The 144,179-nt window shown below is 45.5% G+C and overlaps 1 protein-coding gene across 1 annotated transcript; it reads left to right on the top strand.

The window, feature by feature from the left end:
• The first annotated feature begins 49,381 nt into the window (after positions 1–49,381).
• Positions 49,382–117,937, top strand: ISX (intestine specific homeobox). Its single transcript, XM_086953615.1, has 5 exons — positions 49,382–51,001; positions 72,771–72,974; positions 78,399–78,550; positions 98,336–98,452; positions 117,283–117,937. The coding sequence occupies exons 1-5, from the start codon at positions 50,830–50,832 to the stop codon at positions 117,493–117,495; spliced, it is 858 nt and encodes a 285-aa protein (XP_086809741.1). The 5' UTR covers positions 49,382–50,829; the 3' UTR covers positions 117,496–117,937.
• The last annotated feature ends 26,242 nt before the right edge of the window (positions 117,938–144,179 follow it).

Genomic DNA, 144,179 nt, shown 5'->3' with positions numbered 1-144,179 from the left:
GGTAAAATGGGCACCAAAAACTCCCTCCTACAATTGTGGGTGTTGCAGCGGAATCGTTCCTTTCTGGGCCCAAACAACGACTCCACTAATTTAGTAATTTCACTCAGATTCTATACTTTACCCACAGAGGCCTTGGTCCTTCCATTGGCCTTGTTAGTCACAGTGAGGGGTGAGAAATCAGGATGTTGAACTGTCGACCACCCAATAAGGACAAATAATTGGAAGCCAAATCACAGATTAGTGATCAAGTTTAAGTACACTACTCTCAGAACCATGCTATCAGCATAGAGTATCGCGATTGGAAGAACAAACCTCCCAAAGAAGTTCAATCTAACAAGAATCATACATACTAGTAGCTCTGTTGTGGCTACACAGAACAAGAGCAAACAAAGCTAATGTTCTGGAAGGTAAACACCCAAAATATCGAATTGGAAATAGCGACAGGGCAGAATATCGAATCCAACATGTAGAGAGGACAGAATATCGAATTACCAAAATAAAGTTGATCAGAATATCGAAATTGAGGTAGGAAATATCGAATTCCATAATATCGAATTTAAAATATCGTTTTCCATAAAATCGAGAAAAAAAATAGTGTTATGTATGGTGGTATATGTGTTAACATTATATATAATTTTTGTAATGTATGTTTCATTTTTTTTAAGTGATGAATGTTATGTAATTTAATTTTTGCGTAATTTAATTCCGTATCAGGTTGTGGGTTTATAGGGGAATAAGGTGAGAAGTAATTTAATTATAGTAAATTAAATATTAATTTTAATGAATTATTAAATATATATTGCGTTTTGGTACTGTAGCGGATTGTGGGTTTAGAGGGGAAAAGAGTGGGAAGTAATTTAAATGTAATAAAGTTTAAAAAAATATTTATATGTATTGATAATTAATTGATTGATAGTTAATTATTAATTGGCAATTAATTTGTATTAATTGATAATTCATTTGTATTAATTGATAATTATGTTAATTGTGTTAATGTATTATTTGGAGTGGGTTGTGGGTGTGTAGGGGAATAGGGTGGGAAGTAATTTAATTGTAATTAAGTAAATATTTATTTTTCTTTCTATTTAATAATAATTTATTGTTAATTAAATAGTAATTGGTAATTAATTTTTATTAATTAATTGATAATTATGTTAATTGTATTAATGTATTATTTGAAGCGGGTTGTTGGTTTATAGGGCAATAGGGTGGGAAGTAATTTAATTGCAATGATGTAAATATTTATTTTTATTTCTTTTTTTTAATAATGAATTTATTAATAATTAAATATTAATTGGTAGTTATTTTTTATACTTTGGCAAATAATTTTTGTTAATTTTTTATTGCTATTGATAATTAATTTATTTTAATTTTAATATCACATCATTACTTTCCCTACTTTTGCACTCTCTGGAGTGGGAATAGTCATTTTTACCCTCCCGCTATCTAACACTTTCCCTACTGTTGGACTCTCTGGAGTGGCAAAAGTAATTTTTACCCCTACGCTATCCAACGCTTTCCCTACTGTTGCACTCTCTGGAGTGGGAATAGTTATTTTCACCCCTACGCTATCCAACGCTTTCCCTACTGTTACACTCACTGGAGTGGAAATAGTAAATGTTACTCTCCCGCTATCCAACGCTTTCCCTACTGTTACACTCTCAGGAGTGGGAATAGTAATTTTTACCCGTACGCTATCCAACGCTTTCCCTGCTGTTGCACTCTCTAGAGTGGGAATAGGAATTTTTACCCCTACGCTTTCCAACGCTTTCCCTACTGTTGGACTCACTGGAGTGAGAATAGTAATTTTTACCCACCCGCTATCCAACGATTTCCCTACTGTTGCACTCTCTGGAGTGGGAATAGTAAGTTTTACCCCTATGCTATCCAAAGCTTTCCCTACTGTTGCACTCTTTGAAGTGGGAATAGTCATTTTTGCCTCTACACTATCCAACGCTTTCCCTACTGTTGCACACAATGGAGTGGGAATAGAAATTTTTACCCTCTCACTATCCAACAAATTCTCTATTTTTGCATTTGTCCAACAAGTAGATCCATTCCATTGGCAAATGCAATTCACACTTCTTTTTTTCTCCAGGAGATGGAGAAAAAAGAAGTGTGAATTGCATTTGCCAATGTAATGGATCTACTTGTTGTTGCTGAATTTAAGGAATGAATGGAATTTAACCATAAAAAAACTGAATACATATAAAACATTTTCCATACATTGAAAACTTCTGGTTCAATCATTAATGTTCTACATTTGAATATTCTCTCAACCCTGAATTTGAGGACTTTGGCAGTGCGAAGGGGGATGGACCCTACCTAAGGAACGCTATAGCTACAACGGTAAATATGGCCTACTACCACATTCTTAAAAGTACATATGTGTAAACTATTCTTAAAAATCATTATAATAAAATTATGTTAGGAAATCTAAGACTACAATAATGTAAAGCATTTATGCTGAAAGTTTCATTCACATAAAGTGTAGCATGTCTAATTTGCACCAAATTTGCGTTAAGGGGCAACTTGTTGAGAAATAAGGTAATCAGTTAATTAGCATGTTAAATTAATTATTCTTAAAATTCTACAAATGCAAACACACTTTTAAGGTGCTGGTACCTCAGCTTTTCTCAGTTTCAATGTTGTTTTTCTAGACGTATGTAAAATGCACATTAGAATTTGATTGTCAAAATCCTGTTTTATGTCTTATAGAGAATGAACAGCTTTTACACTGTAATATGGGTTTTATGGTCAAACCATGGAAGGGTACAGAGAGGTCTACCTTGGCTTGTTCATGTCATAAGAATCTCAGACTTGGTCAATAAGTCCATTCAGGTCTCTTGCTCTATTACCTGAATTACCACATTTTCACCCAAAAGCAAACTTCCAAATGAAGCAAGAGTAGGTGTCAAACCAACTCACAACATGTAGGGCTGTGCTTTGTAACGTTTTTCTGCACGCAGTTTTTGCCACATTTTTCTAGATTTTGTCACCTTCTAGTCGTTCAGTCACTGATAGTTTGCCACAGGCCTCCAACTGCTGCACCGCTAACAAGCTTGTAATTAATGTTTTAATGATGAACACTCAGGGTGTGGATAAACTGGCCCAGAATGTCCACTTTGATGCTCACATTCCATAATCAATGACCCTGGGATGATTAAATATTCTCTGCTATCAACCCTCGGGCAATCAAATAGTCAGTGACCTTCCAACATGTGTCATATGGACAAGAACGAGAATTAAGCTCCCAGTCACTAGTCCTCTTTCCATTAAAATCACTTCTGAAGTTGACCTATAAGCTTGCAAGCTCTTCCAGCATCTTTGTGACAACTTCTGCTCTGGGAAGAAAGTAGGGACAAAAATCAGCCGCAGTTGCCCCAAAACATAATGCGGGCTATTGGGCCGATTTGCACATATATATGCTGCAGTTGTCCATTGAAATATATTTTCCTTTATTCTTACAGACTGACGCCACAAAACTGTGCGCTGCCTTGAACTAGAGTGGTGTGGTGTGTTAGACAGAGTGGAGCGGACAGCAAATCATTCAGGCAAGAAATGTGATTTGTTTCCCGCCGTCCCTGAGGACTTGGCTTACGCTGCTTCTTTCAAGGTCTATTTGTTGTCCCGAGAAGTGAAGTCAACGCTCCTCTGCCTCCCTGCGTCTCTAATGACCTGTGACGGAAGGAATGCCCTACTGGACTGAGCTAAGTTTACCTCTCGGCTTGAACAACAATTCCCCAAGTGGGCATCAGGGCTAGGGCAGCCGGAGGGGCACGTGGGCAAGTGCTCTCGGCTTCAGGAAGAGCGGCTGTACTTTTTCTTGTCACAGTTTCCTTTCTTACCGATTCTCATCATTGTCATCGTCTGTACAATGTGACTTCCCCAGGCCACTCTCAGAGGGAGGCTTCTATGCATGTTCTGTTACTTCACGCTGGGACCTCAGAGGTGAACTATGTACACAACACTGACCTAAGAGCCCAGGGTCTGTGCAAAGAGCAGCATACTCCCCCAAATATAAGCACACAAGGTCGCCATCTTGTCCTCAGCAGCATAGAGGCATCTGCAGTAGATATAATATACAAAATGTGTATTGACTATCTGGAGGAAAACAAACCACAAGACATGCATAACACCTCAGAGGGACAAATCACCCTTACTGAAAATTAACAGGATCCTGATGGTACTCATCACATCTCCACACCACCTCTGATCTGCATTCTTCATTAGGAGATGTTCGATCTGTAACGAGACGCAATACTGCAGGTAGGTCTCAAGCAATTAACTACACAATAGTGACATACCTTCCAGAAGTGTAGCCATGTAGATCACCCAGAAGCCTTGTAACAATTGATAAGATTGGCTGCACACATTGCACAATGAGGCTCTTGTGAGACCTAAGCCCTAAGTTGGCTGTAAATTTTGTGTATTCGTGTGGGAGGTGTGCTGGAACTAGCCACAGAATACCAATCAAGGCCAAGCAGTAGTACAGTAACAGGTAAGATCTTCTGTTCAAGCATCTGTGTGAACGAGATTGAGAGACCACTGGCCCAGGGGAGACCTGTCGGACAACATAGTGCCCGCTCGCACGACAGTTAAAATGGCTGCACCTGGATACGTTTAATATCCTTCAAGTTACTGAAGATAATCATTACCTGCTATAATATTTTTCAAGCAATGAAGTATCATGCAATATACCAGGTATACCGACTATATATAAAGAAGTGAAAAATCCACCATTTCAATATTAAACATGGATTCCCATGTAGGCAGAGACCTTAAGGCCTAATGATTATGATAACCTTCAATGGGCCAGCTCGAAAGGGTTGGCAAACATCTCCCCGCGCTGTGCAGTTTCTCCATCGCAGGCATCTCAGCACACCTTTGCAATTACGTTGGAAATATGGAAATTATATTTCTGAAATGAAGAGCTTATAAAACATGTAAATATAAATGTATATTTATATTATTGATCTTCTCTTTTCTAAATGTTCCCTGTCCTACCAATAGCACGTAGAGGTTTATGACGCTCTCAGGGGACTGGCTTGCATTCTATAAAACTGCCAATTAAATTGAAATAAGAATATATATTTTTTTAAACCCATGCATTATTGATAGATGTTAGGTGATATGGATGGAAGAAGTCAATTGTTTAGGAAGTGACTTCAACATCCTTAGCAGGTTCCTTGTTGATCAATGAACGGATTCCCATCGACTCCCCACTTTTTGTGCTGAATCCTGCATGACTTGCTGCAGCTACTCAGCAAAATACTAATCCTGATGAGTCTGTAGCCGGCGATCAATCTATCAACATTTCTCTCTTCACAGATGTGTGCATCAGTTGAGGGAAAGGAACAAAGGGGCTCATTATGATGGCGGAATGATTGCCACTGCTGGGCTGGCGGTGGCGATCGTTCCGCCATGACATTGTGATTTACCCACCGCCATATTAGGATGACAGTGGATATCGCGATGGGCGCAAAGTCTGTCTGCTGCTTTTCCGCCTGTGGCAATTGTAACGATTGCCTGGTGGGTGGAGAAGGGCCTCTAATATGGTGGCAGTGCCTAGCAGGCACCTTCCGCAGGATTAGGAGGTGGGTATTGGAAAGGCCTTTCCATGGCAGCGATGCCACCATGGAAAGGCTGGCAGGGGTGGGTTTGGGGTTCGTTGCGGGCCCCCCTTGTTTGGGCGGTGTCACTGGACTGGGGGAGGGGGGTACCCATGGTACCCCTGCTGCATTTCCATGCACCAAGTGGCAGGCACCACATGGTGCCTGTCACGTAGTGCAGGGAAATGCGTGCAAGCACTTTCAACATTGTGGATGGTGCTGCAGCCAGCAGCAATGCCTGCAATGTTGAAAGCCCAGGATGCACCCGCCAGTATGGCGGGCGCATCCTAATTGGGCTGGTGGGCCCGCGGCACGTCTGGTGGGCGGTCCCATTGCCGTTATGATGGCAAGGCGGACTGATGTCCGCCCGCCATCATAATGAGCCCTAAAGTGAGAACATGGTTTAAAATATGTTTGAGGAAATTACTTTGAAGCAAGATTTACCTATTGGATGCCAATGTAAAAACTATCAGATTTAAACTACCTGGAAACATTTAATAATTTTCAACCTCAAACTTCGAATCTATTGTTTTAGCTTCAAATTTAATTCTTAAACAATGGGATGCAGTTTTTTTGACTTGGTAAATTAATTTGGTGCCCTATCTCAGCAGTGGATAAGCATTTATGTTCAATTTAGTTTTTTTGTTGTTGTTAAAATGTAATACACAGATACTTGTTTTATTTGGGTCTGTACACTTTCCTGAAAGTTTTAAAGAAGCTGTAGTGACCCAATTTTATAGGGGTTTCAGTGATGCACAATATTGAACTTTATAGTTCTACATCTATGTTAAAATGTATTTATCTCTTGATTTATTTTGTACATATACATTTATTTATAAGATGCAAACAATACTGAAAGGTTTCTTGGCACTATAAAGATAGTAACAGATGCTAACATTTCTGGCGACTAAATCTAAGACTGGCTAGCATGGTAAGAGTTAGATCATGAAGGCCTTTCAGAAAGAAAGTGTCTTCTAATGTTGGAGAATGTGGTTCTGAGTTCCACAGCAGTGCAGCCTGAACTCAAACCGGCTTGCGCTTTTGGTGGATCAATCATCCACAGATAAGCTGGCTCGCTCCGCCTGGGGTTATTGGATGAACTTTGGTTAAAGAATACTGTGACTCAAATCATGAATTACTTTGTGGATCGTTCAAGGGCCTTCATTTTTATGTAATGGCCCACCAGAAATCAGATCAAGGATGGCCTTAGTTCTGGAATACGCACCAAGTGCTGCATTTAGCATTCATTGCTGACAAGTAAATGCTACCTGTGGTTGCCCTAAAGAGATAACATTGCCACATCATTGATCCCGCTAACTTTGTGGGAAGCAAAGGTAGTGAAAAATATAGTACAATGTGGATTTGGAAGAAAGAAGGGGGAAGGTCACCAGAGAGCAATAAGTCCAAAAAAAGAAACAACTCCTTACAGTCCCAGACTTGAGACAAGTGAAGAGAGTCCCAAACCATTTACGAAAAACAGGAAAAAAGGAACAGGGAGGAAAGGAAAGGTGCTTTGGCTCACTGCAGCCAGGGAGCAGAAGAGGAGATTCCTTATGATCCAAGAAGAAGCGCTAACACTTCACACTCCACAGGGGTGACTAGTGTTGCTTTGGGGAGGTTTACCGAAAGGAGGCCCTGCTATCCCTGTAGTTGAGAGGGAGATCTAGAAGGTAAGCAACCAGTCTCTGTGGGCGGTAGGACTCACTTACTCTGCTCAGAGGAGGGGAATTGTCTCCACCAACATGCCCATTGAATGTATCCTTCGATGTGAGCTGCCACTGGCCACCCAAGATGCCCTCCAACCCACATTTCTGGGGTTAATGTTGCTAAGTGGAGGGAACGGAGGCCATGGGGTAGGAGGAGGATCCTCTGTAACGTGGCGGGACAAAAGGGCCAGGGGTTATCTGCTATGACAGGAGAAAACCTCAAACCTGGAACTGGTGAGGCCAATTCTGGTCTGGAGGCACTGCACTGTCATAGTGACAGGAGATGGGGGACATGGGCCAGACGGACTTCTGCACGCCGCTGTCCGAGTATCACCCCTGAGGGGGACTGTGTGTTCACCATAGAAATCCTAGTTATGCATCCAGTCTGACAATACTCATTCTAAAATGGCAGAATTGAGACTGTCTATAATCTGAGGTGTTAGCCCCACCCTGAGAAACAAAGGCGGCCAAAGGGATCCCGGGAGCAAGTGTGTGACTCCTTGCTGACCCAGTGGCTCTAAGTGAGGTATGCTAAAGGCACAAGATTGAAGCATCCTCTTACAGTGGAGGGCTATGGGACTGGTTGCTAACACTGACAGCTGTCGGTGGCCTCTGTTGGACGCTCGCCTTTTGGGCAGAACTGTCCCTAACTTGGGGTCAGAGGTTTGCCCAAGGGGGCAAGATTAACCACATCCCCTTGTTGGCCATGGTGATATTATTCACCTGCTGGGCTGCTTCTCTGTGTAGGTTAGAGTTAGTTCTATCCAAGGTGTGACCTGCAGATGAAATGGTTCCCCATGGGTCAGGTTAGTGGCTTGGCCTGAGCTTGACAGAGATACAGTACTTTCGGAGCAGAACTTGAGGGTAGGCAGTAAACTTGTTATGTGGTCCAAACCCACACAGGGAGCAGGCTTGGTAAAAGAATGTAAGGCTGAAAGGAACCCTGCCAAGGCAAAGGGTGTTCCTACACCCTTTCCCATTCAAATAAAGAGATCTGCAAATGTGTTTTGTGCATTGCCGTTTTTTTAGCTAGAGAGGGCTGATGCGAGAAAATGCTTGTTTTGTGTGGTCACCCCTATTGTTTCCTAAATGTTATTGCTGGTTTTAAGACGTTGGACCCAGGGGCACTGCCATGCAGTGCAGTCCCATATGTATGTGCTCTGACCCCTATAACATGCAAAAAAAGACTAATCCATGATTGCCATATTTAGCTTTCTGGTAACGCCATAGTGTATGGTGTTAAAACTACACCCCTGGCATGGAAAGTTAAAAGTCACCTCTGGTCTGCAGCACTTGTTATGCCTTCCACAAGGGTGACAATGAAATCATGGTGTCTGGCCTACACATATAGGCTTACTGCTGCAGTTTTGCCCTACAGCCCAAACTGTCAAATTACCATTTTGACAGGGGGAAAGCCTCCCTTTTAAATATTAATTGGTCACCCTACGCAGGCCTTCTCTCCCTGGCTTGACCTTCACTTAACAATGTCATCACATATCAACCGTGCTATGATGTCATCTAGAATGATTCTTCACGCACTAAGAATATTAAAACTCTTGCTGGAACCACCTGATTTTGTCCTTGTTGTCCAAGCACTTGTCTCTCATCAACTTTGGCAAGGGCAGCCTATAAAGCTCTTGATATCACACAGGGTCATTTCAGATACTCACAAGCAGTTTTACTGAAAGCAAAGATGTCACTCAAAGCCCTGCTGTGGAAATGATCCAAAAATAAAGGGAATTCAGTCTTTGCCAACATGTGAAAGAAGTTTATTCTTTACAACGCTCTAGCCAGCCAGGTCCCTGACATCTCTTCTCTCTTCCCGCAGCCTCTTTTGAATCCCGTCGCGTACTATTCTATTCTACATCACCACAGAACCACAATAACGCTGCCGTTCTACGGGTTGGATCCCACCCCTTCATCTAAAACATCCCAAAACCCTTCGATCCTCCTTGGAAATCTCCAACTTAGATTTAAGGCGACAAAATTGAAACATCATGCAACTGCAAGGCAGTCATTCCCCAGAGTGGAACTTTCCTGTGAAACCAGATACCTGGCGAGTTGAAATACCTCAAGGACTGACTTCACTTCTGAAAAAGCAAACATGAAACTCTTTAAAATACATTTAGACAACTATCTATTTAGATAACTATCTCAACTTCAGTTTTCTCCATGTATGCCTTTCTTCAGCACATTTCTTCCATCCATCCCGGCATTCCTCTCCCTGTATATCCATCCAATCCAATTTCCTTTCCCATGCCTGAGACTGCCATTTATCCTTTTGACTATCCCCCCCCCCTCTTTTCTCTCTGACCTAGACTGTTCTGAACTTCTCTGTTGCTGTTCCCATCTCCTCACCCTTTGGGGGTTCTGACCTCCCCCATCCACCTCTATGTTCTTAATCTGTATCCTCTCTCGGTATATTTCTCAGGTGGCCCATGGGCCTGTTAGACTCTGCTCCTGTAATATATTTTTAATTGGATGTTGACTTTAGTTCTTTGCTAAGAGATGGCGCATTTCACTGCTTATCCTCTCCACAGCACGCTGACACTTTCTTGCCAGAGTAGCACTTTATAAAAATGCCAAGTAAATCTATCAATAATCTGCTGCGGTGCAGCCACAGAAGCGTGTGATGGCTAATTCGTCTGATGTCTGATTAGTCGGGATGAATTTAAATTAAACCATGTATTCTCAGGGATTCGATCCCAGGCAAATGAAACCTTCTCCTACCCCAAAATAAAGTATCAAATGGAAGAAGCTAAGCAGGTAATGCTTACTTGTGGCAATAATATATCTCCCTTATTGGGCTTGGAGATTTTAGTATAGTATCATTGAATGAGAGACTGGTCATTAACGTTAGTTATTATCATCAATCCCTGTGATTGGAGGGCTGAGCCTCAGGCGAGACCAATTAAGAGGCTAAAGGTACAAGAGCGTTATTGACCTCCGCTAAGGTCAACAGTGCTATTAATAGATGGAGCTGTCAGCAGTCTGCATGTGCCCTCCCCTCCTCCTGCCAGCAGTCCCTCATCTCCCTGGTGTCAGTGCTGTGAGTGAAGTCTGTGTTTTGACGGAGATGTCAGAGCCCGCCTGTGCCATTAGCTGCAGGCTGGATTCTGGCGGCCAGCCCTCCAATGAAGGTGTCCCTAACCTTCAGAAGAGGTAATGGATATTTCATTTTCCAGCGCTATAATCAAGAACGTGCAAGCTAGTACACCTGGGGCTGCATTACACAAGCGGCGCAGTTTCCTTCATTGTGCCGGGCGCACCTTTATAAAGGTGCGCCCGGCGCAAACAATGAAAGTGCACTGCATTTTGGGGTATGCCCTGCAGACAGTAGACGCGGAGAGGCTGCACATTGGGGCTCCGTGCTTTGAATAGCAGAAGCGGCGGATCGGTGCGATCGTAACCGACGCACAACGCCTTCCCACTGACTAGATACTCAGGAAGTGAGTTTAAAGTACCAATGGAATCAAGTTAAAACCAACCCTCACGGGCTGTATAGATACGGCGGTTGAACACGCGGGACCAAATTGACACGGTCTTGTCCTTTGCTCACTTTGAGCAGATACTGTAGTGCACCCAGTTTATACCCTGTCCTGATGAAGACCTTGATGTAAGGCAACAAATACGCCTACAAGTGTAGCGTGGGGTCGAAACGTCGACGGCTACTTCTCCTTCTTTTCAGTTGACACGCCCGCATTAATTTTGATACACCTGTGTCAACATAGTTTGCTCTTTTATACTACGGGATATGTTATGATCCCCCACTATGGCTCAGTGATCTGAAGCCTTTGAAATTTGACTGCATTTCGAATGAAATTCGATATTTAAAAGTTGTCACAAACTTTATCCTTTCACTGTCCTTTTCCCTCACAGCATCACGCTATCCCACTCCCAATTTTCTTTCTTGGGGCACTGTTATTTACAAAGTAATTTGGTCCATTCATTGTGATTAATTTACAGTGTCTGTGTATGTTTTTGACTTTACTTTTTGTAATAAATTCAAATTAAGGTACACTGTTCTACAGGTACCCTTTCTTTATACAATGCCCCCAGGACAGCCACAAACTCATGCTGCCGGGGGCAGCGCATTCACGTGAAATACAGAGCATCTGATTTACAGCCAATCGTGTTACACTGCGCAGGAGAGATCCCCTTGCAGACGGGTGCAGTCAGTGACAGCACCTACCAGCAAAGGGATGTATGGGGGGTCCATGGGACACCTTTTGCCCCCTGCAGAGGGCTGCTCTCATACGCCTCCTGAGGGCTTGTTTGCCTCTGCGCCCACGTCGCTAAACGGGACGGGTGCAGAGGCAAAAGGATTCCCTCATTTGCATGGGGCGCACCCCAAGCAAATGAGGGAACGCCCCTTGAAGATAGAGCTGGCGCTTTACGTGCTCCAGCGATATTGGTATTACAGAAGGGGCCGCATAAGTGTCTGTAATACCAAAGTGCCCCAAGGGTGCAAAAACCGGGCACAAATGCCTGTTGCGCTCCCGGGCTACTTTATGTACACAGCGCCCAGTAACCACAACACTCAAGCTACACATACACTACACACATGCAACACAGAACACATAGAGAAACTCACCACACTGCATTTATAGGGGTCACATATCTTGGGCCAGATTCATTTAGTCATAAATCTCCAAAAGCCTAAGCATACATCCACTCCTTGCATGTAATTACCTTTTACAAACCGATTTAGAAAGGTACATAATGTGTGTGATTATAGTATGCCTGTGTCCCCTTACCCCTACGCAGGCACAACAAGAGTAAAGAGTTAAAATGTCAAGCATATGATTCTCCCTTTTTCTTCACATTGAAAGCATTTTTTCATGTGCATGCTTCCCGACCCCCTCACACGTAATGGAAAACAGGGGTGCTCGCTGAACGTTTGCCACACATTTTAACTACTTATGCAGTGGAGGAGTGTGGCTCACTGATTAGAGCGGCAGACCCTGATGCAGAGGTCTGGCCCGGGACCAGGGTTCAATTCCCGACGCGGCAGGGTCCTGAGCCCAAAAATGTCCACGGACTCGGTAATTCTCGCCTCGGTGCCTATTCTAATCATGGGGTCCCACGCTGCAACTCTGGGCAATAGCTTGCTTAATCTCCACTACGGCAGCACACCCGCTGCGGGATGCCTGGCTTTCACCTTGGGGATGCCCAGTAGGGGTTATCTCACAGGGAAAAAGCCAGGATGGGTTCCCAAGGCAAGCCCCTTGATGCCTTCGGGTGATACGTGCGCTATATAAGTCGCAATACATTTATATATGCATGGTTCTGTAAGGTGTACGTTTATAAATACATATGAGCCTAGGAGTTTTGTAATTTGATTGCAAGTGTTTCCAAATAGCAATCAAATTTTGACTCGGGGGCATAATACAGTGTCCGACACCATAGCAGGATGGAATCCGCTCAACTATTAATTGGTGGTTCCACCCATCGAATTAGGATGCGACTGCCCTATGGGTGGTCGGAAACATACAAAAGGTGTCCCATGGACCCCCCAGACATCCCCTTGCAGGCAGGTGCTGTCCATTGCAGCTTGTGTGGTGGCTGGAAAAGAGGGCCCCCAGACCACATAGCAAAGGGTGAGGGGGAAGTGGCCCTTGCTAGGTACCCCAAAATGTCACTTTACACCTGCCTTTTCATCACAATTGGATACCCATTAAAGGGCAAGCAGAAAGCTGCGTTATAATCCAGAAAGAGGTGCTGAGGCTGGCTTCGCTGCCACTTGCGGATTACTTTTCCGACCGCCACCCTGATGGGCTCTGTGAACCCGTCGGAAGCGGAGCGGAATTCCCCTGTGGGTTTCCTTCGGACCGCCAGTATTGTAATACAGAGGTCGGACGGAAATCTCTGATGTCCGGCAGAAAGCTTCCAATGAGCTGCTGGGGGGGTTCCCACCCCAATATCATAATGAGGCCCTGAGTGTCAGCTCATTTTCATTACATGTACAAGCAACTGACATTGCCTATTAACAGCCACTCTGCAACCTTCAGTGGTCAAGCTAGTATGAAAATTCAACATACTTCTCATCTCCCAAGATCCAATTCTGAAATTAAAGGTTTTGCCAACGAAAAGGGTTTTGACTTTGATGCCTGACAATGTAGCCAGTGACACCCCCCAAATAAATTCACCCTTGACTTGGTAATTGGGTCTGGGTTCCCTGATTTAGGTCTGCTCTCTGTGTATGTTTTGCTCGCTGTGAGCCATGAATGAAATGCAAAACACTAAACTAATATGTAAACGGAAGACATAGATAGAAATACACACCTGGAGGCTGAATTTCAAAATGAAAAACCAGTCAACCTGGAATCAATTCTACTTGTCCAAACTGTATGATCCTAGGCAAATATTTTCTTTCACAGAGCCACCTTTTTTCCTTATTATCACATTAGAGCACACCGTGCTGTACAATCACCTCATGTTTGATTTAATAGACATGTGGTCCAAGGACCCCTGAAGCCACAAGGCTTTCTCAGGGGGTCCACAGCAGTTTTACAAAATTAAATAATATTAAAATTATTAAATTAAAATGAATAAACTATATACAAATAAAGAAGCAAATTAGAAAATATTTTTTTATATTTGATTGTGAATTAAACAAAGATTTGCAATTTGAACATTTGTTTGCTGTATACTTGCCTTCATATTTTTGCGTATTGTTTTGAGGTTCAAATAATAGAAATTGCTTATGCCAGTTGTCCTGGGCGTCCAATAATGACTCAGTGGGGGTGCTGCATTCCAATTAACGATTCAGTGTGGGGTCCACAGAAGTCAAAGGGTTCTGAACTGCTTTACAAGGCTATATTAATGCTCCATCTATAATTAGACTCTAGGACGTATTTAGGGTTTACGTAACTATTAGCTTGCCTCTTAGTTCACTGATGGCCTTGTGGGGAGGCGAGCCATGAATTATTCACTTTAATACATTTCTGTCTATGCAGTACTAAGGTGAAATCAGATATACTAAAGTGAAACCCTACTGCACATTAAAGAAATACCGTTTTAAAAATTTTAAAGACATTGTATGATTTTTTAAACTTTTTGTTGCATGATATACATATCAAACGTTTTCATGGTGCGGCTCATCTAATGACTATTGGAGCCACGCCAGACCCATGACTCGGCCCAGGCTCGGCCCAAGCTATGAATCTGCCTGTGTGCTCTGCTCTCCTCTAATTAATACCTGGGCTTAGTACATTGGTCCCTCAGTCACTTCATAAAATGATTTGAAAAAGGTGAAGGCTAGAAACATGGAGCCCTAGCCACATGCACCGTTTTGACAGCTCTGCCATCAAGGCCTAACAGCTAGGGCGGTCAACCTCGAATCTGGGAACCTGGGTTCGAGTCTCGGCAATGACGCTGAACATGCTGTGATTCTGGGCAAATCACTTAATCTCCCTGTGCCTAACAAAAAAATGTATGTTTTCTCATGTAATGCAACCGGTGCTATGTAAAGTACTCTGATTCCCGATTCGGGTCAAGTTCGCGCTATATAAAACTTTGTAAAATAAAAAAAAATAAAAGATATGAACAGTAGCACATCCCAGGGCAGAGAATCAGGGTTGGTGTGTTGTACGTCACTGTAGACATGAGCATTGAGGCCCAGGCATAACGAAACTCGAGGGGGTCTGCCCAGCAAAGAACGTGGAGGGAGCCCTCCCAGCAAAGAACATGAAGGGAGCCCTCCCTCTGGACCCAGTCAGGAGCTCTCAGGCCAGGGGCTCCCAAACATTTACAATGCCGGAGGGGCCCCCTAGAGCTCAGGGGCTAATTTGCACCATCACTGGTCCGGGGGCTTATTTTACTGCTTGGAGGGAGAACTACCAGGCTCAGTTGGGACGGTCAAGGGAGTTGCTTCAGCGGGGCTGTTTGGGATGTGACACCCCTCAAATGCATTTTCGGTTTGGTAGTGGGGCCTGGGGCCCTGAGTCAGGTCTACTATATCTGTGTTGATTGTTCTCATCATTCTTATTTCACTAAGGGGTTTTAAGTTGTTAATTTTTTGCATTGAAATCTTAAATATATAGTTACGGGTTTACCAAAAAAGTTGTAAAACTCCACCTACAAAAGTACTCCTTGAATGTGTTCATAATTGCTACTTTTTGGAATTTAAATATTGCCAGTAGTAGGCCTGGAAAGCTGCATCCGTCTCAGCTTTCTCAGCATACCACTGTCAATCAAGCACCCAAAAGGTTGATGAATGCTTGCAAATAGTCTAACCAGTGGCAATTGCTCGGGGTTGCATTCGTTTTTCGCCTACTGTTCCACTCTGCACAGAGGCCTGCCTAATGCAAATCGGTACTGATCCTGTTCCTAATGAAAACAGTTGATTCCGAATCTTGGTCAACTCACCTTTCCACCCTGCAGCCCACTGCTTTTTAGTTGGGAAATTTGTGATTTGAACCCCCCGAATGTCACTGACTAAGTTGTGCTAGGATGACCACTCATCCGTAATTTTCACAGATTGTCCGTGAATTAACCCTCATGTCTGATGTCCGTGATGGAAATTTCAACAAATCGCATTTGTACACAATTTTAGCACTTTTTGCAAAAAGTCCAATGTTACAGTTTGAATGCCTCAGCTGAAGTGGAAGGTCTCCTGTGCGGTAATCCCTAGGGAGGGACAGGCACAATAAGTCTTCACGCCAGAGTCCCAGCTGCCTGAAAAGAAATGTGGAGCAGTGCATCAGGTTAAACTGTAAATGTAAAGGCGGCTTGGGAGCCTGCAGAGGTAGTGTTAATTGGTGGGGACACTTTAACCTCTTCGGTGCCCATGACAGCTCCCGGCCGTCATGAGTCACGGTAGGCGTGTGCTCATGACTGCCGGGAGCGGTCCGAACGTTGCTGCTCCACCCACGCACTGTTAATTCCCCGCCTGTGCGGGAGAATTAATCAGTGGGCGGAGTTCGGAGGGCTCCCGGCAGTCATGAGCACATGTCCACCGTGATTTATGACGGCCGGGAGCCGTCATGAGCATCGCAGCACCACGCCCATTCCCTAGCCCTCCCCGCACAGCGGTGGAATTTGCACAGCGGCAAAGGGGTTAAGCTTTCTGAAGGTAAATGTATTCTTTTTTAGAGGTTTTGCAGGGGTGTTCCAAGGTGAGCTGTGGACTGTGTCAGGGGCGGCTTTAGGCATGTGCAAGCTGTGCACCTGCACAGGGCCACCAAACCCCAGGGGCCACCACGCTAATATATATCCTTAATATAATAATCCTCTGAGGATGGATACCTATTTGCGTGGCGGCCCCTGGCTGGCATTTGGCGGACTCCGGCTCTGTTCCACTTCCAAACACCCAGCCCCTCCTCCCCCCCCCCCCTCTTCACTGGCCTCCGCACTCTGCCCCGCCCGGACCCCCTCTTCTGGGCTTCTGGGGCCCCATACCTACGCTCCATGCACAGGGCCGCCATGAGCCTAGAGCCGCCCCTGACTGTGTGCTTTTAAAGGACAGTTGTAAATTTGTTTGCACTAGATATAATCAGCATATTACTAAAATCTACAGTTTGAAAAAAAATGTCTTTAATTTAAATGTATGTCCCCATTTTGCGGTCTTATACTGTGTGAAATGCAAATGTACAATAATGAATTACACGTTCACAGTGCCTTCTGTGACACGCAGGGATCTCCTAGCGCTAGAAATATACAAGTCACTGTTCCGTGCTGAACGTAATAGAATTTCAGTTCAATGGGCTTTTGGTTCCACACACCTACATCTGCAGTGATCACGTTAACCAAGAGCAGTTTCATAACATAAACTAGTGCATTTCTCAAAGACTTTTTTAAAATTTGATTTATTTTTTATTTAAGGTGTGGATTATGTTATATGCAGTTACCTGATGGTGAAAGATCAAAAAATAGTCACAGAATATTTTGTTCTTTTTAGCCACGCCTTTGATCTCGCTCCCATGCTCACTGACTCCCTCCCTACTGCACTAAAGATTGCAGTATCCAGACCTTTTCTAACGCCCTTCGATCACTTAGACAGCCTGCGATATTATCATCTAGTGTCCCGCAGCCCCTCGCCTTAACTTTACAAGAATGTGTCCTTAAGTAGCGTAATTGGTGCTCATGTAAAGTTCTTAGAAATGTCCAATTCAAACAATTGTCAATGCAATGCTGTAATCTAATATAATACATTGAAACACTTCCATGTGTTAAAGAAACACTTTCTACATTTTAAAGTCTTTATCATGTTCTTATATTTCCTTTGTTGTGTGAGTTGCATCCCAAATATTTGGACGTTTCTGTATGTTCTATGGCACGTAGAGATAAGCCAGACCACTGGTTTAGACTTGGTTCAACTTCTGAGTCATTTTAAGGAAAATATGGGCAAATACCCTGGGCCCAACATTACAAGGGGCACGACCTCACCAAGCCTTCCACAAGCACTATCAATGGATCATCTCACCAGAGAGTTTGCCAGGGTGGGAGGGTGCTGCTTATTCAAACACTTGGCAGTGCCTCTTCTGTTTCTGGCCTCTCTGTTGAGACTACTCTCCTTGCACACAATACTTTCCAATACTCATAGAGGGCCTTATCTGGTTTAAGGAATTGTCTCGCTTTGTTCTTCTCTTACTTATTTGTACGGTTGTGAGCAATGGCCTTTTGAATCAGTTGCTCTAGGTGTCTCATCTGATCTTGACTTCATCCTGCTCTTTAATTCTCTGCCTGGTTGACAAACTCTTAGTTCTGAAATAAATATGGAGCCCCCGACACACATTGTGATGCATCAAATGGGCCTTCTTGGTGCTGTGAGACTACAGACAAGTTGCGGGTACTTCACATCCTGACATTTGGTGTGAGACTGTCACCCACATCATCTGCTCTGCCTCATTAATTTTGTTAGGTTTGATTTCTAGTGGAGGGTCAGGAGAGCCAGATGTTTTTTGTTCAACTTGACTAAACTAGCAGAAGGTAAAAAAGTAATTTGTGGAAAATTAGAAAAATTGATGTACATAAGCGGCGTTCATTTCCCTTTTCCCACTCCTCTCCCTGCAAGCACCATGAATACCGTAAAATATTGACCGCATCACTCTGCCAGTAAAGGCCCGTACCCATATGTACATGACAGCCATTCTAGGCACCCTGACCTTTTTCCCGCTCATTAGAGTCACCGGCTTCCCTTCTACGCGTATTTGAACACCCCCCCCGCCTCTCATGCATAGACCATGAAACCCTCTCCCTCTGCGCGACCCTGCCCTGAAAGGCAACCCTCCTGCTTGACCCACGCAAACCCCCCCCCCATTTCCTCTTGAAGAAGCATCCTTCGCCTCGGCTGACATAGCCCTCCCCAGCTGCACCTGACTACCCCCGCTCTCTCATGTACGGGTCATAAGACCTCGCTCTCTGTGCGACTCTGTCCCTGTGCACACCCTGGCTCTTCCCCCCCTCTCCTTCTCCCTCACACGGGCAAGTCATAAACCTTCTTCTTCTGCAAGACCCTGTCCTTGGGAGTCACGGCCGCGCCTGACCAGCACCTCCTTTCCTTTCATGAATAACCCCTCTGTTAGTAAACCCTCCCTCCGCGATTGACTGTCCACACATGTCTGAGGTCATTGCCTAAGCCAGGAGATACTGTTTACTGCTTATTGTATAGAGTCACTCCTCTTCAAAGGACCCACTATTGATCCTGGCCACCCCACCCCCTGGGCTACGATCAGGCGCACACATCCTAAAAATTGGCGGAACACTCAGCTGCGTGATTACCCTCCCCTCTTATCAGCAGGTCAAGGGTCCCTATTGTGAACATATGTGGGGTAGGATTGACACGAGGATTATGGGGATGTCTTTTCCCTGTTTCACAATGTCGTGATTGTAATGCTAAGTGTTTTGTAAGGTATAAAAGACGATGTCTCAGCTCACTTGTTAGAGCACCTCCCGAAAGACACTGTGTTTCGTGTCCGAAATGACAGGCTCTCCTCATGAGTAATAAATCCTGTTCTTGTGATTCCTGCTCCCAGCGCCCGTCTCTTTATTTAGTAACTATTCAGAATGGGAATTAAGAGGCGACTTGCGCCAGCCGTCCGGGCATCGATACTAGTATGGGTTCACTTTCAACAATTGGCGTCCCAACGCGGGGTCCATCAGTGACATAAGGTCCAGTAAGAGAGATCCAGACGATGAGGTGAATATCTAAATGATCGGAGTATACCTGCCTTGAGAGGGCCCTCGTCCGGCTGCCGATTGAATGAACTTCACCGATTCTGAACGGACCTCTCTCGAGTGACCTACTGTCCTGACTGGAATCCCACAGGAATGCTGCATAGAGTAAGAGAACGATCGGGCGCTGGAAGGGGAAGACGAAGAACTATCCGCATGTTCCGGTCCGGGTAAGATTAAGTAGGGTGTTTTTACGCCTGATTGGTAGGGTGGTTTTATCCACCTGATTGATTGATTGATTGTATTGGAATCGGTATTTGAATACTGATATTGTTGTTATTGGTTCATTTAGCTTTGGATGCTACTTGAAATATTGGTTCTCTTCTCGAGAACGAGACATTCTCTGTTTGCAAACAGCGGTGAATAGGAACGTTCGTCCCTCTTTGCAGCTAGAGAAGGGTAGGTTATGCCCCTTTATGATTTCGTCAGGCCTACCTTTCTCCCCACTGATTGTTTGAAATCGATTAATAATCGATTGTTGCTCTTTGAGATCTTCCCTGTCTACAAACAGAGACGAATAGAAATATTCTGTCTTCCTTTACAGATAGCGAAGGGCAGGTAATGCAGACGTTTGTCCCCGTTGTAATCCGTCATGCCTGTTTTTCTCCCCACTGATTGATTGATTGACTGGACATTGTTGTTCCAGGAATTGTTTGTTTGAGGTATTTTCTATTTGCAAACAACGTGGAATAGAAATATTCTGTCTAGTCTTTGCAAGTAGTAAAGGGTAGGTTATGCCCCTTTATGATTCGTCAGTCCTACCCACTCCCCACTGATTGACTATTTATTTGGGGGGTAGCTCACCAGGTCCGCCCAGGAGGCTACCCTTATGGAGGGACATATGCTCCCCACTCATTGGCCATTTATTGGAGGTAGGCCATCTGGTCCGTCCAGGAGGCTACCCTGGTAATTGGAGGTACATCATTTGGTCTGTCCAGGATGATACCCTAATGAAGGAATATATGTTCCCCTTTGATTGATAATCTAGTTCCACCCCGGACCATTTATTGGAGGTAACTCGTCTGGTCCGTCCAGGAGTACCCCTAATGAAAAGGACACATAAAAATATGAAGTGATCACCGTACCCTGTTAACAGAAACTTTAGCTCGAAACACGCTAAGGAAAAGAAGGAAAAAATAAAAAGAAATCGGGCTAAATCAGTAACCACCTGATGAGCTTTCGACTTCACTAAAAATAAGAAACATTAGAAACAGTTCGTAATAAGAAATATAAAATGGCGAAAAAAATTTGACAGCAAGACAGCCACGAGGTAGCTAGGTTCCGCTGCCTACTCCTGCTCCAAACATGTCTGCCTCATTGCCCACCACGCCCAAATAACGGTCACATGAAATAGATACAAATCAATGGGTACCTACCCCCATTCCGGAAGCTCCCGAAGTGCAACAGGTCCGCGGTTACGCCCATCCGGAAGGCGAGGCCTCGATGCATGCAGGGCTCGCCTGGCCGCAGTCGGAAGGGGAGGCTGTGGGGCGGACGGCCCAAAAATCGTAATGACCTCTCCTTCTCCCCTCTTCTGCTGCCCTGCAGGCCACGGGGGGGGGCTGTCTTGCCTCAGCCACCGACCCCCCCCCCTCTCTCGCCTGATCCGGCTCTCATCGAAGGCCGAAGCCAAGGCGAGGACGGCGGCGCTTCTTTGCGCAATAATGGCTGCAACTGCACTCGGCCCGGGATAATTGCAGGTAGCCCCGCCACATGTCAAACGCCTGAGAGTTTCAGGTAGTCCCGCCACATGTCAAGGGGGGGGATGTCTTGCCTCAGCCACCGACCCCCCCCCCCATCTTCATTGCCTGGCATGGCTGTACCAAAGCGGTGGAGCCGAGGAACGGCGCGGGGTCGCTGGAAGGGGGAGGCGGCGCGAACGAGCCTCCCCCACCTCCCTCCAGGTGGAGGCTTCCAGCGACACCCCAACACTCCTGCTTGAAGAAGGGGTCCATATCAAAAAGCGGGTTTCCTTGCCCGGGATGGGCACACGCCCTGTACTCCACGACCTTGAAGATTCTAAAAGAGCCCGGGGGGCCGACCTCTCCACGAGGCGCCCCCCCGCCCTGTCCTCCGATGGAGCCACGAGACGTCAGCGCACTCCTGCCGGCGCCAGCCTCAGTTTGGAAATGACTAAAATCCTGCAAAGATACAGATTTGTTCAGTTTCGGTGGAACACCAGAATGACCCGGTAGGAAAAGATTGTTGCCTCCCTCCCCACTTTTTGACTGATGATCTGTCACCCCATTACGAAAACTTTTTGAACTGCCAAAAGAGGTTCTGGTCCAACCACGAGTCATTGGAGACATTCTGACTATACTGGAACCTGCCTGACCTCGCCCAAAATGGCGCCAATACACACAAACGAAACTTTCAAACTCCCTGTTCACCCGGATTGCTCAAATCTTGATGCTCCGAGATATGTATGCATTTTTTGGACAATGAAAGTCGATAAGATGGATAGTGATTATGTGCTTAGAGAAGAAAGCAATGTAAGACAGATATTGATCATGTGTTGGGACAATGAACTGATTTAGGGTGGGTACTAATTATGATTGGGAGCAATGAATTGGTGTAATGTAGGCACTGAGTGAGCATTTGGATAATGAATTAATGAATTAATTGAAAAACTGAATTCTTGACATGCATCATGCTTGCCCTGTAGGAAAGTTCGATACGATTTTATTGCACTGCTGCACTTTATGCAATGAACGGCCACCAACTTCGTTCCTCTTATGTACAGTTCCAGTCTGCTCCGTGGCCGGTCCACTGGGTTGTAGGCCTGTATTTGTACACCAACACTTTTTATTAAAGGTATTTTGAAAAAGAAAGTATAATTGTAGCGGTTGCATTAATGAGTTTTGAATGTATTACTACTGTGAGCGAAGAATAAGTATGATTAAGGCTGAAGGTTAAAAAGGGCCCGATATTTAGCAGCTACATTATGTGTCACAGGCAGCCGGAAAAGTGTTTTAGACGCCCTTAAACGACACCACAGAAATGCCACCTGACCGCCACCCTTGCACGCAACCTAAAGGGGTCGCGACCAAGTGACTCATGTAGATACGCAGATCGTCAATGATTATCTATCTGACACTACTGGTCCCTCTGGGCTTAAACGCCGAGATGGTAGAGAAATGCACTACGTGGAGATAGGTCGAGTATGTGGTAGGTAAAAACATTTTCGGACTACTGCATGCTGATGTGGTTTGAATGCTGCCCCCACCCCCTTCTTTCTCCTCCCTTCTGCAGGTCGCGTCGGAACGTCGGCTGAAGTATGGAAGAGCGATGATCGAACAACTAACGAAAAGGGAAGGAGGGAATATGAGCATAGTCCTTATGTTGATGAGTTTTTGAAAGACGTAGACTTAAACATGACTGTTCCTCCTTAGAACGTAGCGACTGGGAGGATGGACTGACATAGAAACTTGACGGGTACTGTATGACGAAAATTGACTCGAAATAGCACGTTAGATAATGTAACTAGACGTTTGACTAGATAGGGAAAGGACAAAGAAGAGTGCTGGGGTAAGGGTTACCAAGGCACCACCCGTCTGGGAAGTTAGAAATGTTGCTGATGTTCAAAATGTACCGCCTCCTTCTCACACTCTTATAGATATAACCAAGCTGTCCGTTTGTTCTCCCGATCAATACCTGCCGTTGCCTCAGCCTGGAGAACTTCCCACCAAAGGAAGAAACTGAAAAATGGTTTAAGATCCAACCGTGGGTAAATAGCCCGACCAGGTTAATTTCTGATCGGCTGACCGAGATGTAAGTATTGGCAATTGAGAACGCTCGCAGAAATAACAAGCGAGAGGGAAAAGGAGGGAAAGGTAAAAAGAGCTAAGCACGTAGGTAAATAGGATAGTAAAGATACGCAGGATGTAAAAATAGATCTTTTTGGCCAATAATTGTTTTATGTTTTGTCGTGAATGTCTTATATATGTAATACATGTACTGTCTTCCTTCGTCTGAGTTTGTGTGTGTGTACTGTAGGGATTTATGTCCTCCCTCTGTTTGCGTCTCTCCGTTACCTGACCCCCTGCTGTTCTGTGTTGTGAGCGCACTAAATGACCTATTTTCGTACACGTCTCTCTCTCTCTCTCTCTCTCTCTCCCCCTTACCTATCTCTCTCTCTCTCTCTCTCTCTCTACATGTCATACGTGTACCGAATGGCTCGTTTAGATTGCGGACGACTCTCACTCTCAATGAGAGTCTCCCTATTTCCTCTTCCTTTTTATGGTAAAATTGTGCCTCGCTGGCACCAGTCTGATTGGATACTTATTGAACGCGAAGGTGTTTAGCGAAATTGACCGAAACTAAAATGATCGTATCTCGCCATATTACTACCTCTCCTTTCTGCAAAATGAATGAACTCGAATTGGCTGAGAAGGAAAGGACAGGTAAGACGACTAAGGTCCCCCAATCTGGCCTTTTATAGGGGAATTGTATGTCAATGGCACCTTATTTTTTAGTTCATCAGAGACGAACGCCAACGTCTAGATTGACCCCCAATGCCCAGATTGCCCCACCCCCTTTGCACCCAAGCGCGAATGCCCGAAGCATCCCCGCCCCACTTGATTGACCCCAGCTGCTGTCCCGGATATAAACATGATGACCATGAGTAACTGTCGTCCCTCGAGAAAACCCTGTTTTTCCCTGACTCTCGATGATAGCGCCCCCGCCCTGTTTGAAAAGGTTAGCCAGCCTTGAAGGGAAATGTTAGACTGTTAAAGGCTCGGGTTTGAAAGGCAAGTCTCCACTGGAGGTTCCGAAATGTTGAATTTGATGAAATGCGCAGTTGATAGGAGTCTTATTTCTCTCCATTTGTGTTATAAATAGATGATGAATAAACTTGGCATGAACTCAGTAGGAATGCCGACATATGCACTGCTTGGTAACCAACCTCTGACTGTGACCGATGAGCATAGCTCCTAAGTGCGTAGGGTTGAGGGAAGAATTCACGTGCATAAATGTCTTCTCCTGCCAGTTCTCTAAAGCTTGTTTTGTACCTATTCAAACATTTACGATCACCGGAGGAGAAGGGTCGGACGTGACGTACAGCCTGGCTGCAGATCTTGAGACACATGTGACCTCGACCAAAGGTGGAGCTGCAGAGCAACAAGATACGGGACGAGACAGCAATTCCAAACGTGGAAAATGAAACTTGACGGGCTGCCCTGAAGCCCTCAGTCTGCTAACCCACGTGTGCCTGAAGCCTCCGTCCCCCTTTTCAAGCCCGATTGATGGGCCTGCCTGCTTGTTATCCTTTGCTCCCTTGGTCCCTTTGGTGTGTCCCAGGAACTCTGACCCCACTCCGCCCTCTCTCCTATCGACTATTTGAACCACACACACCCTCTTTTCCATGTGACTTCTCGCCAAAAGGAAGAACAGCATTCAGGTGGGAATAGGGTGTTGCCACGGAAATATAGGTGCCGAGCATAAGGCGCCACTAAAAGAATTGGTTAGGGAACAGGACTGTGGTCTAACAGCAGAGGACAGACCGCACCTTGCAACGCGGAAGGTTAAATACGAGCTGGACCTATAGCTCCACCGCCGGTGCTCAACAGCGCCAACTGAAGGATACGGACTAGAGCCTACCAGTGATGGCTCACTGCTAAAAAGACACTGTGACGAAGAGATCTTGTGTATTGAACTGAATTCCGCCCTCAACTACTTGGTCAAAATGTTCATTGGTCACATTTTTAAGTCAGAAACATTTATGCTATGTAGTGCGTTTGAATGTTAGGAACTCGACAAATGCAATTTCCTATGTGCTGCATTCTGCCCATCACATCAACTGTCCATGATTATATGCCAATTGTTAGTATTGACAAATGCTAATTCTTCAACCGCGCCTGTTTATATGTACCCCCATCAATTACAAAAATGAACTCTGTTATGTAAAAAGGGGCGACTGTGGAAAATTAGAAAAATTGATGTACATAAGCGGCGTTCATTTCCCTTTTCCCACTCCTCTCCCTGCAAGCACCATGAATACCGTAAAATATTGACCGCATCACTCTGCCAGTAAAGGCCCGTACCCATATGTACATGACAGCCATTCTAGGCACCCTGACCTTTTTCCCGCTCATTAGAGTCACCGGCTTCCCTTCTACGCGTATTTGAACACCCCCCCCTCTCATGCATAGACCATGAAAACCTCTCCCTCTGCGCGACCCTGCCCTGAAAGGCAACCCTCCTGCTTGACCCACGCAACCCCCCCCCCCCATTTCCTCTTGAAGAAGCATCCTTCGCCTCGGCTGACATAGCCCTCCCCAGCTGCACCTGACTACCCCCGCTCTCTCATGTACGGGTCATAAGACCTCGCTCTCTGTGCGACTCTGTCCCTGTGCACACCCTGGCTCTCCCCCCCCTCTCCTTCTCCCTCACACGGGCAAGTCATAAACCTTCTTCTTCTGCAAGACCCTGTCCTTGGGAGTCACAGCCGCGCCTGACCAGCACCTCCTTTCCTTTCATGAATAACCCCTCTGTTAGTAAACCCTCCCTCCGCGATTGACTGTCCACACATGTCTGAGGTCATCGCCTAAGCCAGGAGATACTGTTTACTGCTTATTGTATAGAGTCACTCCTCTTCAAAGGACCCACTATTGATCCTGGCTACCCCACCCCCTGGGCTACGATCAGGCGCACACATCCTTCAAATTGGCGGAACACTCAGCTGCGTGATTACCCTCCCCTCTTATCAGCAGGTCAAGGGTCCCTATTGTGAACATATGTGGGGTAGGATTGACACGAGGATTATGGGGATGTCTTTTCCTTGTTTCACAATGTCGTGATTGTAATGCTAAGTGTTTTGTAAGGTATAAAAGACGATGTCTCAGCTCACTTGTTAGAGCACCTCCCGAAAGACACTGTGTTTCGTGTCCGAAATGACAGGCTCTCCTCATGAGTAATAAATCCTGTTCTTGTGATTCCTGCTCCCAGCGCCCGTCTCTTTATTTGGTAACTATTCAGAATGGGAACTAAGAGGCGACTTGCGCCAGCCATCCGGGCATCGATACTAGTATGGGTTCACTTTCAACAAATTTACCTTAATGCTTCCCAAACTGTTTGCCATGCATATTTAAATATTTAGAAACACATTCAAAATGTTGCTGTTGCTTTCTTTCCAAGAAAGATTGGGCCTATTTAGGTAGGAGTGACGCCCTTGACACTCTGCTCATAGCATCAGTTTACTATTGAACAAGGACATAATGCGCCATCTGAATGTAGCATACCTAGAGGCAATCTCACACAAAGCCTATGAAATAAATAGTGCTACATAAAAAATTGTAAATAAATGCATTGATAAAACCAGTGGGGTATGCCCGCTTCTCCTTTGGTCCTGAATTGTGACCCTTTGTCCTGTGGGGGGAATATTTACAAGGGAATGGCAAAGCGTGGCGTAAAGCAAACATTGCCGATGCCACACTTTGCCATTCTGAAAACGTAAGGATGCACCGTATTCACAAGTATTCAGCGCACCCCTGCGTTTCCCTATAGTGCGAAGGTGTCTACATTGGGGAATGATTGTTTATGTACAGAATGGTGTCCCTTCCTCCACATAAACAATCCAGAATGGTGAATTCTAACTTCTATATGTGCTGCATTGTGCAACGCACACAGACGTTGCCTATCGTCATTTGTTTAAATGATTGTTTATTGAACGGTCATTTATGGTGATTTGTTGTTTCTCTGTGTGCTGAAACAGCAAAAACATGGAAAAATAAAGCATTTCTCCTCTTTTTTCCATTTTAAGACCAGGTTTTCCCTGGTCTTACTTCTGGCGCTGCCTCCTATTTACACCACTCTTGTAAATAAGGGCAGCGTCAAAATCAATGGGCGTTGCAGCATAACGCCAACCGCAAAACCCATTGCACGCCCCCTTCACCTTAAGTGTAGTGTAAAAGGGGGCCTTATTTACATGGGGACGTTAAGTTACGTTGAGTGGCTTAATGCCGCCTTGTAAATAAAACGAAGGGATTATCGCAACCAATATGTCACACAAAGTGATGCTCCTGTGATGATAGGGGTTTGTAAATATTCCCCGTAGTTTTTTCCAGTCCTGTCCTGAATCTGCCTCCATGCCTGGTGGTCACCCTAAACTATGCCCCTTGCTTATTCTGTGCACGCTATTCCAAGAATGGGGGTGACTCAATGTGGTTCACCTCCCGATTATCCAAATAAACCCACGATAGAAATAGGTTTAAACCTAAGTGCAGTGAACAGTGCCTACCACTACCTCTGGCTTCTGGTAGGAACCGGTGGAGCTCTGAGATGCGTTCATTAGTGACTAAAGGGGAGTTTTTGACGAATCCGATCGAAGGCCGTTGAGACTGGCCCACCTGCCTCGAAGGAGTCGCGGCTAATGTCTGCTCGATAGCAGTTTGTCCAGGAACGGTTCCTCGGCAGTCATGTCTCCGTCTCTAGCCCGTCTTTATCCCAGGACGCTGCATTCATATATAATCAAGTTTCCCGCTCCCAATAAGCGCGCAGGATGTTTGATGGATGGGGCGACCCAGCCGGAAATGTCAGTTTTTAATAACAGCCATAACAAGCATTTACAATGCAATGGTTTCGCCTTTGGAAAAGTTAGAGTTATTGGCATTGCTCATGACATTTCTTTTTTTTTTTAACTCATAAATAAATGGCATTGTTATTTACATTGCCAACAGCTCTCACAGCCCACACAGCTCTCAGCCCACACAGCTCTCACAGCCCTCACAGCCCTCACAGCCCACACAGCTCTCACAGCCCACACAGCTCTCACAGCCCACACAGCTCTCACAGCCCACACAGCTCTCACAGCCCACACAGCCCACACAGCCCACACAGCTCTCACAGCCCACACAGCTCTCACAGCCCACACAGCTCTCACAGCCCACACAGCTCTCACAGCCCACACAGCTCTCACAGCCCACACAGCTCTCACAGCCCTCACAGCCCACACAGCCCTCACAGCCCACACAGCTCTCACAGCCCACACAGCTCTCACAGCCCACACAGCTCTCACAGCCCACACAGCTCTCACAGCCCACACAGCTCTCACAGCCCACACAGCTCTCACAGCCCACACAGCTCTCACAGCCCACACAGCTCTCACAGCCCACACAGCTCTCACAGCCCACACAGCTCTCACAGCCCACACAGCTCTCACATCCCACACAGCTCTCACATCCCACACAGCTCTCACATCCCACACAGCTCTCACATCCCACACAGCTCTCACATCCCACACAGCTCTCACATCCCACACAGCTCTCACATCCCACACAGCCCACACAGCCCACACAGCTCTCACAGCCCACACAGCTCTCACAGCCCACACAGCTCTCACAAATGCTCATCTCAATTCCACTCCAAATTACACATAGAAGCAAGTTTTCTCAAAACAGTTATCTACTCTTTAACATTCTCCCCTTTTTCTCTGCATGCTCCCGCCAAAATAATATCTTTCGAGAAACGTTGAAGTCTTGGGCAAAGAATGCAGATCATGTTTTTTAAAACATATCTCCAAATCATTCAACTCCCCTGCTTGATCCGCTGTCAGGGTAGGCAAGTATTAAAAGATCTCTTGCCCTTCTGGGCCTAGCCAATGTAAAAGAAGGGCATTCTTCTGTTCAACAGAAAGAGCAGTACCACACACAGGCGCATAGTGCACAAATACATTCTTCCATATCTTCCACTGTATCTCTTCACCAGGCAGCATGAAACATTTTTTTTAAAGGTAGAGGTACAATATTCTGCATGGTCTTTTGCCTCGCAGTCTCTGGTTTGGTACTTTGCGTTTACTTTCAAAACCAAACAACTTGCCCACGTGTTATTCCAGCAAGTGGAAGTAGAGCCTCAACATGGATGTTGTTGTCCCTATCAGCATTAATGATACAAGTCCATCATGGTTCATTTATCCCTGTCTTTTGTATACTGACGAGGCTTACAGCTCATTTGGCATTTAGAGGGTCAAATAGTATTATTGCATTATGCTGGTCTTAAAATTTTTTGTAATGAAATGCTGGCACGAATGCTCACGTGTTATAGTGCTTCTGCTGGGTGTCCATGACTCATAGGCTGCACTTGCCTGGTTGTTGCACACTTCCCAGGCACCACACAGGGGGCCCGAGTTTCCAGGATTTTAGTAAAATCTTAATGTAAAATCTTAATGGCAGCACGAGTTGACAAGAGTTGAGCAGCTGTTTTCTTAGGACTCATTACGGAAGGCTCGCCCAGGAGACAGAAATTACTTTCTGGGGGTGGGGGCTGCAGGAAACCCCCTGATTGCTGAAATTACGCTGCCTCCCCTGCCTATGCCGGCGTGCACACAGTGCACCACCAGTGAGGTTTGGCTCACGCCCTGTGGACGTACCAAGGTGCGAGCCCTACTCAGAAAGGTTGTATAGAGCCCGAGGCCTTGTTTAGAAGGGCTGATGTCAAAATGTTCACGCAGAGTTAACAGGCACTCGGCACGTATGGCTCATGCTTTAACTTTAAATATAATTAGGATGTATGTTACCTGTGTCTAGACTCAGGCCTCAAGAGTGAACGCCACGGTACCGCAGACAAGCTTTTAGGAGGCAGCAGGCCCCAAACTCGACTCCGGCAGTTATGGTCCGGACTCATTAGGCGCGCTGCAAGCTCCTCTTAATTTCTCTCCCGGACTGAACAGCAACAGATCCAACTCCGGTCCAGACGCCGCAGCACCTTGGAGAGGCTTGCAGCACGCACCATACAAGCCGGCAGTGCGAATAGCACCGCGCTCCACTCCAACACACATTAATCTTTAGGAAACTGATAACTGGCACTCGTTGGGTCGGGTGAGTCCAGTAGCAGCCACTGAGACACATTTTTGAAAATATTTCCTGCGTGCGTGTGAGCAGAGGCGCGCTTATTGCGCCCGGCCTCACACAACTAATTTCATGCACGGAGAGAGCAAGGCAATGCAAACACCCACTGACGCTGCAGTAAGGAAGTCACGTGCGGTGCTGCTGCGTGCGCAGCGCTTGTTCTTCAAACGGCGGCCCGGACGGCACTGGCCCGTTGCCTTCATAATTTATTTGGGTACCTCCCCTAGCTATGCGCCTGAAGTGACCGCCCCACGCTGTGACATGCTGCCTGCCCCGGCCCCCCACGGCAGCGCACGAGCCACCGAGCATCCTCGGTTACTTACGGCAGCAGGCAGGTCCTTGACGCCTCAGGCTCTCCGCACGTCCCCCGGGGCTGGGGTGTCCGCCGGCTCCTCCCGCTGCCAAGGGCCTGCAGCCACCGTCCGGCAGTCTGCGCCGCTCTCGTACCTCCTACGGCGGGAAAGGGGGAGGAGAGATATTTTCAGGATTGAAAGAGCCTCCCCGAGCCCCGGAGCAGAAGACGGGCACTGGGAAACGGGAGTGGGCGGGAAAGGGGGAGGAGAGGCCGGGCATCAGGAAGCAAGCGGGAGGGGGCGGGAAAGGGGGAGGAGAGATTTTCAGGATTGAAAGAGCCTCCCCGAGCCCCGGAGCAGAAGACGGGCACTGGGAAACGGGAGTGGGCGGGAAAGGGGGAGGAGAGGCCGGAGCAGGAAGGCAGGCATCAGGAAGCAAGCGGGAGGGGGCGGGAAAGGGGGAGGAGAGACGCTGACGACGGCCGGAGCAGGAAGGCGGGTGCCGGCAATGCCGGACCAGACACGGGGGCGTTCCCGGCGTCCCGTGACGTCGGCAAAAGCCAAAGAATGTCGGGAACGCCCCCGTGTCTGGTCCGGCATTGACGGACAGGCCCCTCGTCCAATGGCAAGGCTCCGTTTACGGAGCCAGCCAATCAAGGACGAGGGCCGAACGAAAGCCACACTATGGAACTCAACAGGATTTCGCCTGCGCGGAAAAGCTGCGCAGAGCGCAGCTTCCGCTAGGCGAAACCTAAAAAGGAGCCCCCGAAAACACTTTCGGGACCAAACGGCAAATGACGCGTTATTAATATTTGTAATTTCTCAAGCGATTGGGAAATCCGCGGAGGTGACGGCCGCGAGAAACGCTCATAAATCTTAAGTGGCGGAGGCACCGGCGAGAGAAGCGGCTGCGCCTTCAAGAGGGAGCTGTGCCGGCGACTGAGCATCTCAGGCGCGCGCGAGAGCGAGGCTCGGGGTCAAAGGTGAGAGAGGTGGTGAGGAGAAAGGCAGAGGAAGAAACTGGCAGAGCTGATGCTACACGCGCCCAAGCAGTTGCAGAGCATGTGTGTCATGGGGCCCTTATGCAAGCATGGAAATTGGTCCCAAAACCCAGAGTCCCTCTCAACATCGGGACCCAGTGCCACTTCAACATGTGGAAAACCCAGAGCGGTACACAACATTGGCCCCCAGTGTCACTGCAACTAGTGGAATAACGTAGGTCTCGGGAACCCCAGTAGTGCAGGCCCCCAAAACCTGCCTCTCAGGGTATGCCCACTCGACTGAAGCCTGTAAAGATCTCTGAATCATGGGAGACGCTTTGGCCACTCAACACGTTCTGCAGAGGCCCACGACATCTTGTGTTACACCACTGACTGCATCATTATTAGCAGGGCTTTAAGTGAGTCGGGTCTCACCGGGTCTGAGCACAGGCAGTTTTTTTAAAGGAGGGTTCGAAACGAATCTCTACCGGGCTCTATTTTGTGCCCTGGCACAGGCGGTGCGTTTTTTTCCGTACTGCAGTGACAGCAGGCGCATGGATGTGTGCGTGCTCACACTGCTCACTAGTACATAAGGTACGGCATGACGTCATGCCAGGTGAGGTTATAAGGGAAGGGAAATACTTTATAGAGAGTCATTTTCTCTCAGGATTACCCTTCACTTTTTGAAACTCAGGAGCAGCAACATTGTCGTGGTGTCACCAGGGCTTTAAGTGGAAGCTTTTTCAATATTATATACACGCCATAGTTGCTGTTTATTTATCTTATGCAACTAACAAGCTAAAACCCTCCAACCTGCGTGACTGTCTCTCCACCGTCCACCAATGGATGAGCGACTCTGACCTAAAGCTCAACGGGTCAAAAACAGAGATCTTGCTCCTCGGCCACAAATCCCCGAGTCTTCCACCTGACATCTGGCCCGCCTGTATGGGTGACCCCCCTCCCCCCAAAACAGAGGTCAAGAGTCTAGGAGTGTGGCTCGAGACAGACCTCACCTTTAGGACTCAGGCTAGGAAAACTGCCGGAATCTGCTATGGGCTTTTAAGATCATGCAGAAAGGTACTGCCCCTATTGCCATTCAAATCTCGCCTCCTGCTAATCCAAGGCCTAGTGCTAGCAAGGCTAGATTATAGCAACGCCATTTACCTCGGCGCACCGGAAGCCACCTACCAGATCTTACAAAAGACCCAAAACGCCGCAGCCCGCCTGCTCACAAACACCCCATCAAGAACATCGGCCAAACCAGCGTTGAGGAAACTTCATTGGCTCCCCGTGAGGGAAAGAGTCGCATTCAAGGCCCTCTGCCTGGCCCACAAGACCCTGCACAACGTTGGCCCTCCCATTCTGAGCACATGGATCACCCCATACAAACCACCGAGAGCGCTCCGGTCTGAACAGGGAAACCTTATTGTGGTCCCTAGGGTGAAGAAAACCCGCGTTGGCGGCCGCAGATTCTCGGTAAATACTGCCAGAAAATGGAACGCACTTCCCCCGAACCTTAGAGCGGAACCAAGCCTTTTAAGATTTAGGAAATCCCTCAAAACCCTCCTCTTTCCTTGATCTACTCAAAGTTCTCCTTGCCCCCCCCTTTAGGAGTACGAGGTTCAGCGCTGGGATACTCAAGGGTGACTATGCGCTCTATAAAAATCTAAAAATAAATAAAATAAAACAACCATTGACAAAACCAATAGTCCTGGCTTTTTGGAGGTATGATGTTACTTGTAGTATCATATATCTGGATGCAATGACAGAAACAGCAAAATGCAAGTCAGGCGGCACACTATGCTAAGCACAGATTTAATTACGTTGATCACGCCCCTTTGAGAGATCCCACAGTTTGTTCATCCCACTTAAAGCCTTGATTATTAGATACGTTTCTCTTTGAGAGCAGGCGTCCCAGATCTCAAAGAACAGTCCTGTTTTTTCCGCCATGTCTCACATAGATTTCAGTAAATATAGCACATGTCCCGGTTATTCAGAGAGGGTCGATTGAACATAGAGGGAGGCACCTTTTCATGAGTTCCAGTACATGATTAATTAGCAGCCCTTATCAGAAAGCATATCAACATAGTTGATGTTTGAAAGTTGCATTAATTACTTCTAAGTGCCTCGTTGTCTGCTTTCTATGAGACAGAGCCAGTGCTTGACCTGGAAAAATAGACAACGAGGCACTTAGAGATAATTAATGCAGCTTTCAAACATCAACTATGTTGATTTGGTTTCTGATAAGGGCTGCTAATTAATCATAGAAGCAGCACTACAATTCATCTTGTGTCCTTAGCCCAATCCTAAATTGTAGTGCTGCCTCTATGATTCTGTAATGTACCGGTTTATGGTTTTCAAAATCTGGTCACCGTATTCTGAGAGCTAAGAGGAAGGGCAATGAGTAGATACACAAATAAATTAGGAAAAGGAAGGGTACAATGGTAAGAGAAATGAGAAATGGAGGTCAAACATGAGGAAGATGAGAAGAGCTAAGAGTGGGGCATAGTAGAGTGAAGTGCCATAGAGTGCAGTGGTGTAGAGTAGAGTGGCATAGAGTGCAGTGGAGTCCAGTGATGCAGAGTGGAGTGGCGTAGAGTGGAAGGATGCAGAGTGCAGTGGCATAGAGTACAGTAATGCAGAGTACAGTGGTGTAGAGTGCATTGGTATAGAGTGCAGTAGTGCAGATTAGAGTGGTGGAGAATGCAGAGTAGAGTGTCGTAGAGTGCAGTGGTGTGGAGTGGTATAGAGCGCATTAGCATAGGACGCAGTGGCATAGTGTATATTGGCGCACAGTACGGTGGTGCAGAGTAGACTGTAGTGGCATAGAGTGTATTGCCGTAGAGTGCAGTGGTTTAGAGTAGCGTAGCTTAAAGTGCAGTGGCATAGAGTGGCGTGATGCAGAGTGGAGTGCAGAGGCATAGAGTAGATTGTTTCAGAGTAGAGTGAAGTGGCATAGGGTGGAGTGGTGCAGGATAGAGTGCAGCAACAGAGTAGAGTAGTGTAGCTTGTAATGGCACAGAGTAGATTAGAGTGGCGTACAATGAATTGGCGTAATGCGCAGGGGTGTAGAGTTGAGTGTTACAGAGTAATGCGCATTTGCGTAGAGTGAGGTGGAATGGCGTAGGCTAAAGTGGTGTAGAGTGCAGTTGCATAGAGTAGATTAGAGTGGCATACAGAGGATTGGCACAGAGTAAAATGTAAAAAGTGTTACAGAGTAAAATGCATTGGGTAGAGTGCAGTGGTGTAGAGTGCATTGCTGCAGAGTGGCGTAGTGTGGAGTTGTACATAGTACATTGGTGTGGCCTAGACTGAGGCGGTGTAGACTGCAGTGGCAAAGAGTGCAGTGGTGTAGAGTAAAGTGGTGTTGAGTGCATTGACATCGAGTAGATAGAATAGAGTACAGTAGAGTGCCGTCGCATTTAGTGGTATAAAGTGGAGCGGTGCAGAGTAGAGTGCAGTGGCATGGAGAGGTGCAGAGTAGAGTGGAGTGGCATAGAGTGGAGTATGTATGCTATGGTAGTAAATTGCCATTACAGACAACACATTTTCAATTAAAATTACCATTTTGCACAATCAGACAGTTTTACTAATAAACCTATATAGCACACAAACAATAATGTGTGGAATTTCATCACCAAGTGTATTGATTTGTTTTGATCATATTAAAGTATTTGTTTCCAACACACTTCAGAATTAACCAAAAATTTTCTTTATGTTTGTGTTCCTTTTTCTGATATATTCTGAAAGACTGGCACAGTTCATTTAAATGTTGTTGTGTGCTAGAAAAAAAAACCTTTCCTACCCCCAGTATCCAGCAACATTGTCACATAAATCCTCTGACTTTGAAGTCAGGGAAAGAAAAGTAAACACCAAGCTTCCTCTGAAGACAGATCCTGACAGTTGACCTCTGTCTTTGAATGCACAGCAAATGTAACAAGATAAGAACTAAATTTACAGGCCTATTTACAAAAAGGAGCACTCCTGCAAGAATAAAAGGGGAGTTAGTGTGAAAAGGCGTTGCTCTTTGGGAGGGACAAACTCACTGTGGACAGCCTAAATCAAATAAAGCCAGCAAATAGAAAACCAGAAAATGTGAGCTGCAAACCACAAAGCCAATGGAAATCAACGGGTGGAATGCATTCCTGGGGAGGCTTTCTGAATGTTCCCAAGATGTCTTTTCGAATCAAGTCTAGTGATGTATGGAAGATGAGCTTTGGTACTCAATTTGCTCGTTAAGAATATTGTGTTGTGCCTATTGGGCTTTATAATGCACCTGCAACCTTTCAGAGATTTATAGATAGTATCTTTGCTGATGTTCTCAACCAATTTATCGTCCTATATTTGGGTGGCATTCTGATTTGCCCAAGTACACCAGCAGAAAATAAGGAATATTTCTTGAGTGTACTATCTAAATTATGTCAATACCAGTTGTTATACAGAAGAGGAAATGTGAGTTCAAGAAACAGGAAGTGTAATATCTTCCTTATTTACAAAGCTCGCAAGGTATATGAGTGGATCTAAAGATGATCTCTGTGCTCTTGGACTGGCCTACTCCCACTTCAATTCAAGAAACTCACTGCTTTTAAGTATTCATAAAACGCTGTCCGAAAGGCTTCAACCTGAAAAGAGCTGAGAAGAGAAGTGCTGGAGATATTGTACCGGAAACAGCTTTTAAATATTTCTCTTCTTAAAAAGCGAATATTTCTGCTGAAGTTCCAATTTCTTAAAAAGAGACTATACATATTGGGTCAGCCAGAAGTGTTTGTCCCATTCGGAGAGAGGCTGAAGTTGAAGATCTGTACTATATAGGTATTGTGGCAAGACATGACATGTAATTCAGACTTGTCCTGTAAAGTCATAAAAGCTGTCAGTAGACACCAAGACCAGTATCTTTAGGGGAAGAGAGACAAGCGTATAAAAACGTTGTAGCATCTTCCTTGAATACTTCTGAATCCCATATGTTTCTCCTGCAAGTAAGTTTATGTATTGAAGAGTTGGTTGTTTACCATGCCAGCTATGTTAAATTCAGGAGTAAATGGATTGTATGTGGATTCAGAGTGAGTTGAGAAGAATTAAGTTCCAAAGACACTGCAAGAAGGAACCTGACCATGTCCAGACTATTGATGGTATACCACTTTCTTCTGGACCAGTTGATGAGATAGCAATCCCCCTTTGTGATCATAAGAAATTGTTGTTTGATATTATTGCTAAACCTAACTATGCTACCATTTTACCATTTATGGATGACCTTGGTAAAAAGAAGGCAAAATCCCCACATTGAATTGGGAACTCAAACTGCGACACTCTCCTCTCTTTCTGTAATGATCTCTGCTTTTCATCAGATAGTTATTGGTCTTCAAAAGATGAAATCAAGAAACACTCAGTCAAAGTTGCAGCAAGTCTCACATACATTTCAATCTAAGGTAAAGCCTTACTGGATGCCTTTGCCAAGCCTAAATTATTGACCCTGCCTCCTCATATGGGGTATCACTGCACAATTTCAACTGAACCTGGTTCCATCATACCTTTTGGGTGCATCAAAACTTAAAGAATTATTTGCAAGAAAGCCTAGAGAATGGATTGATAACCAAGTCTTCATCTCCTGCTGATGCATCTTTATCTTTTATTTCCAAAAATGTCAGGCACTCACATGATGTGTGAACTACTGAGGTCTCAATAAGATTACCACTAAGGATCGCTACCCTCTATTGCTCTTTATGGTCATTGTTGAGTTGAAAAGAGGTGCAGCAATAATTAGGATACCTGGGGCCCGATGTAGGTCACCAAATGCCGGTTGGTAACGGCCGAATTCGGCCGTTACTGACCGGTATTTGGTGATTGAGGTGTAGGGGCCATTATTTTACAGAATCGGTAAATTTACCGAATCGGTAAATTTACCGATTCTGTAAAATACTGAATTGGTAATTTTACTGATTCAGTAAATCCCAGATGTAGGTAGCACTGTTTACAGTGCTACAGGCCTTCAGAATTCGGTATTTTATCACCCAATACAATTGGGTGGTAAAATACCGAATTCAGGTGTACGTGCACATCTGTGCATGTACACCTGTGCCATGTGCCACACAGACATGCCCTAAGGGCATGTCTGTGTGGCACATGGCACACAAGCCTGGACTTGGGGTGCTACAGGGTGTCAAAGTGACACCCCGTTCACCCTTGCAGGATTCGGTATTTACAGATTCGGTAAATACCGAATCGGTATTTCCCATTGATTCCTATGGGCTTCAAGGCCCATAGGAATCAATAGGAAATACCGATTCGGTATTTACCGAATCGGTAAATACCCAATCTTACAGATTCGGTAATTCTAAAATAAGAATTACCTACATCTGCCCCCTTCCTATTTACCTACTCCTAAATACCGAATCGGTATGATTCGGTATTTAAGAGTAGGTAAATAGGAATTACCCACATCGGGCCCCTAATCTTTGAGCAGCTTATCATCTTTTCGAATCAAGTCTAATGATGTATGGAAGATGAGCTTTGGTACTCAATTTGCTCGTTAAGAATATTGTGTTGTGCCATTTGGGCTTTATTATGCACCTGTGACCTTTCAGAGATTTATAGATAGTACTTTTGCTGATGTTCTCAACCAATTTATCGTCCTATATCTGGGTGGCATTCTGATTTGCCCAAGTACACCAGCAGAAAATAAGGAATATTCCTTGAGTGTACTATCTAAATTATGTCAATACCAGTTGTTATACAGAAGACGAAATGCGAGGTCAAGAAACAGGAAGTGTAATATCTTGCTTATTTACAAAGCTCGCAAGGTATATGAGTGGATCTAAAGATGATCTCTGTGATCTTGGACTGGCCTACTCCCACTTCAATTCAAGAAACTCACTGCTTTTAAGTATTCACAAATTTCCAACACCACTTTATTCCAGCTTTTGCCTTAAAGCTAGAATATCTATGTGAGAAACTAGGTTGTTGGCTAAGAGGGGCGTGACCCATGTTCAAACAACCACCACGATCCCTGTCAAGGTGAACAACAAAACTCTCTCAATTAGCCTGTGCTTAACCTTGGGTAGCTAGGCACTAAAAGCAGCCAGGCTTCACTTAGAGGGAATGTGTAACACATTTATGCTATGCACAAACATTAATAAAGTGAAAACAAAACACAGGAAAAATCCAACCCCAATTTAGAAAAAGAAAGTAACATCTAATAAACTGTTTGATACCAAACAGACAAAAATCCAGTCAGTAGAACTGTAGTAATTAATTTGAAAGTTTAAGGTAAAAACTAGAGGCTAAAAGATCAAAGTGCCAACCGCAGAGATCTTGACACGCGAGGCTGGGTCAAAGTAAAAAAATATGGCCAAACGAAATGGAGCACAGGTCAGATAGAAGAAATGGATTGAGCCTGGTCGGCACTTAACCTTCAGACTTAAAAGAAATTCTTGAGAAAAAGTTCTGAGAAGGTATAAATTCCACGTGACAAGGCTGCAGGCAGTGTCCAAGGTGGGGGCGTCAAAGTTGGGGAGGCACAGGACAAAGGTGCTATGAAGATTTCTATGTTCTAACTTAATCTCTTTTTTGGAAGTCAAAAATCTTCAGTGGGACAAGGCATGAGGCTGTAGTTGATGGGAGTTCCAGGATACCACTTTGACAAGGGACTGCTTAACAGGATTTGCTGCTGTGGAGAAGGACGCCTCAGGAGCTACAGCAAATTCAGGCTGACCGAAGATGCACCTTGGACCGATAGATGAGCAGATTGGTCCTGGTCTTCTCTCTGTTCTCAGAGCAGTTTTAGCCAAAAATATTCCAATTCCTACGGTTGGGTTTTGCCTATCTGAGCACCTTTAACGCCACATACAAGGGTCCATGTCTATAAGGGCACCACTTGGGGGTTCAGGGCTCAAGGTGGCAGGTTCCAGGTGCGGGTTCAAGATGGTGGGAGCCTGGTATGTCCCTGTGGCTCTAAACAGCAGGCCAGGAAACTAGCCCTTGTAGTCACTCTAGTCCTGGGTTCAAGTGATGAAGATGGGTTCATGCAGTGGGGGAGGACCTCTGAGGGTTCAAGGCAGGCTCTAGGCAGCAAAGCAGTCCTTCCAGCTGCAGTAAGGCAGGCTTGTGGAGTACACAGCAGGCCTCTAAGAGTCCTTCCTCAGGTCCAGAATGTGAACCGAAGAATGGGTCTGGGGAACCTGTATTCATACCTGGTGCCTTCTTTGAAGTAGGAACATTTTCGAGAAGTTTCTCCTTGAAGTGCTTGGACTGTCCTGACATCCTTGTCCTGGCTCCAAGCTGGCTGCAGAGACAATGAAGTGGTGACAAGCCATTTGTTTGAAGGCACAACACAGTCTATTCAGTTGTAAGTGTAGCTGTACCCAGTTCTTCCCTCCCCCATCCTGCCAGCAGGTGGCCCATTCAGGCACACCTAATCCTTCTATTGTGTGACTGTCTGGGAGGAATTCACAAAGTTTAATTGGCAACTACATCCAGTCATGTGACCTAGGACAGGCTGCAGGCACCAAATGGCAAAGGGCAGGAAAATGCCAACTTTCTAAAAGTAAGAACAAAATACACGTTTGCTGATAATTATTAAGTCAACACTATTTTTGCATGATGATCAATTAATTTAATTGTCTTGACCTTCTTTTTGATTCTTACACTTTTGGTTTTCAATATAAAACTTTATACATGCACTCTATTCATATTCATTAGACAACAATACAAAATATCTATAAGTAAAGGTGTATTTTGTTCTTATGTAAAAAATGGCCCAACCTAGCTGAATAAAAAGGCCCAAACACATTAACTCTATCTTTCTAAAAGGGCTATTTTCAACATTGCAATTTAAAACCCGACTTTGCCATTGAAGAGAATTTCAATTACAATTTCATATATACCAAACACAAAATGCTTACCTGTTCCCAATCAAATGTTATAACTTCTTAAATGTAATAAGGCAACCCAATGTTGTCCTATGGGGCAGGCAGGTCTCACAGAAGTGAAATACAAATGTAGGTTTTTTTTACTACCAGAACATGTAAGACTTCATTTCATTTCATAAGGCTTTATTGGGAACAAAGAAGCAATGTCCATAAAAGCACATAACATTTCATAACAATATTACATCTGCCAATAAAAATCATGGTAGAGATTTACAAGAACAGAATAAATAATTTAAAAAACATACTTTTCCTTGCCTTGATTGCTTTAAGAAGGAATGTGGCAGTGAAAAAACAGACATCGGGGTGGTGCATGTTAAAAAGCAGCTTCATAGAATCATATACAGTACTAACACCAAACTTGAGAAATAGGGGTTTTAAATAAGCTATGCGAAAATTTCAATAAAGTTTACATAGCAGTAAAAAGTGCAGAGTGCTTTGTGTAGTTAAGATGTCACAAGGACACGGGCCAGCCGGATGCTTATTATTTAGTGGAAAAGCCACCAAGTGGTGCACAATCCCAAACCTCAACCTGGTTGAAACAAACTGATGAGACGCTCTGGTTACTTCACTTAAAAATAGTTGGTATCCCACACTCTCATTAAATCTAGCATGAAACACACAGGTGGAAAGATAAATACTATTACTTAGCCGCCTCTCTGACTTGTAAGTCAGGAAGACATTCTTCATTACAGTTTTTAGCAAACCGGAGGCAGCTAGTCTGTCCACTTTAATGTTAAAGCCATAGATCTCTTGGTAGCTATCAATAATATATTTAATCCAAGGGATCTTTAAGTAGTTGTCAACAGAGAGGCAGTCGCCAATAATGGCTCTATTTAGAGTTGTCTCTTCTTTCATCCAGATCGCGCGCCATAGCATTAATGGTCTTAGGGCGATCAAAACGGACAGGTGTTGAATACCGAGCTCTCGGTGAACCAGGTCGTTAGAAGCTGAAGTAGGCATGCACAAGAGTCTCTTTAAAAAATGATTTTCCTCTACTTGTAAGCTCCCAGCTGTGGCAAATCCCCAGGCCCCGGCACCATAGAGGGCAATGGAAAGACATCTCGATTGATAGATTTTTAACATGTCTTTGATCCGTTTGTCCCCTAATTTGGCGGCAAATTTAAACACCCCATTGGCACTTTTCGCCATCTTTGCCCGAACCTTATTAAGCTCACTGGCCCAGCTACAGTTCTTAGAGAAAGTTATACCAAGGTAGCTGAAGTTGTCCACTTGTTGGACCTTATGTCCATCAATAAAATACGAATGAGGTTTCCCACGCCTTGTTCCACATTCCATGGTATAGGTTTTGGACTTGTTAATTACCAATTTTCTGTCCTTTATAAAAAGCGAAAACCTATCCATCAAACGTCGAAGACCTATTGGGGTCCTGGACAGTAACATGGCGTCGTCGGCGTAAAGTAATACCGGGACGTCGAGATTATTGGCTTTTGGAGCATCTGCCACTATCGTCTTTAAAACACTATCAACTTCATCAATGAAAAGGGTGAAAAGCAGTGGGGCGAGGACCCACCCTTGCCTTATACCTCATCCAATCTTGAACTTATTAGTACACTCCCCATTTGGACCATAGCGTACACTGGTGCGCAGATTGACATAAAGTCGGGCCAAAAAATAGACAATACCCTCGGGTGCCCCCATTTCTAGCAGTTTAGCCCAAAGGATGGCATGGTCCACCATGTCAAAGGCACTGCTCAGGTCTGCAAAGTTGAGATGAAGAGAGCCCGTCTTGGCCTGAGTGTACTTTCCTATCAGAAGTTTGAGATTTAGACATTGTTCTATGGTCCCTCACCCCTTCCTAAAGCCATATTGGCTATTTGCAAGGATACCTTCTAATGAGGCCCATTCTTCCAATCTGATTAATAACACCCTGCTAATTATCTTCACAGAGGAATCTAATAAGGATATGGGGCGATAATTCTTCACATCCCCCCTATCACCTTTCTTGTGAATTGGTATAATGATAGATTCCTCCCAGGTTGGCGGGATACCCTTACACACAGCAGCATTAAAAACGTTGGCTAACAATGGGCCTAATAGCTCAGGGACATGTAAGACTTAAAAGTACATGTCCCCGCAGAAGTACTCGTCATAACCTCAGGCATCTCTATGGGGTTCTATATATGACCGAAGATGTTGGGGACACCCAGACGGCATTGATGGCACTGGACGCATCGATGGCCTTTGATAGCATGGAATGGCCCTATTTGTTTATGGTACTTCCGCGGTTGGGCTTTGGACCGATCTTCTGTAGCTGGGTGCGGCTCCTGTACGAACGACCAACAGCCCAGGTGCGGGTCAACAGGGCTGTATCTAGGGCCTTTCTCCTGTAGAGGGGACACAGCAGGGATTCCGTCTGTCCCCTCTCCCCTTCTCCCTGGCGCTGGAGCCCCTGGCCCACTGGATAAGCAGAGACCCCTCGATTTGGGGACTAGCGGCAACAGACGAATGGGAAGAGCATATATCTCTATACGCCGACAATATCACCCTATACCTGGCAAGGCCAAACCACTCGATTGCCCAAGTAGTACAACTATTCGAGCTGTTTGGTAGCTACACCGGCAATACCATTAATCGGTCGAAATCTGTGATTTTTCCCCTGTCGGGTTCTCCCCCTCGTGTCCCATCTAGGTGCTCCGCACCAGTGGTCCTGGAGGGATTTAAGTATTATGGGGTGTATATAACGCACGATCGGCAGGAGTTCTTGAGAGGAATCCAAACCACTGCTGACAAAACTACATTGGTTATCTGTCAAACAGAGGGCCAAGTTTAAAGTATGCTGCACAATACACAAAAGCCTTAACGGGTTGGGTCCTGCATACCTGACCACCAAATTTGTCCCCTACATACCCTCCCGGACACTTAGGTCGAGCGAGCAAGGCCTTCTTTGTGTACCTAGAGCAAAAAAAGCCAGACATGGAACCAAAGCGCTATCTGTAGCAGGACCCTCCCTTTGGAACAGTCTCCCAAAATCTCTCAGGATATGTGCAGAACACTTCCCTTTTAGAAAAATGTTGAAGACCTTCTTATTCCAACACTAGAATGGCTGCTAAACTAGTCCTTCCCCTAAACTTATGTTGTAGAGGCCTAAAGGCGCAGAGATACTCCTCCGGGAGTCGAAGCCAGCGCGGCACAAACCTGCAAATAAATAAATAAAATAAATCTTGAGCCCCAGCTGACACGCCTGCAAGCCAATGTAGCCCACTGGTGCATGCTCCCACTCTCTCTAATGGGTAGGGTGGCGTTGTTCAAGATGCTCACGTTGCCAGGGCTACTGTATGTTTTGTAAAACACCCCATATGTGGTACCCTCGAGCATATTGAAACGGATCTCACAGGCAGTAAGGATCTTATTATGGGATGGACGGTCCCCCAAGATAGCGCTACACAAATTACACAGAGGTGTGTTTGACGGGGGTTGGCAGTCCCAGATGTTAAATAATATTACTGGGCTGAGGGACGAGCCCTGACGGACTCCGCAGGTGGTTGGTGTAGGGTTCGAGAGAAAAGGGAGAAGTCTGACCCGCTGCGTTCTGTCAGATAGGAAGGAGCGGATCCAGTCAAGGGTCTTGTTCTGGAGTCCTGTGTCATGGAGCCTGCGTATTAGGGTGCGGTGGGAGACTGTGTCGAACGCCACTGATAGGTCGAGGAGGATGAGGGCTACTGATACTCCTTTGTCCATTAGGATGTGGATGTCGTCTGTTGCAGCGAGGAGGGCAGTTTTTGTACTGTGGTTCTTTCTGAAGCCGGATTGCGAGGGGTCGAGGATGTTGCACTCTTCTATGAAAGTGGCAAGTTGCCTTTTGATGGCTTTCTAGATGACTTTAGTTGGGAACATGAGCTTTGACATAGGTCTGTAGTTTTTGAGGTCCGTGGGGTCCGCCGAGGGTTTGTTAAGTAGGGGGTTGACCTTGGCGTGTTTCCAGTCGTCAGGGAACGATGCAGTTGCCAGGGAGCGGTTGATGATGTGAAGGAGCATGGGTGCAATGGTGTTGGCGGCTGTGTTGAAGATGTGGTGGGGGCAGGGATCCGTGGGGGCCCCTGAGTGTATTGACTGCATTGTCTTCAGTGTGTCTTCGGTGGTGAGGGCTGTCCAGGTTTGGATTGCTGGTTTTCAGGTGTCGGGGGTGGTTGGTGAGGGTCCATTGTGTTGGTTGTCTTCGTCGAAGTTGTCGGAGATGCTCTTGATTTTGAGCTGGAAAAGGGTGCTGAGTTTATCACAGAGGTCTTGTGAGGGCGGGATGTTAGTAAACTCGCTGGTGGGTTGGGCGAACTCCTTGATGATGTTGAAGAGTTCCTTGCTGTCGTGCGCATGTGTGGAGATGATGTCTTCGATTGCTTTTTTCCTCCTATCTCGGATGAGTTGGTGGTGGGCGTTGGTGGCGGTTCTGAAGATGCTGTGGGCTTCTATGGAATTGGTGATCCTCCAGGTCTTTTTGAGTCAGCGGCAAGTGCGTCTGGACTCGCAAAGTTCGGTGGTGAACCATCTGTCTTTCTTGGCGCGGGTGTTGTTGTTTTTCTTGAGGGGGGCTATGGTGTTGGCACGGTCCGAGATCCATCTATGCAGGGTGCGGGCTGCAGGTTGGGGTCGTCGTTTTCTGTGATTGTTGGGGTGGAATTGTTGAGTGAGGAGGTAAGCTGGTCAACAGTGATTTTGGTCTTGTTTCTTCGTGGAGGCAGGTGCTGGTGTCTGAGGATGGTGGGTGTTCTGAAGGTGAAGTAGATGCATCGGTAGACTGTCCATGGGAGGTAGGTGGTGTGGCTGAAAGAGATGGAGCTTCCTGCAGTGAAGAGGGGGTTGAGGGTGTGTCCTGCTGAGTGCGTGGGCTCGGCCACGATCTGTTGGAGTCCAACGTTGTGAAGGTTGTCCAGGAGTGATGCGGTGTTGGGGTCCAATCGGTTGTCGAGGTGAAAGTTGAGGGCCCCCCAGTATTGTGTAGTTGGTGGATGCGATGGCCTGCTGGGAGATGATGTCCGTGATGGAGTTGGCGAAAGGTCTGCGGGGTCCAGGGAGATGGTAGATGAGGGTTCTTCGGACGGTGGCAGTGAGGCTGGCCAGGATCATGATGTGAAGGTGTTCCATCAGGTCTGTGAGCTCGTCGGGGAGTGTGCTCAGGCGGAGGTTGGATTTGTGGATGATGGCAATTCCTCCTCCCTAGGCAAACAAAAATAAATTTCTGCAAAAAACAGAGGGAAACTGGCAAAAGGTTTGGGGGATATTCGCCCTAGGGCTGACAAGTCTAACAACCTACTGTAATGTTTTTATTGGGACACTCAAGAAGAGCAAGCCTTCTGCAAACTCAAGGAAGCCCTTACTCAAACACCCATTTTGTACATCAAAATCCGGCAAAGAAGTTCATTTTTTAGACCGACGCCCCGGACTGAGCCATGGGAGCAGTTTTGCTGATGTTTTAGGATGGTGATGGGTTACAACATCCCATCCTCTAACTTCCTTTTGTCCTGAATTACTTTGAATGGAACTATTCAGTATTATGGCAATGAAGCTCACTTGCATGGAATGGAGGCATAATTTAAGTGGGGCATGTGAACCCTAGAGCTCTGAACTGATAATAGAAATCTATCATTTCTTCACAGCCTACAATGCAGGAACACTCGCCACGCTTGGCAGGCTTTTTTGTTTGCTCAGTGTGGCTTTGACATTATCAATTTCCTGGATCCAAGAACACTCTTGCTGATGCCCTGTCTAGAAGGTATCCTGAGACTCCAAGTACTTTCAATCAAACTATCATTCAACAATCCTCCTGGTATCTCTCTGTGCACAAGATGTCGAGCACTATGGGCCCGATTCACAGAATGAACTTAAGACTCAATCCTAAACTTACTACTATTTTGATATTCACAGAATGCACTTACTACTTTTGGCATTCACAAAATGCACTTACTACTTTTGGCATTCACAGAATGAATTTACTACTTTTGGTATTCACAGAAGTTAGGATTTTGTCTTAAGTTTGTCTTAAGACAAATTTAAGACAGACTTAAGACAAAATCCTAACTTCTGTGAATACCAAAAGTAGTAAGTTCATTCTGTGAATGCCAAAAGTAGTAAGTGCATTCTGTGAATACCAAAATAGCAGTAAGATTAGAATTGAGTCTTAAGTTCATTCTGTGAATCGGGCCCTAGGTTCTGGTTTATCCAGCTGTGCCCAAGGGAAATGAACTCATTCCAAAACATTTCGTTATCCACAGTGTCTCCTGAGCTCTCCTGAATCATGCCATACATTAGCAGCAAACTTTACTGTTGTGTTACCAACTTCTATAGGATATCGAGTCATAAGGTGGCCATTGATGTATTCTCTGAGACTGCTCATTTTTCTCATTTAAAGGAGATACCATCTGCTTCCATCATGGCTTAACAATTCAACACAGAAATCTTTCGATTACATTGACTTTTTCATACCATCTTTTCCCAACAAGGCCCTTAATATATTTATTGTTTCTGGAGAGAATAATGCAGGATAGTACATATTATTTAGATCCACTCAAAGAAGAGTGAGAGGAAAAAAAATAATACTCGCACTACCTCCCTATCAATATTAATATCTCAAAATGAATGTGACAACCTATATCAGCGACGGGCTCTTTGAATCCTAATGGAACCTGATTTTCTGGATAAGGAGACCTCACTCACTTTATTGTGGCATGCTTCATTGTAGGTAACCTTACCCCATCCTGGAAAGATAGCACTACCAGGACGGAATCAACCTCTTCATCGAGGGAGTTCTTAATAAAGTAATACCGGATAGATGAAGGGATCAAGAGTTATAAAATGACCTTAAGGTAAATCCAAATATTTATTTTATTACTGTGGGTGCACTAGGTAAAATTAAAAAGAAAATACGATGGTGGGTACAGTGGATTCCAATGGTTGGTTCCAAACCAAGGTGGCTCCTGTAACTCCTGTCATGTCACTTCCTATCGCTTTGGCATACTAGTGTGTCACAATGCAGCCATTCGCATTTTAGTCAAACTTTTCGCCCCCTTGTTCTGGATTTTAGTCCCACTGTTTCCTTTTTAGGATTTTTCTTAGATGCAAGAATCCTCTCCAAGTCACTCCAGCAAGTCTCCTGATTCTGTTTTTTAATCTAAGTCCTGGGTAGTTGAGCATCATAAGTCTCATCTTTGCATTAACTCCTGATCTGTTTCTCTAAGGGTCTTCTTCCATCTGCCTCTGGAAGTTTTTCACTTTTGGATTTTTCCTCCCTTATGAGCTTTTCTGAGGACAACTGCTTACCAATCACTGTTGCTCTCCATAGGTGACTTTGTGGCTATAGGAGGGAATTGTGCTATCATAATACAACACCAAACTTAAGGCAGAACCTTTAGTCCAATCAAGAACCTGACATCGGAAGATCTTCTACTGGTTTGAACTTTAGTGGGGTCAGCTGCAGGGGAGCTGTTAGGCACTGTAAATATGGACCACTGCCGGCTGGGGCATGCCAGTTGCATCATGATGTCTGCACATAAAGCGATGACCCAACATCATACAACATGAGAGGTGGAGGAGGGGAAGCTCTGAAGCAGCCACTGGGTTGTTGCTGGATGACAATGGGCCTACTTAGAAGATCACAAGCAGTGAAACATCTCTTCCAATAATTAACTACTTTTTTCCCACCACCAAAACTAAAATGTAAAGTTGATGGTACAATGTAACCAGCCATGAAAATGCCATCGGTTTTTAATGGTAGCTCTTCCAAACAGAGGCAAAGCCTGAAACATATATCAAAGCCAATGGCCGAAGGGAGCTGACCCAGATTCAACGTTCACTCTCTAAAGTGCTTAATTCATTGTTTTAAAGTATTGAAAAGATGTGGTCGACGAAATAGCTCAAGCTGTTTACAGCTGGGCCCAAGAAGGAGGTTCAGAACATTAAAATCAGCAGCTTTCCTGTTTCCAGTAAGTGACAACCAAAGAGATTGAATTCCACATTGCCTTTCAAGGACGAGTGGTCAAAAGTCTTGGAGCCCGATTCACAGAATAAATTTAAGACTCAATCCTAAACTTACTACTATTTTTTGGTATTCACAGAATGCATTTACTACTTTTGGCATTCACAGAATGAACTTACTACTTTTGGCATTCACAGAATGCATTTACTACTTTTGGCATTCACAGAATGAACTTACTACTTTTGGTATTCACAGAAGTTAGGAGTTTGATTTAAGACAGACTTAAGACAGACTTAACTCCTTCCATGCTCATGACGAGCTGAGCTCATCATGAGCCACAGCGCTCCGGTGCTCATGACGAGCTCAGCTCGTCATGAGCCGTGGAACGCTCGCATGCGGGGATAATTCCCCTGCTGTGCTGAGTGTTCCACGGGAACGGGTGTGGTCACGACGAGCTGAGCTCGTCATGAGCACAGGAGAGCCGTGCGTGCCCCCCTCTCCCCCAGCCAGCGGGAAAATAACCCCCGCAGCAAAGGGGTTAAGACAAAATCCTAACTTCTGTGAATACCAAAAGTAGTAAGTTCATTCTGTGAATGCCAAAAGTAGTAAGTGCATTCTGTGAATACCAAAATAGTAGTAAGTTTAGGATTGAGTCTTAAGTTCATTCTGTGAATCGGGCCCTAAGTAAACTCATTAAATAGTTCTAATGGATATGAGGCGTGGTAAATAAGCACTGCTGCCCCTCCCTCCCCCGGGCTCTCCTGATCAATCGCTGGAAAGCCTTTCCTCTCACCAAAGCAGTTTTATAGCACCGAGTTGCACAATAGTCCTTCAATAATCCTATGAGGGAGCGTGGGAGCAGGACGGAGTCACTCGTGAGGGCTCTGTCAATATCACTAGGGTGAAGGAGCGAGGGCTGTCTGTGGAATAAGAGAGAGAACAGGCAATATTGAGTGAAGGTGAGAGTGGGAGATGAAAAGAGAGGCGCAAACACAGGGAAGAAAGATTGGGGGGGGGGAGGGGCGGGGTGCAGAAGGAATGCGCCCAGATGTTAGCACTATGTAAATGCAACAACAGCAGCTTTCGTGAATAAAGAAACATTGATGCAGAAAGGTGAAAGGTCAGCTTGGGAACATAGAAGAGAAGAAAGAAAGTGAAGAAAGGAGAAAGCTGGAAAAAAAGGGAGAAAATAGAGGTCATCCTATTCAGCTAAAAAATTGGAACGACATGCCATGCGGCAAGAGGGGTGCGGAAAAGAGAGACAGGAAGAGGGGTTGAAGAGGCACAAGGATTGTCTGAAAGGAAAAAGCGGCAGCTACCAAATCAAGAAAAAACAGAGTGATGAGAAAGAAAAGGAAGCACGAGATGCAAACAAAGAGAATGGGGAAAACGAATGAGCGCTAAAAGCGAGTAGACAAAGAGAAAGTGAATAAAATAAGGAAATGTCAAAGCTAATCAGGAACCAAGAACAAATCAGACACAACAGGCGGTTACCGATCCAAGCGAGGCCGCGCTACAAAGCAAAGAAAACACTGAACGCAAAGAGATAACGGCAATAAAAAGAAGGAGCGCCAACACAAGAAATGCTTTGCATAGTTGATCCAAGGACGGTTTTCTCACTCGGAAAAGCAGGCAGTGCCTATAGCGCTTTGTTTCTTTACCTGCAGCCGGTGCCACGTGCAGGTCTGCCTAGAGACCCCGGATCACCCCAGAGGGCACCCGAAGGGGTTTATTCGCGGCGTGGTCCCCCGAGGAAGCGAGCTGGAGGCCGCAGACTCCACAGTGTGAAGACACAAGCCAGAAGGTGCGCACCCCCCACTGTCCACGGAAGAAGCAGTGCATAGAGAAAGGCGAAAAGGACACCAAGAAAAAGCAAATTGAGCCAAGCGCTGTACACCGCCCACTTGCCTGAAAGGTTTCATTGATTTTTTCTACCCTGTGAAATAAAATAATGACGGCAAGAAACGTGGACATCCTTTGAAACCTCATATGACTTTTATTAATTGCAAATTAGGATGCAGTATTAATGAATCTGTAAAACCTGGGATTTTCTTCCACACCACCTTATATTGCTAAAAATTGCTCAAATTATTTTGGGTTATTTTCAACATGACCTTTACCAGTGCTGACCTTGGCCATTGAGGGTTGTCTTGTGCAACATCAACAGGAGTTGTGTGGTATCTCCAAAGGGCGAGGATTCTGCACAGCATTGACTCCACCCCGCCTGTTGTAGAAGCAGTATTGCAGCCGGGGCAGAGTATACAGTGCTACCTACGAGAAGTTGGTAAAAGACTGTGGCTCCTGAAGACCATTAGAAGTGCCCAGCCGAATCGCCAGCCATTCGCCACTTGCGGGAATCTGTGGTTATGGATCGGTGTGGTCACTCGAAGAAACCCATTTTGTCCTTTTCTATTGAAGAGATTTTGAAGAAGCCTATGGTCCGCATGCACCTGGTTGACAACATCAAATCCACTACATTTGGGGAGAACACCAAGGAAGCGGGTGTGTCGGGCCCTGATCCCAGAAAGAAACTTAACAGTGAGTACAAGACCTGTGATGCTCAATAGGTCCTACCTACAGGCAACAACTGTCCATTGCTCAAGATCTATTGAGAATAATAGTATACATGAAGTGGGCTCTGTGTCAGCCCCACTCATGATTGGATGGCTTTCATTTCTGTCTCACTTCCTGCTTTTGATTTGATGTCTTTCTTCATTATTTTTGTTTAAAGATTGAAAGCAGAATATTAATTGAGGACCCCTGCCTCATTTTCCCTCACTAGTTTGCACTTTGACCTCAGTGATCTTCTTTGGAGAAGAGCTCTCCTTCTCCTCTCTATGAGAATACTTCCCTACATCTTTCCATTTCCATTCAGGCTCTATCTTTCATGTATGGACTTACTTTATTTTACATCCCGTCCTCCTCTCACCAACCCACCCACACTCCATAACACTAGCACATCTTAGGCTCAAATTATAACTAGCCCTTTCTCCCTACTTTCATCCTGCTATTTTAAATGCCTGTGCCATACTCTGGACGAACTCATTCCCCTGCCACTAAAATGCCTCCTGTCTTAGGTCTTCCTAGTTGGCATTCAAATTCCCATGCAAGGCTCTGATCCCTACATTATGTTGGGACTTTCACTGTGGCACTTCTTTAACATTTCCCTTTCAGCCTCTTTCACAACATCCCTACTCTCTGGCTTGAAGCCAAAAATCCCCCATGAATGTGTTAATAAAAGCACTTTGAGATGGAAAGGTCTGCCTAAGAAGCTGCTACCTCTCCCATCAGGGACCACAACTGTAGAACTCATTGCCGCATGTGATCAGATGCTCTTCCCATAATCTTGAATTCAGGGAATTCCTGAAAACAGTTTTTATTTCCCCATTGATCAGCAGAACTTATATTGCATGCCCGTAACACAACAACCCTCTTGTTCAGGGATGCTCTTAGTGGTGAATAATACACTTTGTAATCCTACAAACTAAAACATCATATACTAGGGAAGAAGCAATTGACACAAGAGAGCTACCCTACTAAAATACAGAGGGAGCATGCTGAAAGATAAAACAGTTCTTGTCTAAGGATGGTTTTAGTAGCATATTACTCTTCAGATCATCTGTACATCAACATCATAAATTATAGATACTATTTAGCCACATATCTCTGTTTATATGATGACATTGAAAAAACACTGGGCTCAGCTTTTAACAGGTGAATTGTAGTATATTCTACACCCCTACAGTGCATATCCCTATATTTTTTCTTCGTGGCTCTAACTGTCGTCTGTTTTACTTTCTGGGTTCTACCCTTCCATCCCTAAATTATCTCTCCACCACTCTACTTCTCTAGTCCCTCTTTTCCTAAAGTTTGTTCCTTCCTAAGCATGTCTCAATATTCTCCTAAATACTTCTTGACCTCCTTTTTCAGGTGTCTTCATTTCCTCGCTCCCATCTTTCTTTTATTGACCTTTACTCTCCCTTCCTTTTCCTTCCGAAACCTCTGGGGAAATAGTGTGACATTCTTCTGAGGGGTTTTATTTCCTTTTTAATGTTTACATCTTAGATTAGTTGTACACACTTTTTTGGGTAAATTAAATAGTTTAACACAGATAAAATACAGATACACATTTAAGGTAAGATTGCATCTGGCGCATTCGGCCCAGTAACTCTCCTCCTACCACCCGAAGTTACTGATACCAGGGGCATCAGCAGCTCCAGGAGAGCAGAAATACTGCCTATTCTGCGATTTTGGGGAATCAAAATTTCTGTATCTATTTTCTCACATTTTCCCCAGTGCTTTCAGCAGCTGCGATTTCCAGGTGAAGCACAGCATCTTGGAGGTCCTATGGGACCGGTACAAACTCTCATTACCACCAATCAGCATAACAGGACTCCTATATAGATTGCAAGGGACACCCATAATCTTAAAGAGTCCCATAGTGTCTTATTTGTCACACTGTCCTCTATTAAGTACCCATTTTGAAGGTGCACTTATTATAAGATGTTCTACTACCCATATAATTACCCTCAAACCCATATAAAATAGCATTAAGCTAAGTTATTTTTCAGGATATACATCACAAGCGTGTAAAAAAATAGGTGTCCGGTTAAACTCAGAAGTGTCATGCTCAGACCAGATTGCCGCAGAATTCTAGAGCCCCTTGTTGACTTCAGATTGTTCAAGCTGCTCTTTAAGTCTCAGAATTTCCACCACCAAGACTCACCTCTTGAATTTGAGCGAGTTCTGGTCTTGATTGTGCTAACAACATTTTTAATTCTCAACTAGACACTCAAATCCCTCAAACCTCGCAGTATGTATGGCTTAAAACTCTCCAACACATAACGTGAGTCCCCATGAGAATCTGTTTCAAAAAGTGTCTTGAATTATATTTTTTACTCCCATCCAATCTAGACCACAGGTACAAAACTCATTACGATGACTTCCTTCCTTCACATGGTACTTCTTCAGGTGTAATAAGGAAAACATACCAATGTGTCAATACTACACACAGAATGTATTCACATTAAGGGGGTCATTCGGATCGCGGACGGACTTGAGTCCGTCCGCGACCCCAGAGCATGAGGGAACGTCCGCATGGGCTGCGGCGATCCCTCTGTGCAGATTAGGATGTGACCGCCAGGGTGGCGGTCACATCCTCTATTTTTAACATTGCTGCGGGTGGAGCTTCAAGCTGCACCTGCAGCAATGTTAAAAATGCATGCACAGCATTTGCGTGCACACAGCGGCAGGCACCTCGCGGTGCCTGCTGCATTGTGCACTCAAATGCAGGGGGGTACCGTAGGTACCCCCCATGTGCACCCCCACCCCCCACTACACCTAGGGGGCCCGCAATGGGCCCCTGCAGTGCAGTTACACATGCTTTTCCACGGCGGAAAAGCCGCCGCGGAAAAGCATGTTCCCAAGCACATCCTAATCTGGCTGACGGTGTCTGAGAGACACGTCACCATATTAGTGCTTTTCCGCCGCGGTTGTAAGCCAGCCGCGGCGGAAAAGCTGCGGACCTAAACCAGGACCCACCAGCCATCCTAATGCGGCGGTGGGTCTTGGTGGGTCCGCAGAGGAATTTCCGCATCCTCCGGGCCGGCGGTGGCTTCCGCCGACCCGGAGGATGCAGAAAATCCTCCATCCTAATGACCCCCTAAATCTTACTCTTTGGAGTACTCAGTGTAACCTCTATGAGGTTCAGAGCCTATCAGGCCCCTTTTTGTTTATAGATCTCATTACCCCAAATGATCAGAAATTCATTTCCAGGATTCGCCCTATGAGCTACATTCTAGTGCTTACGTATATTTATAAATAACATGTTTAGCTCTGCAGATCATGTCTAACAAACCATAACACACTAGGCATGCTAATACCGACGCAAAACAACGGGCTCACTGCAGAATATAGTATAAAAAGATTGAACAATTACTTGCTAATGATAGATTGGCTCACATATTAATCACCAGATAATTGCAAACTAATTTTCAACGTCATCAAAGGTAGGCTATTATTTAGGAAGCTATATCTCTGTTTACATGATGATGGATTGGGCAAACGTCGGAAACACGTGTTTTTTTTTTTAGATTATTGTGCATTAGAGAGGAGCTACTATATAAACATACAACAAAAAATGCCTCCCACATTCACCTATCCATGTCCATTATTATGGACCTATTCGTATTATGCACCTTACCACTAAATTGTTATTGCTGCGTTTAAAAAGAAATGGTACAATTACTCTGTCAGGCTGTACTCATTTAAGCAACCTTCGAAAGATGAAAGGATGAGTCCACCGGGCAGGAAGCAAAATTATGGGCTTTATGTGACACAGATCACTGCAACAGGTACATCAAGCAACTGAGCTGTCTTACTAGACTGAAACCAGTGGCCTGGAGGTTGCACTCACTCAGACACACACTCACACACACACACACGCGCGCACACACACGCACATGCATTCTTTAATGTGCTGACATATCTTATTGCAGGAAAAACATGAATGTCTGCATCACGCTTATGATCCCTTTAGCTGACGTGCTGGAATTCAGACCTATGACCTTCTGATTATTCAAATATTTCTATAGTAGCAGAAGATCACTCAGATATTTTCGTTTTTTTTGGGTGGGGAGAGTTAAATCAGTGACCTGCAAATTACACTCACAGCTCTGCAGAATGTAGATTAAGCTGCAGGCCGGTTGCCATTAGACCTTGAGTGCTGCTGATCACAAACAGTGGCAGCTGGTGAATTTCAAAAATGGTAAGGCGTAAATACATATCTCAAGGTTAACCAAGCGAAAAAGGAAAAGCAAGCCCCTTCTCACCCCAGAAGGTTTGAGGGGTCTTTCTCCAGAGAAAGGCTTTTAGAAAAACGAGGCCAAATTGCACATATTAAAGCACGTGTTGCACATGTTAAAAGTGGAGATATTCGAAAGGGCATTAACAAGTTCATGGCCACAGGAAACGTAGAGGACAGAGGTCCCTTCCAGGTTTTGAAGTTGGGGAACGAATTTGACAATATCCCTCTCTCCAAGATTTGGAAGTATAAACTGGTGTGTAAACAGTACAGACAGAGCATGTCCCTCCGAGGCCATACTCCTGAGTCTCCTTGACGCCATGTAACCTGAGCAGCAAACTCTGGGGAGAAGGGTGGTAAAGGATCTTTGTTTTGTCAATTATGTAACTGTGTTAGTTTAGATGTTGAGCCTCTCCGAAAATCGTTCTGCTAAGCCAGAGGAAGCAGCAGTGTACCAAAGTCAGGAAATCCTATTTTCTGTTAATGTGGCTGCTGGGTCAGAGGAAGATTTTTATTATAGGAGAGGCTTAACACCACAACTACCAACTGTAATGAAATACTTCACAAAAACGAAGAGTTCAGGAGGCGGGAGGAAATACACGGGGAGATTGACGAATAAGGGAACAACGGGAGGGATACATTATACAGAAGTGCTATAAACATCGTCATCAATGTCATTGATGTAACCATGAGAAGTGACAACATATCGGTTATGTGGTGAATGTAATTACTTTTTTTTTTTAAAATAAAAAAGATAAAATAAAAAAATAAAAAGTTCTCAGAGCCCCCACATAATTTAAAATTTAGCAAGCAGGTGCTTATATAGTGCAGCATCATTTCATACAGGCATGTTCTGTCACTGTTGGAGCATTAGTGTCTGCAGAAACATTCCAAACACAACGTCGTTTTTTGTGTGGTGGGGTGTATGTGTGTTCGTGCATGTGTTGTGTTAAGTATATTTATTGAAATCTGTATACTAAAATTATTTCAGTACCAATAATTGAGTGACTGTACACCAGCCATGGACCTTTTTTATTAAATACAACAGAGAAGTATATATTTTTACAGGCCCTAAACTGCAGAACTGCAGAACATGCAATCGCCATCTTTCCCCACTTGACCAAATTGGGTGATCCTTCACCCTATCGCTTTATTTCACTGTGAATCATTTTTCGTATACATCCAGTTTGAGAGCACATTTAAGAAATTCAGTTCTAGATCTGCACTCTACAAAATCCTCATATATATATATATATATATATATATATATATATATATATATATATATATATATATATATATATATATATATATACGGTTAATATAAAATAATTTTGCTTAGCATTTGACTAGAACATAGGCTATTGAAATAGATAACATGAGAAACTGGCACAGATTGGGTAACTTGTGGCGATGTTGTCAGGGCAGGGGGTATTCTTTAATGTTTTATGTTTAAAAAATACTACTTTCCATAAATGTCACTAAATTTAGTGATATAATTCATTGTATGCGTATAACAAGAGGGAGAGAGAGGACTAGGTAGCTAGTCCGAGTCCCCTAGGGTTTATATGTGATTAAACAAAAAGCACTAGCTTAAGTTGACCAAAGTGTTACAGTACTCAAATTAGTTCTGTCACAGGCACCTTGTTGGTGTAATCATGAAGCCCTCACCCACAAACCTAGTAGGTGGCATGCTTCATCATCGGGCCCACCCAGTGACACCTAGTATGTCCCGGGTGTGCTACGACGCCTGATTACAGCGGAGCTGGTATATTGCTGAGAGTGCAGTGAGGTTGGGTGAGTTGTGATTTAAAACGGCTTGGTGGTGGTCCCAGTACCCGAGGGTAAATTAAATTTTAATAACTGGGCCGTCACCAGCGGTTAAAAGTAAGGCTACAGGACGCATAAGGGTGGCGAGTTACTGCCTCCTGCGTCCTTCAGATGGTCGACATGTTTCAGCCAGTGCCTTAGAGTATTCTGGCTTTCCTCAGGACCGATTTTTAAAAAGGTGTGGTGAAATAAAACAGACTAGTGTTGTGGTGCAGACTATGAGATACACACACTAAGGCGTTTTTCTCTATGTGAGAGGGGGATTCCCTTCTCATGCATACCTGTACAAACAGCAGATGACAGTTCCGCATCCAGTGACTCTAGCAATAGCTCACACAAACGGGGTGGCAGAGGCCGCCGCGGACAACGCTGACCAAACACCTGGCAGGGAGAACAACCTGGACATTACTTCGGGCCTCCAACGAACTTTGGCCCAATGCAAAACCCCTACTTTGGATACCAGCAAATGTATACACCTGGCCCCATGCCCTTATTCCCAGGAAACCATGCACCCCACATGCCTCCTTTTTTAGGACAGGGCAGAAGAACACGCGGAAGGAGAAGACACAACCAGCAACCACAAGTACACTGGGCCGAAGACGCAAACCCAGTGAGCGCGAACACTCGCCAGAAGGCACCCAGCCAACCGGGAACCAGCAAACCATAAACCAAGCAACCCATGAGTCCATGGTGTTTAACCTTTCTAACATTTCACTGAGACCCAAACAGGTCTCAGTACTAGAAAAGGGACTATCCTTCGTGCCAACGACTAGATTGGACAAATTTAAACTGCATGTGGAACTGGCGGAGTTCATGAGGAAACTAAAACTCAAGGCCTTCTTCGAGAAACCTAGAGGGACGACTCAACTCCCACTGAAAACCCTAACATCACAGGCCTGAGGACCAAATCCACCTTCTCCCCGCCACCCTTCACAGTGCCCCCAGAGATCACCACTTTTGAATTGGCTGTTTACAATGATGTCGAGAATCTAGAACCAACGAACCATTTCAACAACCTGTCGAAGGAAGACAGAGAAACCATCCAGGAACTCAAAAACAATCCCTCTATCATAATAAAACCTGCCGACAAGGGAGGAGGCATTGTGCTCTTAGATAAACAGGACTATGACACCGAATGTCGCCGACTACTAAGCGACCAAAGAAACTATAAGAAACTGGAACATGACCCAACCAACTCACTACAAAGCACTATTCAGGCACTAGTGAAGACCGCCCTTCAGGCGGAACACATCTCCAAACAAGAAGCAGAGTATCTCTGCCCCCAAAAGATAAAAGTACCATACTTTTACACAGTACCGAAAATACATAAAGGTATTCCCCCCCCCCGTCCCCCCCCCCCCCCCGGGCAGACCTATAGTGTCTGGCATCAACTCCCTTCTGGAACCCCTCTCTCGCTATTGCGATTTCTTTCTTAATCCACTGGTCCAGCAAACACCCAGTTACATCAAGGACACCAAACACTTACTACAAGTCATCAACAACACTGAATTCAACCCAGAAACCCAACTCCTGGTGGGCCTGGATATTGAAAGCCTTTACACCAGTATCCCCCAGGATGCCACCATCCAAGTCCTGAGACAGGTACTCATGGAGTCCCCATGGCCGCACCGCACACCCAGAGACTTCATCCTCCAATGTGCCACAATAGCACTAAAGGAAAACTATTTCGAGTATGAGGGAAGCCTGTACCTCCAAACCAACGGAACTTCAATGGGCAGCGTCTTCGCCCCCAGCGTGGCAGGACTCTATGTCCACCTCTTTGAACAGACCCACATCAACCCCAACACCAATCCCTATACCGGGAATATTCTCACATGGCGTCGATATATAGACGACATTCTTATGATCTGGCAGGGATCAGAAATAACTCTACAACTCTTCCACACTTGGCTCAATGAAAGAGACCCATACCTGAAATTCACAAGCACCTGGAGTGCAAGCCACTCGGCATTCCTTGATCTGAACATATGGGCCAAAGATGGCCAACTGATCACTACCACCTATTACAAGCCTACCTCAAGGAACTCACTCCGCCACTACACAAGTTTCCATCCCCGCCCTTTAAGGGAAAATTTACCATTTGGACAATTTCTGCGTATACGCAGAAACTGTACTCAAGTAACCGACTACAAAAATCAGTCGGCAGACCTGTCTAAGAAACTGGAGGAACAAGGCTACCCCCGGGCCATCATTAACAAAACCAAGAAAAGAGCCAGGAACCAAAATAGGGAGGCCCTTCTGGAAACTGTACCCAAGGACAAGAGTGACCAACCCATCACGTGTGTCACCACATTCAACACAGCCTCCAATGAGGTGGCGAAACTCATACGCAGAAACTGGAAAATCCTAAACTCTGGACAACGACAATGGGAAACCCCTAGGTTTGCCTACAAAAGGTGCAACAACCTGAAAGACCAACTCGTGAGCACCCGCCCCAGACCCCTGACCAATAGAGAACCCAACACTATCCTGAATGCATGGGGCCTGCCTAAAATCTCTGGACATTATCCATGCCATGACTGTAGCGTGTGCCATCTTACCAGCCATACGAAAACATTGATACTAGAACCAGACAAAGTGTGGACTCAACGCAGCCACACAAACTGTAATTCACGTAACGTGATCTACCTACTTACCTGCAGCTGCGGCCTCCAATACATCGGAATGACCGCCCGCAAAATAAGAACTAGAGTCACAGAACACAGGAGCACAATCAGGTGCAAGAAGAACATTAGTAAACTGACCAGTCACTTCATCACCCAGGGACACACTCCCAATGATCTGACCTGGACCATCATCGAACAACTACCGGAACTGGCAGTGGATAATGAGAAGAAATTACTCAGCAAGGAACAACGTTGGATATATCGCCTATCCACCCAAACCAATGGCCTCAACGACGCCATACCGTGGAATTCAGTCACATCCTAGACCTACACTAGTCACAATTACCTCGCCAGTGTACAGTGGTCTGTCCCCCATGCCATAGTCCCTCTGTACATAGACATAGATCATGCTCCGCCATGTGTGTACCACTAGGCTGCCATAATCATGGGCACATGCTTTAACCCCCTTAATATTGCCATGTCAACTTTAGCGTGCAGCGCCTAACAGCGCATGAGCATTAAGCAGTGATTAACGGGCTGAACCACTCTGGGACGCGGCGCGTCACACAGGCATGTTTCCCCAATATTAGCGCAGACATAGCCAACGCTGATCCCTTCGCGCCTGCGCAGATAAGACCACGCCACACCTAACACGGGTGTTGCCCCTTTCCCCGTACCAACGGCGGCATATTTTTGTTGCTACATGTACTTAAATACTTTGACACAGATTACAATCGCGCCATCATACTGAGCAAATGCAAAAGACTAGAGTATAAATCACCTGCATGAGCAGTAACATTATAATCACGCATTCATACTGAGCATGTGCGAGAAACTAGTGTGCAAATCACGAGCATGAGCAATAACATAGCAATGGCGCTGACATACTGAGCATGCACGAGAGACTAGTGTGCAAACCACGAGCATGAGCAGCAACAACACAAAGGGTTAGTCTTTCCACCCTTACTATTCCCACAGGTGCTCATCATTACCTTGTTAACCATAGTATAAAAAGCCCACACGCCGACAGGCTCATTCTACCGGAGGACGACGGCGGGACAACAGGTACAAGGCAGGCTCTGACCAGAAAGACTGTGAGTATGACAAACCTGACAAGCCTCCAAACAACAAACTGGGTAAGCGCTTCTTTCCTCACAGGTCTCTAACCCCTACAGCCTATCTCTTTTTCTCCCATGAGGTCATCCCCTTACCGCTTCCCTCCAGGAAGCCTTGGCTAATAACCCAAAGCGTAAGAACAATTTTCTTGCGCCGTGCCACACTAAGTCAACTCCTTTCAGTGTGATTTCCGTGTTTTAGCCACACCACGCTCCTAATTAGTCACGTAATTTCACTCTGATGGTACCACCAGTACCATCACACCTAGCCGACTATAGTCCTCTCACCTTGCACTATAGATCCGGCCACCAAAGCATTGTTGACCATATGTCTAAATTGACTACTGACTCTCTCTGTAAATGTTTTGTCCTTGTTCTTAATGTTTGTTTGTACAGGTATGCATGAGAAGGGAATCCCCCTCTCACATATAGAAAAACGCCTTAGTGTGTGTATCACATAGTCTGTACCACAACACTAGTCTGTTTTATTTCACCACACCTTTTTAAAAATCGGTCCTGAGGAAAGCCAGAATACTCTAAGGCACTGGCTGAAACATGTCGACCATCTGAAGGACGCAGGGGGCAGTAACTCGCCACCCTTACGCGTCCTGTAGCCTTACTTTTAACCGCTGGTGACGGCCCAGTTATTAAAATTTAATTTACCCTCGGGTACTGGGACCACCACCAAGCCGTTTAAATCACAACTCACCCAACCTCACTGCACTCTCAGCAATATACCAGCTCAGCTGTAATCAGGCGTCGTAGCACACCCGGGACATACTAGGTGTCACTGGGTGGGCCCGAAGATGAAGCATGCCACCAACTAGGTTGGTGGGTGAGGGCTTCATGAATACACCAACAAGGTGCCCGTGACAGAACTAATTTGAGTACTGTAATACTTTGGTCAACTTAAGCTAGTCCTTTTTGTTTAATCACAAAATTCATTGTATGCCCTTAATTGGGACACCGAGAAATGATGTTAGACAGCCATTTTAAATTTTAAAGTCTTTATGATTTTTCTGGACATTTTTGGCCTGATTTATGTCTTTTGATGGCTCAGCTCTTGCTCTGGCTCTTTAAGTCACCTCTCGCCAATCAATCAATCAGGATTTATAAAGTGCCGCAAATCACCTGATAGGGTATCCAGGTGCTTGCAGGTCCTGGAGGCTCATTCGAACAGTCAGCTCTTCAGGGTTCTTTTGAAAGAGAAGACACTTGAAGAGTGAATTTGTAAAAAAAGAAGTGCAGGTGCTGAAAATGTTGCCAAGGAGGCCACAGCTCCTCAGGTGAGCCCCACTTTCAACACTCTCACGGCCTAAGTCTCTATCTTCTAATCTTGATCTGTTGTCTGTCCCCCAAGTCTTTCTAAGGGTCTATCCTCTCACCTCTCTAATTGTTTTCTATCATCTTTGTCACACCTGGTGTGTTACATTATTCCCTGTAGTTCTGTTTTGCCCTTTATTCATTCTTCTAGCCCTGCCCTTTTTCCTCTTACCTTTTATCCATGCTCTGCTCTCTCTCCCCTCGAGCTTGACTCTTTACTATCACTCTTCTAGCAGTGATTAGCTGTGTCTCTGTTTTATCATTTGTCTGCTTTTTTTCTTCACATCATTGCTGCTTTCTCGTATCTGATTTGCTCTCCTTTTTTCTACTTAGCTCTGTCTGATATCTCTCCTCTCCTGTTGTTTCTTTCTTCTCTTTACTCCTGCTCTCTCTCTCATCTATAACACTGTTGCTGCCTGTGACCCCTATCGTCAGCCTGTACATGTCCCTGCTAGTGGAAGATGGATGTATGACATCACAACGCATGCTTTTACCACGCATGCTTTTACATCGCAACTTTTTCAACGCATGCCTTTACAACGCATAGTGTTGAGGGGTGCTGGATAGTGAAAAGTTTAATTTACTATTCCAACTCCAGTCCCCAGTGATAGTAGGGAAGATGTTGGATAGTAAATTAAATCTATTCCCTATCCTAGAGCGCCCCCCAGCGCAATGCGTTGTAATGGTTTGCGTTGTAAAAGTTGCGATGTAAAAGCACTGCGTGGTAAAAGTTGCATTGTAAAGGATGTTTCCCGTGGAAGATGGCGTGTTTTACTCTCTTACCTACACTGAGTGCAAAAATAAAATGTACACCAAATAAAAATGCTTTTTTTGCATATATTAATCAGTGCAGTATGATTGAGTTTATTGCGGAACAGATGGCTGCTCGAGCACAGCAGGTGATGTCACTGCTAGTGCTGCCTGTAATTAGTATGTCCAGAGATGGCGACGGCATCGGCATCCACTGCTCAGCTTGCTGTAACCCTGCCTCCTACAGCACAGGCATTGTCCCCAGCCAAAATGCTGCCAATGCCGGTAAGTATGGCTTTGGTGCCTACTGGACTCACGCACGCTCAGCAATTACCATGCTGCAGTGCGGCGCACAGATTCTACAGGTGACGCCATGGCACACAAAAGTTGTGTTGGTCCACAGCCGCATCGAGCACATTGAGGATAGCAGCCATGCAGGGCTGCCGGATATGCTAATCTGGCTATGCAGCAGGTGGAAAGTCCACACTTACTTTTGTTTATTCTTCTCAAGAGCCCTCTCTCCCAAGTTCCAAATGCGCTCTCGCAGCTTCCTTGCCTAAACTCCGTCATGACCCAGCCCCCAGCTACAATTATCCAATGGGAGGCTTAGGCTAACGCAGTGGCAGGGTGCAGCAGACTCGGGGAATAGAATGCAAGCCATAGTTTGCCGATGACTTCTTGGATTTGCGATAAGCGTGATGAAATCATCACTAACGTGGTGATACACAATCATGCCTGCCTGGACAGGTGTATGCTTGCCTGTCTATGAACATTTAACAGCCAATCACCATGCAATGTATGTTATTCTTTTTATTTTGAATTTGAACAATTAATATTGAGACCACCACCCTCAGGGTCAGAAAATGTAGCCCCGGCACCAGGCCCGGATGGGACCCTCTATTGTCTTGATAAAGAGCAGTATTGACCACTGGGGCCCCGATTACAAATGTTTTTAGAAGCTAACTAAACACGCATATCTCTGAGTCATGGAAACAGGCCAAGATTGTACCCATCTTTAAAAAGGGTGATGATAGGATGTCTCTAAAGTGCTATAGACCCATCTTCTTATTAGACAGCACCATTAAATCATTGGTAGGGTCATTTAAAATCGTTTGGCCTACTGGTTCCAGGAGCAGCACATCCTGTCTGTGCTGCAATTTGGGTTTCGACCAGGGTTGGGAAAGATCAAACAGTGCCTACACTTATGTCTGATAACCAATAAGCACACCTTAGACAAATGCTGTGCTCTTTAATTGGCCTTTAAGGACCTCTCAGCAGCGTTTGACTCTGGTAATAGAACTAAATTGCGGTTAAAACATCTGGTCATGGGGATAGAAGATTCTCTAGTGAATTTTCTGTAATCTGCTCGAGTGCGCCTTAACCCAAATGGCTAAATGTCCTCGGTTTTTAGCCTGTAGCACGGAGTGCGCTAGGGCTGCATTTTGACTCCTATGTCCTATGTGAACAGGCCTTGCACAGATTGCCTTCATTAGATATCCCAATCATCTGTGCTAGAGTGTGTTCTTTCTCTAAAGCAGCTGTTTTAGCTAGGAGAACATCTTTTTAATACGCATTTATATCGCGCATGGCTACCCTAGGGCATCCCAGCGCATTTAGGACACTTAGGGCCAGATGTAGGTAATTCTGTTTTTCCGATTCATAAATACCGAATTTTACCAATTCGGTATTTATGAATCGGTAAAATAGAAGGGGGGAGAATTAGGTAGAATCGGTAATTGAATTACCGATTCTGTAAGAATCGATATTTACCGAATCGGTAAATACCGATTCGGTAATGCCCATTGATTCCTATGGGCATTGAAGCCCATAGGAATCATTGGGCATTACCGAATTGGTATTTACCGATTCGGTAAATACCGAATGTTGCAAGGGTGCAGGGGGTGTCACTTTGACACCCTCTAGCACCCCGAATTCAGGCACGTGTGACATGTGGCACACAGACATGCCCTAAGGGCATGTCTGTCTGTCACATGGCATAGGTGCGCATGCACACATGTGCATGCACACCTGAATTCGGTATTTTACCTCCCAATTTGATTGGGTGGTAAAAGACCGATTCTGTAAGGCCTGTGGGACTCAGAAGAGTCCCACCTACATCTGCAAGTTACCGAATCGGTAAAAATACCGATTCGGTAAATTTACCGAATCGGTAAAATAGGGCCCCTACATCACAAATGACCATTTATAGGTCGGTAACGGCCGAAATCGGCCGTTACCGGTTGGTAAATGGCCACCTACATCTGGCCCTTGAACTTTTCCGCTACTCATGGAAAAAGAAAGGTCTTCAGCAGTTTCCTGAAGAGGAGATAATTAGGTTCAAGGCGAACGGGGTCGGGGAGCCGGTTCCATAATTTTGCCGCATGGAGAGAGAAACATCGGCCACCCATACGTGCCCGACGAATGCTGGGAACTGTCAAAAGTTTTTTGTTGTTGGATCTGAGTGTCCTAGAAGGCTGATACAGTTGCAGCATCGAAAGGATCACTAAGGGTCCATTGCCGGTGATGGACTTATGCACGGTAACTATGGGCGAATACTAATGCTGAATGTAATATGATCTTATTCTGATTTTAGATATTTACTGTACTTGATTAGTTCATATTTTATAGATGAACTATGCACTTTATATGCAGATATGCAAATTGTTTTAAAGAATTCAAGTGTTGTCATTTAATTTTGTTGCTGAGCATTAGTTATTATGCCTTATGGTTATTGGAACATTTATCTTATTAATTATGCTGAGGTTGATGGAGTTATTTGTTTTCTAATCAATACACTTTTTTTTATGGCCACATATGACTGAATAAAGAAAATATAGAAGAAAAGTGATGCGTTGGAGGGGATGTAGTGCCGCAAATTTGACTGGATACTGCAACAGTAAATGTATTGATAGAACATAGGGAAAGGAGTATAAAGAGATTTTAAAAACCACTAGCAGTTGTGTTCACATGTATTGTTTGATATAAACCATCTATTGAATATGAAGTATGTTATTGACTTAAATTATTCATATTGTTAAGAGATTTATGATCTTTTGTAAGGCACTAAGGGCCTCATTTGGCATAGGGCAGTGCCACAAGTCTGTTTTTCTGTGCTGCCCTTCACTAATATGAAATTGCAGGTATGCACTGTAATCATGAGATTCCTGTCCTTTTAGCCAGCACACGATTTGGTGACGAGCGCCAAGGTAGCAACCCTTGCACCATGGTGCAAAGGTGTCTGCATTTTTGGATGGATTGTTTTTTGCAGGAAAGGGCACCTTCCTGCACAAAAACAATCCTTCCTGAGGGGCGTTTTCCTCATTCCGTGTGTGCTGCAGAATGCATTACACATAGAAAGAGGAAAAAACGAATGTTACCCCTGGTCTGGGGAGACATAAGGTTTTGGTGTTGCCCAGGTTTAAGTGATTTTGTAAATCTGGAGCAGCTTCAAAATCCATGGGTGTTGCTTGGGAAAACACACTGCAATGCCCATGTCGTTCCTTGATGCAGAGTAAGGCGCTGCCTTGCCTTACGCCATATCTATGAGTCCATACAAAGACACACAGGGTGGCTTTGCGATGCCGCATACATATGATTGAGAGGCCTACGCCACTGGAGCATCAAAAAAGTGACGCTCAGGCAGGGCAACCCTCTTGCAAAATAATGAAACATTACAATAATTTGTTTGTTTTTTAATGTCTTTTTATTTAATTAGGAGAGTGCGCATTGCACTGCTGAATGTATTTATTTTACAAAACCTAAAGTGTAATATCAGGGCCCCAGCGGAAGCTGCAGAATGTAAGCGTTGCTCTTCAAGACACTGTTTTCTGTTTGCCTTGTTGACCAAGGCCCTCTTCACATCACAAGAGAGCTGCCAGTCCTGGTTCTGATGCAAGCTTCCTTTTATACCTGAATCGGGATTCCAACCAGGATGAAAATAGAACACCCTGAGGGGTTTTGTGAGGTAAAACCTGGTGCAAATCACATATTTCACATTTTGAGTTTGTGTGTTTGAAACCAGAGGAGGAGGAAGCATGCCCAATGAGCATATTATCCCCTTTCAAGGGTGCAAAAGTGGGAATAATCTGTAATGATAAGTTGTATTTTTATTCAGAGCTTATTGAACCAGCTCCATAGCTGTTACTGTTAACCCACTCAATGGAACTCCTTCTAATGACCTTGAAAGAGGATATGATGAATCAGCTTTGCTAGGATTTGAACCTTTTACCTATAATTATCTCTGCAGCAGGGGCATTAACCACTTGACCTTTCTGCCTGTTGTTTAATTAAGGTATTGCAGAGAGTCTAGATAGAGAGGCAAAGTGCTGCATTCATCATTGCTTGCACATTTGTCCTACATGAGGTAAATACAATTACACTTCCATAAACCGAAATATGTTAGCAGCAGAATGCTCATGATATTGGCATGGACAGCAGGTTTTCTCCTTGACCTTCTGATTGCAAGTGCAGGCAGTAAAACCCTCGGTGATTCTCTGCTTTTACAAGATCCTGCTAATTATCTAATGAAGATGTTGGATGCCCGGCTGGTTTACTGTATCCATGCTACAGTGGATTTTGCATTTATATACACTGCATAATTAGAATTCGTACACCGCTGCTCCCTTCTGTGTGGCAGCCCTGCTTACAGGAGATGAGTCAATGGCCAGCATTCTACTCTTATTTGAAGCAAGCTCCTTCCCCAGGCCTTATGCCAGGCCCGTGTGCTCCAGACCACTCCAACTGCAGGCCCGATTCATAAAGCTTTTTCAATTAGCTTGTGTGTATGCATGTATGTGTCTTGTAAAGCGCACTGCTGCCCTGATGTGTCCTGGCACTGTAGACCGCTGGGGAACCCGTCCTGGCTATCCCTGTGAGATGGTCCCTACTGGGTATCTCCAAGGTGGAACCAGGCATCCCCGGCAAATGTGGGGGCTGTTGTAGAGATGAGGCAAGCTAATGCCCAGAGTTGCCGAGTGTGATCCCTGGTTAGAGTAGGCACCGAGGCGAGAATTATCGAGTCCGCTGACCCTGGTCCACGACCCTGCTGCGTCGGGAATTGAACCCTGGTCCCGGGCCGTTCTCTGCTTCCGGGTCTGCCGCCTCTAACCAGTGAGCCACACCACTCCACTTACTGCTTTCACAGGTATGGCATACGCCTGCATTTATAGGTCTGGGAGTAGGTGTGGCTTATTCCAGGTTTACTTGCAGGGGCGGCTGGCAAGTATAACAAGTGGATGGGCAGGGAAATGGGTGGTGGGTGCATTAACACATACTATAAAAAAGAAAAATCAAAGAAAAGTTACTTACCGTGTTCTGCAGACATGTCCTCCTTGCTTCAGTCCTCTTCTTACCCTCCTCACATCACGCCTAGGGCCCCAGCCAACTCACTTAACCAGTCCTGGGGCTGCCCTCATGCTGGTAAGCAGATGATAGAAGCGCCATGGTTGGAGGGGGTGGTCTCTCTCTGCAATCCTGAGGACACTAGAGCCCTGTGCTTTTTCTCAGCTCAGCTGAGTTGAGAGGTTAAAAGTGTGCATGTTAGGCAGGCCGTTGCAAGAAGGCAGGCCAAAGTGACATGCGCACTTTTAAATTAGCGCACAGGCAGCCCACCACTGCTGCCACTCAGCAGGCCCGCCCTATCCTGACACTCCTGACCATACTCTTCTGACCATTATTATTTGATTTGCAAAGTGAGGCCCTCTTTTTCCTCTATTGGTTAGATGGTATGTCAACCAATGCAATGATTTGCACAAAAGCTGGGCTGTAGTTTCATGTTGATCCTCTCTCAGGGGAGGAACATTTCCCAAGATCAACACCAGTGGAGAAGATGCTTTGGGGAGATGCAGTGTCTGGTAGGGGATCCATGAGAATCTACACCTAACTGCGCAACACCAGCCTCCCTCTCAGTCTCTTGAAGCGATGGACCTATATTAGGAACCTCACCATTACAGTATCTAGGGGGCGTAGCTGGGGGTTTGGGTTAGAATTTCCCACCATAGCTTTATTGGGTACCATAGCTTTATTAGGTACCTTAGATGCTGTAGCGGTTGAGTTGTCTGAGGAAGAGCCGGGACCTTCAATAATATTAACCGTTGTCAGGGGGCCTTTTACTACAGGTGCACAAGGTGTCTAAAGAACTGCATCAACATCAGAACCTAAGTGTTTACAAGAGCATACCCCTGGTTTAGGCAGTGATCCAAATAGCCCATCAACGTGTAACAATTTTTCTTCTATTAATGATAAGTCTCAAGTCTTTTCCACTGGTCTGCGTTGCTGCCATTATTGCTGCCCGGATCGAATAATGGGTAAACGTTACTACTAGTGCCCACGGGTTGCGAGCTTGGCACTGATTCAATGTTAGTAACCACAGCTTCTGAATGTTTTATCTTGGTGACTTTCTGCGGGGATTTAGACTTAGGCTTTTGAACGGTTCTGCCCCTCCTCCTCTTCACCGTGGGAGCATTATTAACAATAGGTATTTTCCTTGTTTGACTTACCCTCAGGGTGGTTTTGGACCTTCTGGAAACCACTTTAATGCCAGAATCGCACAATGCTGGTAGCTCAGGGGGATCAAGAAAAGAAGTTGAGCTCACACCCAATGGCGTAGAAGAAAGAGATGTCACCAGCATTGCATCTCCGTGCATGGGTACAGACTCATGACCAGTGGGCTCCTCTTGGACGGCTGAGCCAACAAAATCAGCAACAACAGGCACAGATGCCTGGTCTACTGACAACCCAGCCCCAATCAGGTAGTTGGAGTCGGCATGCGAAAGACCATGCGAGAGACCAGAAAAAGAGGGGGTTGCCGGGGGATTAGTCATACGTAGATGGCGTATCAAAGAACTCTTTTGGGAAACAAGGGAATCCAGTGAGAGTCACCTTTCAGTTAGCTGGATTTTGTGGGTCAAAACCAACTCAGCCCTGGTTAAGAAAGCATCCAACATTCCCGCTATTCCACCCCCCGGACGTGCACCGGAATCCTTGTGCTTGCCCATAATCACCGAGAATGCCCTTGCGTAGCTAAAGGCCACTAGGCTCTGCCCAAATAAAGATAAAAATAAAACAAAGCCAGTACCTTGCAGAGTCACAACCCAGCAATGTCAGCCCAGATGACAGAGGTGGCCCAGCCTGGCCTCCACCGGGCTCTGACGGGCGCAGACAGGCCCGTTCTTTGCCCGGACTTTGCCCGCACGCACCTGCAGGAGATTTTGTAGCGCTTCCTGGTGCTAAACGGTGATGTAGGCGGCCGCGCACCGCAAGCCAGGAAAGAGCAGGCTGGATGTTGTGGTCCTCCCAAAGCCAAGTCCAGGAAACAGCTGGGCAAGGACGCTGCTGGTATAGTGCTGCAAATAGCAAGACCAGTGCTGCAGGAGCCCACTGGATCTTTTTTAGCGCCTCCTGGTGCTAAGCGGTGACATAGGCGGCCGTGCTCCGCAAGAAGGGAAAGAGCAGGCTGGATGTTGTGGTCCTCCCAGAGCCAAGACCGGGAAACAGCTGGGCAAGGACGCCGCTGGTACAGTGCTTCTCCAGCCTCTCTCATGCATTCCTTTCTTTTCCTAGTATTATCAAACAAAGAACTATATAGTAACCATCCCACCACCCAACTCTAACTTGATCACTCCCTCTCTCAGTAGGCATCATGCTTTTAAGCCTCTTTTGTAAGGGTGTATTCCTAAACTCCCCTGCCCCTATCAAATTTAGTTATAGAAATTCCCCAGTTTCCTACCACTCCCTATGGTGCCCCCTACATTTACTAATAAGTACTAAACTTCCCTCTGCATAGCTCTCTGGTCGGAAAAGATAGGAGAGGTGGAGGTGGAGATCTCCGCGCATAGGTTTTTAAATTGCATTTTGCAGTATGTAAGTAATACTGCTTTATGCAGTTTGTGAATCTGGCCATCAGTGTGCAAGCATTGCTGTCAAATTTCCCCAAGAAAAGAGGTGTTATTCAGCTCGACCTGATTTATTCAACTAAAGCACTAAGCATACCAAGGTGCAAAGAGCAATCCAAACAGAGAAAGAAGCCAATACAACATAGAAGGGACACATAGAACAATTAATGAGATCATTGATATCTGCCACAACTGGTCAAAAACAAAACAAATCTTGGCATGATAGGACAACGAAGAACAACAAGTCACATGCTAGACTATAAACTCAGAATCATTAGAGACAATAGCAGGAGAACTGTGAGATTCAGGACCACTCAGGGTTCCATTGACCAGCTCACTTAACCAGGACATAAATTACTTGGGGCTCAATTCACAGAACCAACTTAAGACAAAATCCTAAACTTACTACTTTTGGTATTCACAGAAGTTAGGATTTTGTCTTAAGTTTGTCTTAAGAAAGACTTAAGACAGACTTAAGTTAGGATTTTATCTTAAGTATGTCTTAAGTCTGTCTTAAGACAAACTTAAGACAAAATCCTTACTTCTGTGAATACCAAAAGTAGTAAGTTTAGGATTTTGTCTTAAGATCCGATTCACAGAACCAACTTAAGACAAATTCCTAAACTTACTACTTTTGGCATTCACAGAAGTTAGGATTTTGTCTTAAGACAGACTTAAGACAGATTTAAGACAGACTTAAGACAGAATCCTAACTTAAGTCTGTCTTAAGTCTGTCTTAAGACAAAATCCTAACTTCTGTGAATACCAAAAGTAGTAAGTTTAGGATTTTGTCTTAAGTTAGTTCTGTGAATCGGGCCCCTAGGGCCCGATTCACAGAATGAACGTAAGACTCAATCCTAAACTTACTACTATTTTGGTATTCACAGAATGCACTTACTACTTTTGGCATTCACAGAATGAACTTACTACTTTTGGTATTCACAGAAGTTAGGATTTTGTCCTAAATTTGTCTTAAGACAAACTTAAGACAGACTTAAGACAGACTTAAGACAGTCTTAAGACAAAATCCTAACTTAAGTCTGTCTTAAGTCTGTCCTAAGTTTGTCTTAAGACAGACTTAAGACACAATTCTAACTTCTGTGAATACCAAAAGTAGTAAATTCATTCTGTGAATGCCAAAAGTAGTAAGTGCATTCTGTGAATGCCAAAAGTAGTAAGTGCATTCTGTGAATACCAAAATAGTAGTAAGTTTAGGATTGAGTCTTAAATTCATTCTGTGAATCGGGCCCATTGACTTTAACCCCTTGCTTGCTGATGACGGCCCCCGTCCGTCATGAAGCACAGTGCTCGTGTGCTGATGACAGCTGGGGGCCGTCATAAACCCGCCCACTCTTTAAAAGAACCGCCAGGCGCAGAATCGTGGGCGCACGCAAGGGGTTAAAAAACAAATAAACAAAAATGGCCTTGTACGGAAATCCTCTAGCAGAAAAAAATTATACAATGAATCAACAATGGTGTATACCCCAGTGCAGAGAAGCCTAGAAAATAATTGTGAATTCCAGTTGTCATAATTGTTTAAATTCTCTTTTTTATTATTGAACAGTGCTTCCTCAACATGTGGTTACATTATTTTATCTTAATGTTCTTTGGTAGAATGTAAGTCAATATGACAGCGTTCAACAGTGATTTATTATTTGCTGACTTTCTAATCATTAAAGACTAAAATTACCAGGTAATGTAAATGTAATGTAATGTAAATAAATTTATTAAGCGCGGTTGCTGCCCACGGGCGTCCAAGCGCTGAGTTAAGCAGAGATGAGACGGAGCAGAAGAGTTAGCACTCGGAGGATTTGGCAAACAGTAGCGTTTTCAGCTTTTTTCGGAACGTATCAAAACTGAATCGGATTGTATCAATTTAGAATGTGGATCGAGTTGTTCCAATGTTTATTTTTGTACCTCTGTGTTACAAACATTAGTGCATTTGTAAATGTTACAATATCTTCACAGATGTCCATTTACGGCCTTCACCCACCGAGCCACGGTTCACTACTGTGGACAGGATTGGTCTGCCTTCACTGGAAAAGGACAGCAAGTCCAGTGAGACTGACCCATGCACCTTTCACATCCTGGACCAGGAGAAGAGTTCAGAAGAAACATGCCAGGAAGAGGAAAGTGATGAAATGTGTGAGCTGCATGAAAAATCGTTCTCTGGTAAATAGCCTCCTCTCTTTTGATTTATCGTCTCGCAGAGTCTATTCGCGCATGTCTTTTGGAGGGATATGCTTCTCTTCCAGTCTGACATTTTATTGTTATCCCCCTGCAGATTGAATTGCAGAGTTGTAACATAAAAAAATACATTTGTGTACATTTTCATGAAATTGAAAAAAATATGAATTTTGACAAATGATATAATTGGAATTATGATTTTGCACACCAAGGAAAAATACAAAAAAGATATTGTCTCATCATTGAACGTGAATCCTGAATTTTGATAATAATGTGGTTTGTATATTATGTAAGCATCCTGAATCTCTTACAGGTTTCCAAAATTTAAAAAAATCTGAAACTAAACACAGGGAGAACCCTGATAGGAAACACAGACAAAGGACACATGCAGAGGTGGGATCTTTCATCCAAAATGTAGTTGTGGTCTGTTTAAGGCACAAACTTGTGCCCATACCATGTGTGAGACTGCAATTTGGAGTAACACAGACTCTAGACAAGCAGAGAAAGAGAAAGCAACTCTAGTATTCTGCATTCCATGTTTGAGCCATCAGTGGTAAACTGAGAAATCATTATGCGACCACTTTCTTTCCTGCTCAAATGTGGGTAGTAAATTCCAAAACACATTGGTAGATGCATTAGGTTTCGCCTATGAGATTAATAATATGCTGTTTTTTGTTGTAAATTGTAGCTTGCAGAGTAGTTATACAATAGAGGTTATTGAAAGTCTGTTAAAGTGCCATGACTTGTTCATGTATAAAAAGGCAATAAAGTGTGTAGTTACTAGTGGTATAGTGTAGTTAAGTAATAGCAAAATTTAGAAAAGTGAAAGATGGAAATATTAGCATTAATTGATGTAATAGAAATATTATATGTTTAGAGGAGTTCTCACAACATTTGGGCCCAGTGCTACTGCACCTGCTGCACCATTCGACTCACGCCCCTATTGCCTGTAAGGTAACTGCACTTGTGTCTGCCTGTTTAGTAGTAAAATATTGCAATATTTGGTGTTTAGAGAAGTTATGACAACTTTTGGCCCTGGTGCCACTGCACCTCCAGCACCATTTAAATCATGACCCAATTGCCGGTAAGGTAACTACACTTGTGACTGCCTGTTAAGTAGTAAAATATTGCAATATTCGGTGTTTAGAGGGGTTCCTAGAGCTTTGGACCCCAGTGTCATTGCATCTGCTGCTATGCAGATCAAAGGGAGAGAGAGGACTAGATAGGCTAACCCGGATCCCCTGGGTTATATGTATAGATCAATAAGGACTTCCGGGTGCCGTAGAAGGACGAATAGGTCCAAGGAGGAACCAGACCGAACTACTCGGTCTCTTTCTCTGCCAGGCGACCCATGAGGCTTTTTACGGAAATTAACAGACTAAGCCAGTGGGAATCCCCCTCTACCAGTTACAGCGCCTTAGCGTGCGCAACACATAACTAAAAAATAATAGAAACACTTAATATAGTTTATTATAATTTATTTTGCACTTTTTCACTTATCCTATCGGTCCTGAGGAAAGCCAGCTTAGAATACAAGAGGCACTGGCTGAAACATGTAGACCACACTGGACGTTGGAGGTCATCATAACACTCCTATTCACGTCCCTTTGCCTTTTTAACCTGCTAACAGAGGCTCAGTTTATTAAAAATGTGTTAACCCTCGGGTGCTGGGACCTCTTGTATAGCATTTTAAACTTCACCTATCTCACCTCTTCACTGCACACTCAGCAATATACCAGCTCCGCAGTCACCTGGCGTTGCAGCACACCCGGGGCATATTCGGTGCCACTGTGGTGGGCCGATGATGAAGCATGCCACCGACTAGGTCGGTGGGTGAGGGCTTTATAAGGAAAACAGTGTTTTTCCTTATCACTATTGTCTGACGTACCTGAGTCTCCCTTTCTCTCCCTAAACTAGCTAGTCCTTATTGATCTATACATTGCATCTGCTGCACCATTGAAATCATGAACCTTGTGCCTGCAAGGTAACTGCACTTGTGACTGCATGTTTAGTAGTAAAAGTTAGCAATATTCTGTGTTTAGTGGGTCCCTAAAGCTTTTGGCCCCTGAGCCACTGCACCTGCTGCACCATTCAAATCACGTCCCTTGTGGGCGTGTGAATTTCTAATGTTTCAAAGGAGGAGAAGGCTACATGTTCTATGGTCTCAAAGGGAGGGAAGTGGATTATAGCCAAGGGTCTTTGCAGACGCCCTTGGTGATTCCAACTCATGTGTAAACAAGCAAAAGGTGCAAATGTGATTTGTAAAGTACAGTATGCAGCTTTGGCGCTGGATGTCCTATCTAAGTAGAGGGCAAGGTGAGACCATGACATGAATATCTCATCTTTGTCTGAAATAAAGGTGAAGCAAGAAAATCTAAATGAATATGTACAAAGGTCACAGCTGCTGCTAGAGGAATTTATGTCACTGTCCCAGAGACTGATACTGGCAAAGGTGAATGTTTCCATCAGTCCATACACAGAGGTTTAAGTGTTACATTGAGTCACTAAAGATGTTCTCCTCTACAAGTGGAGTGAGAGCAGTGAGGGCATGTTTCCATACTGAGAGCGTTCAGCACAGCGTTTTCTCTTATGATTTGATCTGCTAACCCTGTCAATACTAGCAGCTGTGCATCAGGGAATCATGTTCTGCCACAACATGTGGATGTGGTGATGCTCTCCTGCTATGAACCTTTCTGTCAGATCAGAACTAGGGTCAAGACATTATACCGTCTTCACGTCTGTGCTTTCCCCCATTATTCTTAAACTAAATTCAATCTCTAAGATGCCATTTGGTAGTTATCCTTTGTATCCTTCTAGCCGCTTAATCAGTGACATGCAAACAACCAGAGGACAGGGAAACCACATTTGCCCAGCGTATGACATACAGGTTGTGAACTGCAGCTGATTATGCATGCTCTTCAAACTGGTGAGCACTGTGAGAAATTCACCAGACCTCGCAGTTTTACATTGCAGTGGTGGAGTAGGCCTTCAGATCAATTTGGACTGGGCAGCCATGTGCTATGTAAACCATCAAGGATGAACTTGCTTTTTGATGGATCTAGTCCGTTACTCCGAAATGGAGCAGCATCTATTATCATTGGGTATCACTTTTCTTCAAGGAGCAGGAACGCGTGCGCTCAATGTTTGAGTTGAGCATTTACAGGTTCAAGGCGGTTTTCTTATGTCCGTTAGTCTTTCACACCATTATTCTGTACATTGGAAAGCCATTTGTCGATCTGTTTGGATCAGAAGATGCAATTCTTCCAGTTTTCTGCTTGGAGACCCCTTCTCTCAAAACTTGTAAATGCACTCTCATTTCCATGGCCTGGCTATCTTTTATTTGTCTTTCTTCTGATTCCCTGCAGTGTTATTGATGAAGCTAAATGAGCGAGTAAGATGTATAGTGAATGTTAATAGATAGTATAATGTAGATTATTGGTTAAGAAGGAGGCTGTAGATTCACCCTAGGTTCTCTCTTGACTCCTTTTTCATCCTTCTGGCTTCTTTGTCCAGGACTAGTCTTGGTTTGGCTACAGCTAGCACATGGAAGTTAAATGGAGGAGGTTGTTCTATTGAGATGCTGTCTGCTTTCAGTCATATAGGTGACATTTAATTTATTTTTGAAAGGCACTGCCACCACTGGCAATCATTTACACTTGTTGTTGCAAGAGAAATTAGGTTCACCTCCCTCTGCCCCCCACCCCCCCAATATTTTAACGTATGCTTAATACTTTAGTTTTTCAATGAGTTCTTGTTGCTCTTTTGGCAGTTCAAGGGTTCAAGACTCTGTATAGTGATATCTCAGAGACTGTCCCTCTAGTAGCTTAGCAGTTGTAGAGTATTGTTGATTAGTGTCCAGTGTGCCATCAAAATAGCTTTCCTGCGATTCTCCCCTATTAATATTAATTCAAGCATTTCAGGCCCGCACCTAGAACATTTTAAAGAGATTCTGTTGATGTTTCTAGCATCTCAGTTAGGAGAATGAGTGATCTGAGGACTTTTAATGATCATGAGTTCCTTTATAGTTTTTTTCCCACCCGGGCTGTTTTAAGCTGAGGCAGTGTCTGAGTAGTATAGGAATATCTTCAAGACTTGCTTCAATGTTTCAGATCCTATGTCTATGACTTTTGGGCCACCAAGGCAGGGAAGAATGCTGTCTTTGTTAACATCAACTGGTGGGTCTAGGTGGCTGTATTGCAGGATTATTTGGATAGGTGGACTGTACCCACCAGAACACACATTGAAGCATTTGTAAGCCGTCAATACACCCTTGGGGTGTGTACTTACATTATATCAGCAATGCAGCTACCTAGACCTTGCAACATACCAGTGTGCACATTACAAGCCCAGGGCAACCATAGCTCTCAGTGAGGCATATGATACTTATTTGTGAAGAACTGTAGTACACAAAGCATTGTTTGGTGTCAGAAAAAAGACATGGATGGCACATAATCACACTGTTGTGGTTCTAGTTGATTCATGCTTGCCAACATGATACTGCTTTCCCAAGAGGTAATCAGTGTAATTAGAAACAATGCCAAGGGAATCTGAGGACACTTACTGATAAGAGCAGTTACTCCAAGTAAAGGTCTTTCCCATTGCTGTCCGGGTATATCATTCCCCTAGACCCGAGAGTTGTTTTCTCATCCATGAATGGTGCTGCTTTGTATGGACCGGGGGTGCAAGGGGGCAGGATGTTTTCATAACATAATAACAGGAAAATAATACCATAAAATGTTTATATTTTAATGACTAGCAGGAGTAGACTCTCCTCAAATAAAGCAGCGATTATTATTTTCATGTAGTAGAGACAGTACATAATTTTAAACATAAAATTACATTTTTGATTAAAGAAATAAAATTATAAGCGCATGTGTTTTCTAGGTGTCTGCTTTGGTTAAAAGTGGTTCTTAATCTGTGTTTCGTTGCCCCCTGGTGGACCTTAATGAATACTCAGGGAGTCTGCAACTGTATAGGCAAGTAATAGCAGCAGATAAGAAAGCATCTATACATTAATAGCAAAAGTGTACAATTGAAAATGTTTAAAAACGTTTTTTAGAGGTTAAGGAACTGAAACTGGAGACCAAAAGGTAAGTAAGTATCCTTAGCAGTGCAGTTACAGTAAACAGAATCTAGTACGGACGATGATTCTTATTTCTGTATTATTGTGCATTGCTTTGAGATTCGAATCATAGAAATTGCATAGACTGAGGTCCCCGGCTTCCAAAGTGACTCAGTGGGGGCAGGAGGGGGTGCTCAAAAGTGACAAGCTAAGAACTGTTGGCTTAAAACATTTGTCCCTCCTATATGTCGGACCTCAAAAGTATCTAAGCCAGCAGTTTGGGTTTTCTGTCGTTTCAACTCTTCAGTGCGTCTCATAGTTTTTTTGTTGATGCTCTTCATGCACAGATAGGATAAAAGGGAAGCGGCGAAGCCGGACAACCTTCACGGTTGAGCAGGTGTGTGAGCTCGAGCGGATCTTCCAGGTGACGCACTACCCCGACGTCCAGACCCGCGAGCAGCTGGCAGCCACCATCAGCCTCCCCGAGACACGAGTCCAGGTAATCACAAAATGGAGCCTGTCTGTAAACAGTGGTTATACAGCAGCAACACACTAGGCACACCACAAAAAGGAACTCCACATATGGTTATATATAAAAATAGCCTTTGTATTACCATAAACACATTAGATCCTAATCACACAGATACACTGTGCCAACTGGCACTGGGCAGAATTTACAGGAGATTATTTACACATGACAGGGCCATGTGGGCCGCTATCAGAATCAGCACTTAGTAGGAATAGTAGATGTAGAACATAGAATCACTGTAGCACAAAATAACAATTGTAGAACACACAGTGGTGGCTGGTGACATTTGAAAGTGGTGAGGTGTAACATTATTGTCGTACTGTACCGCGGCGAGCGAGCGTAGCGAGCGAGCTCGAATAACCTACGGGGGGTTTGTCGGTTCATCCCTCAAGAACATTTTTAAAAAAAGAGTGGACAAACGGTGCATTTTTAAGCAAATTTGAAGAAGCAGGAAGGTTAATAAAGCAATTAGTGCTGGGCCTAATCTGCCGTGACAGGCTTATCTACAAGTTCCTCATCTCAGCACATCTTAGAAACTGATAGGCTGGCCACCCAACCCTACTTGCAGATCTCACCTTGTTTAATGGTAATTCCTGACCCTCGTCCCCTTAACGAATTCACCATAAAAACACAATACACTTAATAAAAAATAATAAACTGAACAGTAATAGAGAAACACAAAAAGACACACCATAAGCATTTGAAGACCGGGAAAGAAACTCAGGTGAGAAGTCAACTCCATAATTTCAGTATTCTGTTTAGAGATGTGAATCTTTAAAAACACTTTTCCTGAACTTATATGCTCTGTCTCTAAAAGATACACTGCAAAGGGGAACACACTATTATATTACGTATCATGCAATCTTTAATGGGACACGTTTACAATGTAACTGTGCATTTTTTATTTCAAAGCCTTAAGTGCCAAATTAAAAGCCACATTTTGTTACCACATTTTGAACCATCTCAGACATTCTGACAACTTTAGAAAAGTGGAGTGACAATGCAACTGCTTGTGCTCGCCCAACTAGTTTCAACCATCTATAGAACTCCTACTACTAGATAGGACAAGACCAGGGCTTCAGAACAAAAGGAGGCTTCAAGCAACCCTTTAACATAACATACAATACACAATGGTAACCCTCGTCTTGACAAATTGGAAATCTACCACTCAGTCGGCAGCACGTCACCTACTGAGGCCTGCTTATTGTAACCATTTAAAATCTTCTTTAATGCATACTTTGTAAGTATATAATGTACATTTTTAAAACAAGATCTGTTACCCATCTCACAGTGTGAATATATTATGCATGCACACTGAATTATTAAAAAAATAAGCGCTGCAGTACATCACTTTATGGCAGTATGGCGTCCTTTACAGTGCTTGATGGTGTACTGAGCGCTGCAGTACTTCACGACAGTGCTTAATGATGGGGTAGTGGCTTCAGTCCCCAGTGCGACTCTAAGACCTGCTACAGCTCCTAGGAGATTCTTGGACTCTTAGCACCATGCTTTGTTTTAACGAGAGCCTCTGAGGGGGCCTGATGGAGCTAAGGGTCGTGAGGTTGGATCCTCTTTTCTCTGCTGTCAGAGCAAGGATTTTTGACCTTCTTTACTAAGACATGTTGTTCCTGAAAGGGTCTGCAGTGACAAACTCTAAAGCTATTACATTTGAATATAAAATAAGCAGAGTTTTATTAAATGCAAGTCATAAACTTACGAAACACTTGCAGTGTAACCACAAATCAATACAAATTCGAGAACTAATAAAATCAAGAGGGTGGCATAATAAATGACGGCACAATAAAATTAAAGCTAAATAATTTCAATGGTTACCAATAACTATTTACAGCTACTGTCAAGGAAGTAATAAATGACTTAATACCAGATATTATTTACATTCCAAACCTTCACACTTTGCTTCTTATGAGATTGGAGGCAATCTGGGATGGCCAACATGGATGAAACAAATCTGTTAAAATCAAGCATTGTCTTTTATTACGTGAACAAATATCATAGCCTAGCTTTTCCTCTGCAGTCTGAAGATATTGTCCTCACTAGACCAGTTCTCTGAACGCAAGCAGCTAACATTGTGCTGGTGCAAGCCTGCCACTCATCAGGCAACTTGAGTAACTCACCTTGGGGAGAGCGGGAGCTCCTTTTAATTGTCTACATTACCTTGAAATGCCATAACATAGCCAATCCTATTACCTCAACTGAAATAAATGTAGGTAGTTAAGGAAAGTGAAGTGGTAAATGAAGGGAAAGTTTAAGGCTTGGGATAGGTGGAAATGTGAGGGCATAAGGACATTTTTAGGGTTAGAGGTGAGGAGGAGTGATTGGACTGTGGTTGGGCAAGTGTTAATGTAGGGGGACACGATTAGGGTTAGTGTCACGTAGCTTAGGGCTAGTGCTAAGGTAAGACTATAGATATGGGTAGATATTAGTATCCAGGAGGAGTAAGTGCCACTATGAGCTAGTCATTTGTTGTGAAGTGCGGGGACTTTGCAGCTTGTCACGTGTTGTGCACAACTCAGGTTAGAGCGGCCTTTACCTGCAGTCTTTCCAATTCTTTAGTCGTCGCTTTACTTCCAAGTCAGCGTAGGCTTAGGAGGGGTACGTAGAAAGGTGGTTTAAGAGCTGCAGTGATGCCGTCTAAAATCAGAAGGTCAAAGCCCTGTAACTCCTGAAAGAGGGGATCATTATTGTCTTGTTATAATGATGGCCAGTCACCCTCTCCGCCCTCAGTGAGGTACATTACGGATCCCACAGAGGCTACTGCCTCGTGAAGCAGGCCTTGAGAATGGCGAAGGCACGTAAACGTGATGAGAGAAATCACCACATGGCTGTAATAACCGAATGAAAAAAGAAAAGGTCAAGAAACAAGCTTTAATATGTTCTCAGCACTCTGGCCTAACACCGCGTCTACACGCAGGGGCACATTCTAATTAGCTGACAAGTTCTCCTGGCTTCTCTGACACCCTAGTTTACTACTGGTAAACCTACTTCTCGTCCTAATGAGACAGCCGCCGGTGGAGCAAGCTGCATCTCTGCTTGTGCGCGCACAAGGCCATATTGTGGACAACTAACTTCTGAAATCCGCAAAGAAGGGATCAAAGAAAGCACATTTCTGAAGCACATGTGTACAGAAAAAGACTAATATGTCTCCTTGTAGTTCCGCAACATTTGGAAATTATCCTATCATATCAACATTTGGACATAACAAACAAGCAGGAAAGTTCAAATTATCATTTTCTTTATTAGAAGATCCATAGAAGTAGATTTGACAAGAAACAGCCGACACGTGTTTCGTCAGTACTGCAGATCAGTACTATGACTTTTTCAAGGCTATGCGAATGAGACTGGCACGGCACATCCAAGATCAAAGCATGCTCGTGTCAAGAAATATAAAAATCAGAAACCATAGCAATTTGAATTTCAAGACGAGCACGCAACTACGAGGAACAAAAGTCCATATGATCCAATCAGATCACTTGAGGTAATGGCTGTCGAGTAAATGCACCAAAGAGCGTTCCACTGAAATCAGGAGGGCAACTGACCTCTATGTATACGAGGTGAATCGTAAAGAGTATCAATGTAAGAACCCAAATACGATGTTAATTGGTGGTGTGTCGCAGACAGTCTAGTAGAGAAATCCTTAAATATGGATACTCGAACAAACAAAGCCCCTCATAGTAAGTTGCAGCGTACTCCGGCCCAGCCCCACAACAGTCTAGGAGCAGTGGCGTGAGGATTGACTCCACGTAGTAACGGGATTAAAGAAAACAATTTGGATACACCACTACCGGTTCTCTTTTTTTTAACTTCTGAAATCCCACCTCCCTTTATGAACGAGCTAATACGCTAAATCACATTTTGTCTGTCTAAAACAATTGACTAGTGCCTACGGAACGTGTCACAACATAATTAGCGAGGTTGTCTCATCAGGAATACATTAGAAGGTAGATACTTGCAAATGAGAGGTTCCCTGTGATTCATGCCGACATCTCTCAATTCCTGGGCTACAGCAAGGCGTTATTTCTCTGTGCTCGCTGGAGGTGAACAGGGAACGCAGTGCGATTTCTCTGATACCCTGCACAGCTACCATGCCCGTTTTATGAGGCCCCATCGATCGCTGCACTTGTGACTAAGCCAATATGCTTCAAGTGACGCACAGGCTGTTATGTTAATAAATAGTTTCTGCGTCTGTCATTCAGAGAAGGTATCTGCGGCTCTCTCTCGACAATTCACCCGTTGTCGTTTGCACCACAATTGTGGTTTATTTGTTTGTAATGGCGAAGCAGTGTGTTTTCTGTGGCAAGGCGTTGTCTTTAAGAGCGAACACGGGTTGCTTGGGCACATATAAACAGAAAGCGCTGGCTTGTAGGAGAAAGCCCTTGTCGCTAGGTGGTGTGGGGGACTGATAAACTTTAGGAAATACACATTCTAGCACCAGCAGGAGCCTGCGTGATTAGTGGAAACACGCCATCTATGGAGGAAAATGGACACAACTAGTTCCAATGATGGGGTGAGCAGCCATGTGTACTGCAGTTGCGGCTCGCGGGAGGGGTGTTATAGGGTTGTCGCGGGGGCGTCACGCGGGGGGGGGTCATCGTGGGGAGGGAATGGGGGTATTAAAATAAATTTTAAAAACCCTACACCTACCTGAGGTCCTCAGCAGGTCCGCGCTGAGTCCCCTCTCCGTTGGCGCCTACAACCCCTCTCAGCCAATCCTGGCGCCAGGAACTCCTTAGGGCACGGCTATTCTTCGCCCGCAGCAGGCCCATTAGGAGCCCAAAGGGCTCCTAATGGGCATTCGCAAACAGGTGAAAACACAAGTGCGCATGAGTGGGCATGGTGCGAAAATTCACCCTCCGTCCCCACTCATGTGCACTTGTGTTGTGCTGCTGCCTGTTGCCCCCACTAGTCTGACAATCATGTCAGTCAACATGACGCCAGACCGCCCACACCCTTCAGTCTCTGAAGGGGGTGGTCGGTCCGACGTCATGCTGACTGACATGATTGTCAGTTCTCCCTCGGGTCTTCGAACTTAAGTAAACTGAATCAGTTTACTTAAGTTCAAGGATTCCCCCACGCCCCAATGGATGCACCGCGCCTGAGAACACAACCAGTAACCACTGGTAAAAGGTAGGAACACACTACGCAATACTAATCACCTTAGGCATAGGTCACGCAGTGAAACATAAACTGACTAGCATAAACTATACTAGGCAAAACAACCTCCTAGTCATAAAACACATTTAGAGGTATAAAACAGGCATAAAGGCTTTATGTATAAAATCACATTAAGCATCAGGGAATTACCAACATAAACACAAATCACCTATCACCTTTCACAAGAACCACAGAAATTACTGACCGCAGGCCAACTGGCCTTCCATGGGGCCCAAAGACCCTTGTCCAAAATAGTCAGGGCGCACTGCCTAGGCAGCCAAAGCAAAGATGCGCAAGAGTTCGGCCTAAACGTGGCAGCTGCCCACTACTTGCTGGGCAGCTGGGAAATGAAGGGGGCGAAGGAGTGCATCTCACGCCTAACTTCAACTATGCCAAGTGTTGGAGCCACACGGGGCTCAGTAAATAACTAATGTACCCATGGGAGCCATCTAGGCTCTGAAATCAACTGGGGCCTGATTGGAGTCCTCTAGGCTCTGAAAAATGTACCCCCTGGTGGAGCCACATGAGGGCTCTGGAAAGAACTGGGGCTTCGTTGGAGCCCTCAGTCTCTAAGGACAAAAGCTGAGGGCCACCCGGGCCCCTCTGACCCGGTAAATACTGAAGACCACAAAGTTCAAGAACTTGTCTCAAATGTGGGAGCGGCCCGCTGTAAGCCGGGCCCGCTCAAACTACCTCACAGGGTGCTGTGCCTTCATCGGGCAGCACCGATAGTCCCCATGGAGCCCCCCAGCCCTTTGTTACTCTCCAGGCTGCTCGCTGGTGGGGGCTCCTCATCGCGCTTGGTGCCGGCCTGCGGGGCTTCCCTCTTCTCACGGGAGCCCTGCGCAGCCAGGATTCGCCACCAGCTTCACCCGGGCTGCTCTGTAGCTGGACTCGGCCTCCGGGGCTCCCCTCGCTCGGGGGAGCCCCGCCGCACAACACCGAACACAGCTTCACCCGGTCCCCTGTCTCGGGACTGGGACTTTGGGAAATAGAGCCTGCGAGGCTGTGCGTGGCTTCTCCCTGGCCGGCGTTCCCTCTCTCGCCGGGCTTCCCTTCCTTCCTGGAAGCCCGGCCCACGGGAGACGTCACTAGGCTTGCCTTCCGGGCCGCACTAGGCAGCGGCCCGGAGGCGATTCCTCTCGCGGCTCGAGCCGCGGCGGTGAGACACGGGGTGGGCACCCGTTTAAGTCAAATACCAAAATCCAGGCAAAGTCGCAGGGTAGGCACCTGCGCACTAAAAACGATTAAATAAGCAGGGGGCACCCATCAGAGATAATAAATTAAGTCGAATGTGGCCATGATGCAGGGTGGGCACCCTCTCAATTAAAACATAAAAACACGGCCATAAAGCAGGGTGGGCACCTGCCTGGGAGATAGCAATGGCAGGGGAATCCCCAGGCCAGGGTTCCCTCTGTAGATGAGGTAGCTCTGTGCTGCGGAGCCCACGGACTCCTGGGATGGAAAAAGTGCTCCCTAGAACAACAGCAAAGGAGAGCACTCTCAGGTCCTGGAAATACCAAGTCCAGGGTCAGAACCAAGCGCTCCCCCACACTAAAGCAGGGCAGGGCTCAGGGAAAGTCTTGCAGAACAAAGGGGGCAAAGGCTGGGCCCAGGGGCCAGCTCACAGGGCCTCCAGCAGGGAGGCAGTCCCCAGTGGTGGTACCTCCTGGTGCCCAGCAGGAGCAGGCACCCCCTCAAGTTAGGAACACAGAGAGCGAACATTTTTCATGGGGTCACAGCCCCTCCTTATACACACTTTTCCTTTGTCTAAAGCTGTAGGGCAGGGGGAGAACCAGTTGCAACTGGTTCGGGAGCACTTTGTTTTGCTCAGCCCCTCTCCCTATTCACAGGACAGGCCAGGGACATCAGACACACCACAGGAGGTGGAGCCAGCATTGTGTAGGGAAGACCCAGCCCTATTCAGGTCCCAGGTGCAACTCCTTCCTTCCATCTACATGCAGATCTCCCTATTCACCACCGGGCAGACCCATCCTGACTCCTGGAGCCAAACACACCAGCCAGCTCCTGTCAATCACAAGCCAGACAGTCAATTCACATTCACTGCACACAGAATTGCCAACTTCTAAAAGTGGCACTTCTCCACTAGTCACATTAAATCTGCGCACACCGTCATACAGCATTTAATCTCACGAGTTCGCACATACAAAACTCGGCCCTGCACTCCTCTCACATCAGGAACTACCATAGACACACATATCGCCCAAGGATTCCTATGGGAGGGCAGGCCAAACTCACCACACGCACTCAGAGAGTGCACGCACTTTACAGTGATACACAGTGTTAAAGTGCGCAGAAGCCAAAAACAACTAACATCAGGTCACATTTAAAAGCAAAAAGTTTAGGGGTGAACCTGCCATAAGGGCCAAGTCCAACAGCGGGTATACAATTTTGATCGAATATTGTGCTAAATGTTTATTTTTTCAATTTCAGTTAAGAGCTTTGACACTATCTGGAGTGCCTAAGAAAATCACAGATTGGGTATTCTTAGGTGCTTTATTTTTATATCTTGTGGATTTGATGATCAAGTTAACTTGAATCTTGGAATGTTTTACTGGTGTTATATCTACATATGTGAAAAGATGGGCAAGACTGAAGAGTTTGCTACTCTATCCAGTTTTGATTGTTGCAAAATCATCCTGTGCCCTGGGCAGCCCCCAACATTTTGCTGACTGGTAGTGGTGGTAACTGACTCTGACTGAACCTGGGCTCTGCCTAACCAGGCCCTGGGCCAGTGCTATGCTGAAGACACACGTTGAATACAGTGAAAACCCCTACATACACTAGGGTAGACTATGGGTTAGGGGACCACTGTGATTGGCAGGACCTTCCCTATAAGGCCCTGGTACTTATAGGGCAGGAGGATTGAAACTACCTTTAAGTCCCTAGTATAGAATAAGGCATGGCAGTTTAGAGGCCAGCAGCCTTTTCTGCACTTGCATGTGTGCACTGCTGGAGCCTTAGGTCAGTTTAAAAGCAGCCCTGTGTTGCAGGACTGCTTTTAAAATGCACACTGTGCCCAAACTCGACTTTGGTGTTTGACGCACTTTAAAATGGATAAACTACAATGTTTGGGCATGGTAGGTACCCCCAGAGTCCAGGGTCTCCCCTAGGTATCCCAGGGAGTACACTTTTTAACGTGTACGTGTCCCTGCTGGCAGCCCTGTTAAGGTCTTTCGGGTTCCAATTGACATCCTATGCGGACGACGCGCAAATTGTGTTGTTTCTCCAGCGCAGCAAAGAAGCTGAAACTGGAACAAGATGCCACGACTGCATGAAAGCCATTGCGGCTGGATGTCTTCGAACTGCCTGAAACTTAATGCAGGAAAAACAGAGGTCATTATATTTGGCAACAACGTAAATCTTTGGACGCCTGTTTGGTGGCCAGAACAAATGGTGATGATCAGATAAATGGGGTTGTCTCTACAAGTCTCTCCATCCTCAGAATCCTGAGGGAAAAAAAATTCCTTCTTCTGGAGGGCAGCCTCAGGACAGCAGTCACAGCGTTCATTTAGTCCTACTGGATTACTGTAATAGTCTCTACTTGAACATCCAAAAGAGACATATGAACAGACTCCAGATCATGCAAAATGCTGCAGGCACAATTGAAAGCCCACAGCACAGCCTTTAAGGCCTTACATGGCATTGGCCCCGATTACTTGAAACAACGCCTACAATGGTACATTCCCGGAAGAACGCTGCGCTCATCGGAAGCAAAACAAGTGATTGTCCCCCCAGTTAAAAAAGCTAGCTGGGGTGGCGGGAGTTTCATCATTTGGAGGAATTCCCAGATGTAAGGGGAGTGGACCCATACAGATGAAGCCATCCTATGGGCCTGTTTAGTTAGTTATGCTCCCTCTGCTGAAAATTCTAACATATTGAATTTTAGAGGAAGAGTGCTTTCTGGGTTAGCACTGTGCCACACTTTGGAGGAAGTGGTCATCCTCTGGGGTACCTGCACCTCATTGGACAGGAGTGCCCTCCTGCTTCACCCGAGAGAACACTGAATTAGTGTCTGAGAGGGGCAGTGCCTCTCAGATCTGCTTTTTGAAACCTAAGAAACAGAAGGGCCCATGCTGAAGAGTTTGATGTGAATTCACCAGGCCCTGCAGTCTGAATATTGTGCCTTTTGCACCATCTGAAACTACAGCCCTGTGGATCAAACCTGCTTCAAAAGGACTAAAGAGTGAACTCCCTGCTAGCTATAGGTTAACAGAGCTCACATGGACCATCACCACAAAGAATCCTCAGCCTGGAGTACTACCAGTGATTTGTTAGGGTGTTGTCCAAGTGGATTTTGGGAATTCAAGTCCCAAACTTTCAAAGACCCTCTTGGAGATTCCAGACCCTTGGATTGTGTGTTGGACACTTTGGACCTGCAAGAAGAACTTCAGGAAGGAATTCTAACAGAATTAAGTCTGCTGGAGGAGGCTGCACAAGTCTGGTGAGAAATCCTCCAGACAGGTTGCTAAGTGTGAATTTGTCCCTGTCAGAGGCAACCAAATATCCCAAAGTGACATTGTTGGTTTCTAAGCACTAGAAAGTGACTAATCTTTAGACATTCATATCCACAGGTTCCTACAGTGGATTATGTTTCAAAACACAGAATGGCAGCAAGGTTAATTAACACTGCACTACCGAGTCTAGTCAAACAAACGTTTTGGGCCGTACATGGAGGATTTGTCGTAGCAGGATGGATTTATTTACTGAAAAACGTCAGAATTAACCGAAGTTGCTAGCAGTGCACGGTATTAGTTATCTACGGCAAGGACAGTCAGAATTTTGGAAGTAGCACTCACTTGACTGACATAAGGGACGTTGTTGAAGTATTACGCCACTGGTGCTTTCAACTGTGAGCATTTGAACTGTGCCTACCATTTTTTCTTGCCCTGAAGAAGCCTTGTTTAGGGTGAAATGCGTTGGCTGAACGCAACTGTGCAAAGGATGTGAAAAATAAAAGAATTGCAACGCATAGCCAAAGAAAATTTGAGAAGGAATTATTGTCTTTTGACTCATTCTTGTACTAAATTTGTATTGCCTCTCATCACTTTGTTCTGAGTGGATTTCTTTTGTTATAGTGTCAGTGTAAAGATACAAATATTTCCTATTTTTATAAATTGGTGTTGGAATTTTATTGTGTGTTGTGTCTTAATTATTTACTTCATTGGTGTTTTAAAATGCTCTACATACCTGTCTTTGAAGTTTAGCCTGCCTGCTCCTAGCCAAGCTTCCAAGGGTTGAGCATGGGAATAATTTTCTAAGACCTATTCTGAGCCCTATAGCATTTCAGTGGTATTATTGCCAGTGGTAAATGCATATCTGACACTACTAATAATCTGCTTTCCAACAATGATGATTTTAATCAGATCATATTTTAATGGAGTAATGAGTAAGACCATAGTAAAAAAAAAATAAAGGAGACAAAAACATCTATTGGATCGAAAGTAGAAGCAGTTTACTAGCACGGCTTTAGTTCTGTTAACTAATGTGTACTCTCTCATACTCAACTTAGGAAGACATCTTATGCATTTTGTGAATCAGAAAACGTATTATACATTGCTTTGGAACTGAGGTGGAGCATTGTGGGTTGGACCAAGATAAGCCGGAAAAATAGTGAATAAATAGTTCTGCTGCTAAGAACAAAGAAGAAAGCCAACTACTAAGTGGTAAACTAACAAATGATTCTTAGGCGGAACAATCCTGTTATGAGAATAGTTAGGGCAGTCAAAGATTCATACATTTTTGATGAGTGTCCTAGATGCTGTTAAAATAACACGTGGACAAGGTAGTAACTATGTAGCATTTATGGATATCATTAAAAATCTGTTCATAATCTCAAAAATACACTTAATTAAACTGAATTACACTACATGCCTCTATGCCTGAATAGGGTTCTTTGATCAGTAAATGCAGGTTAGGGAAACTGCTGTTATTGGTAAATAAACTAATAGCAGTAAAACATTTAAAGAAAAAATTGGGTAGCTCTAAAGGTAGTGGCTGTTCTGAATGGTTACCAATATAGGAAATGTTTAAACAAAAGTAGAAAGTAATAACCAATAAACCCAGAATCCAGTGCTGATGCAAAGTATGATCTAGATCACTCCATGAGGCTCATTCATTATAATGAAGTAATGATTTTACAGTTCCGTTGTTAAATCCAGTCAAGGGATGTATCGTAGACAAGTGGTTTAGCATAAATCCAGCAGTATCAGTAAAATATGAAATAACTCTATTGGGCTGAAATTTATTATTTCGTATGATCACCCCCGTTCACACCTAGTTCATCCCGAGGAACAGGCACCATTTGGATACTGCAGAAGATGAAAAATGTAGCATGCTACTTCAAGAGCATAGTAAAATTGAAAGAAAACATTGATTAGGTGGTTTCGTATTGGCAGTTTCACCTTTAAATATTTAGGAAAAATACCCCATCCCATACAAGAAACCCTAGGTAATTATACCCTGCAAAACATATGGCTCAATACTTTACTAAAGCACCTGATTTAATATTGGAAATCCAAGAACAATCATAAATCATCCCTCCCCACAATGTCCAAACCTCTGTTGTGGGTCAGGTGTGCCGAGTTAATAAGCTGGTGTGCTCAACCTCTGCCCGTTCCAAGTTGTATTGGACTTCGATTGCAAAAGTTTATATAGCAACATTCCTGACTAGGTTTTTGTTAGAAATGGGGTCTCCAGTTGGCAGAGGTATGCACCCTGTCAAGGTAGGGACCACCACTCTAGTCAGGGTAAGCTAAATACAAGCTTAGAAATGACATGTGCTCACCATCTGGTAGCTTGGCACAGAGGTGTCAGGCTTATCTAAAGAGGCAGTGTGTAAAGTATTTGTGCAGCACGCACACATAGTAACACAATGAAAACACAACAAAAAGACTTCACTCAAGTTTCGAAAGATAGACAATAATTTTATAAATACATCGAGACCAAAATGACAAAAATCCAATAAGTAGAGTCTGTGTTATGAATTTTTAAAGAATAAAAGTGTTTCTAGTGCTTAGAATCAATAAGTGCCTGTGGGGGTTATCTGATCGTGCTAGACCAAGCCAAAGTCAAAAGTTCAGGCGGCACACAATGGAGTGCCAGAAGGCTACATGACCCACACAGGCCCTGTGAATAAAGTACCTCATTCTGGTTGCAACAGAGAGATAAAAGGAGCCATTAACTATCCGTCAAGTGATGCAACAGGCTGACCCTGAAGTGGGTGATGCGTTGATTTTCTCCACGCAGTGGTAGCGATGCGTCAATTCTGTAGGCGAAGTGCCAAAGCCGAGAAGTTCCGAAGCGATGCACCGGGTTTCTCCATGCTGTCGAAGGATGCTTCGATCTCTGTAGATTGCGCAGCGGCGATTGGCAGTTCAGTGCATTGGATTCTGCAGGTGCTGTGGTGGTTCCAATGTGATGCGCCCGGTTCTGCTCCTTCCCCTGGTACGATGTGTCAATTACTGCTCACGCAGTCATCGAATGCGATGGTGCCTCTGAAGTCAGAATCTGGATCCACTTCCAATGAGACAGGCACAAGAGCAGGGGTAGAGACTTTGATTTCCATGTGACTCAATAACAGGAGGCAAGCCAAGAAGCCCTTGGAGATCACTTTGGTGCAAGGCAGAGTCCAGCTCTCCTCATCAGGGTCAGAAAGGAGCAGGGTAGCACAAGAGAAAAGCAGGCCTTCCAGGTCAGCAGTCCAGCAGTCAGTCCTTGATGCAGCTCAGAAGTTACTCTGATAGAGTCCAGTTGTAGGTGAAGAAGTGTCTGATTTGGTGGGTCAGAGCCCCTCTACGTATACCCAGTTGTGCCATTGAAGTGGAGGGTAACTTCAAAGAGGGGTCTTTGAGGTGCACAAAAACCCTTTCTTCCCAGCTCTGGCTCCAGACTACCTGTACAGGTAATCATTCCTTTGTATGGGGACAGAAGACTGCCTATTCCGGTGTAAGTGTCAGCCCCTCCCTCAATTCCTGCCCAGGAAGAGCCCTCAGAATGCAGATGAGTACTCAGACACATCTAACCTTCCTGTGTTTGTGGCTGTCTAAGGGGAATTTATAAAGTGTAGCTGTAACCCACCCCAGACATGTATTGGAGACAGGCTACAGGCACACAGAGCTTTAAGCGCAGAGAAAAGGCAACTTCCTAAAGGTGATTACATGAACAAGGATCTCTAAACACAAACAAATCCAAAGTTTTTGACATAATCTAGCAGGTCAGAGTGTGTGTCCACGGCATTTCAATCATGTTAAAATATGGGATCCTCATCAGGACTGTCAATCAGTTGCCTGGCACAAGACTAAATGATATACTGCAAATGTAAACCACCTAGAAGGAAAGTAAAAGGAAAAAACAGGAATAGTAAACCAATGAATTTCAGTGTTGAAAAAATCACTTAAATCAAAGCATAAATGGACCATCCAATATTGTAAAAAAGTTAAACTGCTGAGCAGTGGTGTTCCAATTCTATTTAAAAATTAACCCAACCATAATGTGAATGGCATCATTGGGCATGCAGTCCCTTGCAAGTATTGTATAAAGGTACCTTGTATTTACCCAGTACCATCCCTATGGGCTACATGGGGCCTACCTTAGGGGTGGCTTAAGGGGAGTTTAGGGCTTGGCAAAGATTTTTAGATGCCAAGTCGAAGTGGCAGTAAAACTACACATACATGCTCTACAATGGCAGGCTCAAGGCTAGTTTAAAGGGCTACTTGTGCCGGTGGCACAATCAGCGTTGCAGGCCCACTAGTAGCACTTAATTCATAGTCCATGGGTACATGTAGTGCACTTTACTCTGGACTTATAGGTAAATTAAATGTGCCCTTTGTGGATAAGCCAATGTTATACACATTTTGGGAGAAAGCACATGCTCTTTGGCACTAGTTAGTGGTGGCAAAGTGCCCAGAATCCTATAGTCAATTAAAAGGTCAGAAAAAAGGGAGGAGAGGGGACACTTTGCAGAGCGCAATTTTCCAACAGTTTTCCATATTCTTTTCAAGTACCAGCTCAAAAGAGGCATAAAATATACCCTAAAAATATTCAAAATGAAAAGCACAGGTGAAAGAACAATGCAAGTGCTGCGTCGTCATCGAGTATGCCATAGACAAGGGGCTTGCAATGCGAAGGCCTGCATCGAGGATATCTCCCGCAGTGATGGTTCTGAGGAGGCTGTGTGCTGTAATGCAAAGGTGTGTGTTGGAGATGCGTTGTGCTGAGGCGGTTTCGATGCAGCTGCAAGAAGATGCATCGCACTGCATCAGTTCTCCTCACAGGGCCACAGCTGGGCTAGCAGAGCACATTCAGACCCACTTCCAAGAGTCCAGATCTGGGGTGGCACCACTTAGGGGAGTAGGGTCCATAGCAGGCAGAGTTCAGGTTCTAGGTTTCTGGTGGTTGGAGCCTTATCCGTCCTTTAGGCTCTGATCAGGAGGCCAGCCAACTAGCGTTGAGTCACTCTGGTGGTCCTGGGTGAAGGATGAAGGCCCAGTCCTTCTCACTAAGCTGGCAGGGCAGCAGAGTCACAGTCCTTCTTGCAGAGCAGCACAGCAGTCCTTCTGAATCTTCCACAGACCCATAGGTGTACCGAAGCGTTGAGTCGGATGGTCCAATATATAACCTTGTGCCAGTATGGGCAGGTTCTGGAGGTTTCCACCCCCAAGAGGTGTCTGAAATTTACTGCCCCCCTGCCCTGGCCCCAACTTGTCAGGGGACACAAAATACTAGTGTCAAACTCTTTGTGAGTGAGCTCAGGCAGAGGTTTTGTGATATACAGGATACAGGCTGCAGACACCAAATTGTTGGGACAAGAAAATGCTAAGTTTCTTGCAGCCGCGGCCCGTGCAGGTAAGAGTGGTGTGGCAGGTGGGGGGGATTTCGATGGAAGATAACAAGGGGAAAATTAATTATTTATCTAATTTTCCCTTGTCATCCCCGTCGATATCCTGCCCCACCACTCTTGCCTGCACGGGCCCGTCTGCTTTCTAGTCTTGAACTTGTGACTTAAAATCTGTCTTTACTGTTAACTTTTTCATTAAAGATTCAATTCAATTCAATTCAAATATTTTATATAGCGCGCTACATACCCAGAGGGTCTCAAGGCGCTTGGAGAAGGGTGGGGAATTACTTGTCGAATATCCAGGTTTTAAGTTGCTTTCTGAATGCTAGGTGGTTCTGAGTGAGGCGAAGGTGAATGGGAAGTGAGTTCCAGGTTTTAGCCGCCAGGTAGGAGAAGGATCTTCCTCCCATGGTGGTTTTGTTGATGCGAGGTACAGCAGCAAGGGCTTGGTTGGAGGAGCGTAGTTGGCGGGAGGGGGTGTAGAAGGAAAGTCGTGTGTTGAGGCATTCGGGTCCAAGTTCGTAAAGAGGGTTTTAAATTACAGTTCCTTAGACCAGGCCTTGAGATATCATTAAAAAGTTACTAGACCTGCAGGTCTAGTGACTTAAATAATCTATTCGATCTATTTGTAATGCTCTTGACCCTCAAACTGGTTTCAAATGACGAGATTGTGGACAAATAATTTAATTCATTGAGCCGCCATTTTCTTAATTATCACATATGAGAGCACCATCAAATGTACGAGTTCAGCATGTCTGCTGTGCGAAAACTATTTTGTTTGATTTACTAGACTTAAACTTTCTTCCCACATATAATTAGAAACTAGCTACATATAGGATGCACATGACCCCTGACTTGCCTCTTAGTTTCTTAACAGCATTTTCATCAGGGCGGGGGCAGGGATGTTTCTGAAATCATGTTTCAAAACAATCACTTTTAATAAATACATAACTAAAGCATAACGTGGTATCACACTGTCATTTGTAATCAGCAGATTTTACATCGAAATAGCCACAAACCTTTCCACTGACATACAGCTTTTTTGATAAAACTATATAGTGTACAAACAATAATATTTGAAAATAGAGTTTATACAAATATGTGTCTCATGCACATCACCAAGTAAAGTGTTTTGCTCCTATTTAACTCTGATTCACACTTCTTAATTACAAAAAAAATTGCTTTTGTAATTCCTGATATATTTTGAAATATTTGTGATATTAATTTACAGGTTATTTATTTAAATGGTTTGTGTTAGATAAAAATAACTGACATCTTCAGACTGCTCACTTGACAAAAACCTCCAACTCTAGTAAGAGAAAGAAAAATAAACCGCATTTTCCAAGCAGCAATTAGTTAAAAGACAAACTGACATTTGACGTCTTTCCTTGAACAGACATCAAATGTGTCAAGATAAAAACTCGGGGGCATATTACCAACAACTAGCGATAATTTTTGTCTCTAACTTGTTTAGAGACAAAAATTATCGCCGCAAATCGGCGATTTTTATCGCAGATGAACCTTGCTATTAGCAAGGTTTATCGCAAATGCGATAAAAAGCGTCCGCAATGCTCCTAGCCATGTTATCCACCTCCCATTGGATAACATGGCTAAGAACTGCTCAGGGCAGGTGTTAGCTTTTGGAGATATTCGCGCTTAGCGCAAATATCTCCAAAAGTTGGTAATAGGAGATAGCGATGTTAGGGACTGTTTCCAGTCGCTAACATCTTGGCACGCCCACTTTGCATGTCATTAGTGATAAATATCACTGACATGCAAAGCGGGGCCCAAGATGGTCGCTATCTCCTATTAGCTGTCACTAACTGGTGTTAACGACAGCTCGGTAATAGGGAGATAATTTTATCTCCGCTTTCTTGGCTTTTAAAGCCAAAAAAGCGGAGATAAACCCCCTTGATAATATGCCCCAAGATTTAATGTCATCTTTATTGCTCATTCACTTTTTGAATGAACAGAAAAAGTGTTCCTTTCCAGCCTGAGTTTACTCGCCATATGCTTAAAAAAACTCGACCTAATAAAATTTTACTCGCAATTGCAAGTGGACGAGTAGATTTTTCGAGGCCTGCCTTAGAAACCAAACTCGACATTCCTACCTGCTCCCAATTGAAAGTTGTTAGACCTGGTATCCTTGGTGTGGCATACCCTCACATTTTTGCCTTCAACTCTTCTGTTTTGCTGACTTTGTTTTTGCTGGCTTCAGGACTCTTTATTGCTGCTAACCAGTGAGAAGGTGCTCCCTAGAACATGGTAGAATTGTCTTATACGCAATTGCCCATTTAATTTACTTGTAAATCCCTAGTAAATTGGTACTACCCGTGCCCAGGTCGTGTAAATTAAATGCCACTAGTGAGCCTGCAGCACTGATTGTATCCCCCACATAAGTAGTCCTCTTAAACATGCTTTAGGTCCAATTGCAACCTATGTGTGCATTTTTGGACTGCCATTCTGAACTGGCAAAATAAACTTTTGCCCAGGCCTAAACGTCCCTTTTTAATACCTAAGTCAGTCATAGGGTGGGATATAACCAGCTTATAGGGCAGGGTGCTGTGTATTTAAAAATGTGGGCATATACTTTTAAGTTTTACATGTCCTGGTAGTAAGAAGCTCCTAAATTAATTTTTCACTACTCTGAGGCCTGCCTCTCCAATAGGATAGTCTTGGGTTAACTTATTACATTTAATAAGCAATAACTTTTGTGAGAAAGTGGGTTATTAGTTGAGGGTGGTGAAACTCTACTCAAGCAGCAACCACAATCCTTGTCAGGGTGTGGCAAAACCAAACTCCAAATAACCTGTGCTCCACTCTCTGGTAGCTTGGCACAGAGAAGTCCGGTTTGACCTAGAGGCAATGTGTACATTATGCAGCACTTCACACTAAATTAGAAATATAGAGCAGCAATTTATTAATAGATCTAGATCAAAACAACAAACATCCAATCAGTTGAACCGGAGATATACAATGGTTAAGATTTAAGTGAAAATAGCACCAAAAAGGCCAAAGCACTACTTGCGGCAATCTGTTCGTGTGAAACCGGGGGAAAGTTACAAGTTCAGGCTGACCGTGATGGAGTGCAGGTCAGATACAGGGACCAGGTTAGTCCTGCTGCAAAGTTATCTTCTCAGTCTGGTGCAAAGAGTCACGTTCATGGTGGAGTGGGCTGTGAGGAGCAGGGAAGTGTCACTGATGGTTGTCAATGAGCTCAAAGGGTCGGGCTGACAGGACTTCGCAATGATGGGCAGTGCGAGAGATAAGGTTTTGTCGCTAAAGGGCTACTTCGCGAGAGTCCAAAAACTTCATTCACCTCCACTGAGGTCACACCAAGGGTGCAAGACCTGAGAGTCACAACTTAGGGGGCAGAGGCTTACTCCAGCTGTGTCTGGGTGCTAGCTCAGGTGGTGAGGAGCCTGTTATGTCCCTGTGGCTCTAATCAGTAGGCCATCTGACTAGCCGTTGGAGTCATTCTGGGAGTACCGAGTTCAGGTTGGAAGGCCAATCCCTCTGACTCAGGCAACAGGGCAGCAATTCAGCAAGGCAGCAGTCTAGTAAGACAGTAGTCCAGCAGGGCAGCAGTCCAGCAGAGTGGCAGTCCTTTCAATAGCACTGCAGTCTCCACAGGTCTAGAATTGTACTGAGGAGTTGGTGTCTGAGGTCCAGTATTTATACCAGGTGCCTCCTTTGAAATGGGAGAAGCTTCTAGAGGTATTTCCCTTTGAAGTGCAAAGATTTTCTGTCTCTTCTGCCCTGACTCCCCACTAACTACAGGGGGTGTGCAAAGCTTTATGTGGCAGCATGACACTGCCTATTCAGGTAGGGCTGTGCCCAGCTACGCCCTCCCAACCTGACAGTGGTGGCCCATCCAGGCCCACCTAAGCACTCTATTGTGCGTAGCTGTCTAGGAGAATTACACAAAACCCAACTGTCAGCTATACCCAGCCATGTAACCCAGAAACAGGCGGCAGGCACTAAATGCATAAGGCAAGTAAATGCCCACTTTCAAAAAGTGGCATTTTCAAAATTGTAACTGAAACCCCGACTTTACCGTAAGAGAGAATGTTACATTACAATTCCAAAGACACCAAACATGAACTGGTTACCTGTTCCCTTTCACAAGTTACAGATTATTAACTGTAATAAGGAAACACCAGGGTTCCTAGGGGTGAGATTTGTATTGCATTAGTGAAAAAATTGATTTATAGAATTTTAATTACCAGAACATTTAAAACTTAAAAGTACATGGCCAACTTTTTAATTACACTGCACCCTGCCCGCTGGGCTATCTATTGGACAGGCAAGGTGCTTCAGAATCTCATTTAAAATGGTCCAATCCTTTTAATGCAGGCTGGGATACTGTGAATGTATATTTTGGAGTTGTTATGAAGTAGCGCATACATTAATCTAGTATATGTGCCTACCTCAGAGTCAGTCTTTTCTCATGTGTTCCACATGCCCACAAATTAACAACTAAACAATAAAATAACATTGGGTGACATTTCCTCTCGTACCCAGAATTGTATTGTTAATGTTGCCTGTGCCCACTGCTCATAATGATCTTCACATCATTTCTCACTGTTACCCCATTGAGAAAGTCATACAGGCTAGAGACTTGCCTTCCACCTTCATGCTTGACAGCTGTTTGCACCCAGAGTCTTAAAAAATTGAAAGAGAACTGTTGCATTGACCCTAATTTTGTACCCACCTCCAAACAGATATGGTTCCAGAACCGAAGAGCAAAGTGGAGAAAACACGAGAAGGTTGGAAATTTTGGAGGCTTGCAACATCTCATGGAAATTGACATGATCCCAGCCCCAAAGCCAAATCCCCCGGTAAGAGCCAATTGCCACAGAGTGCAATACAATGCTCAGTGACGCATCATGCTATTGTGGACCAGAGATGGTTGTTGGCTGAAAATTGTAATTTGCCTTCTATGTGTGCATTGATTTTCTCACAGAAGCCAGCAGCGGGCCATATATAGAATCAGAAGGTACAAAATATTCAGTAATAGATAACTTCTGCTGCCACTGTAGACTGACAAGCCAGTGGCTACGGGTGGTAGTGCTGACTCAAGGATTTGTCCTAGAAAAGGTGTGTGCCAACTTATCTAATATCTAAATGGAAATGCAAATGCAGTAAATCCATAATTCTGTGGTAATTGCTGCAGCCACAGAATTGCCTATTCTCGCCAATGCCCATTAATTTATTGACAGTTTATTAAAGAGAGGTAAACAAAACCTAAATATTCTAATTCCAGTCATTGCCTGTTGTCTGCTGTGACTCTAAAGAAGATATCTTTTTCAAGCTAACCTCCCAACAATCGACATCTAATACAAAAAATACATAATGGGCACCATGTATAATATGGTACTATATTGTCATCTCGGGAATCTTGGGAATTCTGTAAACATTTACAAACCACTCAGCTTTTAGCCATATTGCCCAGTTACCCTTTAAGCATACATATCCTCTCTGAACAAAACAACAAATAAACTAAAGTTATGGTTAACTTTAGTTATAGCACATTAACATAGGTTTAAAAAAACTTCAGCATTTCACAGAAAACACAAAACACTGATAAAGCTGAGTTATGATTTCGAAATCAAAACTAACAAAAACTAGTGAAATTCACAAATTATGGTTAGGACTGCAATCCATAATTGACATAGCTCACATAATCATCATAATTTACACAGCAGATGCTGTGCTCTTGACCTCACACTTAATGTGGCATGTGCAAACGTCATAATTAACATAAGAAATGAGATTATACATTATATTAACCTTAAAACTATGAAAGAGACAAACTTGAATGTTTTATTATTTATTGTTTTGAGAATTGTTATTTAATTACATTGAACTTTGAGGTGTTGTTACTTATTTGGAGCAGCAGTAGCCCCCGCCCCCCCCTCCTCCAGCGCCTTGAGACCCCCACGGGTGAGTAGCGTGCTCTACAAATGACATGATTGATTGATTTATTGAAGTCATAAGCATTGCATTTGTGCTCAGCCGGATAGCTACAAAACCTTCCCTCATATCAGCACTACCAACTGTGAAGGTGTTTTATTTTCCCATCCCTTAGATCAGCCCAAGGAGTAGGGAACCCTACCCCAGTCCGTTATTCCATCTTCTCCCTTTTTCTCACATACCACAGTATCCAAAGATGCATCCATTGATCCAGTGAATAAGAAAATTATTCTGATAGTGTTTGTGTATCTGTGTAGCAGATCTGCAGATGCCATGGCAAAAACATTCTTTTTCCCATATTTGAGAGCAATATTTGTTCCTCTTTTACTGTCCACATGCTCTCTTGGATGTAACAAAATTAGTATTTCCCTTGTGTCATATAATGGCAGCTGCAGCAAAAAGTCATCCATATCTGATTTGGCTCTGTAGATCCATCAAATGGTCCTTCATCCAAATCAAAATAATCTATGAATAATCTAAAATGTAACGGCTAAAATATTGTTGTCATTAAAACTGGGCAATCTGCCATACACCTTTTTGAAATGTAAATATGTAAATGAACTACTGAATGGATTAACACCAAAATACAAAATGGTGTATTCTGAGTAAAGTTCCACCTTCATGCTCAATAGGATCTAGTGTTATTCATCTGTATTTCTGTAACAGGAAGAGCAAAAATTATTTTGTTTTGTTTATCCTATCCCTTTAACTGTGAACCCCTCGCCCCAACCAACAGATGTGCATGAAACCTAGTCACACCTGACATTCCGAAACCAACTTGAAACATACTAAAATGATAAAAGGCAGCAAAGTTATTACCTATTAGCAAATAACAAAAAACTCTCCTATTTTTACACACTGGGCATAGTCCATTGGTAGGTGCTTCATCAAGGAGGGCCCTGCAAGGGTGACCTTGTCAGGTCTGTTCATTAATTCTTTGAGAGCAGCACTGCCATTGTAAAATGAATGCTTTTTTTACCTGGTGTGAAAGAAAGGTGAACTGCTGTGTTGAACACTCATGTAAGTTTTTTATTTGTTTATTGAAGCTAAATATCCTCTAAATTTATTCAGCACTGCAAATTATAAAATTACAAATTTGACAGTTAGACGTCTTTTCTGTGAAAACCAGTTTTGAAAACACTGGCAAACATGGATTAGGAAAATAAGAAGGCTTACCAGTGAAACATATATGTGTGTGTGTGGGTGTGTGTGTATATATATGGGTGTGTGTGTAGATCGACCGGCCTAGACGTTAGGCCACATTAGCTCCCCAATTCTTCTTTAAGAAGCCTCACTGCAAAAACAGCTCAACGGAATTACACTAAATTTGGCAGTAAGTTAGATCCTGGTCCGCAGACTGTGCTGTTTGTCATTCGGTGTAAATCTGTTCAATCGTTTTTGAGAAGTTAAGGTTAAAAAAATTTGTATATCTGGACAGTTGGGTTCAAGGGACTCTCGCAAGAGCCCCTCCAACCCAATTTTAAAAATAGAGCTTTCTGATTGACCCTGGGAGCATTTTTCCCCTTGGGTCATCTTGGGATCCCATCCCATGTGGCCGAATTTGATTATTTAGGGGAGGGGGTATGCTGCCCGCCTCCCCAGGCTACATTTGGCCCCGGTGACTCTATCCCTGGGGCCCAATGAAAGTAATATGGTGAGAGGGGGCACACAGCCCCCACTCCCTTCCTGAGCTGTGTTTGACCATAGGGAGCCCACTCCCTGGGCACTATGTAGTTTAAAAGCGGTTGGGAGCCATGTGGTCTCCGTCCCCAAGCCATAAAAAAGGCCCTGGAGACCCCATCTCTCAGGGCCTCTGCTTAAATTAGAATTAAGGGGGCCATGATGGCCCCTGGCAGCCCACTCCCCGGTGCCGCATTCAATAAGAGGAGGGGGCATGCGGCCTCACTCTTCGACCCATTGTAGGCCCCTGGGAGCCTATCCCTGGTGCTGAAATTTACCAAAATTGGGGAGGGAAAAGACCATGTGGACCCCATCTCCCAGGGCCACTAGCTTTAGAGAAACAGAAGGGGGGCACGCAGACCACCTCCCTAAGCCTTTTTATCCTCTGGGACCCCATTCTCTAGGGCCGTCTCACATGCTATTGCATTGGGAGCCCACCCCTGGACACAGTGTTTTCCCTGTCCACACTGACGTGGAGAAGCAAACTTGAACTCCCACCAAACAGGAGCAAACACTAAATCTGATCCCAGCGGCCAGCAGCTTTGAAAATGCTCCAGTCAGCTTGGAGCATACTGCTCTCACCCTGAGGGAGCAGCTATTTATACTGCTATCTCTGGGCTGGAGCAACATCTTGAGCTGTTTACATGCCCCCACTTATCAAAAGTCTGCTCCCTGCTGGCGGGAGCATATACAACCCTTCGGCCTGCTGGAGCAGACTCAGTGCTTACTCCAGCCAGGCGGAAGCAAACACAGGTTTCCCTTCCATGCCGTTATTGGCAGGAAAACTTCTGTGTTATGGGTGTGGGCTCCCTGGGACATAACTTGTGACCTTACCCAGAGCTATTCTATGCTATTCCCGCCAAGCAGGCACACCACAAACAGCGGATCTTAGCGCTGTTCAGTGGGAAACAACCCACGGCCGCCATCGCTGCTGAAACGTGAGGCCACGCCCACCCGTCAGGCCACGCCCACCCCCAAGCCTATGTAATCGCTGACTGATAGCGCGTTACTTGGAAACTTCAGACCTCTGAGGCGGAAGCCGGAGGTGTTCTCACTCGTTTTTTAAAATTGTGTGATTTGTGTTTAAACATTATTTTTAACTTTGTGCACCTTACCCAGAGCTATTCTATGCTATTCCCGCCAAGCAGGCACCCCACAAACAGCGGATCTTAGCGCTGTTCAGTGGGAAACAACCCACGGCCGCCATCGCTGCTGAAACGCGAGGTCACGCCCACCCGTCAGGCCACGCCCACCCCCAAGCCTATGTAAGCGCTGACTGATAGCGCGTTACTTGGAAACTTCAGACCTCTGAGGCGGAAGCCGGAGGTGTTCTCACTCGTTTTTTAAAATTGTGTGATTTGTGTTTAAACATTATTTTTAACTTTGTGCACCTTACCCAGAGCTATTCTATGCTATTCCCGCCAAGCAGGCACCCCACAAACAGCGGATCTTAGCGCTGTTCAGTGGGAAACAACCCACGGCCGCCATCGCTGCTGAAACGCGAGGCCACGCCCACCCGTCAGGCCACGCCCACCCCCTCTCTCTATAAATGTGCTTCCCACGCAAGCGCAGCGGACGAGCGCAGCGGACGAGCGCAGCGGGAGCGCCGTTTGCGTGCCAAAGGCGCGCCTAAGGCAAGCCCGTCTGCGCCCATCCGCGCCTGGCCCGTGCCTAGGGCCAGTCCCCCTGGCTGTCGGGCTGATTCTGGTCGTACCTGCTGGACCAGATCCCAGCTCCTCCTTCTAAAACCCACAACTTGCCCGTCCACTACACGTTGTAGTCCCTGTCACCTGGAGGATGCTTCTTTCCACTTCCTTCAATGTAATTTTACCCTCCCGCCTTGGAGCCTTCGCCCCTCTCCCTGCCTCAGCCTGCCGAAACGCCTGTCCCACCCTCTGACGCTGAAAGCAGGTCTGATTAACTGTCGTTCCTTGCCCCGCCATTCCAACGAGATCTGGACGTCAATAATTTCGGACGCCTGGGATATCCTGTTTCTTACCGAGTCCTGGCTTAGAGCTACCACTACCCCCGATATCCACCTAGCTACCCCTCCGGGCTATCTCTTAAAGGGCATCAATCGTGAAGGGGGCAAATTAGGAGGTGGTCTTGCCATTATCCTAAAATCCCACTTCAATCTGTCTATCACCAAACTGACGAATATCGGGATGATTGAAGCTATGTACTTCACTATCTCGGATACCGCGGCAGTAGTATTGGCGGGTACTCTAGTCTATAACCCTCCTACTGCCTCGACTCTCTCTCTAACGGCATTTACCCACCTGACGGCTGATCTCTCCCTCAAGCACCAACATTTTCTGGTGCTTGGAGATTTCAACCTTCACGTGGACAACTCTCTCTGCTCGAAAGCTAACAACTTGCTAGAAACGATGCAGAACCTGAACCTGCTTCAGTTAGTCAAGGGCCCTACACACACAGCTGGGCATACACTTGACCTTATCTTTGCTAATTTCTTGAATATCACAGTCTTTCCTTCCCTCCCTCTCACCTGGTCTGATCACCATCTTGTCCCTTTTGACCTAGAGCTAAGTTTGAGATCATCCCCTACTGTCCTCAGGAAAGAGCTGGGAAGAAAGTGGCATAAAGTTAACTGTGCAACCTTAGACCCCTTATTCAACTATCAGCCGGACCCTCTGTCTAGTGACATTGATGTAAATGTATCCAGACTCAATTCCGCACTGCTCCTTGCCATCGATTCCATCGCCCCTCTCAAACCCATCACCTCTGCTAGAACACGCCCCTCTGCCCCTTGGTTCTCTCCAACCCTCCGTGAGGAAAAAAGCCGCTGTAAACTACTTGAACGCAAGTGGCGGCAGAACTATGACCCTGAATCCAAAGCAATTTACAAAACCGCTCTGAAAAAATTTCTTAAACAAAAAAAAGCTACCATGAGAGACTACTTCTCACTACAAATCTCCAACGCCAAGAACTCCTCTAAAACCCTTTTTAATATTGTCAAAGAATTTGTAAATCCCCCCTCCAGGGCCGCGCAGAACCCCTCTAGCCAGGCACTATGCGATGGACTGTCTGACTATTTCCTTGAAAAAATTGATAAAATTAGAACTTCGTTTCCTACTGAGGAATCCCCCCTGGCCCCCCCTGTGATGGCCCCGTAATCTGCCTCCTTACAGTCTTATAACGAGCTAACTCTTGAGACCGCACTTAGGTTATTCACCCAGTGCAGATCTGGTTCTCCTTCCGACTCAATTCCTGCCAAGATCATGGGTGACCTGGCCCCCTCACTGGCTAGCCCTTTTCTTTCTATCTGGAATGCCTCCCTCCATCATGGCATCTTTCCAACCACGTGGAAGGAAGCTCTGCTGGTCCCCATTCTGAAAAAGCCTGATGCCGATCCTACAAAATTTTGCAACTATCGCCCCATCTCCCTCCTCCCCAAACCCGCAAAAATTCTGGAAAAGGCCGTGCAGCTGCAACTGACAGAATATCTAGAAAATAACTCTTTACTACACGACTCCCAATCCGGCTTCAGAGCAGGTTTCAGCACTGAGACTGCTCTCTTGGAAGTGGCTGAGATTATCCGTGAGTGTGTGGATAGGGGCGAGGAGGCCATGCTGGTCCTCCTCGACCTATCCGCCGCTTTTGATACGGTTTCACATAAAATCCTATTAAACCGTCTAAAGCAGGTCGGAATCGGTGGCTCTGCTCTCACCTGGATTGAGTCCTTCCTCACTGGCAGAACTCAGAAGGTGGCGCTCAAACCTTTCAAATCAGAGGGTAAACCCCTGCTGTGTGGTGTCCCGCAGGGCTCTGCCCTGAGCCCTCTGTTTTTTAACGTTTATCTCGCACCCTTGGCCGCAGTGGTGGAGTCTTGTGGAGTCAGAGTGGTTTCTTACGCTGATGATACTCAGCTGATATTCTCTTTCAGAGACCACTCAGACTCCACCTTTGCCAACTTCCGCCAATGTCTGGACAACATCTGTGCCTGGATGACCAACAACCACCTTAGACTTAATGCTGACAAGACAGAAGTCCTGTTTTTTAACCAGAAAACTCCAATATCCCCCAGCCTGTGGCGGCCCATAGTACTTAACCCTGCGCCCACCCCCGTTCAATCAGCACGTAACCTGGGCTTTCAATTCGATGACTCACTCTCTTGCAAAGCGCAAATCAACAAGGTCACCTCTGCCTGCTTCGCGAAGCTTCGCATGATTAAAAAGATCTTTCCTTACCTTCCCTTGGACGCCCGCAGAACGATCACTCAGGCGCTCATCACATCTCATCTAGACTACGCCAACAGCTTATATGCCGGTGCCCCTCAATATCTGATCAATCGTCTTCAGATCGTTCAGAATGCGGCAGCCAGACTGATTGGAAATATCCCCTACCGTCAGTCGGTTGCCTCCTATTGCAAAGAGCTCCACTGGCTCCCCATTGCAAGCCGCATTCAATTTAAGAACTCACCCTCGCCTTTCGAGCTATCAACAGCCTTGGGCCTGGATACCTGAAAAAGCGAGTGGCAATATCTCAATCTTTCAGATCACTGAGATCTAACAACTTACGCCTCTTGATTGCACCTCGCTTTCGACGTTCCAGAATGGGCGGCAGAGGGTTCAGCGTAATTACTGCTAAACTATGGAACTGCCTCCCACTCGACCTCCAGTTCTGCCCGTCTGAATCCATCTTCCGTAGTAAATTAAAAACATGGCTGTTCTCCAGATCATGACTCCAGTCTTGCAATCGGCTTGATTCTCTCCTTCTTTCCTGAGTTTCTGTTTTAGCGCCGGGACACCCCTCCGGGGGTAGCTGCGCGCTGTATAAGCTCCTTAAATAAATAAATAAATAAATAAATAAATAAATGCCCCAAGAGACGGGGTGCCCGGGCCATTAATGGCCCTATCCCATTTTAGAAAGTTAGCAGCCCCGGGGGATGGGTCCCCAAGACCTTTTCATCGATCAGGGGGGGGGGGGGCCATACCCTTTTTTGGTGAATTTGTTACCTGTGGCCCCCCAGGGCCTATAATGAATCGGAGAGAAGGTCTGCGTGCCCCCCAATCCCTTTCTAAATGTATTTCAGCCCCAAGGATCGGTTCCCCAGGGCCTATATTGGCTTGGTGAGAGAGACCATGCACCCCCTCCCTATATTTGATGATTCGGCCCGCACAATATGGTCTTTGAGGCCAAATACGGCTCAGGGAGGGGGACCAAGCAGCCCCATAACCTTATTAATGAATGGGGCGCTAGGGGATGGTGTCCCTTAGGCCAAATACGGCTTGGGAAGTAGGCTGAGCGCCCCTTCCCCTTAATTGCACAATGTGTGCAACCCTGGCCATCATTTCTTTTCTCGCTGCCTTGGTATCCCAAGGGATTACGGCACACATTGCTGATTCCTTTTTGATCGAACGTGCTAAATCATACAAAAACGTGTAATAAAAACAATACCAAAACAACAACAGAAACTGTGATTGAAAACCAAAAAATATCATTTACAATTTTAAAATAAATTTAAAAACGCCTAACTCAGTTTGGAGATAAAATAGAGCACAGAAAAACATCTCAAATATTTCAGGTAGGGATGTACTTAAATCCCAATAAGAAACCGCAAAAAAAGTCACAAATATATAACATGAGTTCTAAATTCATAAATAGTGACCTATTGCAGCTTTTAAAGTACGACTTGACCAGAACACCATAAGGCTGCTAATGGAACAGACCAAACTGTTAGATGGTTTATAGGAAAACATGTAAATCTTCCGGAAGGTTTAAACCGTTAAGGGCTCTGGTATCAAGCAATAGAATAAAGTGAGATTCTTTTTGTCTTAGTAATCGCTCTCGGTCACCTCCCCGGCCGGGGACTGGTAGCTAGCATAAGACAGTGTATTCCAGATCTTTTAACTGGTTTTTGTGGACAGCTTTAAAATGTCTAGCGACAGGATAGTCGCTGTTGCTGTTCACAATGGCACGTATATGCTGTAAGATACGTTTATGCAACAGGGAGTTTAGTGCTCCCAATATATTCCAAATTGCAGGTATATTTTAGTTTGTAAACCGCAAATTCTGACCTGCAGGTCAAATGCTCTTTAATTGGAATTTTGGTGTCACTAAAAGCTGTGGAATTCCGGGCAAAAGTACATGCGCGACACTAAGTGCATTTAAAAAAACCACTTTTGTTGAGCCATGATTTTTTTGGTAAAACTTCCGGCATTGGTCTATCCAAAGCATCACTCATAGATGGTGCTCTTCTAAATGTGATTGATGGCAAACTAGGAAGAATTGGACCTAAAATATTGTCTGTAAGGACAATTGGCCATTCAGAACAGATGATACGTCGGATTGTTCTTTCTTGTGAACTAAAAGTGGTAATTAGTCTAACAGAACATTCAGACTGGTGTTCTGGATTTTTAAGTTTTGGTGCTAACAAACTGTTTCTGTCAAGTGATTTAACTTTGACTAGGGTCTGTTCCAATGTTTTTCTAGAATACCCCCTGTTAAGAAATCTCTGTACAGAGGAATCTGAACAGATGTTAGCAACTGTCTCATCACTGCAAATTCGAATAATTCACCGTAGGGGATACTGTTAATGGTGTAAATAGGGTGAGCACTTCAAGCATGTAAGATGGAATTACCAGCGGTGGATTTGCGGAAAAGAGCAATAACAAGGCAAAACTCACTGGAGTAAGAGTGCGAACTACACGAACCAGAAAGCCGATGGTGAGGCCACATCCACAGAGGGAAGTTCCTAATGGATAAAAATATGCACAAGCTGTGCCTGGAACACTTGCAGTCCCGAGGCTGCTGACGAAGAGGAAACTTGAAACGCGTTTGGCCGAGGGACAATCTTCTTTAAAAAGCCGGTCTTTTTGGAGGTGGAATTGCAGCATTTCATTAAATAAAGGCGAAAACAAACCCACTTGGTGTTTCTTCCACAGGGGCAACTCGTATGAATTTATGTTTGCGGCCTTGTCCGGCCGCGGAAGGAAGACACTGCTAATGCGGACTCGAGATGCCTTCGAGTGATGACATCGTGAATCGGGAGGTGGTGCAAGTTGTGAAATGCGGTGAACGCAGTGCACCTCTAAAGAACTGTGTGCCTTTCGCCCATTGAGGTTTTGATGAACAAATGAGCAATAACAAGGCAAAACTCACTGGAGTAAGAGTGCAAACTACACGAACCAGAAGGCCGATGGTGAGGCCACACCCACAGAGGGAAGTTCGTAATGGATAAAAATATGCACAAGCTGTGCCTTGAACACTTGCAGTCCCGAGGCTGCTGACGAAGAGGAAACTTGAAACGCGTTTGGCCGAGGGACAATCTTTTTTGAAAAGCCGGTCTTTTTGGAGGTGGAATTGCAGCATTTCATTAAATAAAGGCGAAAACAAACCCATTTGGTGTTTCTTCCACAGGGGCAACTCGTATGAATTTATGTTTGCGGCCTTGTCCGGCTGCGGAAGGAAAACACTGCTAATGCGGGCCCGAGATGCCTTCGAGTGATGACATTGTGAATCGGGAGGTGGTGCAAGTTGTGAAATGCGGTGAACGCAGTGCACCTCTAAAGAACTGTGTGCCTTTCGCCCACTGAGGTTTTGATGAACAAATGAGCAATAACAAGGCAAAACTCACTGGAGTAAGAGTGCGAACTACACGAACCAGAAGTCCGATGGTGAGGCCACACCCACAGAGGGAAGTTCGTAATGGATAAAAATATGCACAAGCTGTGCCTGGAACACTTGCAGTCCCGAGGCTGCTGACGAAGAGGAAACTTGAAACACGTTTGGCCGAGGGACAATCTTCTTTGAAAAGCCGATCTTTTTGGAGGTGGAATTGCAGCATTTCATTAAATAAAGGCGAAAACAAACCCACTTGGTGTTTCTTCCACAGGAGCAACTCGTATGAATTTATGTTTGCGGCCTTGTCCGGCCGCGGAAGGAAGACACTGCTAATGCGGGCCCGAGATGCCTTCGAGTGATGAAATCGTGAATCGGGAGGTGGTTCAAGTTGTGAAATGCGGTGAACGCAGTGCACCTCTAAAGAACTGTGTGCCTTTTACCCACTGAGGTTTTGATGAACAAATGAGCAATAACAAGGCAAAACTCACTGGAGTAAGAGTGAGAACTACACGAACCAGAAGGCCGATGGTGAGGCCACACCCACAGAGGGAAGTTCATAATGGATAAAAATATGCACAAGCTGTGCCTTGAGCACTTGCAGTCACGAGGCTGCTGACGAAGAGGAAACTTGAAACACGTTTGGCCGCGGGACAATCTTCTTTGAAAAGCCGGTCTTTTTGGAGGTGGAATTGCAGCATTTCATTAAATAAAGGCGAAAACAAACCCACTTGGTGTTTCTTCCACAGGGGCAACTCGTATGAATTTATGTTTGCGGCCTTGTCCGGTCGCGGAAGGAAGACACTGCTAATGCGGGCCCGAGATGCCTTCGAGTGATGACATCTTGAATCGGGAGGTGGTGCCAGTTGTGAAATGCGGTGAACGCAGTGCACCTCTAAAGAACTGTGTGCCTTTCGCCCACTGAGGTTTTGATGAACAAATGAGCAATAACAAGGCAAAACTCACTGGAGTAAGAGTGCGAACTACATGAACCAGAAGGCCGATGGTGAGGCCACACCCACAGAGGGAAGTACGTAATGGATAAAAATATGCACAAGCTGTGCCTTGAACACTTGCAGTCCCGAGGCTGCTGACGAAGAGGAAACTTGAAACGCGTTTGGCCGAGGGACAATCTTTTTTAGAAAAACCGGTCTTTTTGGAGGTGGAATTGCAGCTTTTCATTAAATAAAGGCGAAAACAAACCCATTTGGTGTTTCTTCCACAGGGGCAACTCGTATGAATTTATATTTGCGGCCTTGTCCGGCCGCGGAAGAAAGACACTGCTAATGCGGGCCCGAGATGCCTTCGAGTGATGACATCGTGAATCGGGAGGTGGTGCAAGTTGTGAAATGCGGTGAACGCAGTGCACCTCTAAAGAACTGTGTGCCTTTCGCCCACTGAGGTTTTGATGAAAAAATGAGCAATTACAAGGCAAAACTCACTGGAGTAAGAGTGCGAACTACACGACCAGAAGGCCGATGGTGAGGCCACACCCACAGAGGGAAGTTCGTAATGGATAAAAATATGCACAAGCTGTGCCTTGAACACTTGCAGTCCCGAGGCTGCTGACGAAGAGTAAACTTGAAACGCGTTTGGCCGAGGGACAATCTTCTTTGAAAAGCCGTTCTTTTTGGAGGTGGAATTGCAGCATTTCATTAAATAAAGGCGAAAACAAACCCATTTGGTGTTTCTTCCACCGGGGCAACTCGTATGAATTTATATATATATTGGTGATATATATATATAGTGTAGTGGAGGAAGCAAGGAGCACTCTTGATACTGGAGGATCAGTGGCAGTGATCCTCCTGGACTTGAGTGCTGCCTTCGACACCGTGAGTCACCAGGTGCTCCTCCAACACCTGTCAGAGGTAGGTGTCTCAGGGACGGCCCTGAAATGGTTGGGATCTTTTCTCTCCAACCGTTTCTACCAAGTCTGGGAAGGGGCAGAGCAGTCTTCCCTATTCCCTCTTCAATGTGGAGTCCCTCAGGGCTCATCGTTGAGCCCTACTTTGTTCAATGCATATATGACTCCACTTGAAAGAGTGGTAGCCCCTTCGGGGTTGAAGATCATCAGCTATGCTGATGATACCCAGCTGGTGGTGGGCCTCACTCAGCTGGCGGAACAACCCAACTTGTTGCATGACTGCCTGGCTAATGTCTACCAATGGATGTCCAACTCGGCTCTCAAGCTCAATGGAGGAAAAACTGAGTTGATGCTCTTGGGCAACTCCAGTCCCTCCATCATTGCCAGCTGCTGGCCCCAGTCTCTTGGCGACCCTCCATCTCCCAAGAAGGAGATCAAGTCCTTGGGAGTATGGTTGGAGGAAGATCTGTCCTTCAGGACCCACGCCAGAAAGACCGCGGGGGTTTGCTTCGGTCTACTGAAGTCAGCCCGAAAGGTTCTCCCACTGCTTCCGGATCCAGCTAAGAAGCTTTTGATGCGTGGTTTAATCCTTTCAAGGCTTGACTTTGGTAATGCCCTGTTTCTTGGTGCCCCTGAAGCCACCTTTAAAACCCTCCAACAGGTGCAAAATGCAGCTGCCAGAGTTTTGATGGAGATCCCTAGAAGGCAGTCCGCTGCCCCGGCCCTGAAAGCACTTCACTGGCTCCCTGTTAAGGAGCGGGTGAAATTCAAGGCGTTGTGTACGGCCCATAAAATTCTACATGGCAAAGGCCCCCCCATCCTTTCTAATATGGCCCGTCCTTATAAACCTCCACGCCTTTTGCGCTCAGACCAGCAACATCTTTCGCAATCTGCGAGAGTTAGGAGAGCTCGGACTGGGGGCAGGCGTTTCTCGGTACAGGTGGCATCTCTGTGGAACTCTCTGCCCCTTAAGATTCGCTCAGAGCTCAAGATCCTAATATTTAGGAAACTTCTTAAAACCTACTTGTTTCCTCAGTAGTGAGTTATCGAGTTCCTCCTTCTTTGGTCTGTTGCGCCGGGATGCCCCCGGGTAAGCTGAGCGCATTACAAATTTCATATAATAATAATAATAATATATATGTATGTATATGTATATCACCTACTGGCGGTCGCCAGTAGGTGATATACAGAATACTTCACTATCTCTCTCCTTCAGCACGCAAGCAGACGGTGGTGGCATTAGTGGGTTCCAGGTTGGACTACTGCAATGCACTTTATGCAGACTCCAACAAGGGACTCATTCAGCGACTTCAGGTCGTGCAGAACGCGGCTGCCCGATTTGTTCTGGCACTTCCTAATGCATCCTCCGCAACAATGGCCAGAAAGAGTCTCCATTGGCTCCCTATACATCTGAGGATCTCTTTTAAGATTTTATGTCTAGCATATAGAGCTCTCGCAGACGGGCCACTGGACCCCCTAGGTGCCATTCTGACTCGCTACGTGCCCTGCAGACCTCTCAGATCCTCGGAGATGAATCTGCTGGTGGTTCCTCGTGCCAGAAGGGTACGCTGGGGTAATAGGGCATTTTCCATTGTAGCCCCTAGACTGTGGAATTCTCTTCCCCAGGAGATTAAGACCCAACCCTCTCTGTCCCTTTTTAAAAAAGCGCTGAAAACCTGGTGTTTTATCAAGGCCTACCCACAGTGAGAGTATATTTTAATAGCTAGTTTTCATTTGGTTAGGCGCCTTGACGCCCATTGGGCTTAGTAGCGCTATAGAAATTTATTTTCACTTCATTCATTTCATTTCATTTCATTTACTGGCGGTCACCAGTAGGTAGTTATAGTTAGGACCTATTTTCAATAGGAAATCCGCAACATTCTATTTGGAATAACTTTAGCACCGGTTGACGAATGTTCGAAAAAAATTCAAAACTGGTGGGGCGCTCCAGTCCACTTTTATCCATAAAGTTTCGGGGTGATTCGTCAAGCAGGGGATGAGAAAAAAGGGGGGTCTCAAAACGTGTTTTCCCCGTGCAATTTCCCATAGGATCCTTTAATCGCAGCTACAGCCTGCTGAACGGAATTATACCAAATTTGGCAGAAAGGTAGACCTTGGTTCAGAGACGTGCCTTTTGGTTAAATGGTGTAAATCTGTTCAGCAGTTCCTGAGAAAATCTCAATTAAAATCACATACATATCTATGGCCACGCAGGATCCGCGCACCCTGCCGAGCACGAGCTGTATGCTAATTGGCTGTCAACACTCCAAACCAGGAAGTGTTGTCAGCCATCTTGTGCCTCGGTAGAACCGAGGCACAAGAAACCTAAGAAAAAAACACAAAAAAATTCGAAAATAGGGCAGGGTAGAAACACCCTGCGCCCTAGTACTCAGGGGGTCCCACAAGGACCCCCAAGGACCCCCCAATTTTTTTTTAAATCGGCAAAATCCACGCAGGGTGCATGTTGAAAATAAAGTGTGGGGGGGCCCAATCCCCCCACACTGCCCCGGGACTGCCACACCCTGGGGCAAAGTATGAATAATTGCGTGGGCACACAGCCCCCGAACCCGGAGACCGCCACCCCCCCAAGGCTCGACTTAATTGACATTTTGGGGGGGCATACAGCCCCCCGCAGTCCCAGGGACCGCCACCCGGGGCTTTTTTTTATAAATAAATACCCTGTGTGGGGGTGCTCAAGACCCCCACATGCCCTGGAGACCGCCACCTCCCGGGGGCACTAAAGATTCAAATTGGGGGATCCCTGATGGACCCCCCAGTCCCGGGGACCACCACCCCGTGGCTATTTAAAATATAGGAGGGGGCTGCACGGCCCCCCTCCTGGAGCCTTGTCATGGCTCTGGGGACCACCACCCCCCAGGGCCAGCTTCTGCAGTGTCCCAGGGTGCCCACCCTGGGACACTGTAGTTTGCAATGACAGGGCGGGAGCCTCGCGGCTCCCACCCTGTCATTGAAAACTGCTTTGCTTCATTGAAGCCAGAGCAGGAAAACCTGCTCTCGCTTCAATGAAGCAAAGCAGATTGCTTTTCTACATGGGGAGCAGCATGTTAGCTGCTCCCCATGTAGAAAAGCAATGCCGGCTCCCGCAGGACGGGGGGAGCTGGCTGGGACCATGGGGGGGATTTGGGACCCCCCCACGGAGAGGGCCAGCCCCAGAGGATGGGGTCCCGGGGCTACAAGTGGCCCGGGAGGGAGGCCACGGGGCCCCCCTCCCCAAAAGTAAAAATAAAAAAATAGAAAGGCTAGGCCCCGGTGGTTGGGGTCCCCGGGGCCATAAGTGGCCTGGCCGGGGGGCCACCGGGCCCCCTCCCCAACAGTTAAAAAAAAAGGAAAAGGCCATGCCCCAGGGGATGGGGTCCCCAGGGCGATTAAGGCCTCGGGAGGGGGGCCACGCAGCCCCCTTCCACATTTTTTAAATTAACAAAAATAATTAGGGGGCAGGCCCTGGGGGATGGGGTTCCCAAGGCCAAAAAAATAGAAGCCACGCCCCCTCCTTTTATCACTCTGCAAATGCGCCCCCTGGTGCGTTTGCAGAGGGGGAACAAATTCCCCTTGAATACTGGGTGTCCATGGGGCCAACTAGCCCACCAGCAACCTCCAGGATGCGCCAGGGGGCTGCGTTGCAGAGAGGTGTTCTGAGGCCACGCCCCTTTTGACACCTCTCTCCAACGCAGCTCTGTGGCACTTACTTGCGGTAGCTGCTGGGCTAGTTGCACCCCAGGGACCGTCAGTATTCAAGGGGTGTTAATCCCCCAACTTAAAACGTGCCATGGGGTGCGTTTGCACAGTGGTGAAGGGCAGGGCCAGAGTCCACATGTGTGCAAACACATCCTGTGGCGCGGTTTAAGTTGGGGAATTCATTCCTTGTCAATCCTGAGGGTCTAGCCCACCAGGTACCTCCAGTAAGCATCACGGACCTGCGTTGCAGAGTGTTGTAAAAAGGGGCGTGGTCTCTGAACACTTCTCTGCAACGCAGCCCCTGGCGCTTACTGGAGGTACCTGGTGGGCTAGTTGGCCCCTAGGGACCCACAGGATTGAGGAGGAATTAATTCTCTAACTTAAAACGCGCCACAGACGTGTTTGCAGACATTTCACCTCAGGCCACGCCCCCTTCCTTCATCACTGTTCAAACGCGCCCCATGGCACATTTTAAGTTGGGGAATTCATTCTCTTTCAATACTGAGGGTTTCTGATGGCCAACTAGCCCAACAGGTATCTCCACTATGCGCCAGGGATCTGCGTTGCAGACAGGTGTTCAGAGGCCACGCCCCTTTTTACACCTCTCTGCAATGCAGCTCTGTGGCACTTATTGGAGGTACCTAGTGGGCTAGTTTGACCCTAGGGACCCTTAGGATTAAAGGGGACTTAATCTCTCAATTTAGAACGCCACAGGGCGCATTTACACAGTGGTGAAAGCAGGGGACAGGGCCTGAGGTGACGTGTGCAAACACGCCCTGTGGTGCATTTTAAGTTGGTGAAAAAATTCCCCTTCAATCCTGAGGGACCCTAGGGGGCAAGTAGCCCACCAGGTGCTTCCAGGAAGCACCACTGCGCTGCGTTGCAGAGAGGTGGTTCAGGCAGGGCCCCTTTTTACATTTCTCTGCTACGCAGCTCTGTGGCGCTTACTGGATGTACCTAGTGGGCTAGTTGGACCCTAAGGATCTTCAGGATTGAAGGGGAATTATTTCCCAACTTAAAACACGCCACAGGGCGTGTTTGCATAGCGGTGAAGGGAGGGGAGGGGATGGTGTAGGAAAATGGCTCTATATACACTGGACCGAAGTAAAATCAGCCGAACTACAAATTCCAATTCACTAACCTGTTATCAGGAGAGACCTCAGTGCTGCATTTTTGAGCCCAGTACTGATCTTGAAAAGTAATTTTAACCGTACTTACCAGTAACTTGAATTTCCATCCATAGGCTAACATTGACTGGTTTCACTTGAAAATTCTTCTAAGTGTGGAGTTTTGGAACTTTAAAATATCCCTCTAAAATCAGCCGAACTACGAATTCCAATTTACTCAACTCTTATCAGGAGAGACCTCAGTGCTGCATCTTTGAGCCCAGTACTGATCCTGAAAAGTAATTCTAACCGTACTTACCAGTAACTTTAATTTCCTTCCATAGGATATCATTGCCTGCTTTTTGCTGAAAAAGTTTCTAAGTGTCAATTTTTGAAACTTACATATATTCCTTTAAAATCAGCCGAACTGCAAATTCCGATTTACTCACCTGTTATCAGGAGAGACCTCTGTGCTGCATCTTTGATCCCAGTACTGATCCTGAAAAGTAATTCTAACCATACTTACCAGTAACTTGAATTTCCTTCCACATGTTATCATTGCCTGCTATATAAAATATATATAAATATATTTGAAAAATATAAAATAAATAAAAAAATATTAATATTTCAATATTTTTCAAAACATTTTTTTTTCAATTTATATTCAAAATATGTAATGTAATTTAAAAAATAAAATATCTAAAAATAAATAGTTTAAAAAAATGTATTAAATCAGTATCAAAAAAATAAATATAAGACTTAATACATTTTAAAATTGTCATTTACAAAACCTTTGAAATTCACTGAAAAAAACCATAGGTTTCAGACATGTTATAGTTAGGAATTAGCATTTTAAAAAACTTTGAAATTCACTGAAAAAAAACATAGGTTTCAGTCATGTTATAGTTAGGAATTAACATTTAAAAAACCTTGGAAATTCACTGAAAAAACAAGAGATAGAGTGATACAGATATTCACACAGTTTAATCACTATCCCATATATTTAGTGAGACACTTTAAATTAGTCACTTAGACAGTCAATCACAGTGCTACTAAATCCTCCATCCAGACACATCCACTCAGTCTTCAATGCAGATTGCTATATATATAATACTTATTTAAATATCGAACCAAACCAAATTCACTGGATGATGTAATCAGTGATGTCATTTGAGATGTCATTTGAGATGTCATCAGTGGTGTCATCAGTGATGTCATTGACCATGTCATGAATGATGTAATATGTGACATCATCAGCAGTGGATTGCGGGCGCGCGAGTTATAGTTAGTACAACTAACAATAACGGAGGAATTTCAATGGTTTTGTACGAGTGAAATGTCCAGCTAACTATAACACCCCTAAAACCTATGGGCCCGATTCACAGAACTAACTTAAGACAAAATCCTAAACGTACTACTTTTGGTATTCACAGAAGTTAGGATTTTGTCGTATGTTTGTCTTAAGACAGACTTAAGACAGACTTAAGACAAAATCCTAACTTAAATCTGTCTTAAGTCTATCTTGAGTCTGTCTTAAGACAAACTTAAGACAAAATCCTAACTTCTTTGAATACCAAAAGTAGTAAGTTTAGGATTTTGTCTTAAGTTAGTTCTGTGAATCGGGCCCTATCTTTTTTTCAGTGAATATAGTGAATATATATATATATTCAAACACACATATATTGTCTACTGTCGCTTTTCCTTTCTTGATTGCTACCAGAACATTTAGATTTATTTTCACAAATGTTCTTTCTGGGTTTTTTTACAGCTGGATTTTGACCTGCTCGAGCTTCCTGGAAACTACTACGTTCCTGTCCATGAGTATCGAACAGCCATGCTTGCTCCCACCATGCTGCCCAATTCAGCCCAACTACAGCGGTTACCTTTTACAATACCAATTTGGCTTAGTTTTCCATCATATGGCCTGCCATTGTCAACAAAGGGTGAATGGAGCTGCATCTATACCACCCCACCTAATTGACAGTCTTCTTCCTAAATCTTATACAAGATCTCAGAAGGGATGTATCAGCATTCTACACCTTCCAGAAGGTTAACTTGGACTCCAGTGGCCGATCATTGCTACTTACTATTCACAGAGAGACATGAAACAATAGTTGTAGCCATGTTCACAGACAGAGTGGCCAGGGCCAAGGACATGAGGGGCAGTCTAGAGTAGCCAGGGACAAGGACATGAGGGGCAGTCTGGCATCAGTTTGTACCTCTAGCCTGTAGGAGGTTTGTCAATCTTCAAGATACTTTTCTGAACCAAGCCAAGACGTTCTGGTAAACCCATCAACATTAAAAGACAGTGGGGATGAACACCAAGGCTATTCATGACAAGGTATTACCACATCAAGGGTTTGTACGCATGAACCATTGCTTACTACAACCCTAACCATATACAAAAGTGCCAGAACACTGGGAATTGCATTGTCATGGTGCTTCTTGAAACCTCAGAGACTAAGAACAAGAAACGTATTAAATGTTTATAGGGATGAACTTGGTTGGAAGAGCACATTTGCCTTGGCCTTAAATCATCTGTGTTCAAAAGCCATGTTTGCAGTAGGCCCTTGTTTCTGTGTTATTGACATTTTCTTATGTAAAGGGTGAATACATAGCGAAAGAGAGCAAATAACTGGATAGTGCAATGACAATGTGGACAAACAATCACTGCTGACCTCAGGGACAACCTCTGTGTGTTTTTGCATTGCACATGTGAAGGATGCAGGTCACCTGCTGGAATCAAAGGACCAGATTTAGCAAACAGGGTTCAGACTCTCTCATGCACTGCATTTAGTGGAAATCTTTTGCACTGAATATAATGAGATTAGGTCAAAGATTAAACATGTTTACTGATCCTTTTTGGACACTTTAGTATCTAAATAAAAATTAGGACATGGAAAGTGTTGTCAGTGGTAATGATATGTTTCGACAATTTTTATAAGAGTACTCTCAGTGACTGCCTGGTGAATATAATTTAGTACGTTACAACGGATAGGGGTGGAGCATACAAAGCAGTAAAGATTTAGAGAAGCTAGGGGTGAGGTTCAGGCATTTTACTCCTGGATATGCAATTCCACAGATACAAAGATAGAATATTACAAACATTCCTTTCTCACAGGCAAGTTGGTTTAACAGTGCCTCTAGACATAATATTGAAAGAGTGCCTAGGCCGAATTTGCACACAAGCAAATACGAACCTGGTGCATCATGCACAAACTGTCGCCATGTTCTCTGTAGACAAAAGATTCACAGTCGTCTGCGGGTGAACTAACTGTTGCAGTAGAGTTGTATGTTACTACCTTGATGTACATACTTTGAGGTAGGATTTATATCAGTGCTGATACATCAGCTGCCATAAAAACCCTGGGGCATATTTACAAGCCCCCTGAGCCTCATTTGAGCCGTCGTTGCGTCATTTCTGTGATGCAGTGGTGGCGTATACCATGCGCCACTTTGCGCCCTATTTACAACGTTACGCATCTAGGGAGATGCGTCACGTTGTAAAGCCCTGCGCCACATGAAACCTTTGTCAGGTTTCATGTGGGCATTCCAGCGCAGGGGAGGGGGCGTTCCGTCGCAGGAACGCCTCGGAAAAGTGCCTGAGTGAAATCTACAAGATTTCACTCAGTCACATTTCCGACGCGGCTGCTTCAAAACCTTGCACCTGCTTGAAGCAGGCGTAAGGCTTGATGCACCATGTTGTACATAGGCAGGGTTGGAACAGTGCTGGAGTTCCGTCGCACCCGCAGCCCAACTCCAGCACTGAACCAACCTTACGCCGACAGATGCGACACGCATCTGTTTATCCCTGCGCCATGATGCACTGCATTGTAAATGCGGCGCATCTGTGGTGGCGCATGGGTAAACTTGCATCACGCATCTTTCCTAGCTCATCCCTGCTGATTTGCAGTGCTGCGCCAGGAAACGTAAATCTGCCGCCAGTGTATATTTTAAATGCTTTAGTTAATGAAATTATAATCTTAATGTTATCCTTAAAATGAATTAAATGTGCTCAAAGGAAATTGCTTCTCTTAATATAAATCTCATGTCAACCCTAATCTCTTTAATTCGATTACAATTAATTAGCTATTCTTATCCTAATTCTACTACTAGCCATAATCCCTAATCCCTAACTAAGGGGCTCATTAGGATTGCGGTTTTTCCGCATCCTCGGGCCGGCGGAAGCCCAGAGGATGCGGAAAAACCGCAGCGGACTGACCAAAGACCCACCGCCACATTAGGATGGCTGATGGGTCCTGGTTTCCGTCCGCAGCTTTTCCGCCGCGGCTAGCTTACAACCGCGGCAGAAAAGCTCTAATCTGGTGACGGTGTCTCTCAGACACAGTCAGGCAGATTAGGATGGGATGTAAAACATGCTTTTCTGCGGCTGCTTTTCGGCCGTGGAAAAGCATGTGTAACTTCACTGCGGGGGCCCGTTGCGGGCCCCCCTAGGTGAAGGGGGTGTGGGGGGTGCAAATGGGGGGTACCTATGGTACCCTCCTGCATTTGTATGCAGAAAGCGGCAGGCACCGCGAGGTGCCTGCCTCTTTCTGCATGCAAATGCAATGACTGCACTTTTAACATTGCCGAGGGTGCAGCTTGAAGCCGCACCCGCCGCAATGTTAAAAATAGAGGATGTGACCGCCAGGGTGGCGGTCACATCCTAATCGCACAGGAGGGGACTCCGCAGCCCATGCGGACGTCCCCTTCTCCTCAGTGATCGCGGACGGATGCAAGTCCGTCCGCGATCATAATCGGCCCCTAAGTCTTAACCCATAACTAATACTAGCAAAAACTATTCCTTTAATTTATATGTTGCAAATAGTCCAATTAATAATTAATTATTTAACAATAACCATTTTTTACTTTAATTGTTAATAACAAATAAGCTCTTACCCCTTAAATTCATTCTAGAACTTTGTGACAAAATTAAATGCTACTGTACATATCCTTAACAATTTAGCATCCCTCTTTGTTGTGAGAATCCCAATAGAGTTCATATTGAGTGCTACTGATGTAGTGATGGTGTTTCCTCAGAAGGACACTATGATGGGAAGTGTAGCTACTGTTCATTTTAATTGTTATGGGAGCCTTCAAGGAATCTATTGTGGTGCGAGATTCACGCTTTCCACATTATGATACTGACAATGTGGTCCCTACAATGACTTCCCCGTCTTCATTTGCAATGTAGCCATGGAACCCTGTCTTTTGAGTATGTACCTGCTGCCTTATAGTCCATTGCAACATATAACTTAATGACCTAGAGATTTTATCCACTGAGCTAACTTACCAGTGTAATTCGTAAATTAGGACCTGATTAGAGTTTGGTGTATAGGGTACTCCATCGCAAATGGGACAGAGTACCCTGCCTTCCAAATCCTCGATCTGCCTGCGAGATTTAGAGATGGATGGACCTTAAGTGCTCACACGTCAGGGGTTTGTTTTTGAAAAACAAAAGCCTTTTCAAAAGCTTGACAGATGACTGTCATGGCTGACGGAACCTTCTGTCCAGCTTATCCTACAGTGGTTCCTGTCAATGTAGAGAGGTGTCCGTGGGGCTGGTGGACATCTATACTTTTGTCAGGCAGAATTTTCTTGAAATGGCGGAGGTAATGTCCTCCACTATCCCAACGGAGTAAACACTGTCTGCTAAACTCTAAATCAGATCCCTTAGTCTTTGAATCTATTACCATACGGATAGTTCCTGGGCAAGCAGGCTTGAATCATGCGGTAGCTGTGCTGCACCTGATGGTGTGAAGGAGTATGATCAACAGAATACAAGAGTAAAGAGAAGTGGCTTATAGCTTAAATGTATTCTTATTTTGGAAGCAAGAACTTTTTGTTTTGGTAACAGCATGCCTAATAAACAACAATAACATTTTCATTTTCAACAAATTAAATGTATATATTAATCATATTTTGACTTTTCATAGCATGTAGAGCACAGTCAAGATTAGAGGTGAAACTAAACATCTAGGCAGAGAAAAGTGCTAGCAGGAAAACATGTTTTGTTCATTTTTATGATTATACACTAGCTTGTCCTTTCTGAGCTGAGTAACAAATGGGTCTAGAGAGATTAGAAATTGTATATGTGGCCTGTCCTTCAGAAAAACCACATAAACATATAATTCCTCTTTATGGGATGGCAAGTGTGTCCTCCATCATCCATTCTGCTGCCCTTCTGATAGATCAGTGTGGGACTCTCGGGTCATCATTTTATAGTTTTTTCCTACTGACATTGACCACTATTGCTAATATTCTAAGTATGCATTTTGTAAACATGTTATTGATTTTTAAAAGCTGTAGAGTTACACTGTTCAATTGTACAAGTATTCCTGGTATGAGATTATATTGAACACCCACACTAAAAACATTAAGGGCCCCATTAGGATAGCGGGCGTAAAACCACCCCGACCGCATGGAGCCGGGAAACAACCGCCTCCCCGGGACCGCGGGTAAACCGGCGGTCAAATTAGGATCAACTGCCAAAAAAGACAGACTGCGGCAGTAGCGGGCTAACAAAAACCGCCCTACGCGGGCGGTGATGTCCAAAAACCTACTGCGACGGTCGGAAACGCAGCGGAAGAGCTACACCCCGCCACAAGCAAAGCAGAGACACCGCACGGGAAATTAGGATATCCCCGATGGCCCCGCGGTACGATCCGCTGTTTCCGACCGCCGCGGTCGTACACAGAAGTGAATGGGAGAGACAGCAGAAAAGCAGCAGCATAGCCACCGCAGCGGACGGAACATGAAAAACATGACAGACGATGCCAAAACACTGCAACAATGCTAAACTTAGCGCAAATCAAAGTAACTATGCCCTCCAAATACACAAAACTCATTCCAATGAAATAGCAAATGCCAAAAAAACATAAAATTCCCAGGACAACACTCACAACACACCTGACAGCAAATTCCCATTTGGACACACCCACACAGCTGAGTATAAAACCAGCCGCTTTACTGACCACAATCCTTTGCAACACTCCAGAAGAGAAGGCCATACACCACATCTGACAGGAGAGGTAAAAAAACGCAGCACACACACCACCACCACCACCACTACCACCATCACTACCACCATCACACGAGCACCAACAATCCCCCAGCACACAACACACCTCACACATCAACATCACACACACCACACACACCCCGGCACCCATAAACACTTCAAACACCACGCACCATTGCAGCACATAAAATGCCCAAATTCACAGAGAGTGAGTTGACAGTCATGGTCAATGAGATAGTGAGAGTGGAACCACAACTGTTTGGTAGCCTGGTCCAACAGACACCATTAGCCACACGGACACAAATGTGGGAAAGGATAGTTCAAAGGGTCAATGCAGTAGGGACCACCCCGCGATCCAAGAAGGAGATCATGAAGCAGTGGCATGATCTCAAGAGGGTTGTCAAAGGGAGGAGAAGCAAAAACCGGGAACTGGCTGACAGGACTGGCGGTGGCCCTCCCATTCCACCAAAACCATTCACACCATGGGAGGAGAAGGTGCTTGCCATACTGCATCCTGAGAGTCTCACAGGAGTATCCTGGGGAGTGGAGGCTGATAAGTACAAACAAATGTTAACCAACACACTGATATGTACATCCTTGCACAACTCAAACACCATTGCATTTTACACCCTCAACTAATAGGTAGCTAGCCATCTTGCTTGGGAGACCCTGTTTGGGGGGTGGGAGGCCTGCACTACCACTCCCACCATGCCCCCTGTCCCACACCCCAGCAGGATAGAGGCCTCCCCCACCTAGGAGCATGTGTCAGCCATTGCACAGTTCAGCATCACCTAACCGGTAGGTAGCCATCTTCCCTGTACTGGCTGTTTGGGGGTGGGAGGGCTGGACCATGACTCCCACCATGTCCCCTGTCCCACACCTGAGCAGGATAGAGCCATCCCCCACCCTAGAGCATGTGTTAGCCATTGCACTGTTCACCCTCACCTAACAGGTAGGTAGCCATCTTGCTTGGGAGGTCTGTTTGAGGGTGGGAGGCTTGTTTCGGGGTGGGAGGCCTGCACTATGAAATGAAATGAAATAAAAAGAAAATGTGTAGAGCACGATTGCTGCCCTGGGGCATCCAAGCGCTGACAAAGAAGTGGTGCTACCTATCAGACACAGTCATCAGAGTGATTTAGTGATGTGTGTTGAAAAGAAAAGTTTTAAGTTGTTTCCGAAAGGAAGGCAGATTGGGGTTTGACCGAAGTTGGATAGGAAGCGAGTTCCACAACTTGGCCGCGTTATAAGAAAACGACCTGCCCCCTGCTCTGGTTCTCCTAATTCGGGGAACTGTAGCCAGAAAGGCATGGCTTGAGTGAAGCTTTTTGCTGGGGTGGTACAGGATGATCAAAGAGTGGATAATCGCCGGGCCCGTCTGTCAATAGGCTTGATGAGAGATGCTCATTGATTTAAAACTGATTCTTTCCCTAACCGGGAGCCAGTGCAGGCTCCTGGGCCCAGGCTTTGCTGATGTCCTGTGGGGAAGCTGAAGCAGTGTGCGTGCAGCGCAAATATGGATCAGCTGCAGTTTCCGCAGAGTGTAGTCAGGTGCACCTAAGTACAGGACATTGCTGAAGTCCAACCGAGACTGGATCAGGCCTTGGATGACTATTTGCTTGGCTTCAAAAGGTAGAAGTGGGAGAACCTTCTTCAGAAGCCTAAGAAGACTGAAACAAGTGGCAGAAAGCTTGGTTGCCTGGGTGTTGAAAGTCAAAGACTTATCCAACCAAACGCCAAGACTTTTTATATTATCTTTAGGTGTAGGTGGCGTGCCGAGGCTAGGGGGTCAAACGGAGTCGATAGTAGGCGAGGCAGGAGGACCAAGGAGCATCAGCTCAGTTTTGTCTCCGTTCAACTTGAGACAGGATGCAGTCATCCAATTTTTTACTTCCTCCACGCAATTCCTCAAGCCGATCTGTGCTAGCTGGCTGTTTTCCTGCGCAAGGGAGACCACTAGCTTAGTATCGTCCGCACATGTAATGATCTTAATACCATATGGACGGACGATCCCAGCCAGCGGTCTCATATATACGTTGAATAACGTAGGACTTAACGATGAGCCCTGCGGTACCCCACAGCCCAAAGGTTTACTGGAGGACTCGGTATCTCCCTCAAAGACCTGAAAAGTCCTGTTGCTCAGAAAGGATTTGAGCCAGATTAATGCGGTCCCTGATATTCCCAGACTGAGAAGGCGATGCAATAGCGGATTGTGATTCACCGTGTCAAACGCGGGGCTCAGATCGAGGAGGACCACTGCCACCGATCACCCCCGATCCAGAGTTCCCCTAGTTTCCTCGGTTACTGCAAGCAAGGCGGTTTCCGTCCCATGTCTGGGGCGGAAACCTGTCTGAGTGACATCCAGCAGGTGATTCTTCTCAAGAAACATCATTAGATGTGTGTTAATATGTTTCTCGAGGATTTTGCTCACCCAAGGAAGCAGGGAAATGGGGCGGTAATTGTTAAGATTGCTGGGATCTAAATTCGTTTTTTTCAAAAGTGCTCGCACCATAGCTTGTTTCCAGGTGGACGGAACTATACCTGAGGACAGAGAGGCATTGAGTAAGCTTATGATAGTAGGAAGTATGACATGAATAACCGTGACCAATGTACACGGGGGCTGAGTCGCAAGGGGAGCCTGACTTTACTTGACGCATTATCGATTCAAGGGTCTCTAGGTCCAATAGTGGGAACTGATCCAAAGAATCTGAAGGAGGATGAGCAGCTTCTGGAGATGAAGACTGTTCTTGAGCAGAGGGATCAGAGTCAGCATCAGAAAATGATAAATAAATTTGGTGTATTTTTTTGATAGAAAAATTCCGCTAGATCGTTACAACGGGGCACTGTATTATAATTAGAAACAGGGGGGGAGAGCTTGGTAAGGCTTTTTACTATTTGATACCTTTCTTTCGGTTTTGATTTGGCTGTTGTAATTTTTCCTGTAGTACCACTCCCACCATGACCCCTGTCCCACACCTGAGCAGGATAGAGGCCTCGCCCACCCAGGAGCATGTGTCAGCCATTGCACAGTTCAGCATCACCTAACAGGTAGTTAGCCATCTTCCTTTACTGGCTGTTTGGGGGTGGGAGGGCTGTACCACAACTCCCACCATGCCCCCTGTCCCACAGCCTACCAAGATGGAGGCCTCCCCCAACACCACCCAGACGCATGTATCAGCCATTGCACTGTTCAGCATCACCTAACTGGTAGGTAGCCATCTTCCCTGTACTGGGTGTTTGGGGGTGGGAGGGCTGTACCATGACTCCCACCATGCCCCCTGTCCCACAGCCTACCAAGATGGTGCCCTTCCCCAACACAACCCAGAAGCATGTGTCAACCATTGCACTGTTCAGCCTCACCTAACTGGTAGGTAGCCATCTTCCATGTCCTGGCTGTTTGGTGGTGGGAGGGCTGTACCACGACTCCCACCATGTCCCCTGTCCCACACCCCAGCAGGATAGAGGCCTCCCCCACCCAGGAGTACCTGGAAGCCATTGCATTGTTCACCAAACAAACTTACAAATGTACAAACTCCCCTTCTTGCATGGGAGGCTTGTTTGGGGGTGGGAGGCCTGTACCACGACTCCCACCATGCCCCCTATCCCACAGCCTACCAAGATGGAGCCCTCCCCCACCCAGGAGCATGTGTCAGCCATTGCACTGTTCAGCCTCACCTAACTGGTAGGTAGTCATCTTGCTTGGGAGGCTTGTTTGGGGGTGTGAGGGCTGTACCACGACTCCCACCATGTCCCAACCCTTATCCCGCATTTTTTATCCCGCATACCATTAGCCCGCATACTATAATCCCGCAATTGCTTTCAGCCCGCATACCATTATACCGCATTTTTTTATAACGCATGTGCTTTTATCATGCATGCCTTTACAACGAATTATGTTGTAAAGGCATGTATGGTAAATGTATTTGCGTTGTAAACCACTACGATGAGAGAGGTAAGTGGGTTTGGGTTAATTTTTAAGGGTGGGGGTCGTGCTGGAGTAGTGATTGTGTAGTGTAGTGTTGTGTTAGTGTAGTGTTGAGTTGTGGTGGTTGTTTAGTGTAGGGTCGTGCTGGGGAAAGTGTAATAGGGGTTGGGGGTAGTGTTTTAGGGGGTAGGGTAGTGTTGTAGTGTTTGCGTAGTGTAGGGTCATGCTGGGTGTAATGTTTTAGGGTTTAGGGTAGTGTTGTAGTGTTTGAGTAGTGTAGGGTCATGCTGGGGGTAGTGTTTTAGGGTTTAGGGTAGTGTTGTAGTGTTTGCGTAATGTAGGGGCATGCTGGGGGTAGTGTTTTAGGGTTTAGGGTAGTGTTGTAGTGTTTGCGTAGTGTAGGGTCATGCTGGGGGTAGTGTTTTAGGGTTTAGGGTAGTGTTGTAGTGTTTGCGTAGTGTAGGGTCAAGCTGGGGGTAGTGTTTTAGGGTTTAGTGTAGTGTTGTAGTGTTTGCGTAATGTAGGGTCATGCTGGGGGTAGTGTTTTAGGGTTTATGGTAGTGTTGTAGTGTTTGCGTAGTGTAGGGTCATGCTGGGGTAGTGGTTTAGGGTGTAGGGTAGTGTTGTAGTGTTTGCGTAGTGTAGGGTCATGCTGGGGGTAGTGTTTTAGGGTTTAGGGTTGTGTTGTAGTGTTTGCGTAATGTAGGGTCATGCTGGGGGTAGTGTTTTAGGGTTTAGGGTAGTGTTGTAGTGTTTGCGTAGTGTAGGGTCATGCTGGGGGTAGTGTTTTACGGTTTAGGGTAGTGTTGTAGTGTTTGCGTAGTGTAGGGTCATGCTGGGGGTAGTGTTTTAGGGTTTAGGGCAGTGTTGTAGTGTTTGTGTAGTGTAGGGTCATGCTGGGGGTTGTGTTTTAGGGTTTAGGGTAGTGGTGTAGTGTTTGTGTAGTGTAGGGTAATGCTGGGGTGTAGTGGTTTAGTGTAGCATTGTAGTGTTGTGTAGGGTCATGCTGGGGGTAGTGTATTAAGGTACTGTTGTAGTGTTTGTGTAGGGAAGTAAAGTGCTTAATGGTAGTGTTGGGGGGTCGTGCTGGGTAGTGTAAATGTAGTAAAAGGACTGTAGTGTAGGGTAGTGTTTGGTAGTGTATGGTAGGGTAGTGTACTTTCACTTACCTTTAAAACTTTTACAATGAGTATACTTTTAACATGCATGCTTTTACGTTGTAAAGGCATGCGTGCTAAAGGCATATTCGTTCTAAAAGTTTTAGTTCTTTTAGTTTGCGGCCTTGTAGTATATGCGGGACAAAAAAATGCGGTATGATGGTATGCGGGATGATTGTATGCGGAATTTCGACATATATTCCCCAGGAGCACCTTGGAGCCATTGCATTGTTCGCCAAACAAACTTACAGGTAGGTAGCCATCTTGCTTGTGAGGGTTGTTTGGGGGTGGGAGGCCTGTACCATGGCTCCCACCATGCCCCCTGTCCCACAGCCTACCAAGATGGAGCCCTCCCCCACCCAGGAGTATGTGTCAGCCATTGCACAGTTCAGCCTCACCTAACTGGTAGGTAGCCATCTTGCTTGGGAGGCTTGTTTGGGGGTGTGAGGGCTGTACCTCAACTCCCACCATGTCCCCTGTTCCACACCCCAGCAGGATAGAGGACTCTCCTACCCAGGAGCACCTGGAAGCCATTGCATTGTTCACCAAACAAACTTACAGGTAGGTAGCCATCTTGCTTGTGAGGATTGTTTGGGGTGGGAGGCCTGTGCCACGAATCCCACCATGCCCCCTGTTCCACAGCCTACCAAGATGGAGCACTCCCCCACCCAGGAGCATGTGTCAGCCATTGCACTGTTTACCCTCACCTAACTGGTAGATAGCCATCTTGCTTGGGAGGCCTGTTTGGGGGTGAGAGGCTTGTTTGGGGGTGGGAGACCTGCACTACCACTCCCACCATGTCCCCTGTCCCACACCTGAGCAGGATAGAGGCCTCCCCCACCCAGGAGCATTTGTCAGCCATTGCATTGTTCACCAAACAAACTTACAGGTAGGTAGCCATCTTGCTTGGGAGGCTTGTTTGGGGGTGGGGGGCCTGTACCATGACTCCCACCAGGCCCCCTGTCCCACAGCCTACCAAGAGGGAGCCCCCCCCCCCCCACCCAGGAGAAAGTGTCAGCCATTGCACTGTTCAGCCTCACCTAACTGTTAGGTAACCATCTTGCTTGGGAGGCTTGTTTGGGTGTGTGAGGGCTGTACCTCAACTCCCACTCCACCATGTCACCTGTCCCACACCCCAAAAGGATAGAGGCCTCCCCCACCGAGGAGCACCTGGAAGCCATTGCATTGTTCGCCAAACAAACTTACAGGTAGGTAGCCATCTTGCTTGGTCTAGCTGTTTGGGGGTATAAGACCTGCATCACTACACACAGTACCAATTGCATGCAATGCATCGATACCTGACATGTACGAGTAATTGAGGTACCTCTGCACCATGTGATAACGCCCAGTATTGCACTTAATAATAAAAGTGAAGTTGTCTCAATTGTGTAGTGTACAGACAGTGGATGGCACACAGCTAACAGAATACTGGCACAGTGCCCAACACTGACCATTCCCCATCTAATCCACAGGTGATGAAGAACTCGCTGCTGGGGATAACAACGACCAGCAGAGCCAGTCTCCACCCCCGGCACATGAACTCTCGGATGTTGACTCCCAGGATAGTTTGGGCGATGAGCTCCAGGGCGGCCCATCTGGTGTGCCAGGGACCAACAGGTCCCAGGCCCCCATCCTCCCCACCACCACGTCTGCTGCAACAACAACAGCACAGCAGACCCCTGCAGTCACGGCCTGTGCCTCCACCGCTGCCACCTCCACCACCACCACCACCAGTACGACCTGCAGCACCCTCCCTGTCCCAGGGGATGACCAGGACACACCAACAACTGTGGAGGGCAGGGAGAGTGTGTGTGGACCCACCGTGGTGAGGCAACAGGTCCGTGGCAGCAGGGCAGGTAGGAGGGCCAGGGTCACCCCCAGACCTCAGGAGGTTGGCACACCATCCCTAGACCACTTCACCAGAGTCATCGGGGCATATGAACAGGTCCAGGGACAAAGTGGCCGGTCTATTACGTGAGCTCATCCTGCTGATGAGGTCCATTGACACACGCATTGAACAAATGGTGGACCTCATGGCCCAGCAAGTGGCGTTACTGAGGGACAGGCCTGTGTCCCAAACAACACCTCCCACCCCCCTCTGTTGTGCTACAGGATGACAGTGCACCATCCTCCCCTGCGGCCACAGAGAGGGGTGAGTCCTCAGATGCCGCTGACCATGCAGCAGGCCCCACCAAAGCGATCAAGGGGATGTCCAAAGAAGAGCCTGGGAGTCTCTGGAGGCAAAGCACCAGCCACATGCCTGTCACGGAGCCAGTCCTGATGGCAACCCTCTTCCCCACTGCATTGACTGTTTGGACTGTCATTCCCCACACTGCCTTTTGAATGGCACATGCCTGTTGGACTGGGTCATCACATCCATGTGGTGTCTACTCTTGCATCTTATCGACTACCATGACTGTCAACTCACTGCTCCATCACCACCTTCATGTAAATATGCCTGCACCCCTCACATGTCACCTTTGCAAATAAAATACCTTACGCACTTGAATCTGTGCATTATTGTTTTTAGTGCAATAATTACAGTGTTGCAAATGTCCATGATGTATCCAAAAGATGTACAGTATGTAGGACTGGATAATTTTGAAGCATCTAGGGAGACACAACAGAACAACAGTCACTGGCGTTAGTGTGCCATCACAGACATAACACTACACAAAACATCCACATAAGTCTACAGGCAAACAACACAATGTGCAACAAGTGTCAACAGAGTTCTGTATACGTTCACATGTGAAATGTCACTGCCACATTTTCACACACAGGTGACTCAACATGTGCCTGTCTGTACCATCCACGCATAGCCCTTCACAACAACAGCAATCACATCAGACAATGTACAAGTTGTACCTCATCACCCAACTTCAAGTGAAGTAGCGGGTGATGAGCTTTTGACGCATGTCAACTCCTTCCTCCTCTCCACTGTCCTCATCACTGGACTCAGGTCCTTGGGCAGGCATGGGCCGTGGGTCCTCACCATCATCCAGGAGCAGGGGAATCCCCTTGTGAATGGCTATGTTGTGCAGCATACAGCATGCCACAATGATCTTGCAGACCTTCCCAGGCGAGTATGACAGCGCACCTCCAGTTCTGTCAAGGCAGCGGAATCTTGACTTGAGCAGGCCAAAAGTCCGCTCAATGACACATCGGGGTATAATTTTCTTTTTAGATAGGCTTTATGGGAAATTACAAACGTGTGTATGTTTTGGCCCCAATGGGGAATGCAACCCGAAATTTAGAGTTAAGAGAGGGATAAGACAGGGCTGTGTATTGGCCCCCTCCTTTTTATCTTATTTATTATTGGCATTGATGTTATTTTAAAAAACGTAAATGCAGATGCCCCTAAGATCAAAGGTGTCTCTGTGCCGGTGTTACTTTACGCCGATGACGCTGTATTGCTCTCAAGAACCCCTTTGGGACTAACGCTGTGACTCGCTCTTCTCTCCCGAGCCGAGTGGTCGCTCCCCAGTGTCTTTGACGACACCTGGTATCGTTGTGCAGCGCCTCGTTGTATTTACCTGCAATCTACCTTGCTTGGCGCATTTGTGCTCTGTTTACAATTTACATTGCCGCTTTTGCTCTGTTTTAATTTGTAATTGCCAGTGTAACTCTGTCTGTGCCTGCGCGTTATCCCCCAGCGCTCCGCTGCCATTTTGTTTGTTGTTGTGGTCCGTGTCAACCCGCCCCGCCTCCCAGCTGAGCCGCCCTCGCCCCTCCCCCTCCACTATCCATATATGACAGCAGGTCCCGCGCGCAGCGTTCACGCGCAGCGTTCGCGCCCCAGCCGCGCCGAAGGTGCGCCAAAGGTAAGCCCGTCTACGCCCGTCCGCGCCTGGACCGCGCCCAGCGCCAGACCCCCTGGCCCTCGCATTGCCCAGCCCTCCCGCATTACCTACGATGCCACCTCCCTCCTAGCCCTTAACCCCGGCCGTCCCCCCAACTGCGTCCAAGCCGCTCCTGGACACACCCATGGACCTTTCTCATGCTACTCCTGCAAATTCTTCTGCACCGTCAACCACTCCGCTACGATCTCACCTCAGATTCCCGACACCAACCACCTACAATGCATCTTGCTCAACACCCGATCGGTCCACAGGCACGCCATTGACCTATGGAATCTAATAGACACCATCTCTCCGGACGTCGCCTTCCTTACTGAAACATGGATGAACGCCTCCTCCGCCCCAGACATCACCATTGCCATCCCAGAAGATTATAATATCATACGCAAAGACCGTACCGGCCACACAGGAGGAGGAATCGCTATCGTCCATAAGAAATCCATCCAAATCTCAACCAGCTCTGACGTCAACCTCGCCAACTCTGAACACCTTCACTTCCAGATCCACATCGACCCCAAGACCACACTCAGAGGCACCCTCCTTTACAGGCCTCCAGGACCCCGCGCTCAATTTAGTGAGGACATCACAGACTTCATCACTCCACACGCGCTCCCCTCCAAAGATTACATCCTTCTGGGAGACCTCAACTTTCACCTTGAAAAGAACAACGACCGCAACTCCACCACCCTGCTGGACAACCTCGCCAACCTCGGACTTAAACAACTGGTCACTTCCCCCACCCACATCGCAGGTCACACTCTCAACCCTATCTTCACCTCCAGCAATCATGTCTCCTTCAGCCACACCACGAATCTCCTTTGGACTGACCACAGCTGCGTTCACTTTACCTACAACAAGCCCAAACCCAACAACCACCCCCAACCAACTCTGCAAAGAAACTGGAACAAAATCACCATCGACCAGATCTCCTCATCGCTTCTTCTAAACCCCCCAGCCCACTCCTCAAACCCCGACCAAGCCGCCACCAACCTCACCCTATGGCTATCCAACAGCGCCGACATCCTAGCACCACTGAAAAAACGACAAAGCAAACTTGGCAGCAAGAAGGCCTCATGGTTCAACGATGATCTTAAGAAATCCAAGAAACTCTGCCGCTCCCTTGAGAAGGCCTGGAAAAAAGACCCAACCACCAGCACCAAGGACGCCTTCAAAAACGCCACCCGCATACACCATCAACTGATCCGAAAGGCCAAGAAAACCGCCTTCAAGGAACGACTAGATAACAACGCCCACAGCAGCAAGGAACTTTTCAACATCGTCAAGGAATTTACCAATCCCTCGGCCAACTCTAACGACATCACCCCCTCTCAAGCACTCTGCGACTCCCTAGCCTCATTCTTCCACAACAAAATTGCAGACATCCACAACAGCTTCGACAACCAACCCGGAGACCAAACCACCCAACCATCTGCTGCACCTTCACCCCCCTCAAACATCCTTAATGACTGGAACACAATCTCCACTGAGGACACCATCCGCCTGATGAACTCCATCCACTCAGGATCCCCCACAGACCCATGCCCTCACCACATCTTCAACAAAGCAGACTCCATCATAGCACCGCACCTCCGAGACGTCATCAACTGCTCCTTCAAATCCGCCACCTTCCCGGAAAGCTGGAAACACGCTGAACTCAGCGCCCTTCTGAAAAAACCCACAGCGGACCCTACCGCCCCATCTTGCTCCTTCCATTCCCGGCCAAAGTCATCGAGAAAGCTGTCAACAACCAGCTCGCCGCCTTCCTCGAAGCCAACAAATCCCTCGACTCCTCTCAGTCCGGCTTCCGAGCAAAACACAGCACTGAGACCGCCCTCATCGCAGCAACAGACGACATTCGAACTCTACTGGACAATGGAGACACAGTCGCCCTCATCCTACTCGACCTCTCCGCAGCCTTCGACACAGTCTGCCATAGCACCCTTCTACAGCGCCTCAGAAACATCGGAATCCAGGGAAAAGCACTGGAATGGATCACCTCGTTCCTCTCCGGAAGAACCCAGAAAGTCCGCCTCCCACCATTCAAGTCAGAGGCCACTGAAGTCATCTGCGGCGTACCACAAGGATCCTCACTCAGTCCCACCCTCTTCAACGTATACATGAGCCCCCTCGCGGCCATCGCACGCCAACACAACCTCAACATCATCTCTTACGCGGACGACACTCAACTGATCCTTTCTCTCACCAACGACCCCAGCACCGCCAAAACTAACCTACACGAAGGAATGAAAGAAGTAGCCGAATGGATGAAACACAGCCGTCTGAAACTGAACTCTGATAAAACAGAAGTCCTCATCTTAGGTACCTCCCCCTCCGCATGGGACGACTCTTGGTGGCCAGAAGCCCTTGGAAAAGCACCCATCCCGACAGACCACGCACGGAACCTGGGCGTCATCCTGGATTCCTCACTTTCAATGAACAGACAAGTCAACGCCGTCTCCTCATCCTGCTTCAACATCCTTCGCATGATCAAAAAAACATTTCGTTGGATCCCCACCGAAACTAGGAAAACGGTCACCCACGCTCTGGTCACGAGCCGACTGGACTATGGAAACACCCTCTACGCCGGGACTACCGCTAAACTCCAGAAAAAACTCCAACGAATCCAAAACGCCTCAGCCAGGCTCATATTAGACATCCCGCGTAAAGAACATATCTCTGGCCACCTGAAAAGCCTCCACTGGCTTCCCGTCAATAAGAGGATCACTTTCCGGCTCCTAACCCACGCACACAAAGCACTCTACGAAATCGGACCAGAATGCCTCAACACACGACTGTCCTTCTACACCCCCTCCCGCCAGCTTCGTTCTTCCAACCAAGCCCTTGCCACTGTACCTCGCATCAACAAGACCACCATGGGAGGTAGATCCTTCTCCTACCTGGCAGCTAAAACCTGGAACTCACTCCCCACTTACCTTCGCCTTACCCAGAACCACCTAGCATTCAGAAAGCAACTTAAAACGTGGATATTTGACAAGTAATTCCCCACCCGTCCTTAAGCGCCTTGAGACCCTCTGGGTATGTAGTGCGCTATATAAATCCTTTGACTTGACTTGACTTGACATACCATTACCTGTGGGGCTAAAAGAACATTTTTAAATGCTTTTTTATTGATGGTGACAAGGTGCAACATGTAAACACATTTTGTTACCTTGGTATAACCTTCTCCAAAGATGGAAAATGGCTTAACGAATTTAACAATATCCGTAACAAGATGGCCAAAAATGCCCATGGTGTTTTTAGGTTTGCGGCAAAGGTCGGGGACCAGGGACATGCTCACTATTTATCAAGCAAGATGTGTCACTATTGCACTTTATGGGGCTGGTGTCTGGGGGCACAAATGTGACCATAATTTGCAGCAGGAGGAACATCGCTTTTTTAAAAAACTGCTGGCTCTACCTGCGTCTGCCCCAACTGAGCTAACCCATTGGGAATTGGATACTAATTATCTGATTGATCTATTATCCTTGAGGCCACATATGATTTGGCGCTCCATTTGGCTACAAGAAGAAAAGTCTTTTAATAGATCTATAATTGAGGATTGTCTCTCTCTGGATAAACACCTTAATATTCCCTGGTTAAAATATGTGGCTGTTTGTTTCTCCGAGATATTTAATTTTAACATATTGAGTGATCCTAGTGCAGCATCCCTGATCTCCAAAGCAGAACTGAAAAACAATTTTCTGACTTTTAGAGCGAGGAAGCGGGCACTAGCAAATGTATCCTTATCCACTGTCTTGTTCTATAGCACTTATAAGGTTGCTGAAGGATTTCCGAATTACTTAGCCATGGTGACAAGGCCATCTCACAAGTTTGTATTGACCAGATTAAGGTTTGGTGTAGCACAACATTTGGTGGCGCTTCCGATTCTTAAGAAGCACCCAACCGGGCCTTGTTTATGTGATGGTATATCCAAGCAGAGCACCTTGCACTTTTTACTGTTTTGTAAACTGTACACGAATGTTCGTACTGCCTATCTGAAACCCATGTTTGTTAAATATGGTGTACGTACAGTTAATCAGGCTATGAGTTTAATTTTTGATCTGCAATTCGCTGATATCTGTTTTTATACTGCTATGCTTCTAAAACAGTCTATCTATGCCAGGAAAAGCATGTGTTTTTAAGACTTATGTCTGTCAGCCATCCGGTTGTTTTTCACTCTGAAATTTATTGTATGTAATATTTACTGTATTTTTATCCTTGTGCTTTTATGGTCATTTACGTGTGCCGAATAAAGCTTCATGAATTGAATTGACACATCGGGTCCTGCCATGGGCTCATTGTACCTGACGTCAGCCGGGGTCCTGGGATTCTGTAGTGGGCTCAGCAGCCATGGCCTGTTGGGATATGCAGAATCACCTGCGAATGACAAACACACATTGCAATGTTGCACAGACAGAGGGCAGCAGGTCACACACACAGCACGCCACATCACTAGGCATACTCACCCACAATCCAAGCACGTTCGGGAAGCAGATTTGCCATCGTTCGGGGCACCGTGCTGTTGCTCAGGATGTACGAATCATGGACTGAGCCGGGGAATCTTGCACACACATGTGATATGGTCATGTCCGCAAGCCACACCACCTGCAAATTTATCCAATGATAATGTTTACGATTTCTGAAAATGCGCTCAGTCGCCTGTGGAGGCACCAGACCTGCATGGGTGCAATCGATGGCACCAACAACATGGGGGATGTCCCCAAGGGGATAGAAGTCACCCTTCACAGCTGCCAATTCTGCTCTCCTGGGGAAATGTATGTATCTATCCTTATATATCATCATGGCTGCAAGAACATCTCTGAACACCAGGCTGAACATGGGTTGCGACATCCCTGCAGCGCTGGCCACGGTCTCCTGGAAGGAAGCAGTTGCAAAAAAGTGGAGGGATGCCATCACTTTGTATGTGGGTGTGAATGCTGTTGGGTAGTGGTGACGAGGCTTCAGGTGGGGCTCCAACAGATCACAAAGGATCTTCAGTGTCAAGTGTTGAGGTGGAATTTGCGAATGATCGCTATATCCTCCATGTCCTCCAGCACTGTCAGGTGACATATGAGATTAGGCCTCCTCCTAGTTCAGATGTAAATGGACAAATGTCAATGACAACCATCATGAGATGGCCACAGCACATACCATTAAGGATGTCACGGAAAAACAAAGACTCCCATGAGAGATGCGTGGCACACCAGGTTACATGGGTGGACACTTGAGACACACAGAGGGCACACCTCTCCATTTCCAATACACAAGTGCCGCTAACAACATATAGGGCAATGGGAATGCACACATATAGAACCCACCATTCCACATGTGCACCCCTCGTACCGTACCATCCACAAAAGTGTGTGAAATGACCATGACTGTCTCCTACCCATCTGCTGTACCTGTCACACATCAATGCATCATGTGAAATTGGCACACATCAACAGCCCAATGATCACAGTAGCCAGAAAACTGTCACTTGTGTGCATGAGCTGATATGGTAGCACAAGTAAGTAACAACAACATACAGTGAGACAAGCCTTGCCAAGGTCAGCACTGACCCACAACACATTGACTTGTCACACATCATTGACATCAGCTTAACACTGTGAAGCATCATCAAACGGCGGTGGGCATGCTCTGCCACCCACATTGCGGTAGCTACCGCCTGGCAACAGCGGTGTGACATCAGCAACACCCCCTTCACAAGTGCGGTAGCCATTGGCATGGAGACATGGGTAGATGGCGGTGGGCATGCTCCGCCACCCACATCGCGGTAGCTACTGCCTGGCAACGGGGGTGTGACACCAGCACCACCCCCTTCACAAGTGCGGTAGCCATTGGCATGGAGACATGGGTAGATGGTGGTGGGCATGCTCTGCCACCCACATCGCGGTAGCTACCGCCTGGCAATGGCGGTGTGACACCAGCACCACCCCCTTCACAAGTGCGGTAGCCATTGGCATGGAGACATGAGTAGATGGCGGTGGGCATGCTCTACTACCCACATCGCTGTAGTTATCGCCTGGCAACCGCGGTGTGACACCAGCACCACCCCCTTCAAAAGTGCGGAGCCATTGGCATGGAGACATGGGTAGATGGCGGTGGGCATGGTCCGCCAGCCAAATCGCTATAGCTACCGCCTGGCAACGGTGGAATGACACCAGCACCATTCCCTTCACAAGTGCGGTAGCCATTGGCATGAATGGTAGTAGTAAATCCAACAATATTATATTGTTGAATTTCTCTTAAAGTGTACATACAATAAGTTATGTAACTTTCTTGTTTGTAAGTCCAAATTCAGCCTTTCAGTGGTCTGCCCTGATTGGTCAGAGTTAAGTGGATTAGCCAGGCTGCTGGGACGGCAGTGTGCTGTTCTATAGGAATTTGTGACATAAGTATTAGTGACGCAGTCAATATGTACCACGTAACTACGGTCAGGAGTACCAAAAACAAATTTATTTTCTTTTTTTGTTTTTTCAAAGTTTCAACAACACAAGGGCAAACTAAGGACTGTCACGACAGTGATTCCATGAATACCATATCTACACATATATACAGAAAATGCAAATGTACAATATTTACAATAGAAATAAAGCAAGACTAATGAAGGCAAATAGCCAAAAAATTAAACAAATGACACACAACTAACAATGCATCAATACAATATTCACAACTTGATTGCATTAATAAACAGTGAAAAAGTTCGTGCAAAAAGCAAGGGACAACCAGTCCATGGGGGTGTAAAACCATGGGACAGGCGGGAATGGATGGAATGGGACGCCTGCCTGCCTGACAACACTGCGGTGCAAGGTTTATATTGGGTTGCACTGCTAGGAACTCCGCTGTTAGACAATTTCTTTTCCTAGATGCACCCTTATGCGTGACCGCAGGGTGGTGGAGTCCACCACCCTGCGGTCACGCATAAGGGTGCATCTACACCCCCATGGACTGGTTGTCCCTTGCTTTTTGCACGAACTTTTTCACTGTTTATTAATGCAATCAAGTTGTGAATATTGTATTGATGCATTGTTAGTTGTGTGTCATTTGTTTAATTTTTTGGCTATTTGCCTTCATTAGTCTTGCTTTATTTCTATTGTAAATATTGTACATTTGCATTTTCTGTATATATGTGTAGATATGGTATTCATGGAATCACTGTCGTGACAGTCCTTAGTTTGCCCTTGTGTTGTTGAAACTTTGAAAAAACAAAAAAAGAAAATAAATTTGTTTTTGGTACTCCTGACCGTAGTTACGTGGTACATATTGACTGCGTCACTAATACTTATGTCACAAATTTTCCCTATTTAGCCACTTTTTTCTGTTTACTCTATTGTTGAGATCCGGGCTAGGTAGACGTAGGATCCAAAACCTTATTTGTTTCTCAGTTCTATAGGAATGCCAGGCCAGGAGGTGGCGTTGTAAACTATTCTCTTCAAAGGCAGAGGGGAGGCCTGGGTTTCAGTCCACTATGACAGTCTTGACTCAGAGTCAGGGCTAGGCTTAAGAAAGGTATGTGCAGATGATAGGGGGAGAGTCCATGGATACAAGACATCCCAGGGGGAGTGTTTAGCCAGCTCTTACCTCCTTGCTGGAAAATCAGCCATTATGGATTTGGAAGAATGATGCACTCTGGGACAAACTAATGCCACACTCCATAGGATGTGGTCATAACTATGAGGAGTTGCCCTGCTGTCATTGGTCAGCAGCGAACTGGTGCTTGACCCAGAGAATTTTGAATACATATCGGAGAGGGGCAGAGCCCTCCAGATCTGCTGCTTGAAACTGAATGAAGCAAGAAGTGTCTTGCTGATGATTTTGCTGTGCATGGAACTCTAAGGCCTGACCTCTGGAGACTGCACCAAGTGAAACTGCAGCCCTGTGGATTACCTTGCTGCCAAAGGACTCAAGAGTGGAACTCCCTGCAAGCTACAGGTCAACAGAGCTCACCTGGACAGGCCCACAAAGAATTCAAAGCCTGGAGTACCAGTGGATTTGTAAGGATTTTGTTCAAGTGGATTGCGGAATTGAAGTTTCACACTTTCAAGTCCCCTCGTGGAGATTCCAGAACCTTGGATTGTGTGTTGGATACTTTGGGACCCGCAAACAGAACTCCAGGAAGGTGTTCTAACTGGACTCCGCTTGTTGAAGAAGGCGACCCACTACAGTGGTGAGAATTCTTCAGAACAATTTATAAAGGTGTGTCCCTGACAGAGAAAACGAAGTGACTTAAAAGGGCGCTGTTGGTTTCTAAGCACTAGAAAGTGACTCATCTTTAAGAATTCATATCTCTGGTTCCCTACAATGGATTATTTTCATTGTAGTGTCATTTAAAAGATAAAAATATTACCTATTTTTATAAATTGGTGTTGGATTTTTTTTGTGCTGTGTCTTAATTATTTACTGAAATTATGTTTTTAAATGCTTTACATACCTGTCTTTGAAGTTAAGCCTGTCTGCTCGCAGCCACGTTACCAAGGGTTGAGCACAGGAATAATTTTCTAAGACCTATGCTGAGTCCTATCATGTGTTAGTGGCCTTATTGCCAGTGGCAGACCTACATTTGCCCCTACCAATAACCCACTTTCCAACATTTGGTGTTCAGCGGTGTGGTTCAGGACTTGTGTTTAAAAAGTACACCTTTCAGTGAATAATTTAAGAATATGAAAATCCTCTAAAGTGCCTTAGAACAAAACTTTTGAGTTTGATTTTTCGAATTTGGACTAAACTGTTTTTAATCCATTGTTTTGATTTTTCCAAATTGTTCTAAGTATATTGTGCCAAGTTTTTTGTGACCCAAAACTAGGGAACCATGGAGCTGGACCTGGCTTAACTGTCCCAGTTTAAGATGGTGGATCTTAGAAAACAGTGTAGGCTTAGGGGGCTGCATCCTGCCAAGAAGATGAGGAATGCAGGGTTGCTTGAGTCCCTAAAGGCCTGGGCCAGGGCAGCGGAGGAGAACCCAAGGGGGTGGGCAGATGTTCCCCCCAACCTCACCCGAGAAGGGGGTGAGTCCCATTGTGACTAGTGTTAGCCAGTTGAATCAAGGTGGTGGTGGGAGTGGGGAAGGGTCCCTTACTCAGGTACCACTACTGTCCCTTGCAGAGAGACAGCTGTAATAATCCAGGAAACAAGTTAAAATCCAAGTAGTTTTATTCAGCAGCACAGCATCATGTAGACAGCTTCAAGTCCAAGTACAACTGACATTAAAATGCAGAATGCATCACTAGGAAAGTTCTGAGAACCAGAACACCATGGGGAAATGCTCATGCCATTAAAGGGGAAGTGGTATAAAGACAGATATACAGTGCAGGATGTAACACATCTCCCCCCCTAAAAGAAAACAAGGAAATAAACATATGTACAAAAGTCATAAAGCTAACAGAAGCAATATATTATACATAGTCCCGTAAAGACATGGGTTTCTTACGAATACGGGAATCCTCCTTGATCCTAGAGGCAATAGTGTCAGAAGGAAGCACAAAATGAGGAGGAAGCGCATCATGAGTATTCACATCATATTGGACAGGGCACTTTGCAACTTTGCTTACATTCCAGACCTTTCCATCTTGCGTGATAACAGAGTTGTTAAAAACATTTTTGATCTGAATAGGTCTGCCATACTTGCTTGTGCCCTTGCTAACAAAAGAAGGTTTCATAATCTTGACCCAATCACCAACAGCCAAACCATGCTCTCTTGCTTTCCACCTCTTGTTATACCATTCAGCCGATTTCTTTTGTTTACAAAAAACTCTGTCCGCAAGACTCTTAACATCAACATTATCTTCACCAAAACCCTTACACTTCTCCTTGAACCACCAAGGACAGATAACGGATGCTGGATCTCTTCCCTTAAGTAATTTGAATGGACTAACTTCAGTAGTGGTATGGGGAGTTATACGGTAGTTCCAAAGTTTCTCTCTGAGAGCATTCAACCAGTTACCCTTTTCCTTGATGGAGTCAACAACAAAAATTTTTAACACACGATTGAAACGCTCAACCTGACCATTCTCGTGCGGTTCATAGAGAGAAGTTCTGACATGTTTAATATTACAGGACTGTAAAAATGACTGCATCTCTGACGAGACCAGTTGAACTCCGTTGTCTGATACCAAAACAGAAGGACAACCCTCTCTGGAAAACACTTCCTGGAAAAACATAATAATGACCTCAGAAGTAATCTTGGATACAAACTTTACCTCTGGCCATTTGGAATGGTAATCAATAATCACTAGAGCAAAACGAGAAGACTCAGTTAAAATGTTGAACGGGCCAGAAATGTCAAAGGCAATTTTTTTCCACGGAAATTCAGGCCACACTACTGATTTAAGAGGAGGAACAACGACTTTCAACATTTTATCTTTGTCACAACACTCACTGCATTCTCTGACCACACGATCCACGAACCTGTCCAAACCTGGCCACCAAAAGTTCAACCTAATAAGGCGCTTCATAGCAGAAATTCCCGGATGGGTCTTGTGTGCTAGCTTGAGTATCAGGTCCTGAACTCCAACAGGTGGGACACACTTGTCACCTTTAAAAACTAAGTTCCCTTCACAAAACAACTCATCCGCAACATTAAAAAATGGCACAATATCCTCTCTGACATTGGCTTTGTTGGGCCAACCTTCCAACAAATATTTCCTTAAAGTATTCAGCCTATCATCCTTCTCTTGACACTTAAGCCAAAATTGTTCAGTAATATCTTGATACTGAGTACCAACAAAATCTTGCAATCCAGAGACAAAATCAACATCCTTACACCCAGAGATACCATCAACTACACTAAGACATGGAAGGCGTGATAGACAATCAGCTGTGACGTTTTTCTTTCCTGGTATATATTCTACTGTGAAACTATACTCCTGTAATCTAGATGTAAGCCGCGCAATTCTCACTGTCGAGTTCCATCCTCCTCCCACTGACAGAATATGAACAAGGGGCTTGTGATCAGTTCTTAATACGAACTTGCTTCCCCAAATGTAGATCCTATAGTGTTCGATTGCCCACACACATGATAGTAGCTCTCGCTCGATAACTGCATACCTGCGTTCTGTCTCACTCAAGGTCCTAGATGAGAAAGCAACATTCCACTCTGACACACCATCTGTCTGAGACAACACACACCCCAAACCATATAAACTCGCATCCATAGTGATAATACACTCTTTGCCCATCCTAAAAGGTCCTAAAGTTGGTGAATTTACAATATCTTTTTTTATCTCAGTAAAAGCCTTTTCTTGCTCTGTGGTCCAAACAAACTCATTCTTCTGCCTCAACAGCTTCCTTAAAGGCTCCATTTTGGTGGCAAAGTTAGCAACAAATTTGCTATAGTACTCGCACATTCCCGAAAAGGACAAAAGCTGTTCCTTATTATTGGGAGCCGGGGCATTGAGAATTGCCTCAACATTAGATTTCTTTGGAATCAAACCTTCCCCTGAAAGGGTGTGCCCCAAATACTCTACCGACTTCTTGAACAGATTGCATTTATGTGCTTTAAGGGTAAGACCATGGCTTTGCAATCTGGAACATACCTAGATGTACAGAATGTTCAACAACATTTTTAGAAAAAATCAGAATGTCATCTTGAAAACATTTAACGAAAGAATCAAGATCCCTGAATATCTGAAACATTACACGCTGGAAAACAGAAGCGGCTGAAGCCAAACCAAATGGCATTCTCTTGTATTGGAAGAGACCCATGGGAGTAATAAAGGCAGTGAATTTCTTAGATTCTTCCGTCAACTCTATTTGGTGGTACGCTGACCTAAGATCCAAAGTAGAAAAGATCTGTGCACCATCGAATAAAGAAACAAGTTCATTAATATTTGGAAGCGGATGGCAATCTATGACAATATTCGAATTGAGAGCCCTCAAATCAATACAGACTCTCAACTTTTGATCTGGTTTACGTACAAGAACTATGGGCGAAACCCATTCTGAAGACTCTATGGGTTCGATGATGTCATCTTTTAATAAGTCATCCAGCATATCTTTTAACTCAGACCTGACATTGAGAGGTACACCTCTTAATTTCTGCTTAACCGGAATAGCTCTGTCTTTTAGCACTATTTTGTGTGCAAACCCTTTCAACTTTCCCAATTGATCACAAAATACTTTGTCAAATTTACTGCTCCACAATGAAGTGACATCCTCTTCCCCATCACTAATGGTGTTAACCATCTCTAGGTCGCTACAAAGCTCAATAGGATCCTTGGCTCGTGGATTCAACTTGATGCCAAGTTCCCACTGATCTTGCCACCCTAGAACATTCACACCCTTGATAGCAATGTACAGTTTGATGTGAGCTAACCTACCCCTGAAAGATAGAGGAACACACAAAAATCCTTCAATGGAAATATTGCCTCCATTAAAACTTTCTGCTAGAATATCAGATGGTTGTAACTTAGATAAATCACATACATTCTGTAACTTTTCGTCAAAATATTGCTTTGTGATAATGGTCCATGGGGATCCAGAATCCACCATCAATTCAATCTCAATACCCAAAATGTTAAACATGCACTTAGGTGATTTCTTACTAATTGAAACAACAGTACCACTTTGAATGATAGAGACAACATAGCCTCTATTGAGTTCCTGTGTAGAGGTTTCAGCATCATTAACAGAAGAAACCTTTGTAGGAGTAGGAAAATTTGAAATAGGACGTGGATGCCCCGTTCGCCCTTGAGTACTGAAACGTTT

Source organism: Lissotriton vulgaris, chromosome 1_2 (assembly GCF_964263255.1).
Source record: "Lissotriton vulgaris chromosome 1_2, aLisVul1.2, whole genome shotgun sequence".
NCBI lineage: Eukaryota > Metazoa > Chordata > Amphibia > Caudata > Salamandridae > Lissotriton > Lissotriton vulgaris.
This window is presented reverse-complemented; position numbering and strand designations above follow the sequence as displayed.

Excerpts from the sequence above, each read along its gene's own strand:
- ISX (XM_086953615.1), top strand. The coding sequence starts at position 50,830 with ATGGATCGGTGTGGTCACTCGAAGAAACCCATTTTGTCCTTTTCTATT. Across the intron at positions 51,002-72,770 it reads TCCCAGAAAGAAACTTAACA|ATGTCCATTTACGGCCTTCA; the intron begins GTGAGTACAAGA and ends ATATCTTCACAG. Across the intron at positions 78,551-98,335 it reads TCCCCGAGACACGAGTCCAG|ATATGGTTCCAGAACCGAAG; the intron begins GTAATCACAAAA and ends ACCTCCAAACAG.